Source organism: Equus przewalskii, chromosome 5, assembly GCF_037783145.1.
Source record: "Equus przewalskii isolate Varuska chromosome 5, EquPr2, whole genome shotgun sequence".
NCBI lineage: Eukaryota > Metazoa > Chordata > Mammalia > Perissodactyla > Equidae > Equus > Equus przewalskii.
The window spans coordinates 14,537,273-14,681,451 of NC_091835.1; the positions used below are offsets into that span (position 1 = coordinate 14,537,273).

Sequence of the window (144,179 nt, forward strand, 5' to 3'; positions counted from 1 at the left end):
TCCTATGTATAGGAGAGGCCCACAAGAGAGTGAGGCCTAATAGCCTTTTAGCGTAGACTAGATATGTGCCACCTGGATTGGGGCGGGGGCTCTTCAGGGAAGAACACATGCAAAGCATGAAGGCATGAAACAACTTAGTTGGCTCAGAAAACACAAGATGTTTAGCATCGTCAAGGTGTTCAAGCAAATGGAGTGTCTGGGTAGCACAAAAGACATGAGGTGGGACAGAGACAGAAGTGAGATCAGAAGAGCCTTTCGGGCCTTACTAAGGAAAAGAAATTTTGTCCTGAGGCAATAGGGAGTCACTGAAAGATTTTAATCGTGCTGTTTGTGATTTAAACTGGCAGAATGAGGAGTGAAAAAAGGCTGGAGGCAAGGTGAGCAGAGCAGGAAGGAAGATTCGACTGTAGCACAGGAGGAAAATGACAGTATAAATTAATAGCAAAGATGGGTTGGAGTAAGAATTATCAAGAGTTGATGATTAAGTAGATGTGGAAAATGAAGCATGGAAGAAGCAGGAATCAAGAAGACCAATGTCTTTGGTTTAGTTGATTAAGGGGAAGGACAATATTACCAGTTGTGGAATGAACAGAAAGGGAGATTGTGTTTGGAAGGAGAAAAATAATGATTGCAGTTTGGAACATTTCACATTTGCGATTTCACTTAATGTCCCCATGGGGAAAAATCCAGGCAAGTTCCTGGAGCTAGCACTCCTGGTGTATTGGATAAGTCATTGAAATTTAGAGCCTGAGATCAAGGGGAACTAGGGATCGTGGAGAATCTGGGCTGAAATTCACTGCATTGAGGAGATCCCTAGAGAAAAAGGATGCTTTTCTCCTGTTAGTTACCACTTTGTTAACTAACAGCGCTTGAGTATCCTTCACACGCTTAGAGCTAGTTCTAATTTTCCCTCTTTAGAATGGAACTGGTTCTGAGAAGTAAGCCTCCGATAGGGGGGTGGGATTGAATGAAATCAGCTATGAGTTGGGGTAATTGAGAAACCGAGAATCAAATAGGACCTGATGGATCCTTAAAATTTCTCTTGTTATCCTCTCTATGGCTACTCAAAACAAAGGTGTAAGAATTGAATCGATGAACCTGAACCCAGAGCCTTTGGAAGTCCATAGAAACAGAGGATTAGGCAGTGCCTTGGGAGGATAGCCAGTAGAAAATAAGACCCCATTGTCACAATATATTGCAAACAGCCTAAGATTAAAATCTACCTGCCGTGATAGGACCCAGGCAAAGCAGGTCACTCTATCTCCTGCAATTTCACTTAGCCTCTTTATGTTACTTTGTGACCCTGATATTCATATTAACCTGATTGCAATTGTACACTCATTTTGGGTATGGACAACTAGTGTCATAAATTGGCTTTTAAGCCATGTCTCTCTTTCCCCCTGGCCTTGATCCCTGTAGACTGAATTGCTTTCAAGTCAATGTGAACTCTATGGTGAATCTTCAGACAGAAGTATGATTTACTTGGAGCATAGATATTGTGCAAGAAAGCAATCGCTTTTCCGTTTTAAACACAAAGTGTCATTTTGCTCCAGAATAACTCAAGGCAATTTCTCATGTGTTTTTTTCCAGGCACCCCTCTCTCTACACCCCCAAGTAGCATTTCCAGTGGGAATTTCAGAGGCTCTAAATAGCAGCCAAAGAATAATTTTTCATTTAGACAGATGGGAATAAAGGTTTTGAGTTATGGAGGACTAAAGAACAAGCAAGGATCATGTGGCCAAAGTAAGAATTTCCCAGGGAAATGTTTCAGGTCACTAAACAGAATGGAATTCATTCCAGGTTTAAGCTCTTTGCCTCATGCTTGTATTATCTTTGTAATTAAAAAAAAAAATTATAGGAAAAGAAATCTCAACAAAGACATTGTCAGAATTTGTTAATTTGATGAAGCCAAGTTCATCTATGCTTTTACTTGCTTTAATATAAAATGTAACTTCTGTATTCAAAGAATATCATTATATTTTATATTAAGCATGACAATAAGAAATTTTACAAACTTAACTGTAATTCTGGCAAGGGCTGTCATTGCCAAATACTTTCCACTCTAACCTCATTTCTTCTTGGTTGAAATTTGTACAAATGCTTTCCCTCAAAGGGGCAGGGGTTTCTCTGCTCAGAGGTGAGATGACTTTCTAAAAAGATAATTTGAAGTCTTCTCAGTCACTTTTAAGTCATAAGTCCAAAACCCCTATTGAACCTTTAAAATGTCAAAATTCTTAACCTTTACACAAAGACCCATGGAATGAGAATTAATTTATTTTTCAGGAAAAATTTAAGAAAGTTTAAGAATGGCTTAAAATGATATTAGAATATTAGATATAGTCATGATTGAGTAATTTTAAATGGTTTTTAGAGATTGATACATACACATATTTAGCAAAAAATTCTGTGAAACAGATATTTTAGTGTCAAAATTTTGTTGAAGTTAAGAAGAAAAATACTAAATCAGGCTACAACTTTTATTATATTATTTTATACATGGGCAGAGATTCGCAAGTCAAATCATTTTACAAACTTTGCCCTGAAACCAGATGTCTCCTACTTCACTTTTATTGTGCATACTGCTCCCCCAAAGTAACTACCGACAATTCTTTAGCAGTTTATTCTGGTATCCACCTGCATAATTCTAAATAAACTTTTCCTGTTACCTCTTGATTTATAATTCTGAGGCATCATCTATTAACTTTCTATTGGAAAACAAGAAACCTTCAAGCATCCCCCATGTCCTGCATATGAAATGATACTTATATGATATTTATATGATACTTATATGATACTTTTATGATGATTATTAAGCATGGTTTACTTTGTTTTTCCTGCAGCTAATAATTGTATCTTTTTTATTTGCTATCATGACTTTCTGTCATTATCATTTATGCTTTCTAAGCTCTCCAAGTGAATTAAAAAGATCCTGATTGCTCTTTATCACATGGTCAAGCCTTTCAGGGAATGAGCAATTCAATTGTTTTTCTTTTTTCCTTGCAACGTCTTCCTTGAGTCCTCTGTCCAATCTGGAAGTTGTGCTCTATGCCTGCTCCTCAGTTTCTGTCCTGAAATTTCATTTATTCTGGGTCCTTGTACATCTGGTGTCTTTCTCTTCTTGTTCTGCTTCTCTGTTTTAATGGAATACATCCTCTAATACAGTGCTGCACAGAGTGGGGTCCACAAACCACTCCCTGATCCACAGACGATCATTATTCATGACAACATAAGAACAGAAATCAATAGGGGGCATTTAAAAGCTTTTATAATAATTTGGTATTGCTACTCCATCCACACATTTGATCCAGCTGTAGACCAGTTCAGGTATCATTGAACTAGCATGGTAAGGCACATAATTGACAGGTGCAGTAGGACCGCATCACACAGGGTGATATTCCAAGGTCAGTCAATGGTACCCCAAAAGTGTATAAAATCTGAAAAGCATGTGAGCATTGATTTTAATTTGTTACTTTACAATGATTTTAATTTTAATATGCTCTTTCTAAAAATACAGCTTATCACTTAAATAAGGATGCTATAATTTATATTATTTATTATTATGGTGAAGTAAGGTTTACTGGACTTTTTGTCAAGAAGAGCAATAGCTTTTCTGAATGTGGCAGTTAACAGGGAAGGGATTCCAAAGAAATGAAGATCAAAAGAGTTCATGCTAGTTTACTTACAAGTCTGTACTGAGTTTGTTCTTTTTAAATTATAACTGATGGTGATATGCAAAAACCACACTCTGCTATTTACACAGATATACTGGCTAATGAAATAATGAAGGCCTCAACAATTAAACACCATTTACATATAAAAGTATAAGGAAATATATTTAAAACTAAACGTTGAGTGAAGAAGGTAAAGAAGGCAGATCGAGGGGCACCTTACGATTATACCACAGCTCCACTAACTCAGGAACTGGCATGTATGTAGCATAAAAGCCCAACTCAGAACGAATCAAGTTAGAAAGTATTTTTTACTGCAAGTTGACAAATGCTCATATGTTGCTAATGTGGTAGTTCTTTCCGAATATGTGAAATTTGACTCTGATGGTACTCTAAGGGAAAGGTTTTCATTGCAAAAGGATGCAACCAGCTCAGAACTCTAGAATATAAACTATACAATATTACACTGTCTATTAATGTGTCTATCAATGAAGGATCATTCTTTATGAAGAAATTCTTACTACAAAAAAAGAATGTCAGCTACACTATACAGCATCAATTATGTAAAGCATGCATTAAATTTTAGCTTACCCTACTAATTATGGGGTAACATGGAAACCAATCACAGCCTCTGTGCTTGCTCAGCTACAAAGGTTTTTGAGGGAGAAGTTCTGTCTAGATTGATTGAACTAGGAAGTGAACTTGGTTTTCCTGTAAAATAAGAAAATAGTTGAAACTCAAAATTCTAAAATATAAATTGGATAGTCAAATAAGATTTGCTTATTTGTTTGATATCATTGATATTTTTAATTACTTTAATACTCTCACATGCTTACTATGGCAGATCACCTTGGAGAATATTTGCGATTGTTATGCGTTATTTCATAACTTAACACAAGTATCAGTGAAGTAGGGGATAACCTTGAGATTGCGCATCTGGGAAAAGTTACCACTGAACACCTCACAAACTTGGTAAAACATTTTCATTTTACATTAAAGAATTCATACAATAGGATATTCATGGATCTGGATCCTTTCACTGAAAGATAATTTAAACTTAAAGCTTTACAGGATAGATTGCTGGAACTATCTATTGGTGAAAAAATTGAAGATGAATGCTGAAAATATAGCATCATTTGCTTCATTCGAAATAAAGCATATAGCTGAATATCCTGGGCACGCCGAAATTACTCTGAAATCTCTTCTCTTTCTGTTACATATTTTGGGAGACTAGTTTTTTCTATTACAGATGCTATCAAATTAAAAGATAGAAATATATTGTTTTCCTGGAGTGTCATTGTCACCAATCCAACCTCCAGTGGATAAATTAACAAGCAAAAAATCAGCACATTTCAGACATTAAAACATTAAATACTAATATAAACTTTTTTTTAAACTACGCATATATGCATTTAAAATAGGGAATCACTATTTCCCTATAATATGTTGTTTAGTTACTAATGTGTAATAAAGACTTGATTTTAATCATCTCTACACTCACTTTCGATGATAAACATGTACAGATTTTGTAATTCTTTTTTCCTTAGGTTTGTTCAGATCATATTTATTGAAAAGTAATTTGTCTGTTGAATCTAATAAACATATGGTCTACACAGGTATTTCATTTTTGTTAGTAATTCACTTTTAAGTGTATTTCACAAAGGAATTTGCCCGTGAAGCACTGCCTCAGTAACTTTGGAGGAAGCGGGCAAGGTGCATAGCTTTATTGGGAGGAGAGAGGGATGGCCGGAGAGGGGTCACGTGGGATTGGTGAAATTTTGGAGACCTTGCAGGTCTGAAAATATCTCTATTCTACTCTCAGGTCTTCTTGATACTGTGCCTAGGGATAGAATTCCAGGACAGAATAATTCTCCTTCAGGAATTTGAACTGGTTTATTTATTTATCTTTTTATTTCCAATGCTACTTTGAAGAAATTTAAAGTTTACATGTGATTCTGAGCTTATATATGCCCCTGGTTTTCTTTCTTCCTTCCTTTCTTTCTTTCTTTCTTTCTTGCTTGCTTGCTTCCTTGCTTGCTTTCTTGCTTTCCTTGTAAATATTTAGAATCTTCTCTATCACTGGTATTCTGAAATTTCACAATGATATGCATTAGAGTGGGCTTCTATTCTTTCCTTGTACAAGTCAATCCGTGGATCTTTTCAATCCAGAAATGAATGTTCTTCATTTTTGGTTTTTATTTGCCTGTTTAAATCTTTTCCATTGCAATTCTCCCCATACATGTCTGCTGATCTTTGGCTATTCAGTCATATTTGAGAGTTAAAGACTTTTTAAAAGCTGATTAAATGGTTAAAAAATCTCAGCGTACTAGGAACACAATGGAACTTCTTAAATCTGATAAAGAATATCTATTAAAAACCTCAGCAAACATCACTCTCATTAATAAAATATTGCAAACGTTCCCCTTGACATTGAGAAACAGACGAGGACATCCACTGTCACTACTTATATCCAAAATGTACTGCAGGTCCTAGGCAGTGCAAAAAGGCAAGAATTAGAAACAAAAGTCATAAGGGTTGGAAGTGAAGAAATAAGACTATGCTATTCATATATGACATGAAGATGTACATTAAAAAATCCAAAAGAATCTCCAAACAAACTATAGAATTAGTAAGTATAAGTACCAGTGTACTGGATGCAAGTTTCTATATTAAAAAACTCAATTATCTCTATATACCAGGAGCAAATAATAAAAAGTGAAATTTAAAATAAAAATCTGGTGGTTACCAGAGGGGACGTGGGGAGGGAGGAGGGGAAAAGGGGTGATTAGGCACATGTGTGTGGTGATAGATTGTAATTAGTCTTTGGATGGTGAACATGATGTAATCCACACAGGAATCAAAATATAACGATGTACACATGAAATTTACAAACCAATGTTACCGCAGTAAAAAAAAAAAAAAAAAGAAAAAGGGAAAAGACAGAAAAAAATAAAATAAAATAAAAATCATATTTACCAAAGCATTTTTTTAAAAGAATACATAGGAATAAATCTAAGGAAAGATACGTAAGATCTCCTCACTGGAAACTCTAAAATATTATTGTGAGTAATTAAAGAAGACCTAGATCAATGAAATAAAATCCCATATTCTTGGATTGGTAAACTGAGTATTGCAAAGGTCCAAATATAGCTAAGGCAATGTGGGCAAAGTACAAATCCAGTAGACGAACACTACTAGGTGTCAAGGGCTGCTTAAAAGCCATAGTATTAAGGCAATGTGATGTTGATACAGGGATAGACAAAGTAATGGGACAGAACAGAGTCCCAAGACAGACTTGTGGACATAAATCACCTGACTTATTACAAAGGTGGCACTGCAGAACAGTGGGAGAGGGGACTTCATTGATTAAAAAATGGTGATGAGCTAGTTGGATGTTCCTATTGAGGCAAACAAATAAATCTTTACCCTGTCCCTCATACACAAACAAAAGTGAAATTACAAGTTCCTTACAAAAACATAATGAGTATAAATTGAAAGTCCTAAAATCAACTTAATCTTACATATAGTTGACAGCATGAAAACACTTTCACATATTACTTCATTGGATTTTTATGATACCCAGTGAGATGTGCGTGATAAATATTATTATCTCTGTTTTACAAGTGAGGGAACTAAATTTTGAAGAAGTTAAGGCATTTGCTACAATTACACAGTCATTAAATGAATGCAGAAGGGTGTCACCCAGTCCAACACCAATAAGATTAAAGAAAATGGAAAATCAGCAGGTTCATGTAATTTGCCTAAGTTTTACACTGTGCTTCAATTTACTCCTTTGTAATAGGTTAGTAGGGTTATTACAAGAAATAAGTAATATCTACTATAACGCCCACCATTTAGTAGGCACTCAATAAATATCCATCTCTCATCTTGGCCTAGCCCGAAGTCCACTGGCCACTCAGGAGTGTAGACAGGACTGGAATGAATGTCTAGTGCAGTGCAACATTCCCTGCTGTCTCTGATAAATGAGACTGATAAGGCTCAAGAAACTATTTTTAGTGGAATTGGCCACCTGTGCAATGTGAAATTCATCACTTATCAAACAGCAAAATGGAAATTTTTAGAAAGTGACAGGATATTTTATAAAACCAAAGGTTCCAATTTTCAACACATTTCACAAAGTATTTTCTTTCTGTGTCTTCATTTCCTTGTATGTGAGTCTATTTTTTTTTCTGTGTCCTTTGTCAGTCAGTCTTGTTCTGGCTTAGACTTCAGAGCCTCTCAGCTTCCTCTCTTGACCTCCTAGTGACAGCGTCATCATTGTTCCTGAGACTGTGATTAGGACTCGTGATGGTTGCATGACAAACCTTCCCAGGGGAGGACGCTTACTTGTTCCAGAGCATTTGTTTTACTTCAGTGAACATGACCAAGAATGACTTCAGGACAGAACTGACCATTACCTGAAAGTGTTGGGGTTTTTTCTAACAGAAAAAAAAAAAAACTGGAAAGCTTTTTCCCTTAAATAATCATTAAGTTAATAATTTAAAGCTAATGCATGAAATCTTCTGTTTACAGATAAGTCAAGGGCATTTGCTGAAGATGTACAGACCATAAAATCTTAACATTTAAAGACTGGGAATGATTTTAAGAACTCTCTAGTTCAAGGTTGCAAACTCAAATGCCAGTGGGAGCCAAACAAGTGACATGAGTGAAGCTGCCTGTGTTACAATGACAGCCTGCCTTCTGGAGCTGGTGGGGACGGCAGCATAATACCCAGTGTTGCCTTGTTCCTATTAACAGAAATCCTATTTTATTCAGAATGGCTGTTTGCTCTGTTAAAATACTCATCCTTGTAGAATCTCTTGCAGCTCATGGTGGTCACATGACAGTCGTAGCAATGAGATATAAGCAGCAGTCTACAGGGTAGAACCACTCAGAAAACTGGTTTTTCCAGACAGGAAGGACAGCCCCAGCAGGCACAAGACTTTTACCATTTCCCTTTCTTTCTGTCTAGAACATAGTTGTGATGCCTGGAAATACAGCAGCTATCTTGTGGCCATGGACACAAAAGTCACATACTAGTGATAACGATGCCAGAACAAACTCAGTCAACAAATGTATTTTGAGTATTACTGTGTGGCAAGCACTGAGGAGAAGCAAGGCTCCATTTTCATGGACTTTAAAATTCTAAGGGGAGTGAGAAACAGTAAGGATTCCAGGAACTAGTGAGTTCTACAAAGAACAAAATGACAACTAGGTAAGAGGATAGAAATGGATGTGAGTTTGATATTAATTTAGATACGGTAGTAGGCAAAGGCCTCTCTGCTGGGGTGACGTTTGAAGCAGAGACTCTTTATAAGATGTAACTGGAAGATCCACAGGGCTGTATGACTGCCAACTCAGGAAAAAAGGGGTCTATGGCTCCCTATGTTTGAGAAATCCTGAAAAAAATACCCTCTTCTTGGTGAGTCATATCATACACTAGTATTTTAAAGATTCTAAGTAATCCCGAGGTAAATAAACATATTTAACTTTGTTTAATCCGGAACTCTCCAGATTCATTTGACTTGGAATCCTTTGTTGGAGTTAAGCCTATCAACCACCTCTGGAAACGTTCCAAATCATAGTCTTGGGAAAGGCTGGCTATAATTGCCCAGGGCCGGAAACAATGAACTATTACTGAGGTCTCTCGGGAATTAACTGTAACTGACCCGCTTGCTTTTTAAGTTCTCATAAATAAACACTTTTATTCAAATAAAGTTAGAGTCCCAGATCATGATGTTCTGTTGTTTAGCAAGCAAAAATAAGCAAAGAAAGAAGAAAAAAATTATAAATAAGGACTAGTGATACTGAAAAAAAGTAAGAATTGTAGGGAGTTTACCACGATAAAAAAAAAAAAATTAAATCCAACATTTTAGAAGAATAATGCTCTTGCTTATTTGTTATCAAATACCCTATTTTCTTTTCCTGCACTGTATTTCCCATGTTTCAATTTCAAGGCATTTATCCGGTGTTCGCCTCTCTCTCTGTTACTACGCCGTGTGTTTCACAAAGACGGAGACTGAATCTTGTTTAACTTTCAATCCTAAATGTCTAGAGTGGGACATGGCACATGTTAGGTGCTGGGTTAATAAACAAGTTCCTTTCAGAATGAATATTTTGCTGCTGTGCTCAGTAGCTTCACATTTGAGCTCATTGCTTAAAACTAGTCCAAAGGATAGACTCATTGAAAGCTTTGCATCTTCTTCTTTGTCAATGTTAAGCTTCCTTTCCCTGCCATCAAAGCAGCTTCAAAATTGCCACACAATCTGAGTCTACTACATCCATTCAATCAAAAAAAAATTTTAACATGCTGACAGTTGCTTGAGCTGTGCAACAAGATGGATAAACAAGCCAAATTTTAGGAGGCTTTGCAGAGAACGCATCTGATGTTCATCTCTGATTATATCTTAGAACTCAGGAAAGATTTTAAAAGCAGCAGTAACTGCATTCCTCCCCAAGCCAACTAACTCACCTTTTTTTGTGAATCAATCATGGGCTCCTTTTTTTCACTTCCCAAATGATTCTAAGATGCCACAAGTGTTAGGAACCATTTTTGTTGAGCAAAGTAATCAAAAGCTTTAGGGACTCTGAGTGCAAGCGATAAAATGAAGAGGAGATACTCACAGGTAGAATGTTCTACATAATGTACAAATGAACATATACCAGGTGGGAGGATGTGTTAGCCTGGCCACAGTGTGTTCACATCAAACAATAGCACCATCTTCATTCGAGAGAACTTTCTATACCAGTCAGCTGACTGACTCTGGAAATGCCTTCATCCTTTTGGAAAAAAATTGTCCCAAGATCCTTATGAATGTAAAATGCCAATGGTGCTACTCACTTATTATATTAAAGACAAGATTTAAAGAAGGTGAGCTTGCAGGATATTATGATGCTGCTCCGAAAGTCATCTAAAACACTTTGTGTCCCAAGGAAAAGGAAAAAGGAAAAACTTCTCGAAGTGTAAAAGCTATTGTTCCTTTTGTTCACGACTTGTGCACTCAGATACACACACACACATACTTATTCAAACAGCAGTATATCTGTTAGTTGAAGGTGCCTCACTAGAACCCTAGGTGACTATTCATGCACATTTTGGAGCAGAGATCATGCATTAGTCAAATATATATATATATCTTTATATATATACACATATATGTATCTTTGACTGATATATATATACATAAACGCCTTTCCCCCTTTTTTTCAAATGCCACCTATGACTTCCTAGAGATTAGTCACTTTGTATATTGGTTTTCATATTCTAATTTATTTTTTCTTTTATTCATCTGGAAAATACGATATCACTAATAGATAATTAGTGATGCCAAGGAAGCAAGATCTAGGAGTGCAATGTGATTGAGGTAAAGAATAAAGAAAATATCCTTAATATGGTTTGAAAGAATAATATAGTTAGTTATTATCCCTGAAATCTTTCAAAAAGCCAAGGGAATCAGTCACTTTTAGTCTTTTACAAAATAATGTAAGCATAAAAAACTTGTTCTGTCCCCTTATGTATTTATTTAAGTCTATATAAGTTTTCCTTATATATTACTTAATGTTGACGTATAACACTCCCTTTTACCAGACAGTCTCTATGTTAGAAAGAATAATGGGGATCTGCTATGTGCCTTATTTCAATTTTGAAGCGGAGTGTTAGATTTTGCTAACTCTAAATCCACGAGCTCCTGTCCAGAGCTCAGCTGCTGCAATTAGTAGCTCAGCTGATAATCCACTGCCAATCATCCGTTCTTGCCTACTCAACACCACCGTCACAATTTGCCCCTTACTTAACCACAGTTCACTGATGCAGACAAGAGAGGTTTTCTCTCATTTCTTAAAGAATGTTTTATGCAAAATACTCCCCAAAGGCACTCTCTTTGATTTCTACATACATCAATCAATCCTGAATGCCTATTGAACATATAGAGTAGACTTCCATTAGCCTTAAATGATTCTATTTCGTATATGATATACTCAAGTAGACTGTAAATTCTTCTAGGGTAGCAAGCACATCTTAAGTAATGACCATCCATCATTGATGGGTTAAATGTACAGGAAAGTTTTGCGTACTGTAGGAAGAACTTTTCCTTTCTTAACCATTTGAAAATAAGTTGCCACCAACGTGTCCAGTCACCCCTAAATTCTTTATTGTTATATTCTACAAATAAGGACATTCTTCCTCACGGCCACAATGCTACCATCAAAACCAAGGAAATTCACACAGATATATTATTTCTATCTAATTTTCAGACCCCCATTCCGGTTTTCGGAATAATCTAATAGTGACTTTTATAGCAAAAAAATCCAGTTCAGAATTACACATTGCAATTAATTGACATATCTCTCCAATCTCCTTCAGTTTGGAATAGTTTTTCAGTCTTTCCTTGCCATTCATAACCTTGACACTGTTAAAGATTATAGACCAGTTATTTTGTAGACTGTACCTAAAATTTAGGCTCTTTTAATGTTTTCTCATAATTAGATTCATGCTATGCATTCTGTCAGTAATACTACAGAAATGATGCTGTGTTCCTTACATTGCATCATATCAATAATTTAGATTTGTTCCTTTACTGATAATGTTCACTTTGATCACTTGAGTAAAGTGGTACTTTTCAGGCTCCCTTTTGGTGTGAGAACCTGTTAAAAAGGACATAAAATTGTATTGAAAAAAAGATTTGGACAATTAAAATTCACCAAGCAAAAACATATAAGTCCACAAAAAGCACTCTAATTTAGGTCATACCTTAACTAAAAATAATATCAATGATATTTTGCATATAAACAGTAGTGAACAACATTGTTTAGTGTGTATCCATTCATCATCGATACCTGAGATTTCTTCATGGATTAATAGAGAGACCTTGCTAGCAATGGTGATGATGATGGTAGTAGGGATAAAGGGAGCAAGAGGAATTGGACTATACTCAGCAGTAAAAGTCCTGTAGGCCCGCTCTCAATGTTTCCTCATTCGATTCCACAAGTTCAATTTGAAATGGTGGCTTTAGGAAACTTATAACCTATCAAGAATGTGCTTTGGTCACAAAAGGTGTCAGATGCCACTCGTGGTATCTTGCTACATGTCTTGACACTTAAGCATCAAGCTACATGTTCCCCTCTGAAATGCCTCTTTTCACTTCTTTTTAGGTTGTAACAATTTAAGCTTCTTATAAAGGTAAGTTATAGTTTGTTTATGCATTTGCAGTAAATATTATTAATCAGCTCTACACCTGACTTATTTAGAAAGCCTTATCATGCTCCAATATGTCCTTCAAAATGCTAGCCTCTTGCTTTTGCAATGCAGCAGGTCTATGGTCCCCTAAGTTGAGTCGTTTGGGCCCCCTTGGAAGCTGCTTTCTCTCACTCAACATCAGCAGTAGAATTCTGTCTCCTGTAGCAAAGAGAAAAGAAAGGAAGATATTGCAGAATTTAACTCATGTGTATTTTAATATGCATCAAGTTATTGTTGATTAATATATCAGATATATATTAATATATATCAAATAATATTGATTTGTATCTAATGATGATCATATTTCGTAATAGAAGGAAAGCAGACTAGTAAAGTTATATTCACTTCTCACATTTTACACCATAATAAATCTAAACAGATTAAAGATTTACATATGAAAATGAAACCACCAGTTTACAAAGAGAAGTATAAGTGAATATAAGAATAGGAAAGGTCCCACTAACCATGGCAGACACAGAAGAAAGATGGATAAATCTGACTCCACAAAAATAAAAATTTCTCTATGAAGAAATGCATTATAAATAAAATCAAAGGACAATATGGGAAATTATTTGCCATTTGTTTGAAAAACAAAGGTCTAATAACCTTAACATGTAGATATACCTTTAGAAATCAATTTGTAAAAAAATAAACTCAGATTGGAAAGAAAAATGGCCTAAAGACATAAACATACAATGCACACACGAAAGCACAAGTAGCCCATAAACAAAAGGCAAAATTTCACACTTATCAGTAATTAAATATAAATATAAATATAGCTAAATACAATTTAAAGAATAATTCTGGCCCTTCAGATTGCCAATGAAGAAAAAAATAAAATATTCACAATTTTGCCTCATTTTTTTCTCATCATTACATCTCTTTCTTGTTCTTTTCTAATGAATGAGTAGGCTCTTGGAAGACAATGTGAAGTAGTGATGGTGATAGTGGCATCCATGTCTTGTTCCTTATTTTGATGGGAATCCTTCTAGTGCGATGCAAGTTATTTGTTGAATTTGCTTATTCCCATCTGATTAAGAAAATACTCGACTGTTCCAAACAGTTTTCAAGAGGAATGGTATGAAATTTTATCAAATGTCTTTAAAATCTATTGAATGCGTTGCATGTTTTTCTTCTTTAACCTATCAATATGACAAGTTACGTAAGTAGATAAGCAGATTTCCTAACATTAAAACATTTTTGCATTCTTGAATGAACTTTACATAGTCATGTTTTATGCTTTTTAATGATATGCTGTTATTACAAGTGCTATAGTTGTTAATCATAAAATACATGTTCTTTGCTTTGTTTCCTTTCTATAGCACTGTTAAATGCTCAGGACATTGAACGGAATTCTCAAATGATTTTTTGATGAGACTGGTAATGAAGCTGTTGAAGCATTGAAAAATTTTCCCTGTTAAGACCCTAAATTGGCAGTAACATAGCATTTTGTTCTATCAGAAGTTCCTATAAGTCTTGGTTCATTCCTTTACTCTCTGACCGCATATTTCAGATGGAGTCTCCACAACACAAATTAATGATCTATTTAGGATAAAAGGAGATATCCTGGATTAAGATGTACTATTCAAATGATACTGATGTGTTCCTTCCAAATTATCTTGCTAGCTGCCAGCAATAAATTTAAAGGAGCATACCTTAGTGTCAGTACTCAATACTGGTATATAAAAATATTTTTATAAACTGCTCTGAACGACAAAGGAAAGAAAATTGGCAAACAACCAAGTCATTGTGTTCCAGAGCCAGGAATGTTATTCTGGAATATTTCCACTGCGGTTTTCACTTCAGAGTAATTTGTATAATTTGGAAAGCAGGCCATAAAACTCTATGTGGGGATAGGTTATCCAAGGTGACTCCTCTGTCAAATGAGAAGCAATAGTAACAATCTTAGACTCATGAGAGGTCATACGAGTTACTAAAGCTAATAAGGAAAACAGAATATTTTTTCATATTTATCTGTGTGTATATTACATGTATGTATGTATATTACATGTATGTATTATGATATGATATATTATTCAGTGGATACAAAGATATTTTATTTACTTATGCTTAAAATACCCAACAATTAATATGCTAATGGTGTGGGTGAAGAATAAATAACGTCAGCCTCACCCAAAAAGTTTGTTTTAGTAGAAGCATTAACACTTCATATTCTGATATTGCTGTGAAAAAGCTTTGCCTGCAAAAGACAGAACAGAGTGAACAGTTTAAATAAGAGATGACGTTTTAAATAAAGAAATTCACAACTGTGTCAATCCAAGACTGTCATTGTCACCCTACCTTCTCGGGACACAGCAGTTTGTTATTGGATGTGAAATGTCCTTATTTATATAATCATGTGTCTTAGCCACAATCTGAAGGTTGAGGTGAGGTTACAATGTGGGTAGAAAACTGTAAACAAGTTAGGTGAAAATAAGTGAGGGCTTCTGCCAAAACTGCTTTAAGCAAAGTTTTTGTCTTGAGTTTGTCTGTGTTCAGTGTTTCTTTCCTCCTCCTGTGCTCTCTTACCTCTTCATCGGCATCCCTCTTCATCATCACCTGCACTTCAGGTAGTTAAATCCATCCCCCAACCTCTTATTGCCTTAGCAAACCCTTCTCCCAGATTCTTCATTTGGAAAGTGAAGATGGTATTCCATCTTGATGAAGCTACACCCTATGCGAGCAAATCTGGGCCAGGCAACACTTTAAGGTGATATTAACCATATTCACACTATGCAACAACCATGGTGCCACCTCTGCAAAGTGAATACATTGTTTTCTTGACAAACCACAAAAAAGATGCTCTTGCATTTTAAGAGGATTTAAAACTATAAATTAGAAAGATATAACTCAAGTGGAGGGAATAGGGTGTTAACCCAGCATGTGGACATCATTCTGAGTAGTCAGAGGTGGAGAGAGTTTGAGGAAGGGGGCCAGGAATCAGATCCTTCTAGAATTCTTTAAAATCCATCACATATAGATGACTTTACCAGGCTATTTTCAAAAGTTTGTATCTACAGGTTTCTTTATTCTATTTCATTTTTACAAGTGTGATAAAGATATAAGTCTCTCAAGAACAAAATAATAACCATAACTCAAGGTAAATCTTCAAAAGTGATAGGAATTTTCTCCATCTTACAAGTAGAAGCATTGTAGCAAGGGCTACACGTCTGAATATCCCAGAAACAAATGACCTACTCAGGGGTAAAATGAGAAGGCTAATATATTTTTGTTGCTTTATTTTACAGGGAAAGAGGACAAAATATTTCACATCACTTCTTTTTTGTAATTTCATCAAGGAACAATTACATTTTTCTGCCATCTTGGCAATTTTACCACTCTGGGGAAAATTGAAAGACATAACACAAGATGATGTCTTGAAATCATAAAATCAAGATATTCCAGGCCAAAAAGGAATAATATTCCATCTTTTTTTCTCCCCAATGAAAGTGGAAGCAAATGTTCCTGTCAGAAACTATTGACAACTACAAAATATAAAATGGGGAAGGGGGTCTTTGTAAAGAGAGAGTAGACTCAAACCAGCATGAGGAGAGGGCATTTTAAGAGGTTTAGGCCGCTTATATGGGGGCTATGAGCAGAGTTTGCAAAGATTCCTTAAAACCACCTTTAAGAAAAGTTGATTGGCAGTCCAGCTGAATGATCATGAGAAAAATCAGGATGAAGCTGAAAATGAAAACATTGTAAAATACGTAAAATCAAATTAAAAATTCCAAATATTTCCAAATATAATTATTACCCAAACAATACATTATTCATAAATTGATATTTGGGACTGTACCACAAATAAATTTGATTTTTCATTTGAAACCATAGGGTATTCCTATAGCATCCATCTTAATTTCCGGTCTGTCTTCCAACTCCATTTTCAATTTGCATCTTTGTTCAATCAACCTGACGTTTACCTGATTTGTCCTTCCAAATGTAAGTACAAACATCTCTGACTGGCTTAAGAATGACAAGAGGCAAGGAAATCAATCCATTTCGGGATCCCTGACTAAAATGTCATTTTTGTGGCATTCTTCATTAAAGAGCTTTTAGGGAGAAGTACGGTCCTCAGCACACTGCCAACTAGCTGATCTCCGCCCATGGAATTCTTCAGGAATGAGATTTTGCAATTCGAGAATACTGCCACACTACCTACTGTTCCCCTGAGATCATAAAGAAAAAGAGATTTCACTTTTGGGTAAGAGAAACCAAGAATAAACTTCTCTACATTTCTATTACTAAGGGTTAATTATCACATTTTAGAGGATATGATTGCTATTCAATGGTGAAATTGCAAGAAGAGAGTGTGAAAAGAAACAGGAGCAATCCTAAATAAGTAGGCAGAGGATGTTTATGAAGGATATTCCAGCCTAAAACAAAGCAGTTTCTAAAAATGTTAAATATGTGCTTAAACCATGAGAAGGTTGAGAGAGCGTCTTCAGATGGAGACTGCTGCAGAGAAGCGTGCTGGACAGAACGGCAGAACAGAGTTGATTTTTTTTCACTTTCCTTTTTTCCATCTCATTTCCTTTTTTTGACAATTCAGAGTTTCCCCTTATCATGCACGCTCAAGAGGAATTTTCTCAAACAGTCTGTCTGTTTTGAATGTGATATTCTTAGAACTAAGTGGGTTCCTAGAGCTAAGTGCGAGGCTGTGCTGTAGAATGGAAGGAAACTTAGCAAAGGATGCATCGCTTTGAGATAGAATTTATGGTTCAAGGGAATGGGTCCACTTTCTTCTCCATTTTCTCCTCTGTATTCTGAAATCAAACAAGGATTGTAGCAAGACTTTTTTTCTTTCCTTACCGTAAATGTCAGCTGACAGTGTCAAAGAAATTAATTTCTACATCGTGTCATCCAACATAGTTAATCCAGTGGGTTCAGGAACTAGACGGATCTAGAGAATCTAACTTTCACTCTTTATCAGCTGTGTGACATCGGACAAAAGACTCAACATCTCAGTGCCACAGCATCTCCTCTGTAGAATGACAAGAATAATAGCACTTGTCTCATACGGCTGTGCTGAGCGCTAAGAAAAATGACTTGTAGACAAGTGCTTGGCACTAAACTTGGCGTACCTTAAGTGACCAATAAATGTGAGTTACTGTTATTATTGTTATTATAATTATGGAATTTATGTGTGATTTTGATTATTAGAGTCAGAAACTGAGAAATATTTTCCCAAATCTCAATACCCTATTATTTTATGGCTTGTCTTTTTCAAGGAACTGAGAATATTTCGTCAATAGAAATTCCTTAATCCCAAGTGATTTTTATTTAATCATGAGATATGAATTTGTTTTTCTGCAGAGGAATATAATTAAAATTCACTTTATAAATATATTTTTTCATTCAGGGTTTAATAAAAACCTTCCTGGTGTTATACATCTCACCTTAGAATTTCAAGTTCCAACTTGCACAAACCAATCAAAAAGCAATTAACATAAAGAGCCAACCAACAATATGAACGAAAATTAACCATATATCACCCAGTTATAGGTGAGTGAAAGACGATTTAATCTAAAGAAGTCTTACATCTCTTTTTATCATTCTGCTATAAGATAGAGCAGTTACAATCAAATTTAGGGTGCCAGCTCTGTAAAACCCTCATCTTTAAAAAGAAAATTATTGTTGAAGATCTAAAGTCCATACATTTTTAATATACCAGCTCTGGATTGCTAGAATCTTTTCAAATTATTTTCCCCAGGATTTTCATTAAGAGCTTTGATATAACTGAGGTGCACATCTCAATTTTTTTTTTCTTGTCTGGGACAGAAGAAACACACTAAATGTTTATTAAAGGAATAAGTAAGTGGATGAGTGAATGAATGAATACTCTCTCAAGTGTTGAAAGTCTCTTGAAGTCTCAAAATTGTTGACTTCTTGGAGCCAGCCCTGTGGCAAAGTGGTTAAGTTCAGCCTACTTCTCTTTGGTGGCCCAGGTTCACAGGCTGGGATCCAGGGCATGGACCTACACCGCTCATCAGGCATGTTGTGGCGGTGACCCACATACAAAACACAGGAAGATTGGCACAGGTGTTAGCTCAAGACTAATCTTCCTCAAGGAAAAAAAGAGGGAGATTGGCAACAGATGTTAGCTCAGGGGGAATCTTCCTCATACACATACACAAAATTCATTGACTTTTTGCCTCTTGACCCAGTGGCCCCAGAGACATAAAGAAATATCCATGCTCAAGAAGAAAGAAATGGAGTATTTTTTTAAATTTTTCATTTATTTAATAACCTACTCAGTCCATCATTGCATGTGCTCATCAAGAACATAGCCATTCTCTGTAACCACACTTGCCCAATCTGTTAGTCATCCCCCCCATCCTGCTCTCCTCAAGCCCAACTGTGTTACCTCTATTTTCTTCATCTCTCTCAAGGGGGCACTTTTTGGCTCAGCCTTCTGCTTTACCAACTTGAAACACCCAGTGCTCTCATTTTCTAATTACCAGATCTGGAATGCCTCAAAAAGTCTAAATAGCAGCCCAAAAGTTCCACACAAGAGAAGTATACAATTTCATTATTCAGAAGTGAATAGCTATTAATAGAATTTAACATAAGGTAAATAGCAGTATGCATGGGGGTGGGGGATGGGTTATAACACAGCCAGCATTTCTCAGTATATCTTTTCAGCATTTAAATATAGGTTATTCAATTTTCTTCACTTATACATAGATTCCATCTCTTAGCTAATTATTATTATTATCTATGTTTTATTTTCTCATTTAGATAAAGGGTAGGATCCCAAGGCTTATATTTCTTTTAATAATAATTGAAAGGGCTGGGTCTTGGTACTTCACCCTTGGTGCTCTCTAGAGCTCCCCAACACAAAGGAAAAAATGGTCAAGTGGAAAATGAAGTCCGTTTTAGTGATTGTTACTGAGCACTCGATACCTCTCCTCATGTAGGACTTCCCTGGAAGGTCCTGCTCTATCAAGGGACTCAGGCTGAATTTCAAAGGGCTGTTTCTTTCACTCTCTCTATGAATTCAGAATAACTGGCCTGTGGATGAGGCTCTTAGTCCATTTACACAGCTAGTCACTGGATAAGGATGCCTGGCCATGCCATGCCCCTATTTCAGGGAGGGAAGGAAGCAGGGGCACCTACTGCTTGAATGCTGGAAGCAACAAGAGGCTCACTCAGCATAGCTCTTGGTATTACAGCATGGTAATCCTTCCACAAACCTGGGGTTTGGCCAATAAGTTTCTCCATGGCAAATGGCCAGGTGGGATAGAAGTCTCCTTCCCATCCAGCCCACAATTATTAAGTGCATACTAAGTGCCACATACTGTTCTAAGCAACTTACCAGCCTTACTTCATAAGAAGGTCTTACTCCATAAGAACCCTAAGAGATAAATAGTACTATTATGACCTTTTTACAGATGCAGAAGCTGAGGCTTGGGGGAGTTAACTTCAGTAAGATCACATAGCTAATAATGCTCAGAACTGGAGTTCTCGTCTAAGTCTGGCTGACTGTGTTTCTAAACATTATGATACATTCCCTGTTTGGTAAATGATTGTCAAGAGAATGTTTCATGTGAATTCATTTTGAAAATTTCCACTGTGTCCACCCTGGCAAACGCACTACTTTATTTCATCATTCAACAAATACATTTATTAAGGGCCTCCTATTTGCCAATTACCATGTGAGGCCCTGGGGACTCAAGACTGAGCAAGGGAGAAAAAAGCCCTGTTCTCATAGAAGCATTCAGAGAAGAAGACAGGAGAATCAATCAAATAAAACAATAGTGTCTAATAATAGTTTCCCCTATACTGGAAAAGCACGAGTGTCATCCAGGCGCTTAGCAGCAGTCTCCGTGTCCGTCCACAATGTTTGGAATTTATCCTTCTTATGGTTCATAGAATACTGTTTTTTTAAACACTTGAGTAACCATGCTAGAAGCTAAGATGATATTTAGAGAGTCTGTTCTCTAAAAAAACCAAAACTTGGTTGACAAAAGAGAAGCATGGGATGACAGCATTATAACAGAAATAATAAAGAGGAAAAAAGAAACAGTTATGTGAGCAGACGAAGGAGAGCCCTTGATTCAACAGATGGCAACTGAAGGCTCTTCCTGAAGACCAACTTCTAGATTTCACACATTCCCCAGGGAAACTGTCTTTAGTAGGAATGGGGATCAGGAGACTTATTTTTTATTCCTACTTTGGCCAAGACCTTGCATGAGTAATTTAAACTTCCTGCATGCCCATTCTTTGCAAAACGGGAGAATTGGATAAGACGATCTTAAAAAGGCCCTCTGGCTCTGACATGCCATGATACTAATTGTTCAAGCAAGGTAATAAAGTCACCATTGTCACTACTTCTTGATACTATGGTTGAAGCTCTAACTACATTCTTTACATGGTAAACTTCCACTCTGCTTGGAGTAGAAATATCCCTATTGACTGTTTCTGGAATTTCTGAATAAGTCAAAATCTTAGCATTTCAAGTTGCTTTAGCCTTCAATACTCCATGCCCTGAAAACAAATCTACCTTTCCTATCTTACTAATCACTCTATCAAAAATAAATTAACAAATTAAAATATAAATACTAATTCTAATCCACATAGAAAGAAAAACTCTCATTTTTCTAAAAATATAGAAATTCATAAGAATTCTGTGAATATTAATTCAAGTTATGAAAACCATTCCTTCTACTTAGATCACAACTATGTATTTTGGTCATTCTCAACCATGGACAATTTTGCCTCCAGGGGGCATTTAGCAACGTTTGGAGGCATTTTTTGTTGTCACACTGGAGGTGAAACTGGCATTTAGTGAGTAGAAACTAGGAACTCTTGTCAACATCCTCTCATAACAAAGCAATTATTCATTCAAAATGTCAGCAGCGGTGAGGTTAAAAAACCCTGGTTTAGATGGTACATGAATTTCTAATGGAGAATCATTATTCTAGACTATGGTAAAATGAATAACAAGTTTCTTCACTTTTTTTCTAAGGTTATTGTTTGGAAAGTCATGACTCTGTCCTGATAAAGCTCTCCTTCTTTATGCTTATCTTGAACAAATGTCAGTGTTGACTCCCATTCCTCTCTCTCTTCACAAGGTTCATAAAACTGACCTGATTGCCATCACTTTCTGCCAAAACAGGAAACAGAGAATGAGAGGATCTGACCCTTGTGGAGGATTCTAGAATAACCGTAGGAACCTTAAGCCAGAAGTGTCTTTCTAGCTTCTCAAACGAAGACAAGTCCAGGTGGCATTATATACCCAGAGAGGACGTGGCAGTAATCAGCTTCCATTCCTAGCGCTCTATAGATTAGTGGTGAGGAACACAGAGTCTAGAGTCAGAGTGGCTTTTAGATCTTCCCTTTTCTGTTCCGTTTCTGTCTAGCCTTAGACACACGATTAGTGTCAATCTCTGCACCTCAACATCATCATCTTTTAAAAAGGGATAACAATAGCAAACCTCCCCCCAGAGAATTATTGTGAGGAGCAAATGAGCTAATATACATGAAGTGTCTGACATGCAGTAAGCCCTCGGTACAAGTTAGGAAATTCTTCCTTGCGGGAGCCGTTCTGTCCATGCTGTGGATGTCACTGGCCCGCAGCCATTCATACGAACTTTCCAAGAGTCCATAGCATCAAAAATAATGTTACTTTTCCTTTGAATTTCAGTTTTTAAATTATATCTTCACCTCTAAGAAAATTGTATTTCAACAGAGTCTTGTGAGCCTTACCCAGCCTTATATACTCCCCTACCCTGGGCAAATGAATCAACACAACTAAGTGATAAGAGCAATTTTTTAAACTATTTCTTCCATAGGTTTACAGAAATTGCTGGGAATTTGAACACTTGTTCAAACAGTGTGTAATTCTTCATGCTATCATCAGCACTGGGAAGGAATAGTGCATTTAAATCTCTAATTAATCTGTGCTGAACATACTCTTAGTTAATAAATCTGTTAAGCTGGTGTGTGGCAGGAGTCAAAAGTCTTTATTGGGTTTCCCTGTAAAATAGTAGGATTAGCGCAGCAGATATCACTAATTCTCACACGTCTTACTCCCAACTTTGTGATTAAAGCTTGCTGTTTTCGTGAAAAACTAGGTGTTAACAAGTTCGTCTCAAATAACCATACAATCAAATCTTAATAACAAATAAATGCAATATAAACCCAATAGAAGTTTATAACAAATGGCCTGAAATAGTATTCCTGAAATCATTTAATGAACCCAATAAGGAGAAAAGCAACAGCAAATGAATTCTTCTCCTTTGAAAACAAAACCAAAAAAACCCTTAAGTCAATGCACAAAATAGTTGTCACATAGAATATTTTGCAAAGAAATTAATACTACCCTTCAGTTTGTTAGTCCTTTTACTTCCTCATCAAGCTTTGTGAGCATTACTAAATAAAGCATCATTTCTACAACTTTTTATTTTCATTCCACGTTTTACATTGGAACACAACTTTAGCAGTACAATACGTTTCTTCCATTACAATGATTTGTTTCACTAATGGAGCTTTGCCAAATGTAGGCATTTGTTTTCGTCAGTGTGGCTGACATAAGTATTTTGTTAGTCCTTACTAACTAGCCTTGCCACATATAGATAATACAAGAATATATTTGATCATCTTTTCTAATGAGAAATGTGTGCCCTCAACATGTTTGCATGAAGTCAGTGAACTTTTAAGGTGGCACAGAAGATTCTGCATCATTTTAAATACCAGCTTCCAGTTAGGCCAGCTATTTCTCTGTCAGCCCTTCTAAGAGGGTTTGGCTATATTTTGTCAGAGAGTTTGAAAACGGTCCCAGTGGTACCAGCCTGTTTTACTAACAAGGAGATGTGTTTCAAAAGGGGTGTGGCTTCATCTCTGTGATAAAGCTGTGGGATCAGCTAGGATTAGTGGGTCAGCAAGCAGATAGCAAAAGAGCTAATGAAACATCCATTTTTGATGAGAGATGCAAGGGGTAACCTTATCTAAAACATCTTTAAGCTCCAATTAAAGGTCAAAGTGTACTTAGCATGAAGGTTTTTAGATTCCTGAAGGCATCACAAATTTTGATTATGATATTCTATTATGATGTCGCCTGAGTGCAACTACTTCCACTTTCTACCTGAAGTATGGTTCTGACATGTGGGGCGTATCTAGTTGAGTTAGCAGGGCCCATCTCCAAGAAATCTACAAAAGTTCTAGGACTTACTGGGAGGCCTCTTACACTTAGGTAAGTAAGAACCATCCAGGAGGAATTTGAACTAGTAAGGAAACCTTGGCGGTGGAAGAATAGATCCTAAACACAGCCTGATGCTTGGCACTTGGATTTTCCTCCCACCTCAGTCCTACCTATACTTATGGTGAACAGAATTATCACACATAAAAGCTAAAATAGGTGTCCTACAGACCTCTGCTTGATCTAGCCCCTGCTTGCCTTTCTGGTCTTATGTTACCCCATCCCCCATTCCCCTATTCTTTAGGCTCTAATCACATCATTTCTCGAATGCACCATGTTCCATCAGATAACAGAAACTTTACTCTTGCCTCTGGTGTCACTGAAACCTCTTTCCTTGAGCCTTGCCTCAACTCCCTTCCTCACCCTTAAACACACTTCATAGAGATTCTTAGAAACACCTTCGCACAGAGGAAGAATGATGTTTAAGAAGGCAATAAGATTCTAGGTCAGCAGTTAAGGGAAAACACCCATAAAACTTGAGTTATCTGACTCTGACCTCCATCTGTCCCCCAAGTAGGCAAGCAAACTGAGGTTGTATTTTTAAAACTGGAGATGTGTTTTCAAAAAAAGATTTATGACTTAGGACTCTTTCTCTCTCTCTTTTTCCCCTTCTCTTTCCCTGTCTCTTTATCAGAAAACAATGTATGAGGTTTAGGACCAAAGCAATTATTCTCATCTAAGTTCTAATTCCCAAACTGGTTCCTTTAATAAATAAGGAGATAGAATCATTGCATTTTACAGATTTAAGAATGGGTTTGGAAATCATATAGGCCAAGCCAGGAAAATGAAGGAGCCAGGAGGTCAAGTCACTTGCTCAGAATTGCACATCTAGTTGCTGAAACTCAGGTTGACATTCACAGGTTAGTTTGTTTGCACTTTTAGCTTTCAATTTAGAGGAAAAAAGAAGAGTGAAGTGTCACACTATGGAATTAAGCTGAGTTGACCTATAATTAAAAATCAAAGTCATACCATCCAGACTATCTACTCTGCTTAACATTCATGACGGTCACAAGTGTATCTCATAAATTACAATTATTTCTTTGGCCCCAAAAATCAATTTGGCAGATAGATGCTCCATTTATATACAGAACCCCACTTCTACATTTATCTTAGGACTAGGTGTGAACGACAGGGTGGAATACAGCTAAAGGGCATACATTGAGGGAAATGAATTATATATGATATTGCGTATCTTACTTTAATATCAACAATAATCTTTCATTTTTCAAGCATATTGCGTATAAAATGGCCATTATAAACTCCCTGCACCACAAGCAAACAACAGAAGTTTATCATATGGCAAATGATGAATGCTCTCACCTCCAAGTTACCTTGGGCGTAGTCAGGATGCATCTCAAAAAGTATGTTAAATATCTTTCAACTCTCTCTGCAGTGATTGCTATAAAAAGAAGATAATGATAAAGGCACCAAGCTTGACTTTCTTCAGGGTTAGATTTACAGGAAAGAAGGGTTACACTACAGGAAAAAAATAATTAGCAAGAATTTCTGAGAAATTAGGTAACTTTTGACACTTGGAAGCATTCATTCATTTATTCATTTATTCGTGCAAGAAATATTTGTTTAAAAACGTCTATAATATGTCAGATACTCATCTGGCCTCTAGAAATAGGATTCAGAACAAAAAGCCCTGCCTTTTAAAGGAGTTTACATTATCTTGGGGAAGTTAGATGAATTTAAAGTGTCAGGTGGTGATAGGGGCTATGGAGGTGAGAAACAGGTGAAGGGAACTAGTTTATGGCCCAGCAGGGAAGAAGGGAGTGGCTATGTTAGTAATTTACATAGGAAGGTGGTGCAGGTTACGGAAGTCCTTTTTAATAAAATGGCATTTCTTACTGACAAATGAAGAGAGAAATGAAGGAAACCAGGGACCAAGCCATGCAGATGTCTAGAGGGAGAAATTTCTAGGAAGAGAGAATAGCACATGTGATGACTCTGACACAGGAGTGTGCTGGGCTTTGATGTTCAAAAAACAGCAAGTGGTCTTCCTCTCTCCTCTTGCTTTATTAAGGGCATTGGGTGATGTCCATCAGCTTTAGTGCAGAAGGATCTTGTTTCTTAGTCTCAGATTCAAATGCTAATCTCTTCTGGAAACACCCTCACAGACATACCCAGAAATAATGTTTTACCAGCTACCTGGGCATCCTTTAGCCCAGTCAAGTTGACACATAAAATTAACCATCAAACTTGCCAAAATGGTATAACTTCAAGAAAAATACAAATTTTTAACTTTTAACATATAGCACTTCACTAACCAACAGCATCATTTTTTATATCATTTTCTGAAAGCAATATAATCGGCAACTGTTATTTAATAATTTAATTTTCTGGAAATGTATTCTTGAATCAAATTTCCTCACTTTGAATCACTTACTATCTGTCTAGTTCTGGTTATTTATTTAAGCTTTTTATGCCTCAGTTTCCAAATCTGTAGCATAGGGCTTATAACAGAATCTAACAGCAATCTCATGAGCAGAAGTGCAAATATATGTATATACACACCAAACTAAATGATAGCAGTCAAATTCAAAATAGTGTATTAGAAAAGTTAGGTTTATTCAGGAAATGCAAGATTAGTTAATAATTTAAAATCAATCAACATGACTTACGACATCAGAAAAATAAAGAAGAATCATATGGTCATCTCCATATTTGCAAAGAAAGCAATCAACACACATTAATTTTGAAAAACTTATCATACAAGTAATAGACAGAAAAGAGTTTTATTAATTAGATGAAGAGAATCTACAGAAAAATAAAAACAACTTACAGCTAACCCTATGGATGAGACAAAACTTTTCATTATTATTATATTCAGTCAAAATTTTACTAGAGGTTTTAGAAAGTTCAAAAAGGAAATTTTAAAAGTTAAACTTATAAGAATCAGAAAGCAAGAAATTAAAGGGTATTACTTTTATATAACATAATTGAATACATAGAAAATTCAACAAATTCAATTAATAATTAAATGTAGAAAATTACAAAATGGAAGAGCATATATAACAATTCCTACAGAGTAGCAAAACAATTAAAAAATTTTTAAAAGTTAGCATTTACCATAGCATCACAACATCAAATATCTAAGAATAAATCTAACAACATGTGCGTGACTTCTGGACAGAAAACTATAAAACTCTATTGAAAGAAATTAGAGAAGACAAATAAATAGAGGAATACACCATGTTCATAGATTGGAAGACTCAATATTTTAAAAATGTCAACTCTTGACACGCTGTTTCATACATTCAGCGCACCCCAATTAAAATCTTGACAGGAATTTTTGTGGCAATTGACAAGTGAATTCTAAAATGCATATGGAAAGGCAAAGGCCAAAATAGTGAAGATGAGAATTTTGGAAGACTTGCATTCCTAGACATCAAGCCTTCTTATTAAAGTACAATAATTATATTCTATTCCATGCCATGTACCGTCACCTGTTTTACCACAAAGGTATCAGAGCAATGCAATGGAAGAAAGGATATTTTTTAAATAAATGATGCTGAATCAAATAGGCATCAGTATGGGAAAAGTATGCATTTCAGTGCCTATCTTAAGCTACATATAAAAGGCCATTCCAGATGGATTATAGATCTAAACTTGAATAACAAAAGATAAATCTTCTGTAAAATAAAGTGGAAAAACAGCTTCATGATTATGAGATGATGATATTTAGAAGGAGAAGTAAAGTAATAGTCGTATTTCTTGTACTCTGAAGCCAGCACAGGGCACAGACACTGAGAAGTTCATGTATATTGTCACTTAGCTACCAGCTCACCTAGTTAGTATTGGGCAGCAAGCAGAACTTTGACTCCTTCCACTCCCACCAGATCTCCTCCATCAGTCTCTTAGAGGCCTGAACCAAGCACATGAGTAGCTCCATAGCAAATAAGGTAGAAAAGTCCAGATGAAAGCCTCTAGAACTGCCTCTCCCTACCAAAATAATAAACCAAAGCAAATAAGATATTCTTAGAGTGTTTCAGAGATAAATTCTATCAACGAGGTTTTGAAAGATGCAGTGTGGTGATCCTACCACATCCTCATTCAACTTGCCTATTTGGCCTGTGCAGAAGACAGATGGGGCTCAGAAAATGACAGCGCATTATTGTAAACTTAATCAGGTGGTGAAACCCAGTAACCCAATTGCAGCTGCTGGTCCAGATGTAGCATCATTAGTGGAACAAATCAACATATCCCCTGGCATTTGACAAATGCTTCCTCTCTCTCTCTCTCCCTCCCTCCCTATCAGTAAAGACCACCAGAAATAATTTACTTTCTGCTGGCAGAATCAGCAGTACAGGACAATATTAATTCTCCAGTCCTATGCCATAATCTAGTCTACAGGGACTTCTATGGCATCTTCATTCCACAAGGCATCATTACATTGATAATCCATTACATTTATGATATCATGCTGATTAGCCATATGAGCAGGAAGCAGCGGCTACTCTAGACTTCTTGGTCGGATACACGTACAAAAGAGGAAGGGAAAGAAATCCCACAAAAATTCAAGAACCTGTCACCTCAGTGGAATTTCTAGGGGTACAGTGGTCTGAGGCATGTTGAGATATTCTTTCCAAAGAATATCTCCATCTGCTTCCTTCTATCATTAAAAGAGAACCCAAATGCCTAGTGTACCACTTGGATTTTGCAGAACCATAATCCTCATTTGGGAATGCTACCCTAACCAATTTGTTCAGCAGCCAGGTTTGAGTGGGGCCCAGAAAAAAATAATTCTTCAGCTGCCCTAGCGCTTGGACCGTATGATCTGGAATGATCCGATGATGCTTGACATGTCTATGGCAGATCGGGATGCTTTACGGAGACTTTGGCAAGACCCCATAAGTAGAACACAGCGCAAACATTTAGCATTTTGAATTAAAACTGTGCCGTCCTCTGTGAATAACTATTATCATTTTGAGAAAGAACTTCAGGCTTACTACCAGGGCCAAGGAAAGAACAAATGCTTGATCATAGACCACCAAATTTATCATGAGACCTTAGCTGCTTATCATAAAGTGGGTGTTACCTGACCACCAAACCATTAGGTTGGACACCATAATTGCACTTTATTGTTGAATGGAAGTGGTATGTAGAAGATGGAGCTCAATCATACCCTAAAAGCAAATATAAGTTGCGAGAGCAAGTGGCCCATATGCTCACAGGCCGTATTCATACTGCGTTGACTCCCCCTTCTCAACCTCCTCTCATGGCCAGTAATTGGAATTGAAATATTGCCTACATCCAAGTATGCAATATTACCTTTGATAAGTATGATCATCTTACAGCAGGGGAAAGTTGGACCTAAGTCCATAACATTAAAGGCATAATATCCATTGTTTGCAAAATATCACAACCTCGCATTCTAATTTGAAAGACTATTTACAACAAACACAGGGATAGAGAAACTGGAGGTTTATGCAGGATAATGTCTCTCTGCCTGACTTTCCCATCTCCATTGCTCTCAGCCATAGTTCTCTGTATTTCCTTCATAGAAGTCTTCATAAAAAATTTTTGTCTTTTGCTTATTTATTGTCTGACGTCTCATTATTGTGTAAGCTCCACGAGGATGTTTACTTTCTCTGTTTTCTTTATTTTTCCCAAGTAGTAAGGACAATGACACACAGTAGGTTCTCAATAAATATTTAGTAAGTAAAGTGATTCAGAGAACATGAACATCATGAATTGGGCATAAAGAACTGACAACTGGAGCATGTGGTTAGCTGTCTTGACATATGCGGCATTCATGGCTGACCTCTGCCCTAGTTCCCATCTCGTGGAAAGCCATCCTTGCCATCTTTAAATTTTTGCTCTGTAGGGTTGTAAGGGGGATTGTTTCAAGGTCGCCAATTTCTGAGTACTTGACATTTCTGATACGATTGCCCTTGCATTTTTCTCAACGAAATGACATCACAAATTTTTTCCAAAATGAAGTGAAAAATGAAGGTGAATAAATAAATAAATAATGAAGGGACTACAGTCCAACTAATTATGATCACAATATCAGAAAGTTCATGTTAATATGAAGTGTGCGCCATTTTGCTTTGCCTTTATTCATAATCTAGAAAATGGTGGCAGGAAATCCTTGTGTCATCAAAAACAATCTCTCTAATAATCAATGAGACATAACCACTATAAATAATTTAAATTCTATCAAGTAAAAACAAAGATTTAACCGAGTTTTGCCAACTAGGCTTGGGGCGCGTAGACATCCCCGCAGCAGATGGGAACTGTCAAAGCCCATAAACATTCAAAATTGTAAGACACGACTTTCATATGACAGAAACCAGAAGAATTCATGCAAATCCATGAGTTCAACACACCTTATTTAAAGAGAGTGCTTGACAATCAAAAGAGGAGACGGTGCTGAAGCTGAGCATGTGGAGATATCTCAGGTTTTAATTAGTCAAATGTCACCATTTTCTAAATGGAGGCTCCTCTAGAGATAACCCTTTTTAAAATCCATTAAAAAACAATTTTTCTTCTACTGATCTTGGTGCTAATTCTATGCCAAATTATGATTTTTTTCACTATTCAAATCCTCAATGATATGCAATGTTAGAATAAGGTGACTAAAAAAAAAATCTTCCTAGTAGATCTGGCCAAATTAATTTTAAGCTAATCCATTTGGGATGGGTTCTGATTGTTATATGCTTGTAGCTATAAGAATCTTGCAGGTTAATATGGTGACACCTCTGGAATTTCTTTATAGGAGCAGAAATATATTGGGAATTAGTGGCTCACAGCCTATGACAATGTATTTGCATAGCAAGCGTACTTCTTTTACTCATTTTGTATGTCCATTTGGTGTTGCTGTTGATAGATGCTGATAGAGCTTTAGGAGAAGTGACAACCCAGCCACCATCAAATGTTACTCATGGGACTTCTGCTGAAATGTACACAGTAAAATAACTGACATATATATGGCACTTCATCATTTCAAAAAATGCTTTTATATACATGACCTAATTTGTTCCTGAAGTTAAATTAGTGAGGAGGATATTTTTATTGGCCCCATTTATAATAGAAGAAACTGAGGGTCAGGGATCCATGACAGTTCACATTCACAGCAAACAAAGGACCCAAGGACTAGAACCTTTCAGCTTCAAATCTCTTGATCTTTCCTACATACCATATTGAGGAAAGAATGAAATCCATCTTCTGAGAATATCGCAATGTTCAAAAAGAAACTGAATGATATCCATCATTACATATTCAAGGTCCACCTTCTGTATGTTAGGGCCTGCTGATGCAATGGAGAATGAGCCTCAGTCCCTATCCTTTATCCAGGCGGACAGGTGATTGTACTGTCGTCACTGTGAAAAGTGCTATGATGTGGTTTCCAGAGGAAATGGAATGTCTCACCCTAGACTTCAGATTTGAGTGGGTGTTGGTTAGGAGAAGGGGTAGTGTGTTCTTGGCACAGGGAACAGCATTTACGAAGGCACAGAAACAAGAGAGTGTGACTTAGTGAAGTAACGGAAATAAATCCAGTTTAATCCGAGGATACGGAGGCACCAGAGGATCATGACAGATGGGACAGGTGGAGCAAGCAAAGGCCAGATCATGGAGGACATTATAAATTACATTTTAAAGTTTAGACTTTGCTCAAAGAGTAATAGGGAGCTTTTTCAGCAGTTTAAGCATTTCATGTTCCTTGACAACATATTTTAAAGTTTCATATGCAATACTAAATATAAGAGAAGATCTATTTTGGAGCATGTTGGATCTTCTTTGGAAACCTGCCAATGAGTGAAATCACAAGTGGCCGAAGGACCTTAGAAGGAGTACGATTTCTGCTTCAGGTCAATATAAATTTCATTCTCAATGTAATACCAATGTACACAGACATAATTGGCCCTAAGAAGAATTAATAATATAAGAAACCCACAAGCTTTTAATAACTTAGCTGACCTATTCCTACTTGGGATAGATTTTCTTTTTTTACTTTAGTTGATTCTATAGATTAAATGGACTTAGTTATTTGAAATAAAATAATCTTCCAAACCTGAGAAAGATCCCCTGGGCCATTAGAAGATAAGCTATTTGCATGCCAAACTGGAAGGTTCAGCATATGGTCCCTAACATTTGCATAAATAAAATCTTAAAAAAGCATTTTCAATGAGCTGCCTTTCAGTGAGGTGTCTTCCATCCATGACACCTAAATTATGTTTCTTTCATAAACAGATAACCTCTTTAAATGTTGTCCTAAAGTAATATTTTGTTTATGCTATTTTTCCTTATATAAACATCTTTAGTGTTAAAAATAGAAATAAGCAAAAAGAAAAAGATTAAAATTTCTCATAATAGGGGAATATTTTCTTTTGTTGATTTACAAAAATGAACTCATATCCCATGTCTTGATTTATGGTGATTATTAATATTTTTCCATTTAACTACATGTCATAGAACTTTTAAGTTTACTCATTTAAATATATTGTGATGAGCATTGCACTCCATCTTATGAATACAACTTTCTTAGCCAATCCTTTATTGCTAGACGTTTAAGTTGCTTTGTTTTTTTAAATCGTAAGTAGCAATCTAATTTATGACTTGGGATTAAATAACATCTAGTGGTGCAATAAGAGTAAAAATATACTAGCCACCAAATATGTTTATCAGCCCCAAAACTGTTCTACATTAGTATGATCAGAGCAAAGATGTATCTTTTGTTTGTGTACCAGCCTCCATAAAGAGATTAATATCAAATATTAAATTACTTTAAGAAATTGTATTTGTATGCACTCTAAGGTCATCAAATGCCAGAGCAAACTGCCGTGAATAATCAATACAAGCAAAGTAACCTTTAACATTGATATGGGGCTGAATAAATAGACTTAAGAAAGAAAGAATGCTTTTGTGAATATTGTCACTTAGTTCCTAGCAGAGAACATCTTGCGCTTCAGGACAGATAAGACATATCCCCAAAAGATGACCGTGAAACCACAGAATGAGGGGCAAACAAGCAGTCTCAATTTGACCTGAATGGATATCTTCAGTCTTGGCTGGAGTCTACATGAGCCTATGCTAGCAGAGAAACTTGGCCAATGGTCACAGTGATACACATCTGTGGGCCATTGTGGTGATTCAGAAATGCCAGTTTCCCACCTGCAAAGTTAAAGGATTGAGCTTCAGTGACCTTGACCAAATGGAGTGCCCAAATTTAGAGTCTGGTCTCTGAAGTCAGACTACCTGCATTTGAATAAGAACTCTACCTCTTCCTATCCGTTTGACTGTGAGCAAGTTCTTTGGGCCTTAGTTTCCACTGGAGAATCTAAGAACATCTTACTAGGCTTGTTGGGAGGCTTAAGTAAAATAATCCATGTAGAGTCCTTAGTTCAGTACCTGGTTCAAAGTGCATACTTGGTAAATATGTGTTACTGATTTCTCAAATTTGTAAAGAGAGGTGGAGTCAAGAAACAAATGACAGCTGTCTGTCAAGACCATTTCTCATTTCTTTCACTTGGTACTAGTTCAAAAAGGAGTGAAGGCAAGATCTTAAAACAGTCTGGTATGTCAAACCTTATTTAAAAGAGGAGGAGAAAGAGAAAGAAAAGGAGAAAGAGGAGCAGGAGGGGAAGACAGGAAGAGAAGGAGAAGAGCATTCGATAATGTACAATTGCATTTAGATATACACCATTACAAATTATAATGTAAAACAAGTAAGGAAAAAGAGCAAATCACAGCTGTTAAAATGGTGCTATCGAGAGCAGAAATATCTAAGATCCTAAAATAAGTCACCTTGTATGAAATTATTTTCTTCTAGAAAACAGAAGACCAGCTTGAAAGTGATCTTTGGTAATTTAATATCTCTAGGTCTTAGCCTTGTCATTTGAAAAGTGAGAGTTTTAACTAATTATCTTTTAAACAATTTAATTATTTGTAATACCCCTGATTTTATGAAACTATTAAATACGATAAATTCCAATAAAAGCAAAGAAATTGGAGCTCCCTTAGGAAATTCTTTATTAAAAGAGAGTTTTACTTAAAGCAAGATAAGGGTAAGTATTTTTCCTTCTGCTTGTGCAAAGATCACTGAAGCTAAGAGAAACACTAATTTAAAAGAAAAATATAATCAAGGGGAAATGGCAAAGAAACAAGAAAAAATTCCATGTTGTCTGGAAACAAAAGTATTAGGTAGAAATTTCATATCTGAAAATAGACTATGTACATAACAGCCAAATTCATTCTGAATCATTTTAAATATGCTTATTATTTTTTTATTATAAAATACTTTCTCATTGCAAACAAATCCATTTGGGAAGTGGAAAAAAAGATGGTAATTCAAGGTTCTAAACTATTATAATTAAAGATCAAATAACAAACCGTTATTAATTTTCATTTGTAGTGATTAGAACGGGTATGGGGTAGCACATTCCTCTATCTTTGAAAAAACTTTCTTCTCTAAATGTAAAGTATATATTAAAAAGTTAAATCACCGGTGGTCCCATTTTCTACAGATAATCACCAGTAATAGTTTTGTATGTATCCATATATATCTTACTCATTCTCATTCTCTCTCTCACATACATTTTTTGTTTGAAAGTTGTTAGTTTTATTTTTCATATAATCTTTCAATTGCAAGTAAATTCTTAAGGAAAAAAAGAAATTTCAATTAATGAATCAAGAATATTTCAGAACACCCAAGGGTAAAAGAACAGTGAGGTATGAAGACATACTGGAATCAAGAAGAAGAAATCCTCAGAAACCCATCGTCTCCACTACTCTTTTCTCTTTCTCTGGGGCCATTTAGTCTCATGTCTGCTGCTTTCTGCACATCTGCTGTTTTATTTCTCTCATTGCTTTGGCTTCTTCAGAGTTCTGGAGTGTAAGCGTTCAGTTCTTGTAACCATCCCAGATAAAACTAGGGCCCCTTAAACTCAATTCCAAATTCTTGGAAGGGAGAATCTTGGCTCCATTCATATTAGGAATTGAATGGGGCATGCTGTAGTTCTCAAGAAGATGGGCACGTGGGCTTAGTAGACACTGAGTGTCTTAGGTCACTTAGTTCACTGTACTGTGGCCATCTTTTGTGTCAGTGAGTATAAATCTACATCATTATTTTAGAGGCTTCATGATAACCTCATTATACAAACATTACTTGAATTCTTTAATTCCTCTTCATAGGGTACTTAGATTTGAGCATATTTGTAAGCACACATTATGTCCTTAGGAATAATTCCTATAAATGGTTCAGAGGATGTGCATATATATATATTTCTTTTTGTCTAATTGCTTTCCAGAAAATTTGCATCAAGTTTGTGCTTAGTTGATGGCCATTGATGAATGACAGTGCTTATTTTTCCAGTCTCACTCTACAGTAAAGGCAATTTCTGCCCTCAGAAATGCAAGGTTTTAAGTGAAAAATATCTCTAAGTGGTAACCATTCACTTTTTTCTATATTCTTTTATTAAAATACAATTAACATAGATTAAAATTCATCCTTTTTGTGTACAGTTTAACAAGTTTTAATGAGCAAATGCAGTCATAAAACTACCACCACAATTAAGATATACAACTGTTCTCTCACTCCAAAAAATTCCCCCAGGTCCCCTTGTAGTCAACCTCTTCCCTACTCTAGCTCCTGGCTAACACTGATCTGTTTTCTGTCCCTAAAGTTTTGATTTTTTCCAGAAAGTCATATAAGTTGAATAACATTGTATGTAGCTTTTTGAATCTGGTTTCTGTCTTTTAGCATCATGCACGTGAGGTTTATTGTAAGTGGAATCGTGTTCAACAAATTCATAAATTGAAATCCTAATCCCCAGAACCTCAGAATGTGACCTTGTTTGAAAATAGGATTATTGTCGATATGATTAAGTCAAGATGAGGTCATACTTGAATAGGATGGACGCCTAATCCAATATGATCGGTGTCCTTACAAAAAGAGGAAATTTGGGCACCGACAGGCACACGGGGAGAATGCCATGTGAAGATCAAGACAGATCAGGGTGATGCTTCTACAAGCCAGGGAACATCAGAGATTGCCAGCAAACCAGCAGAAGCTAGGAGAGAGACATGAAGATTCTTCCTCACAGCCCTCAGAAGGATCTGAGGACTTCCAGCCTCCAGAACTGTGAGAAAATAAAATTTTGTTGTTTAAGCCACCCAGTTTGTGGTACTTTGTGACCACAGCCCTAGAAAACTGATACAAGGTTGTTCCATGATATTGCATGTATCTATAGTTTGTTTCTTTTTGTTGCTGAGTTTTATTCCATTGCATGGATGTACCACGCATTGTTCATCTGTTCACCAATCGAAGGGCATTTAGGTTGCTTCCAATTTTTGACGATTACAAATGAAACTGCTATAAACATTTGAATACAGATTTTTATGTGAATATAACTTTTCATTTCATTTAAACAACTAGAAGTAGGATTGCTGGGCCATATGATGTGTATGTTTAAGAATATAAGAAATTGCCAAACTGTTGACTAAAGAATCTTCCCCATTTTACATTCCTACCTGCAGCGTATGAACACTTTATTTGCTCTGCATCTTCACCAGAATTGGGCATTATCATTCTGTTTTGTTTTAGTTTGTCTTTTATTATCATTATAGGTGTGGAGGGACATCCCATTGTGGTTTTAACTTGCTTTCCTGTAATTATTAATGACGTTGCACATTTTTCATGTGACAATTTGTCATTCCTGTATTTCCTTTGGTGAAAAGTTTGTTTAAATTTTATGCTCATTTCTTTATTTAATTGGTTGCTTTCTTATTGTTGAGTTTTGAAAGTTCTCTATATATTCTGAATATAAGTCCTTTATAAGATATTTGACTTGCAGATATTTTCTCCCGATCTGTGGCATGTCTTCATTTTCTTAGCAATGTCTTCCAAAAAACAGAAGTTCTTAGTTTTGCCTAATATAAAGTCACAAAGATTTTCTCATATATTTTCTTGCAGAAGTTTTATCATTTTTTAGCTTTATATATAGGTCTATAATCCATTTCAAGTTAATTTTTTATATACTGCAAGGTAGGGATTGAAATTATTTCATTTTTTTGTTTTGGGGTTTTATTTGTTTTGGATATAGATATTCAATGGTTTTAGCACCATTTCTTAATTTGTTAAATTTTAAAAATTTTGGTGTCTATCTTCTTGTTGAATATTGGTCTGTAGTTTTCTTTTAACATCTTTTATTTGTGATATCAGTTCAATGCTGGCTCCATAAAATAATTGGAGAAGTATTTCCTCCTCTTTAACATTTTGGAAAACTTTGTGGAGAATGGGCATTATTTCTTCTTAAATGTTGGGAAGAATCCACCGGCAATGTCATCTGAGTCTGAAGTTTCCTTTGTGGGAGACTTTGTAGCTACAAATTCAGTTTCTTTAGTAGAAATAAGCTGTTCATGTTGTCTATATTTATCATCTCTCTCTATCTTTATCTCTGACTTTTTGGGACATCCTAGTAGTTTGTGTCTTTTAAAGAATTTTTCCATTTCACGTAAATTATAGAATAAATTGACATAAATTTGTTTATAATGTTTTCTTATTATTCTTTCCAATCTTTGTAAGTTCCGCAGTGATCTTCCCTCTGTCATCCCTGATATTAGCAATTTGTATCTAATCTTATTTGCTGATCAGTCTGACTGAAGATTTGTAAATTTTATTGATTCTGTCAGAGAACCAGCTTTTGATGTCATTGGTTTTCTCTATTGCTGATCTGTTTTGTATTTTCATTGGTTTCTATTCTTATACTTATTATTTCCTCTGTTCTGCTTACTTTGGGTTTAATTTGTTCTAAATTTTTTAGTTTTTAAAGACGCTGCAAGTTTTCTGGGTGTTTTTGTTGTTGTTGTTGCTGTAAATCCCCTCTAAAACATGCCACAGCTGCACAACAGAGTTTCTGATAGATTGTTTTAATTTTCCTCCAGCTCAAATATTTTCTAATCTTCCTTTTGATTTGATTTTTAGTTTTCTGTAAGTTATTTAGTTCCCAACCTTTGGAGACATTTTAAAGATAACTTTCTATTACTTATTGTTAATTTAATTTCATTATGGTCATATTTTGTATTATTTGAATTCTTTTAAATTTATTGAGACTTGTTTTATGGCTTAGAATATGAACTGCTTTGAAAATTTCTGTAGGCACTTGAAAAAATGTACATCCTGCTTTTGTTGGGTGAAGTGATAATCTCTAAATGTCAGCTAAGTGAAGTAGGTGATTGTGTTGTTCAAGCCTTCTGTATCCTTATGGATCTAGTTTTGGTTATACAATTTCTACCAATTATTGAGAGAGTGGTGTTGATATATTTAGCTGTAATTTTTCCTTGGTTTAGTTATCCTTTCAGTTATGACAGTTTTGTTTCATGTATTTTGAAGTTTATTATTAGGTACATAAATATTTGTAATTATTATGTCCTTATGATTAACTGACCACTTTATCTTTATGAAATGACTTTCTTTATCAGTAGTAAACTCTTTGCTCTGTAATCTAAACTGTCTAATATTATATAGGCATTCCTATATAGTGTTAAAATGATATATTCTTTTCCATCCTTTTGCTTTCAAATTCTTTGAAGTGTTAATTTAAAGTCAGTTTCTTATAGGCAAATAGTATAGCCTTTTGAATGCAATCTGACAAACTGACAATCTCTGCCTTTTAATTGCGATGTTTAGACCATTTATATATAATGTGATTATTGACATGGTTGAGTTGAAAACTATAATCCTATTATTTGTTTTTTTCTTTGTTCTTTCTGTTTGTTCCTTTTTTTCCCCTCTTTTCCTGCTGTATTTTGGATGAAGTATCTTTTATGATTTCATTTTATCTCTACATTGGTTTTTAGTTCTAACTTTCTGTGTGTGTTTGTTTATCACTTGCTTTCAGGGTTTTTGGTATATATCTTTAACTTACTATAGTCTACTTTCAAATAGTATTATACCACTTTATACACAACTGAATATTCCCATTTCACCTGTCCCAGCATTTTTAATATTGCTGTCATAAATTTTACTTCTGCATTGATTATAAACCCCACAATTCACTATTATTACTCTTACTTAAATAATTGTCTTTTAAACTGATTTTTAAAATAAAAAATTAATTTATATGTATCTACATGCTACTAATTCTGGTTCTCTTCATTCTTTTGTGTATATACAGATATCTATCTTGTATAATTTTCCTTCTGCCTGAAGGACTTCTTTTGACATTTTTATACTGCAGGTCTAATAGTAATTAATTTTTTCATCTTTTGTATCCTAGAAAAATATTTACTTTGCCTTAGTTTTTGAAAGATTTTACACTGGATATAAATGTCCAGATTGACAATTTTATTTTCTTCTTGTCCTTCAAAGATATTGTTCCATGGTCTCCTCGTTTGCATTATTTTCTAAAAAGAATTCTTTGTCATACTGATCTTGTTTCTCTATATGTACCATGTCTTTTTTCTGTAGCTGCTTTTAAGATTTGCCTCTTTATCACTGACAGTAAGCAATTTAACTATGGTGTACCTTGTTTCAGCTGTCTTCATTTTCCTGTGCTTTGTTCATTGAGGTTTTTTTCATTTCCAGAAACATTTCTGATTATTTCTTCAAATATTCTTGCATTTTTTTGAAATACTCTTGATATTTTTTTCTGGGATTCTCAAGTCATGTGGAAATAGTTTGATCTTTTTTGAACCTTGTTTCTGAGATTTGCTAGGTGGGACAAGAAAAGCCTTTAGTCCAGGTCTAATTCTTTTTCCACTATCGAGGCAATAACATTTGGAAACACTACTCAGTGATCCATGTTGTAGAAGGCTTTTCCTATCTTAGCTGTTGAGAACATCAACTCTTAAAGGCTTGGTGCAGCCCTAGGACTTTCCCATCTGCTCTTTACAGGTGGTCGTTTCCCTGGCTTGGTAGTTGGCTCACATGCATGCACTGATTAGTATTTAGCTGAAGACTCAGAGGAGGGAACGCTTGGCAGATCTCTAGAGCTCATTCTCTCTCAGTGCCACTTTCTCCTTATCACTATTCTGTCCTAGAAACCCCAGCTTCTTGTGCTCCTGTACCTTCCAGCTCTGTCTTCTTGGTGAAGAGTAACCACCTTGTTTGGCCTGCATTCTCTCCTGTACTATGACCCAGGTGGGGCAATCGTAGGACTTAGCTTGCTCATTTCCCCCTTCTCCAGTATCACTGAACTTCACTGGCTGTTGTCCAATATCCGAAAACCACTATTTCATAAATTTTTTCCCTAAACAACTAAAAATTTGTTTGGAGGGTAAAACTGGTCTTTTGCTCCATCTTGCCAGAAGTAGAAGTCTAGACATTTACTTTCCAAACACTGTGCTGTGTCCTCCAGACTCTACCATGTAGAAACCAAAGAGCTTTAACATTTGACTGCACACTCAATTACTGTGTAAATGAGGCCACACACAAAAATGGGGTTCTTTTCTTAAAAACCTTTTGTTACTGTCAAAAAAGTTTAGAGACGAAAAACGTTTGATTCAGTAAGTCTGTAAACGTTCTTCATGTTGAGCATCTGTTTGGATTTTAGCAAAATTTTTGGGTCCCCAGGCTTGAAATTAAAAATAAGATTATGTGGTCATTTGCAATTCAAATACAATTAATATTACTTCCAGGGACAAAGTCTGAAACCATCTGAATTAAATGAATTAAATCTAATCTTTTATGAGTGCAAAGCAATGAAACTGTAGAGAAAATTAGCTCAAATTTGAGCACAAATATTTCCTCTGCCTACAAATCACTTCCATGTATGTCAGATTTCCTTTATGTGTACCTGCAAATACACAATCAAGAGAATTCATTTAGGAGATGTTGGAAAACACGTAGATCCAGAAATGTTTTCCTGGTGTATTTTTCCCGTTTTAATCAATAGTTTTCAGACAAACTACTAAATTAAATTTATTTAGTGGGTGATTATGAAGTTTCACAACTTTTGTTCTGGAATTTCTTAGGTCATTTGTTCTAAGAAAAATTTGAGACAGAAAAGTGAAGCCAAGCTCTGGAGGGAAAAAATAATAATAATAATTTGATCTAAATCAGGTACATACTGAAGGTGGCTTGGGCTTGTTGCAAATGGGTCTAATGTACATATGTGGCTCTGAACGGTAATCATGTCAAACTTCCCTTCCTCAGACACAAACTTCTTTGATCTACGCTAAAAAGTCTAGTTGTGCCAACGTTCCACATTGCTATAAAAAAAAGTTTTGCCAAAAGTAATGGTGAAAACATAACTCTAAATTCCAGTGGGTGTTGAGTTTACCTAGACACAATTATGTGAATTGTGTTGGTGATTCAGAAGTAGACAAGAGATCAAGCTTAGAACTGAGTCAGACCACTAGTTGTGTTCCATAAAGCAAATCAAACGAATGAGTGGAAATTATCCATTAAAAGAAGTAAAACAACTTATAAAACCAGAGGTCAACTTGGGAATTATAATTTTGCAAAGAGCATCTATTTCAATTTAGAGAATTAAGAATTGTGAGCGTTACAAGAGTTGCTTTATGATAGCAAATCTGAGTTAATAATGCCATTCATCGGTAGCCAAGGCTGACAGACAGAATGTTTGCCCTCAAAAGTTTTTGATACTATGTCTTCTGTGTTTTCCTGTTTCCTCACTAGAACTGGATAGTCAATATGATTAATGCTTGTTTCAAAAAAGAAAAAGGACAGACCTGGGGATATTTATTACCTTCCTCAAGAATGTAGAAAGCACTAATGATAATATTTCTGTTAGCTGTGGTGGCAGAATTATGTATTTACATCTAACACTTTTTTTTTCTGTATAACAGGGATTACTTAATTACATAGTACTCATATCCAAGGAAATTAAAGTTATTTTAAAGTATGAAGAAGATCTTTTTAAGTGAAAGTTTTATTTACTGTTTCTGAAACATATATTGGACGTCAGAATTACCAACTTTTTAAGAATTATGAATACATCTCATACACAGTTTAAATTTCTGTATATATAACATATATATATAAAGTAATTTTGCTTTTAAAATCTAATAAGTGTATAACTTGAAAGGGAAATTCAAAAAGTATGGTTCCAAGACAGTGAACCATGTAGCTCAAATAACTTAAGACCTATTATGGCTATAATTACAACAGTGGAAAATTGGCAGTCCTTAAACCATGGAACTAACGTGAGTTAGTATAAATAATTACATGTTTATATAGTCCAATTTAACAAGGCTACTCTGGCAAAGCCCACTTAAAAATACAAAATAAAAGTTAAGAGTTTAAGCAATAATTAATTAATTCAGTATTAAAATCGACGTTGACCACAAGTGATCAGAAAAATTCTTAAAGAGCAAACCAGTAGGACAACTACATGCCAGCTCCCTTTTAGACATATATGGATGATAATATTTGAAATTGAAAGCATGTTTATTAATCCTGGCCACCATTTCAGTTTATGAAGTTGCATAATATGTCATCAAATAATTGCAATATGTGATGATTTATATTATATAAATTATATAATTTATATATACAGTTACATAATATATGTCACAATGTTGCTGTACATTTTGTAGTGTGGTAGAATTTACAAACCAGTTTCACATAATTTTTCTCATTCTGTTCCTTTAACAAACCTACAAGGCAGCCATTAATTCAATTATGATTATGCCCATTTTCCAGTTGAGGGCACTGAAAGTCTGAGAGGTTGTGCCTCCTGAAATTATTGGACTCCAAGGAGAGATTAGTCAGAATCCAGTCACCTAAGCTTGTTACTTAATAACAAAATAAGGTATTTCAAATGAAATAGGTAATTCTATTACATGGCTGTTATTGTCTAAATAGAACTTCTTAACTGAATGAAAAAGAACCCAGAAAGCCTACTTTTTTGAATGAAGGCCCTGTTAGAAGGAGTTGGTTCATGGTTTTCTGGTTGCATTCATCAAAACACAACTTCAAAACTGACCTGAATTAGAAAAAAAAAAGCTTCTCTTTTGTACTTATTGTATACTTTGCAATAAAAAACATTTTTACAAAAGTCAGACATTGCATTCAATCCAGGTGTAAACAAAACAAAATTCGGAAATAACCTACTGTATCTTTTAAATGATGTCACTTTATAATCTGACACTTCTGTAGCAGAAAGGGCAAAACAATTCCGGTTAAACAATTACGATGTGTCCTTTGTTTTCTTCTCTGAACTTTGCCATTTGAATTTGCCTTTGTTTTACGTACACACAACTCCAGACATGTGCTGAGACATAACCTTCTGACACTATCCATTTGCCAGAAAGACACAAATTGAAGACCTGAAATCTGGTACGCAATATATTGAAAATAAATGTGTCAGGAGATTTAGCACAGCAGCACATAAGGGGACACCTTCTTTTCTAAATCTGTACAAAGCAGGTGTCATGGTTGACGCATCAACCAAACTGCAAAGGAGAATGTGTTCACTCCAGATGCTAAGTCCGGAGCACTGGGGCTGTGAGCAGAGGACGAAGGATGGAGACATTCAACTTCTAATTCCATCTTGGGAAAGAAACAAAGGGAAATTTCTCAGGACTCACTCATAAGGGTTTGCTTGAGATTTCTGAGAAAGAAAATAATTCCCACTTATGAGAAATCCTTTGGAAACAGTCACCTATTTTCCACCAGATCTAGCTTGGGTCAGATATGAAGCCTGGCACCACTGTAATCATCCGATTGCCAGCCTGAGGATGAAGAGGCACATAGAGCAGAGCAGAACAAGACACTGATGAACTGGATCTGAAGCCTAACCGGAACTCCTGATCTGAGCTGGATCTGAAGTCTAATCAAAACTCCTGATCTGAACTGGATATGAAGCCTGATTGAAACTCCTGATGTCAACTGGATGCCTTGATCTTTGCCTCATCTTCAGTGAGGCAATGACTTCTACTTATTCAGCCATTTTAAACATATTTTTTTCTAGAAATTGTGGAAAAATAGATATGAAATATGTATACTATATATATTAATTTACACAGGGTATGAATCTATTATTATAGAATAGTTTTCTCTGTGGAGTCACTGATAAAATTCCAAAAAAGAGAAAGTTACCACATTGTTCACCTTGATACTCTTGTTTTGCTTATTTAGTGCTTGTTATGTTTCCCCACAATACCAAGAGCCAAAATAAGCATCATCATTTCCATCATCATCATCATCACAGTAATGGCTAACCCTTATTGAACATTTGCTGTGTATCTGGGAATTTGCGAAATGCTTTATAGGGATCACCACGTTTAATCCTTCCACCAACCTTTTGAAGGAGTTCCCAAATTTATTCTCATTTTGCAGATGAGAAAACAGGATCAGAATGTTTAAAAAATTTATAGTCTCAGATTGAGCATCATTAATGTGGCAAATGGCTAAATGATACTGTATGCTTATTAATTCTGACAACCTTACTAATATAAATCCTTTGACTATTTCCTATTAAAACATGTATTTGTATTCTCCCAGCATGAATCATTGTCTGATGTTATTTGCTTGCTATCTGCTTTCCTACCACTAGCATCAGAATTTCAGGAGGAAAGAGTTTTTCAGTCTCGTTGATTTTATTCCCAGTGCCTCAGCTAGTATCTAGCATAACAGACACTCAGTAAATACTGAATGAATGATGAATGAATGGACAAATGAAGATAGCTGCCTGTCTTAGTCAGTTCAAGCTGCTATAACAATTGCCATAGATTGGGGGGCTTAAATAACAGAAATTTATTTCTTACATTTCTGGAGGCTGGAAGTCCAAGATCAGAGTGCCAGCAGATTTGGTGTTTGGTGGCAGCCCTAGTCCTGGTTTGAAGAATGTGATCTTCTAAATGTGTACTCACATGGCTGAGAGTAGAAAGAAGGAGCAATTCTCATGCCTCTTCTTACAAGGACACTAATCCCATCATAAGGGCTCCACCTTCATAACCTAATGATTTCTCAAAGACCTCATCTCCATATACCATCACAATGGGAAATAAGGCTTCAACATATGAATTTTGAGGGGACATAAAATGCAGTCTATAATATTGCTCAAGAGTGCACAGGTAGTAAATGTCACAGCTGACCTGAAGGCTAACACTTTTAAATGCTAAGATATTCTGTACGAGTGTGGAAGCTGGGTTGTCCTACTCTGTGCTGACCTCTTCACCAGAATCCCCAGACTTGTGAAAATGCACTGACCTTTAATCTCAAGGGATGTGGCCAAGGCATTGACATTTTTATTAAGTGCATCAGGCACTTCTTATGTTTAAGACCCACAGCTGTAGACTGAATCTTCCCAACAGAGATAAATATACAGCCCCTGGGAGTAGAGACTGTTAAAAGTTCAGATGGTTTTGTTCACTTTCTGTGAATTTATGCTTTCTGGCTTTTTCAGAGACGTTTTCCAGATCAATGCCTTCAAATTAGCTTTTAATACACCTGCGACTCTGTACCTTCTTCCTGCATAATACTCAGTAGCTTCTAAAGAACTTTTGAATATAGTCTCTCCTCTAAGCCCATAACACTTCCCTGAGATCAGGAGACAGATACTAATTTATATGTGAGAAAGAGGAGGCTCAAGGATATGAAATGATTTATTTAAGTGTTACTAGCACATAGAGAGTAGTCCATCAGCTGTCCAGAGAGCCTAGTTCTTACTCCTGTCTTATTTTTGGCAGCTTCTCCAGTTCCATCAAGTGTTGAAAAAATATACTGTAAGCCAAATCTTGGAGACCACCTGCCCTGAGCAAATGTCTAGCTGACATATGAGAATTAAACCTGAGCAGAGGTAGCCATTGCTGGTAACTCCCCATGATTCATGTTTGGCTATAACCTCAGACTCATTGCTTTCACCTAAAATTCTCGAAAAACAAAAGTTGGAGCTATGGTGATGTGGAGGGAAATGCCTGCCAAGACAACGAAGGAGGGCTTTGCTCCTGTGCTTTATCATCCCTCACCACGGATGACCCAGGTCAGTGTCACCTGCCATCTCTAGTCAACGAAATGGTGCAGCCAACTTAGGAAAGATGTAGTGTAAATTCTCCAACACACCAGGGTATAATTTCTGCCACTGTTTTTTCTTGAGTTTGAGTTTGCTTTAGGTTTATTCTTTTTCTCTCTCTCTTTCTTTCTCCCTTTTCCTTTTTCTTTCCTCCTTTCTTTCTTCTTCCTCCTTCCTCTCTTCCTTCTTTCTGTTCTGTTTCTTTTCTTTATTCCTTCTTTCTTTCTTACAACCAAGTTCACTTTAGTGGAACAGGATTTTTTTTTTTTTTTTTTTTTTTTGGATGAAGATTAGCCTTGAGCTAACATCTGGCACAAATCCTCCTCTTTTCACTGAGGAAGACTGGCCCTGAGCTAACATCCATGCCCATCTTCCTCTACTTTATATGTGCAACACCTGCCACAGCATCGCTTGAAAACCAGTGCATGCGTCCACAGCCGGGATTCGAACCGGCGAGTCCTGGGCCACTGAAGCAGAACATGCGAACTTAACTGCAGCACCACCAGGCTGGCCCCAGGAACAGGATTTTGAGATGTGCTAATTAATAGTTTATGAAATTTAGGATATTGTATTCACTTTTGATCTCCTATTTATTTAAGACACAGAAACATATTTAAACAAAAAACCCACTACATTTTACTAGAGTAGAAAAATGGTTTACTTTGGAAGTTATATTAGATTGCATTTTATCAAGTAATTTTAAAGATAAGTTAAAAGCAAATTATTTACCCTATCAATTATCAGAAGCCTAAATATAATCATCTCTCTAGATGGTATTTATGTATCTCCTTTGTACAAAATTACAATATATAATACCAGTGGGACAAAGTTTGTATTAAAAATAGATAATATACATGTTTCTTATTAAGTCTTTAACACTTCAAAATTACTGTTTGTTTCATGACCAATAAGTAGTTAGAGGTCTGAAAAATACTATCAAAAGTTGTTCTCATTATCACTCTTAGTTCCTACTAAATTCTATAGGAGCAAAAATGTTAAAGTTGAGTAAGAGAATATATCCACAGAGCATTCTGATAAATAGTAAAAGTGCCAAAGAAGAAATAGTAGCTATGCCATTTTTGATTTTTTAAAGTTTATTAGAGAGATTTGTTATTCCCCCCATCACCACAACATCTGGCTACATTCAAAGTGCTTAATGAAAAAGATGAGTCTATGTGTCATATTAACAAAAGAATTTTGTACAAGCATGTACTGTGGAGGAGATAAACAAATTACTTTCAGAAAATGCTATGTCAAAGAGATTAATTCTGGCACAGATGTACTCATTGGCTATAATACAAGTATTGTGTATTTCCTTCAAAATTGCTAGTATTCTACCAAACAAATGAATGCCATTTTAAAAAGGCCAAGTACTTTGAGGAAATTAATAAACATCAGAGAGCAAGAATGCATGTATTTATCTGACCAGTTACTTTAAAACTCACAGTGTTAACATGCATTTATGTATTAGGTGGTGCCATTGTTTAACTGTTTTTATACGTCAAAATAGGCAATTGTCACAAATTCATATGGTTCAGCCTAATAGAATGTCTATTATCAGGTAACACCATTCTTGATTAATTGTTCAAGCAATATAAATGACGTAGGACAAGCTCAACTATCCAAACTGCAAAATAACAGGAGGCTTGACCTACAATATTTAAATGGATTCCAAGATGGAATTAAATCTTATACTCTACCTACAAAATGTTTTATTGGCCATTATCTACCTCTGTTGGTTTTTTGTCTGTTATCATATTGCCTTATCCAAATGAATTTCACTTCTGGCTTAAAACATTTATAGGCATCCATGTGATATCATGCATGCTACATTAGCTTTCTTTTAATCATGATGACACAAATTCCATGTTGGTCATGTCTTCATAAAAACTTCTTTCTGTAACTTATTCATGTGGTGGTCCGAAAAAAAGTTTCCATGGGGAAAATTACATTTTATGGGTTGCACTTTTAATGAAATGTCCTTATTTAGTCATCTTACCTCCCTAATTTAGTGTGGTATGGAAAGAATCTAAGGAAAAAATTATTAAGGGTCATACTAGAAATGAAAGAACTAAATCTTACTGTTGGGACATCTGGAACAGACAAAACCACAGACATTAAAAAAAGGGGGGAGCTATAAATTAGTAACGATCTTTACACAGTATTATGGAATAAAGGAAGTGTGCTCATCTACACAAACTCTATCTAGCAGAGTAGTCTCTACCATTCTCTACCCTGCTCTCTCCCTTTTCCTCTAGTTTTGTGTTGGATTAGACCAATGGCAGGCTTCAGTAAGAGACTAAAGGACAGTAATGTGTGAGAAGGTGAAGGAATTCTCTCTCCCTCATCCTCCTGCTAGTTCCTTCCTGTCTTGCTGCAGTTTAGCAGAATCTAAATTTCCTCCATGTCTAGCTTTGCATGAGAGGCCCCTCTTTTATGTGTTGACTAATACATACCGAGTTCTAGTAACACTGTGTGCTCTCTTTTTCCCTTCAGTCCTAGGGATGGTAACGGCTTCACTCTGTTGGTAGTCCATGGATGTATCACCATCCCAGTGTCCTTACTCCTGCTCATATCTCTGTAATTTGGATTTTTTTCAGCTGAACTCTTTGACGTTGTTGCTTGTTTATTTATAATACTTTAAAAATCACAGAAGCACAGCGTTTATTTTTTTAAGAGCTTTCAATGCTGTTTGCAATATTGTAAGTAAGCAAGCAAACAAACAAATACATACATTAAAAAAATGAGCTTTACAGTTCAGAAGAGTTCTGTAAATGCCTTAATTTGCCACCAGGGAAGATTTTAAAACAGTAGTTTTACTGTATTAGCTCTCAGAGTGATTTTTTTGTAACAAGATTAATCAAGAAGTTATCACAAATGAGAAATTTGATTGGAGAATCTTTGTTCACACAAAAAATAACTAATGCTACAGTTGTAAATAACTCAGATAATGCCTGACTCCATGGAGCTTATTATCTTGCTGACAATAAAGTCTTTTAAAAATAATTACACATATGACAATTGTTGTAAGTATTAAGAAAGATAAATACAGTGGAAAATCATCTGGGTCGAAGGGAATGACTCATAAGGTGAGAACTGAAGGATGAATTGGCTAGGTACAGGGGCAGATAAAAAGCTGCCAAGATGTGCATGCAGATTCTGTGGTATGAAGGAGCATGGAATAACTGAAAAATTGAAAGGATGCCCAGGTGACTATATCACAGAGTCTATGTTGGGGAATGGTAAGATATAAGGCTGAGAGTGATATAATTTCAAGACCTTGTAGTCCATATTAAAGATTTTAGAGGCCATTCCAGGAGCAATGCAAATCATTGATGGATCTTAGAAGAGGGATGACATGACAAAAATTTGTGTTTGTAAAGACAACTCTGGCTGCTTAGAGAAGAAAGAAAAAGAGGCAGGATGTTGAGGGAGCAACAGTAGATAAGAGGAGACCAAGTAAAAGACACTGTTGATTTAGATTAGAATGTTATATATGGAGAGATGTAAGCAAAATTGAAAGAATGGTGAATAATTGAATAAGATTCAAGGTAGAAGAAAGTATCAAGGGTAATAACCAGGATTCCACATTGAGTAGAATACTGGTTGATGGTGTCCTTTACTGAAACAGAGAATCTTGGGTAAAGAGTAGGTTTGTGGTAAAAGGGAACTGATTTCTGTTTTGGAGAGTTGAGTTTGAGGCATTTAACACATGGACCAAGTTGGCAGTTGAGTTTAAGGGATGGAAGGATAAGACATTGCCTAGAAAGAGAGCACTAGAGAGAAGGGTCAAGTCTTGGATGAAATGTCAACCTTTGAAGATTGAATGGAAGAGTAGGAGAGAGCAAGGGAGACCAGCAAGGAGTGACCAGTGAATTGAATGAAAATCAGAAATTTTTTGGTTTCAGTAGAGTCAAAGCAAAAAATTGTTTCAAGGAAAATCAAAGGCATTGAATATGGTTGAGATTTTAACTAAGATAATATCTTTTGGATTTTGTGATACTGAGGTCATTGGTGACATTAGCATGGACAGTTTTGGAGTGGAAAAGTGGAGGCAGGGGCTGACCCAGTGACATAGTGGTTACGTTTGTGTTATCTGCTTCAGCGGCCCTGGGTTTTTGGGTTCAATTCCCAGGTGCGGAGGTACATACTGCTCATCAAGCCATGCTGTGGTGGCATCCTGAGAACAAAGTAAAGGAAGATTGGCACAGATGTTAGCTTAGGGCCAATCTTCCTCACCAAAACAAAGAAAAGTGGAGGCAGAAGACAATTTGGTGTGCAGTACGTGGAGACAATAAGTAGAAACAACTCCTAACAAGTTTAACTGGAAGAGAAGAAGAGCAAAGAGCAGGAGTGGCAGGAGTAGGAGGCAAAATAAAATAGATAAAGTGTATTTTTTCTTTTTTTGAAGGTGAGAAAAGCAAGATTATCTGAGATAAGAAAGCTCAGGTAGACTAACACATTGAAGACTCAGGAGACAGGAGATAAAGTGCAAGATTCCCGAGATGGCAGGAAGAAAAGGACTTGAGCAATGGTGAGGGAATTGGACTTGAATGGAAGAAGATGTACCACTTCCATGGTAGGAGGTGGGCAAATTTGGTTTCAGGAATTGAAAGCCTTCCTCTCTGATACCTTATGCGTTCCCTGCAAAGCAAGAAGTAATCATTTACTGAGAGTGAGAAAGGGTGGAAGTTTAGAGGTTTTACACTACTGTGGAGTTCTGAAATAAATGAAATCACAAGTCAATTAGAAAAGAGTAGCAGGATTGCCAAGCAATAATGAAGGTCTATTTAACATTGGTATCCATAAATTTAGAGGTATCAATCTGATAAGTTTTGTACAATGCTTTATTTATTTTTTGGGGGGAAGTTAAGGAGATTGTCGCTGAGCTAACGTCTATGCCAATTTTCCTATATTTAGTATGTGGGATGCCGCCACAGCATGGCTTGATGAGTGGTGTGTAGGTCTGCATCCAGGATTCGAACCCACAAACCCTAGGCTGCCAAAGTGAAGCACACAAACTTAACCACTACACCATCGGGCCAGTCCCTGTATAATGCTTTTTTAACCAAGTACAGTGTGTCCAACAATGGAGCATCGTTGCCTGGATAACAAAGAATCTCTCATCTCTTGCTACATCTCTATGCAACTTATGTATAAGCCTGTAAATTGCCATGCCTATCCATGCACCCATGCATTGTCACCACATAAAGATGAGCACCTAACGCTCTTATCCTCAAATCTAGTCTTGAAACCACTTTCCCTAACCCATTTCTTGTTTACAAGCCATTTATTGGATCTTAGGATCATTTTTTATACAACCATGGTTCACCTCACAAAGACTAAATTCCCATTGCTTCCACCAATGATGACCATTCAGATTGTCCTTCAGTATATGCTATCTCGTGCTACCATAAAGAAATGATTTTCATTTGAAATTAGAAATGCTCTTTAGTCATTGACCTAAGGGTAAATAACCCAGTTACATTATATCCACAACCTAGAAAACTTCTTGTCTACTCTCTTGCAGCACATTCTCCCTCTTACTCTAGTAATCAATGATACTCTAGTATCATTGCCTCTAACAAGAAAACACCCACAAAAATACCCTATAAAATACAGATTTTCCATATCTCAAGATCAAATTTGTGACCAACTCAAAGCTTGTCTAATATTGAGTGAGGGAAGGAGAGTTTACAGAAGATTTGAATTAAGCTATTCTGAAGTGATCCCCAGCGACTTCACTCACTAAATCTGAGGATCAAAAAGGATCAGGGGTGGGGACAGTAGGTAGACCCAGCAACAAGGAGACTCAAATTGTACAAATGTTAGCTTTTCAACTAAGTGAAACTTAAACGTTTGGGCACTATGGTTTCATTTTGAAATTTGACGAAATCTATGAAGACGCTCCCTGAAAAATGCACACAGAAACATATCCACATGAATTTTTATTACAGTTTGAAGAGGAACCCTGAGTGTAATCCATGAGCAGTGGCTCATATATCGCCAAATAAATAATCACTATTCAGAGTAAAGTCAGCATATTCTTTGAGATCTCTTCAGCCAGCCCAGGCATTCTAGATCTCAACCCTGAGAACCACTCAGAATTACATTTGTCACAATGGATGTGAGGGAGAAAAATAATCACCCTCACACATTTTAATAATACCTGTCCTAACAAGGTAGCAAGTTTCTCTTAACCTAGAACCCAAAATTTAGAGTAAACCTTTACATTCTTGAAGGATACATATTGGAAAATTTTACATGTTTTTTAAATTAATTATCATAAGTCAGGGGTTATGTCACAGAAAAAAATTACAGAGATGAAAATAAGGTTAGAGAATCACAGGCTGGAGATGTGGATTCTGGGTAGGCTTACCAATCATCCCAATTTGCTCAGGTATAAGAAAGGCTCCCAGGATGTAGGGCTCTCAGCACTAAAACCCAGCAAATCCCTGGGAAAGAGGGGTGAATTAGTCATCCAAATAGGCAGACAACTTTGTTCACTCTTAGTCAGTGCAGCATGGCTCAGAAAACTAGCTTCTGTCAGCATAATCAATTCAAATTTATGCTTAGGGAAAATTACAAGTAATGACTAAAATTTGTTGTAAGTTTACTTTGTGGTAAGCAGAGAGATTAACACTTTCACATGGAATATCATTTTTAAATCTAACTTTATAACAGAGGTATTACTATTACCACATCTTAAGGATGAGATTCAGTAATTAGCTCAAGATCACATAGCAAGTGGAAGGTCCCAGTTCAAACACAAGACCTCTGCCTCCTGGGCTTAAGCTATTAACCACAGCCCTAATATACACTAAACCTTTGGATTCATTTGAAAACTGTAGAAAACATCAATGTTAAGCTTAAGAATACAAAGTGTGTACTTTTTTCTCTGACCTAATCACTCTCATCTCAAACTGTTAATGAGGTAAGATATAAAAATACCATATGTGGAGTGAATAAGATGGAGCTGGACATCCAAGGCAGGTTCTGATACTGAGAAAGCCATTTTTAAATGAAAGTGACCAATACATTTGTAAAGCAATGAGTAAAATGCATATGAACAATTCCACGTGCTTAAAACAGAGACAAAGGGGAGGAACAGGTCAGATATTGGTTTTAACAGTTTCAGCAATATAATTTCTTTAAGAACACACTTCATGTTCTCATTATAATCAGGGAGAAGATATTCAAAGAGTATGTCAACCTTAGCATCCTTTACAGAGAAGTATTTGCATTAAAAAGTAGAGCATATTACAATTTTGCACACATTAGATTTCTTGGCTATTATTGTCTGAAAATACAGTCACTATTTTATATAAAGCCAAGTTTGTTTTAAAATCTCTGAGAATACATGAAGACATTCAGGTTTGTGCTGAAGACTGGATAGCTTAAATGTAAGGACAAAGGCATTCACCTCTACAGAGACAGTAGAGGGTATCATATTTCTAATTAATTCTTCTCCCTTTGTTTCCCAATCAAACACAGCATGAGTCTCATGTATATTTTGAAAGACATGGTGCTAGTGTTCAAGCATGAACTGGACAACTATCTATCGGGCTGTTATATAGTGGACTTGTACATCAAGTAAGAGTACAGACTACTAATAACCTTTCCAATTAGACTTTCTCTAAGTCTGTGCATTTCTAAACTTAAACTCTAAATTTTCAAAATGTCATTTCCAATTCTATCCATAATATATCCAAGAATTAAACCCCACTGACATTTATGAATCAGGCTAGGACATTCCATTTATTTCTACAGTAGCAAGTATTTGAAATATTGGAAAGCCTTGGGAAATCTGTGAGATGAGGGGCTGTTTTCTTCCCCCCGGATAAAACATAAATTTTCTTTTAAAGTAAGGGCAACCAAAAGGAGATACTATCTGTAAAATTTTAAGATCAGGTATTCATCATTGTGATTTTAAAAGTATAAGGCAACACAGATGGCTTATTCACTGGGACAGCATCACTGAAGGCAATCTGGTCTGATATTGAATACACCTGTTGGAGGTGGAAGGGGCAGGAAGGAAGCGGGAGAATTTTTATCTTCCAAAATTATCCAGAAATATTACAGTAAAAATACTTGGCAACTTCTTTCTATATAGTCCAAACTGACTGAAGATAGATGGTTTGGTTTCATTCATTTTATTTCTCCTTATAGGATATGTCCACATGGAACATGCCAAACTGACCATTGGAGCCACAAGCGTTCAGTCAAATAGCATGATTCACTAAATAAAAGCAAGCAATGGCTTAAAATGATTTTGACTTAATCATTCAAAGATTAAACTCATCAATCACCCAGTGAAATCAATTGTTTATGCATGCAAACATAGCTTTTATTTTTCTAATTCTCGAAGAGAATTGAGTTTATATGAGGATAAAGGATAGGCAACATTAATTAGATAGAGTTGAGAAGAAGGCAAATTTTAAGATGAGCAATGAGTAAAATTATTAGGAGCAAGAGGTGGGAAAGGGGAAAGGAGGAATTGATTTTAACTTCTGGCTCTGATTTGACTCTCCTTTTCAGTCACTTACCATTTCTCATGTCATTTTCCTTTTTCTGTTATATGGAAATTAGAGAGAAAAGATGATAGAGATAAAAGAAGCCAAGAGGACAACACGTTTAGATAAAGAAGGAGAAATAAAGTTGGAGCCTTGCCCAGGAGCTCTCTCCCAACATGGTAAGTGGAGGAGTTTCATTTCCTTCAAGGAAACAGGCTGTTTTGTCAGCACGATGCGCCTTGTTTTTTACTGCTATCACTCCGGTCACCACTGACACCATCTGGGGTCAGCACAAAGCTTGCTACCATGCTCAGCACCTGAAAAGCTACCATGATGTTTGCAACGTGATTCATCCTCTTACCTCCTGCCTCCACTTTGGGTGTAGATACTTAGGAGGTTTGGGAAGCCGTGATAGAATCACATTCTCGGTTGTCTTCCTGAAAATCCTCTAAATCACAGTTTACCTGCATTTTCGTCTCTCTCCCCTGTGTCAGATTATTGCTAAAATGCCACGTTCTCAGGAGATCTTCCCTGACATTTAAAACAGCAGCACCTGCCAGTGCTGCTTCGTTTTCCTCTCACGCTGATTATTATTGAACATGTCATGTAGTTTACTTATTTTATTACACCTATTGCCTTTCCCTACCTACCTTGCTTATTTCCATTAAAATCCATGAGGCAGGTATTTTCATTTGTCTTGTCCTTTGCTGTATGTAGTAGACACTCACCAAATATTTACTGCTCGAATTCATTATTTGTCTTGGTTACTATATCCAGGTCATATCAGAAGTATCTGACTTTGATTGTCTCTATTTCTTTAAGGAAAGCAGATAATATAATGGTCAGTTTAGTCCCCAAGTGTCATAGTGAGATATAGTGCTGATTTAGGAGGCTGGAGACCTGATTTGGTATCGTGATTTCACTACTACAACCTGAGCTTGGAACACTGAGCTTCAGCTTCCTCTCCCATAAAATCAGCATTAAAATAATACCCTCTTTTCAGTGCTATTGTAAATATCAGATAATTTACAGGGACAAAAAAGGTATACACAGTAAAATGTTATGGAAATATTGGTTAGTTCTGTTTAACAAAAAATCTAGCTGACTTATCTGAATTAGTAAGGAGCAGACTGATGCCTTCAAACAGTATTAAGATGTTTCTACTCCTCGGATATGATCTATGGTTCTAATTGACTGGAATCCTGAAAGAATTTACTGATGATCCCAAGTAATACTGTCTTTCTCAAGTCTGTATGTTTGCAGACTTAGGTGTTAGTTGTAGCTGAATTATATGATAAAATCTATCTTTTATACATAATATTATGATGAACTGAACTAATTACAACTTTACTTTACATGAAGCATGCATTTTTCATATCATACAACTGACTCTTTAGCAAATGCTCTTCACTTTAAAATTTTGAGAAGGAAGTCATTCTTTGGTATGTTTATTGTCACTTGAGAAAAATTGGTGTGGTAAGCTTATTGTTTGGAGAGAAAATTGTATTTGACTGTATAAAATAGCCTACTTTTCATACCAGTGGCATAACACTTCATTTTAGAAATGTGGCATTTTAATATTGTAGGAACATGAAAAGGAGGTGATTTCAGTCACCACTTAAGAATCGTGAGCTCAAAGGACATCTAAGAAATCTTTAAGGAACAAAAGAGCTGGAAATGAAGGGGAAATGGCTGGATAATTTTTTTTTGCCTTTTATTTGAAGTCCATCTGAGTTTGTTTCTCACTTGATTCAGATTCATTGCTCAGTATTAATTCTGATGCTAAGCAAAAAAATTGAGGCTGCAGGAGAAGCTGCATCAAGCTGAGAAGCAGGTAGGCCTATGTGTCTACACTCTTACATCCAAGAGAAAATTCAGTGCCATTTGTTGTAATTAATCATGGTGATTCCATTGTTAAGTTAGATTCTCAAAACCTGACACAAGCCAAGAGTACCCTGCTAGAGCTGTTATATCTGCTGAGGACTGAATGTATCCTTGTCTGATTTTCACCATTATCTTAGTCATTTTTTCTTCTTACTTCAGAGACCTCTTTCATAAAGCTGATAGAGCCTTCAAATTCTGCCTCATTGTATTAATCTGAACAGATATAGAGTGACTAAAAGAAAAACCACCACAGATAGTATGATTAGGGTGTATAGAGGTCACTGATCTAATCCACTCACTTCGTAGAAAAGGAAACTGAGGTCAAAGAAGGCTGAGTGATTTGTTCAGAAAATGAGAGATGGAGAAGTAAAGAGTGAAGTCTCTATGTAAAGTTAAAACTCTTTCTATGTCATATTCTCTACCCTGAGAGTTCCTTTTGATCTACTTGACTATTGCTAAATATTAGATTACAGCAACAAAATAAGTCATTACATATCTATCAAAGAACGGGCAAACTGAGAATTGGGGTAGATGTTTATTACTTACATGAGAAAATACACAGGAAGTGTTTAGATCAGTGGCAGGCATTCACTAATTATTCAATGAATGTTAATCAACATACATTTATTAGGCACTAAGATTCCTTGAGTAATAAGATCTGAGGTATTTGTGCACTTTCTTAGAATTGGACAGTGTGAATCATTTATATAGCCTTGCATTAGCTCTTGTGACATTGAATAATCTACATAACCACTGCAACTCACTTTCCTCATCTGTAAAAAGTAAAGCCAATAGTAACCACCTAGTGGTCATAAATGGTGGTCATCATTATTAAAATCTCTCATTTTCTCATCGTGATAGCAGCTAATGTTACTCAACATTTTAATCCACCATTGAGAAATTGAGATAGACTGCAGTTGACAACCATCTCGCTTCCCTCTACTTCCTAGCACAGGGAATGACTCCATTTCCCACCCCCTTGAAGTTAAGTGAGCCCATAGGACTTTCTCTGGCCACTGACATATGAGGAGAAGTGATATGTATCATTCCCAGGTGGAAGCACGTAAGAGTGCTGAGTTATTCTTTATCCTGTCTTTCCATTGACTGGTATTCTGGATGATCACAGCCTACATCAGCCTCAGCGAGGACCACATGGAACAGAGCACCCTGCCAATGAAAGATGGACATGTAACACGAACAAAAAACAAACTTGTTATGTTTTCTGCCCCTGATGTTTGGAGATTGTTTTTTCCTCATTGCAGTATAACCTAGACTATCCTGATAGATAAAAGAAAAGGTTTCAAAGTTAAATCTTCATGGTAACTATTCACACAATAACATCTACATAAATCCTTACTAGTATTGAACTTTTCCTACAATAATTCCATATAACTTGCTAATTCTGTCCCTCATATATATCAACAGGTTCATTCAATAATATTTTCTGAGAACACCTGTGTACACGACACACCATATTCTGTAATTTCTAAGACAGTGACTTTTGCACAGCAGACATGTAGTAGATGCTTGTTAAACTGAATTGTTGAATTGAATTAGATCATGCCATTATTACTCAGAAGACTACGTTTTAGGATAATTATTAACTAGTATGCAATTCTGGCTCTAGAAGACTAAGGCAGACATCTATCAACCTAACATACTTAAGCCCAGTTTCACCTGTAAATAAGAAGGTACCACTGCTGTCCATCAGAATTCCCCTTTGTAATCTTAGTTCTGTCTATGATTGTGCTGAATGCCAAGTGGACATGGAAAATTATATAAGGAAGGTAAACCTTAGGCCAAAGTTTGAAATTTATGTTTGTGCTTTTCTGTCCTCTAATGTCACTTTCTGCCTTCCTAGTCCTCCACACCAAATTCTGGACATATATGTAATGAATGTTATCTGCCCACTAAACCATAAGGCTCTCCAGTTTTTTTGTCCTGGATCCCTGATCCAAATCCAGGTAGTTCAGCCCGAGGATTAGCCAATCAAATGTTTCTGTCAACATAATTTACATGCCTGATTTAGGATTGGTCAACTAGAGTCAACCAGAGCCAATAAGAACCAAGGAGCATGAGTTCTGAAACTTCTGTTATAGCAAATAGGAATAAGAAATTCCCTTTTTGCTGGGGGACTGAATGAAGTCTGAAGCTTCTGCTGGCGTCTTGCCACAGTGACAAAAGAACCTTACCTAACTTGCAAACTAACACATAGAAAAACATTAGAGAGAGAGAGAGAGAGAGAGAGATTATCCTTCTTCAGTCTTCTCTCCCCTTTCCAGTCTCACCAATTTCTCTTCCAGACTTGGGAACATGATGGCTTGGCAATTCTCTTGGCAATTGTGCAACAGGGAGACTCAATTTGTGGTCTCCTAGATCATCAATTATCTCCTTCACTCTCCTATGACATTGTCTCCCCATTGACTATTACAAATATTCACTCTTCTCTCCAAGCTCCTCCTCCCTAGTTTCACATCTACCTCTTCAGTTCCAGAAGATGGCTCTCCCTCCTAATTCAGATAAAAATAGACATGCCACGTAGCAACATTTCAGTCAACAATGGATGGCATATACAACGGTGGTCCCATAAGATTAGTACCATCAGACTAGGCATGTAGTAGGCTATACCATCTAGGTTTGTATAAGTACACTCTAAGATGTTCGCATAACGACTAAGCCACCTAACGACACATTTCTCAGAACATATCCCCATCATTAACCAACACATGACCATATTTGTGATTAATCTACCTCTTTTCTTCCTGACTCGGTGAAAGAATTGTTCCTTCTCTTTCAAGCTAATTCCTCTATATGAGCTCTAGATTTTATCCTTTCCTATTGTTTGTAGAACTCCTCTTATACTCATATTCTCTCTCTCTCTATCCCTTTCTGTCTGCTCATATTAACATGTATTCATGCAGCTATTGGATTGCCAAATTTAGCAAAAAAATAAAATACAAGACATCCCCTTAACTTTCAGATAAACAATGAAAAACTTAATTTAGATGCATCCCAAATATTGCATAATATACAAAAAATATTTGTTTTTTATTTGAAATTCAAATTTAACTGCACATCCTATATTTATTCTGGCAACTCTACTCAACTACTGTGCACCACAATCCACAAAAACAAGAAGGGCAGAGCATCTCATGGCTTTTCTCATCGTCCATATCAAGTCATTCTGGAGCTTGGTCTGGGCTTCATTCTGTTGCATCCTCACAGAAAGGCTTTCAAAAATATGGACTTCGGAGCATCATTCAGCTGTCGTTATGTCAAAAGATTCCTTACTGCCTAGAAATGAAGACCGATAGGAAGGAATAAGGATGCTGAAGGAAGCAGTAAAATCTGTCCCAATGCACATATACACATGAGTGCTTGTGCACGTGTGCACACCAGACACACACTCCCACTCACACACACAAACTCTCCTCATCTCTAGATACCGTTTTGGTCATTACTCTCTTTTTCCTCTTCATCGAGTTTTCTTACATCATTCAGTTCTCAACCTTATGTGATCTGCCTTTATTCCCATCTTCCTCATGAGTCTGCTGAAATAAAAGGTTATTAACTAACATCTAATCGTGAAATCCAGCAGACACATTTAGTCCTTACCTGATTTGTTCTCAGCTTTGTTTTTTATGTTTGACTCTCCCTTCTTCCTGCAACACTCACTGTTATAGATTAAATTATATAATTTCCAGTACCAGTGCATATGACCTTATTTGGAAAAAGTCTTTTCAGATGTAATCAAGTAAAGATGACATCTTTAGAGTGGGTCCTAATCCAATATGGCTAGTGTCCTTATAAGAAGAGGGAAATTTGGACACAGTCACACACTCACAGAGGAGAACGCCATCTGAAGATACAAACACAGAGGGTAGATGGCCATATCAAGATGGAGGCAGAGACAGGAGTTAGGCAGCCACAAGCCAGGGAATACCTGGAGCCCCCAGAAGCTGGAAGAGCCAAGGATGGATCCTCCCTTAGAGCTTTTGAAGACAGCATGACTCTTCCGACACCTTGATTTTGTGCTTGCAGCCTCCAAACTGTGAGAGAATAAATTTCTCTTGTTTTAAGATACTCAGTCTATGGTACTTTGACATGGGAGCCCCAGGAAACTAAGACACTTACCTACTTTAATGCTCATGATACAATTATATTATTTTCTGATATTTCCTACTTCTTTCTAGGTTTTTTCTCTTATTCCTCCATTTGATATTTAAGTGTTGTTACTTACCAGAGTTTGACTTTCAGCCTTTTATCCTTCTCATTTTACATGATTTATCTAATTGACTTCATCCACCACAAAGCTTTAACCACCATCTATGCACTACCAACCACGTATAAATACAACAGTTTATTACAATTAATGTTAGTATTATTAGTCAATCAAGAGTAGAAACAATGATTCTTTATGTCTCTGAGTCTTAAGCACAAAGAGCACTATCTTGAAAACAGGTCAAATTTAATCCCTCCGGAATTAGTGGAAGAATCCATGACTGAGGAAAACACGCACCTTGAAAAGCTGCCCATTCTCCTTTTGTGCCCAAGGAGTGAGCCAGTCAGCTTCCCCACCCTAACTTTTTAATAGTAATAGAAATGCTTAACTCTGAAAGCAATGTAAACATCTATTCTGATAATTATGGTAGAGCCTAACAAGTCATAGAATGAAAACTGTTGTGAGAGACTGATTGTGATCATCTTTCTAATAGGAAGAAGCAGCTGAATTAAGCAACAAAGAATCCGAGTCCTAATCGTGACTATTTCATTACCACTACATAGACAATATTTATTTTTATTTTTTTTAATTTGTTGCCGTTTCATCCCTTCACAGTTTTCAGCTGACTTTACAGAAAATATATAAAATAAGATAATAACAATAATTAACAACATTTTGAAATGTACTTAATAACTAAAGTTCCTGAGTGTTTTTTGCTTAAATGAGAGAACATGTGAAACTGAGCTTTATATTATAAAGGAATTAAAATATTTAAGGTGCTATTATTTTGAGAAAAAGAAAGTTGCTTTTTGCAGAAACAAAAGTCTCTTTTATTGATGAGGACTAGACAGACCTTCCCCAAATCTAACATGAGTACTCAATTTGTGTAAAACTAGTATCAATTTAACAAATGGCTTGGCCTCTCTGTTCTTGAAAGGCAGAGTGAAACAAGCCAAGATCAGCTAACTTCTGGGAACAGCTGGAGGAGAGAATGCATTGAAAAAAAAACCAGCCAGAAAATGGCTGTCTTTTTTGTAGACAATATTTTTATACTATTAGAAGTCATGAAGATTATAAAGCTTCTCATCTCCCATTGGGTCAACCGGTTTAGTCTTTAGCTTTTTTTAAATTTAAGGTGGCACTTAGTAACCTGATTTATGTATTTGAAAAATACCATCATGATGGAGCTGATGCACATGAGTCTTCCTGATGGATGCATTCCAACCGGTTACCTACTCATACCCCCAAGCACATGATTTCATTGTCTCAGGTGGAACGCACCTGTGACTTTCCTGGGAGTTGGCACAGAACTTGCCTAATATAAGACCACTTCTGAATGGCACGTTGCCCCTTTGCTCCTTTTCTTTGAAAATATCTCCTTTTAGGAAAACAGAAAAACACCCCTAAATAAACAACAAAGCACGTTGTCATAAAGGGCCTTCAGCAAAGCCTCAGCCAGCCAAGATCTGTACATGTTTGATTACCGCCAGCAGGTTCATCCAGCAAACAGATGCAAATGGGAGTTGGAGGGACACAGAGCAATAAAGTTTTCCATTGTGCTGTGCTGCACAGCATTGCAATTATAGACACATCAGTGGTAACTCATATTTTCTGGGAATCTAATAGAAAGTCTTTTATTTCATTTTTATACCTGCACTGAAAGCCAGATATTGCTATTTCATACATTTCAGTATCCTGGTTTTAGATCTATCAAATTTGATGACAAGAAAACTTTGCATTTTGACACACTCTCCTCATCACTGCCCCACCCATGTCATGGCAAGCAAACACTTAGATCATCAACTCTCTTTTCACAAATCCTGAGAAAATCTGCTGACTGGAGGTTATTTCTTCTACAGTAGGTGGATGAACAAAACAAAATGGAAGGAAATAATCTAATAAAGGATAAAGGAATTGGAAACCAGGAGCTTGGCTAGGAGAAAAGAATTTGCTACTTAATAAATCGAGGTTGAACATGACAGAGTTGAAATGTAACCTTTACAAGTAGAATCCACAAGAATTCAAAGTTGAAATGTTGGAAAATACAATGACAGAGCCGTCTTTGTTTCATGGTAACAAAGTGATTTAAGGAGAATTGTAAATCTAGTCAAAGTGAAAGAGAGAGGGAAGGAATAAAAAGGATACCTCTTCAATTTTTCTAGAATAAAATGGATTAGAAAAATATTTGTGAGAATGCTCAGATAAATGAATGATTTAAGATACACATATATGTCTACCTTGAATTTCCTTCCATAAAATGACTTCCAAAAACCTATGCAATTCAAATATCTTTCAGAAGATCTGCCTACATTTCTAGATGAAAAAGAAATCGTTATATATTAAGTTCAAGGTGTACAGTACGACTTTGAATTATAAAAGCGACTTTTCAGCCTACTTCTCTTATATAAAGGCTTCCTGTTGATTGTAAATTTTCAATTGGATATTTTCTTACCCTCTTGAATAGATTATAAAGGAATATAAGAAAGATCTTAAGTAGCTGTTCTTTTACTAAATGGAAAGACCATGTTAATTAATGTTAGCTCCATTTCCTCATTGTACCAAACCACTACATAACTTATCTCAACTATAACACCTGATATTGATATCAGAACTATGGAAACATAGAATATTTTATCAGAAAGAAATAGAATCTATAACCCAATACCTTCATTTAGCAGAAGAGGAACCTGAAGCCCAAGAAGGATAATTGTTACACAATATAGCACAGCTTCAGACTTGGATGCATTTAAATAAAATTGTCCCTCACAGCTCCTTCAGAAGCCTTGTCCACTAATCTCAAGTTTTATCTGTTTTGCTCATGAGCTGACAAAAATAAAGAGGTCCTAATATCTCAGAAATGGAAGGACGATTAGAGACCAGCTTATCCCATTGATTCATATATGGAGACATTAATAATCTCAGGCATAAGAAACTGCTTCCTTAAGCTATGAAATTAGTTAAGTAGTTAATAATGGGAGCTGATGCTCTCTTACCCTCCATTCTAGGGTTTGTCTGGAACAAATAGAATTCAGTCTCATTCCAGGTCCAAAGAACCTTGGGAAATGTGCTTGGTTTATATGGGGGCTTACCCACCTATACTTAAGATCAAAATATTTTATTCTGTAAACAATATGAGACAAAAGGTTCTACCCACCAACTTTGTGGATGACCAGAAAAAGGGGCTATGCATTGTAAATCTCCCTTCCCACACACAGAAAACCTGAACTCACTAATATTGCAATGGAAATAGATGTTTCATGGAATGTACTCAATTCCTTCTTTGTATTTAGACACCTGTTCTGGCATTCTCATTTTCCCCATCATCAGGCCTGCAGCACCTCTGCACTGCTATCTCCACATCAAAATATCCTTTCAGGAAAAAAATTGCTATCATTTGTATTTTAATGGACTCAAATCAGAATTCAACTTTTTCCAAAGAAATTGTATTTTAAGCCACAAAGTGTTTGTAGAATGAAAGTTCTTTTGCTGGTTTCCTAGTAAAACCAGCAACAAGTAGGTAGGAAAAGTATTTGGGAGCTCATACAAAGTTGTTCCTGACATCCTTGAAATAACACCATATGGCTGGTTTCCTTTGTTTCCTTCGAGTAAGCCAAAATCTGGTCCCACACTGCCTGTTTGCTCACCAAGGCACAGTCACACGACCACACATTTGTAGAGGACATCTTCCTAGGTACGACCTAAAACCTGAAGATCATCTGTTTTCAGTGACCCTCCCGGGATTCCCCTTGTCAATATGTAACAAGTGACTGATTAGCAGTGAAGGATCTATTTGATTGCACAATTTAACTCAACTTTGTTCTTATAGTATCACTAGAGATTCTAATTGAGGTGAATGCCTCAAATTCTGATATAATTACTTTCCATGCAATAGCGGTTTTGTAGTTTGCAAGTATCAATAGCATATTCTATCCTCCAAGTTAATTGTTTATCACCTTATTAGGTATATAAAAGAGAATGCCAGAGAAGCACGCTCTGGAAATATTGAGTATCACAATGTAGTTCCAGCTTTGCAGCTAATCTATTCATTCATTCATTCATTCATTCATTCATGCATGCATGCATGCATTTAACAAACCTCTATTGAGCACATATGATATTTACCTGTAGAACTTACATTCTAATAGAGGAGACAGACAACAGAGGAAATAAATAAGTAAAACGTATTTTGTGTTAGAATGTGATAGGTGCTGTAGAAAAATGAAAAAAAATACACCAAGTTTAGAGGAATGGGGAAAGCTCAGGATTTGGAGTAGTTTAGAGGAAAGTGAAAAGTACAATAACTAGAAAGGAAGAGGTCCGATGGAAGACAGGACTGAAGGGTTAAATTTGAGCTTTACCTACAAAGCTCTGAGTTTTCTAATTTGTGAAAGGAGAACATATAACTTAAGTTGAAATGACGGCTGAAAGAGAATATGAATTATAATTAACATCTATCCACATAAACCTTGTTATGGGATAAGAAAGATATATATTTCCACCCTCACCACCCTTGCTCCATACTTCAATTCATTCCTAATTGTATGTCTCCAAAACTTGCCAACAGACTCATAATTTATTCTTCTTCTTCTGTTTTTTAATCCTTTTTTTTAATACTCTTTCAGTTCATTCTGTACTCAATGGCTAGATTTATGCTCTTGAAACATGACTCTGCACATGATCCATATATCTTCAAAGTGCTTCCATTGTTCCCCATTGCTTATGGAAGTTCAAAAGTGTAGAGGCTGGTCCGATGGTGCAGCGGTTAAGTTCACATGTTCCGATTCTCAGAGGCCTGGGGTTCGCCGGTTCAGATCCCGGGTGTGGACATGGCACTGCTTGGCACGCCACGCTGTGGTAGGTGTCCCACATACAAAGTAGAGGAAGATGGGCACAGATGTTAGCTCAGGACCAGGCTTCCTCAGCAAAAAGAGGAGGACTGGTAGTAGTTAGCTCAGGGCTAATCTTCCTCAAGAAAACAAAAAGAAAAGTGTGAACTAGTAGGTAGGGTCTCTGAATTGCAACCAAAAGAACTTTGTAAAATATGCCTCCCATAACTTTTTCACATTCTGTCCAATTTGAACTAATCACGTTTATCACCTATGAACTTCTTTGTAATATAATTTTTTCCATATGCCACCCTCACAAATTTCAACTCAAGTGCCATCTCCTCCTAGTAATTTTTTTCTTATTCCCTTTGTTTTAAAACCAAAAAACTCTCTTTTCTATGAATTTTGTCCCGTTAGACTATTAACCATATTTTTGTATGTAAAATAATTATTTGTGTGCATGTATCTTTTTTAACTCCCCAGAGTAAACAACGAAAAATTTTTCCAACTCACCTATTCTCAAACTAAGGCTTACAGGGTTTCCCAGAGTGTAATCTGGGTACTACTGACCATATGACATATTCCATAAAGAGAACAGGGTGTTATGGTCAAATACATTTAGAAAATAAATGGCTTAATTAGATTAAATCTGTTTAGGCCCTATGGTTTAAATACATATGCTGTACATTCTTCTTACTATGTAGTACAACATAAAACATTCTGAGTAAAAGTCTTGCTTAACTTTGTATATTTCCAAATTAATCTGATCATGGAATCCTTCTTTTGCCTTATTCCTAGGAACATATTTTGAAACTATTGTCCAGACAGAGTTTTCGAGAAATGTTAATTTAAAAATCACGAACTGAGTAAATACACCTCCCGTTTCCTTTTGTCTGTTACTTAGCTTGTGAAATGCTATACAAATAAATAAAAATTTAAAAGTAAGCTGTCTTGAAATTCTATGTGTCAAGATAACATCAAGTTTTCCCAGACGTTAAGAGACTCTGCCTGGACTCTCTGTCTCCCAGTGATCACTAACTGATCTGGTAGATGTGGCCAGCTAAAAAGGGTGCTTTATTGATGAAGATAGCTTCTCCAAAGGATGACTAAGTCTGCCAATTTGAGTCAAATGCATGCTGAAATAGTGAGAATTGTCTAAATTAAGTTTCATGATTGGAGCAAAAATGATAACACTGTGGGACGTGTTTCCACATGTATGTAAAGGAAACATTCATGACAATTTCATTATAAATAGGAGAGGGTAAAAGGATGAGGTCAGGTTTCTATTTTCACTTGAGCTGGTAATGTGATGACACCAATAGAATGTGATGTTATATACATATATATATGATATAACTATATATATGTATGTACAGTTACTTGTATGTATATATATACAAAGTAATACCAACAACAACCATTATAAAAGTTATATAAAGAGCTACATTGTGGGGCCGGCCCGGTGGCACAGTGGTTAAGTTCGCACGTTCCACTTTTCGGCGACCCCGGGTTCCCCGGTTGGGATCCTGGGTGCAGACATGGCACCGTTTGGCAAAAGCCATGCTGCGGTAGGCGTCCCACGTATAAAGTAGAGGAAGATGGGCATGGATGTTAGCTCAGGGCCAGTCTCCCTCAGCAAAAAGAGGAAGATTGGCAGTAGTTAGCTCAGGGCTAATCTTCCTCAAAATTAATTAATTAATTAATTAATTTAAAAAAAAGAGCTACCTTGAAAACACTATATATAAATCAGAAAAAACCAAGAACAAAGAAAAGGAAGAAAATAATAAAGAATTGAAATCAATAAAATTGAAAACAGAAAAACAATAAAGAAAATCAGTGAAACAAAAGGTGGTTCTTTGAAAAGGTCAATAAAATTGCCAAATCTCTAGTAAGACTGACAAAGAAAAGAAAAGATACATCGAAAATTAAACCAAAGATATAACCACAACCTTGCAGGATACTGAAGGAATACTGCAAATAACTCTATACACATGAATTAGAAAATTTAGAAGAAACAGGTCACTTTCTCAAAAAAAACAATAACAGCCGCAACTCGCCCCCTATGAAAAAGGTAATTTTAATAATTCTTATAACTATTAAGAAAATTATATTTATAACTTAAAAGTCCCTAAAAGACAATTCTCCAGGCCCAGATGGTTTCACTGTATAAGGTTAGCTATAAGGTTTTTGTAGATACTCTTTATCAAGCTAAGGAAATTCCCCTATATGACTAGATTTGCCTTGTAAAAGACCCTATTAAGAGGATCGAAAGACAAGCTACAGAGTGGGAGAAAATATTTGGAAACCACAAACCTAGATAACCACAGCATCTAGAATACATAAGGAACCCTCAGAACTCAACAACAAAAGAAACCAAACAATCCAATTAGAAAATGGTTAAACACCTGAAGAGACATTTCACTGAAGAGGATATACACATTGCAAATAAGCATATGAAAAGATTTTCAATATCAGTATTCATTAGGAAAAATGAAAATTAGAACAACAATGAGATATCAGTACACACCTATCAGAATGGCTAAGATTTAAAATATTGACCCTATCAAATACCAGGAAGCATGTGGGGAAACTACATTCTTCATACACTCTTGGTGGGAATGTAAAATGATACAGCCATCTGGAAAATACTTTAGCAGTTTCTTAAAAATCTACCATGCGACTACTTTATGACCCAGCAAATTGCACTTTTTGGCATTTATCCCAGAGAAATGAAGACATATATTTATACAAATTCTGTACACAAATGTTTATAGCAGCTTTATTCATAATATCCCCAAAACTGGGAACAATTCATATGTCCTTCAGTGGGTGAATGGTTAAACAAACGGTGGTACAGCCATACCATAGAATACTACCCACAAACAAAAAAGAATAAACTTTCTAGACACAAACAACCTGAATGAATCTCCAGAGAATCACACTGAGAGAAAAGAGCCAAACTCAAATGACATAGAGTGGGATTCCATTTATATAACATTCTTGAAATGACAAACATAGAAAGAGAGAGCAGATTAGTGGTTGGTACAGTTTAAGGAAGGGGTAGAGATAGGAGGAAGGTGGAAGTGGCTATGAAAGGGCAACGTGAGGGATTCTTGGGGTGATGGAAATGTTCTGTATCTTAACTGTATCGATGTCAATATCTTGGTTGTGATATTGTGCCATAGTTTTGCAAGATGTTACTAGTGGGAGAAATTGGATAAAGAGTATGAGGAATCTCTCTGTATTATTTCTTATAACTGCATATGAATCTGCAATTTTCTCAAAACAAAAAGTTCAATTTTTTAAAAAAGCTCCATTTACCCTCTTTTAAGTCAAGATTCCATTACTTCAATTAATATTTGTCAAGCTTTGACTGTCAATCTCTACGCTTAAGAGTCAGTTCAATGCCCAAATGGCAAGCATTTTTAATCTCCCAAACTTAGTCGTCAGTTAGTGATGTCTGCCTAAAATACTTTCCTAAATTGAGATGTGAGTCCACCCATAGGCCAAGCAGGAGAGAGTGACATAAAAGATCACCAGTGTTTACAATGGATGTGGAGGTAAGGGGTAGTAGATGACATCTTTGATCTGCCAAGTAGCGTAACTATATAAACAGAAAGTGTACAATATTAAAGGATGAATAGTAAGAAACAGAGATGATAAATAATTTTACATAGGGATGTAAAGAAGACACTAAACCATAGAGGCAATTTTCAAAAAGCATAAAGTAAGAGAAGCAACCTTCCATAGAGAGGAAAGCATGTGTGTGAGCATAGGGAGACGTGCCGGTGGTTGTAACAGCAATCCTACCCAAGGATGGCAGGAAGTGAAGTAGAACAGGCCGCTTGAGGCCACCTTGTCTTGGGCTCTCTAGAGCTTGCTAAGGATTTCAACTATTCATAATTTTTAATGAGGCTCTGAGTCAAGGGAACATTATAATTTTAGAAGTTTTTTTCCTCTTTTTAGAAGCATATAGGCTAGATGTATTTATCTGAGTCCTCATCAGTATCATTTTCATGCACATGAGCAGCATCACTTGCAGAAAAGCAGCTAGACTGAACTGGCTTCATCCTGGAGTACTTGCACCACCCCTGGAAGAATTAGTCCTTTCCCAAGTATGCCTGGCTTGCTCCAAAGTGTCATAGGTCAGGAAAAAGCTTGAGAAAAATTTCTTTGAACTGAATTGATTTTTGCAATTGGTGCGTAGAGATGCAAACACCAGGTCTTTGAAGAGTCACATACGGTGCATCACACATGCCAGTCTGGATTTCTTAATATGCAGCATTTGGATACATGATAGAATAGGACTTCCCAGCCTGGTTGATCATCATTCTTATCCAAGGAACTCGAAAAATCTAAATTCCCAGGCCATACTCCAAATTTACTCAATGGATCTCTTAAAGGGGATCTAGGGATATATATATATATATACACATATTTTTAAGCTCTCAAGTGGCCCTAATTTTGGCCAAGTTTGAAAAGCACTCTATTAAAACTTAAGGCTTGTTAGGTGCTGAATTGGGTCCCCCACAATTCCTCTGTTGAAACCTTAACTCCCAAAACCTCAGAATGCAACTGTATTTGAAGATAAGACCTTTAGAGAGGTGATGAAGTTAAAATCAGACCATTAGGGTGGACACTAAACCAGTCTGACCAGTGATTTTATAAGAGGAAATTTGGACATACAGAGGGACACCAGGGGTGAGTGCGCTGGAGGAATGACCGTGTGAGGACACAGCAAGAAAGAGGCTTTCTGCAAGCCAAGGAAACAAGGAAAGAGGCACAACAAAAAACCAAACCTTCTGAAAACTTGATGTTGGACGCCAGAACTGAGATAACAAATTGTTGTTTAAGTCACCCAGTCTGTGGTATTTTGTTATGGCGGCCCTAGCAAAACAATAAAGGCTGAAATCCCATAGAATGTTGAAGAAAATGGTGTTAGAGTGCTTGGTCTAACAGGGAAAGTGAAGATTACAGCAAAAGTGGAGAAGATCTAGGAACATTCCGAAGATGAATGAACACGGAATCCCCCATAAGAACTGGGGTGTGCAAACTCCAGCCTACTGGACAAATCCATCACATTACTTATCCTTGACAATAAAATTTTATTGGAAAACAGAGCCATGCTCCCTCATTTATGAATGTAATGGGTGTCTATGGCAGCCTTCAGGGGTAATGGCAAAGTTGAATAGTTAAACAAAAACCATTTGTTCCATAAAGACTAAAATATTTATTGTCTGGCCCTTTATAGAAAAAGTTTGTCGACTCCCCACTGGAATATAAGGACTTCATCTGTCTAGCACAACACTGTCAATAGAACTTTCTGCTATCATTGAAATGTTCTATATCTGTGTTGTCAAAATGGTGCTGTCATACAAGGCAATTTAAATTTGAATTAATTACAATCATATAAAATTAAAAATTCAATTTCTCAGTCTGATTAGCCACATTTCAAGTTTGCAATAGCCATCTATGTGGTTAGAGGGTACATATTGGATAACACGGGTCTAGTCCCACTCGTTGTATTCTCTGTGCCTAGAGCAGTGCGTGACAAATAATAAATAAGCTTTCCAGAAATAATTACTAAAAGAGTAAATGAATGAATCAGTGAGGAAGAAGAATGACACAATTTCAGATGCATGTATAAGCATTAAAATTTGCATTGAATTAAATTCCAAACTCTGCAGCTGTGGCAGGTAGAATTATAAAGGGATGTCACCCAAAATCCCCATTTCCTGGTTATCAATCCTAGTCTAGGTACTTTGGTGAAGGGACTTTGTAGATGTAACTAAGGCTATGAATCTTAAGATAGGGAGATTACCCTGGACTATCCATCCATGTGAGCCCAATCTAATCACATGAATTATTGAAAGCAGAAAAATTCCTCTGGCTGGAGTCAGAAGAGAGATGATGCAAGAGGAGGGCAGGAGAGATGAGACAAAAGGGGAGCCAGAGAAATTAGAAACGAGAAAAGGACTTCTAATTCTCCACTGCTGGCTTGAAGGAGGCCACAAGCCTCTCAAACACCAGTGACCTCCAGAAGCTGAGAACAACCTTTACCAGTGAGGAAACAGGGACCTTAGTCTTATAACCATATGGCACTGAATTCAATCAACAACCTGAATGACCCTGGAAATGAATTTCCCTCTAGAGCCTCAAAAGGGACCATTGCCATGTTCTGATCCTCTGAGCAGAAAACCGGCAGAGCAACCTGTGCTCGAGCTTCTGACCCACAGAAACTGTGAGGTCATAAATGGATGTTAAGCTTCTATGTTTGTGGTCATTTGTCACTTATACAGCCACAATGCAGGCATCAAATCTCCAAAAATTAGATTTTCAGTGTGATTACAAATAAAGCATAAATAATTATGTATTTGAGAGGAAAAGAAACCCTTGGCCCATCCTTCAGATATTCTTTCTGAAGGGATTTGGGGGAAAGGCAAGAATTCAACTTATGTAAGACAATCCTGCCTGGTACAAAATTATATCTTGGGAGCCAGTGTGAAAGTCGGAGTTGCTGGCCAAGTCAGATGGGACACAGGAGCACCAAAAGACCCCTCTTCTTAAGTCCACACCCCACCAAGTTCTACATTAACTAGGGCTTTGTAAAGAAAACTTCAAGCCAAGTGGGAATGAAGCACCTCTTTCTAAAGTGACAGAAAAATCACGAGTCCTGTAACCATGCCTCCATCTCGCTTTTTATCCTACGTTCCTCTGGAGTAGTTGGTTTTCTATCTTCTATCTCTTGAGATATCCAGTTAATTATGTTTAATACATAATTATGTCATTGCCCTGGGGAAACCAAAAAATATACACACAGCAAACTTATATCTACCAAAAAGTCTTTGCATCCAGGAAATTATTTTCAAATATCTTTAAGGTAATGGCAGACATTTAAAAATAGAATTGACCTTAATGATTACCTAGTAACCCATAACCCTCTTCCAAGGTCACATACTTCTTTCTAAGACAATGTCAAGCTTAGAATCTCCTTCTCTTGACTCTAAGTCCAGTATTTTACATGATGTTGTCCAAAAGCAGCCAGGAGGGTGTAAAAGTCTCTCCTCCCATAAGACTTCTTAAATCTCCTGGCCTTGATTAGGTCACACACTCATGTTATGGTAACAGGGGAGGCTGCGAAAGGGAGTACCCAGTATTTCTAGCCTCTATTAACGGTGCATGGGTCTCGTTCACAAGGAAGAAGGGAGATGGGAATAGCTATCAGATACACAGCCGAGAGGATCTAACCCAGATGCATACATAATTTAATAAATGTTGTTCTGATTTACCAGTTATCTAGAGAATCTTATTGTGAACCATTGTCCAGGTCCCTGAGGCAAGGTTAAAGAAGTGGTAGATCTTTAAAACTTACCGCTACAAAGCAGGAGGAGGGGATGTAATGTTTAAAGAAGCAGCAGAGGAAAATGTAAACAAAAGATGAAGATGGTATCTAAGACTGAAGTCAGATCCCAGGAGCCTGGGTACTAGACCCTACCAGGGAGTTGCACCCATGCCCCAGCTGCCATGAATGGTGGGGATAAAGGCTCACGGCCATACCATTCTCTGGGAAATTGCCCATGGCAGAAGGAAGCTGCCTCAGCTAGAGATGCCAAGGATCTGCAGGCTTGGTGGTGGCCTGCAGCAACTAATACAAGGGCACAAAAGGTAGTCTCCTTGCCTCAGGGTGGAAAAACTGGTTGGTGCCATTTATACTCCAGAGCTCCCCCTGGGATCAGGCTAAAACTGGTTGTCAGCTGAAACCATGTCTTTGCTTAGCTTCTTCCTTTGCCCTTTCCTGTTTCCTTCTCTTCCTTGCAGGTTTCTGCTGAGAAAATCTCTTTAATCGTTTCCTTGCACAAGAATCTTTATCTCATCTTCACTTCTAGGGGATCTGACCTAAGACACTCAGAAGTGTCGAACTAAGAAGTTTGGATTGCATTATATCAGCAATGGGGAGTTATTGAAGGTTTTAGGGCAACTGTGTTTTAAGATGATTGGTCTGGCAATGAATAGCTTGTAGAAAGAATTAAGGGAAATAGTTGCCCTTGCATTACTAATTATCACATAAAAGGCACAGCCTTAAAACTGCATGTTAAAGAGAGAGAGAGAGAAGAGAGACATTCTCAAAGCTCCTTCCTTTAAGACTATATAGATTTACTCAAAAAAGAGTTGTAATATTTTTCGTTCAGGATCTCAGCAAGAATCTCTTTGGCTATTATTTGCCAGAAATCCGTAATTTAAAACTGTGCTTTTGTGTCTTACGTATAACCTTGAACTACTTTTTTTTCTCCTTGTGACATTGCCTACCCATATCCACTAAGGACTAAATAAAAGAAAATAAATTTACCTTTGGCAGAATGACCTAAGATAGATATAGATTTTTTTAAAGGCATGATTTAAACTCAGGAGTGAAAGGAGGCCTTCATAGATTTCCTAACCATGAATATCCTCAAAAAAAAAAAAAAAAGACTAAAAACCACCTGTGTTTGTTGGGTGTAAATTAACCTGAGTTTATGAGCATGCTCAGAATTTCTCAGGAAATGTCCTCTGATGGCTGATTCAGGTAATTGACAGGGCTTACAATCACAGAGCCTAGGGGCCAGCCAGGTGGCACAGCAGTTAAGTTCGCACATTCTGGGATTTGCTGGTTCAGATCCGGGGTGCGGACCTATGCGTCACTTGTCAAGCCGTACTGTGCCAGGCGTCCCACGTAAAAAGTAGAGGAAGATGGGCACAGATGTTAGCTCAGGGCCAGTCTTCCTCAGCAAAAAGAGGAGGATTGGCAGCAGATGTTAGGTCAGGGTTAATCTTCCTGGAAAAAAAAAATCGCAGAGCCTAAATCTATATCGAGCATAAGACAGGTGAAAAAGATGCATATGCTGCCTCCTACAAAATGTTTACAGTTGATATGTTAAATATTTCTATATAATGTGTTTGCTAGAAATCAATGGAAGATAGAGATTTTTATTCATGTTCAGAGGGTCTCAAACAAATTCTTTTATTGTAAGAATCTAAAAATATAAACAAATTTAGTTTTTACCTTCCCCAGTGAGATAAAACTAAAACTATGTAGCAACAAAAGTTAGGCCTGCTATTTGAGTCAAGAAAGATTGAAAACTATTTACTCTTTACTCAGATAACTTTTAAATCCATGGCCCAAGGAACTAGTCTTAAATAAAGAAGACAAATAAAAACAGCAATAATATTCACTTATCTTAGTCACCTAGATAGTCATGGAGCGTGATATTGAAGGTAATGAAGCATAGCATTTTTGGTTTCACTCCCTAAACAAAACTTTACTAAACCTCTAATATATATGCCATCTTAAATTTGGTGTTATGAGCCTATATTGCAGAAATTTACTCATAGTAAGCACTTAATTATTTATTCACTGGCATTAAAACATTATACACACACTGCAAGGAATTTTAATTTTCAAAGCTAAGAGTAACATGCTACAACGCATAAGAACTTTTTGATGATTCCAAATCCCTTGGAATTCCTAGTTTTGTAATACATGGTGGTAAAGTGAGCTCTTGTTCACTTGCGTATTTTATTGCACAAATATTTTTTGAGCGTCTATATTTCTTAGGCACTACTCTAGAAACTAGACGTGGAGCAGCAAGCAGAGTAGACAAAGATCCCCACTGTATAAAGATTGCATTATAGTTAGGGAGATAGACATCAATCAGAAAAGAAAGGAAAAATATATGTAATATGATAATGGCAACAAATGCTATGGAAACAAATAATGCAGGAAAGGAGTGGCTTATGTCTAAGTTTTAGAGAGAGGAACATTTACTTATTTAAATAGGTAGTCAGGGAAGATCTCATTAGGAAAATTAGATCTTCTGAAATGAATTATCTAAGGGAGGAGAAGAAGTGAATCAAGCAAATATCTGGAGGAAATAATTATTCAAGCAGAAGAACTGCAAGTTCAAAGGAGAATGCCCGGAAGCTCAAAGAACAACCAGCATGCCACTATGGCATTAACCGAGTGAAAGCATAATAAGAGAAAATTAAAAGAGATAATGGGGCAAGGTCATGTAGGGCACTGTCAGTAACTCAGTAACTTTGATTTTTACTAGAGTCATATGGAAGCCATTGGAGGTTTTGAATAGGGTCGTGATATGACCCATCTTATATTTTAACAGGATCAGTCTGCTTGCTCTGATAGAAAGAGACTGCAATGAGGTCAAAAGACACCAGCTCTACAGTTTTTGCTATAATCAAATAGGAAGAGAGCAGTGACGTTGACTGGCTAGTGGCTGTGGAGGCAGTGAGAAACAGGGAGATTTTAGTAACTTTGAGAGTAGAGCCAAAAGAATGTGCCAAACGATTAGATGTAGAGTAGGAGAGAAGAAGCCGTCAAGAATGATGCCAAAGTTTTCTGCCAGAGCTTTGGAGGGATGGAGTTGGAAGGATTGCTAGGATGGGTAAAACTATTGAAAGAGTAGGTTCAGAAAAGAAATGAGGACTTTAGACAGTGCATTAGTTTGCTAGAGCTGCTGTAACAAAGAACCACAAAGAGGAGGGCTTGAACAACAGGAATTCATTGACGGTTCTGGAGGCCAGAAGTCCAAAGTCAAAGTGCCAGCAGTGTTGGTTCCTTTTGAGGCTGTGAGAGAAGGATCTGTGCCAGGTCTCCCTCTTTGGCTTCTAGATAGCTGTCTTTTCTCTGTGTCTCTTCATGTTGTCTTCCCTTCTTGGTTATCTCTGTGTCCAACTTTCTCCATTATCTGTGTCTGCTCCAGGTTGAGGGTTATTGTGAAGACATAACATTAATTCTAGAAACAGAATATCCCCAATCATGTCAAAATGCATTTCTTGAGGATAGGATTTGTCATTCTTTTTTTTTTTGGTTGGTTTTTAATTCCACACATTTCTTAGCATAGTGTCTTCAACATAGCATAAAATATTACCTGGGAATTTTTTAGATGAAATTCACAGAAAATAGAGGCTAAAAGAGGCTTTTCCTGTAAGAATATTTATAATCTTCCCTAATGAGAAGTATGATGGCAGACAGATAGAGGATTAAAGAATTCAGGCACTCAGCCATGTTACCAAGGACCTTAGGCTGTTCATTTTTCACTTCTGTCATTCATAGAGTGTTGCTATCATCCTGTGGTGTCCCCTCATCACCCCAAGATGACTGCCACAGCTCCAGGCATTATATCCTTACATATCCATGGCCAAATAGAAGCAGAGCTACTTCTAACAGTTTCTTTTTCACCATGGAGTCAAATCCTTCCCAGAAAACTTATATCCACCAGCTCTTGCGGTCTTCCTTTCAGAGAATCATAATTGCGTCATATGCCCTACTTTCAAGGGAGTCAGGAAATTGAGTGTCTTGCAGTTTCCATCTTTAACAAGGGAAAGAGATTCTGCCCTCAAATTACAAGGAGGATGGGAAGGACAATGTGTTAGACAACAAATCCTTAATGGATGTTAAATGAGTGAATGATACATAATCATGGTGATGGAAAGTCAGTGATATCAACGATTATCCACTATTTTCTTAGAGCAAACTCTAGATTCCATAGGGTGTCTCCTTTGACATTAGACATTTGACTTTATAATTTCCAATCCAAGAAAAGGTATCATATGTGCTACTTACAATTTACTTTACTTGAATTCTCAATTTAGAATTTCCGGAAAAAAAATAGCAAAGGCAGAGAATTAAGAATGAGTAAGATATCACACAACAAATAGAAAATTTGACTAGAAGCACTAGTACCATGATTTTTCTAAGTATTCTCTACCATCTGAGAGGTAATTGTTAGTCAATGCATAATACTGAAAACGATTGATGAAAATTTTGTGAGAAAGAAAATTACTTACAACATGTGAGTTCTGAGAGCAAACTGGTAGTGCTATCAGATGTCCTCCAAGGAAGAAAGCACATCAACTGACTTAAGGATCTCTTCTGAAGTTTCATAGTATGTTTAGTGTGTCCGGCTTAGCACTGAATTTTCTTCTTCTTAGGACTGTTATTGACTTAACTGCTTAATATGTGTACTGTTTCTCCAACGTCAATAAAGAATTATCTAAACCATAAGATCAATCATGCTGAGGTTGAAAATTCTTTTGTATAGTAATCCCCAAAATTCATCATTTAATATTATAAGCATTTGAATTGTGCCAATTCTTAAAACTAAGGATTCAGCTGTGAACAGTCACTAATGTCCCCTTTTAATACAATTAGTGTAAACTATTTAGGCTCAACAGAATTCTCTATGCATGGAAATTCCAGTGCTCCTCAAGAATCTGGAGACCTTCTCCTAATTCAGTTCTAAGCTTACTGTAAATGGTGTGGAAATATTTGCCAAACTGAATTAATTTGATGTTCAGAATAATAAAATAATCTTTGGGCCCTTGCAAACATCTCTACCAGTTGTTCAACTTAGTTGAGAGGGCTTAAACTGAATGTAAAATTATGTTGTGAAGTTCTAACACAAGTGCTTTTAAAAACTGTTAAATGATTGCAGATGACACATCTCTTTCAGGTTCAGCGAAAACATCTGAGAGAGATAACAAAGTGATTTGAAGCAATTTCCACCAACAATTTGAGGAAATTAGAAAAGATGCCAGAAAACCATACGGCAACAGAGGGAGATGAAATGCGTGGCTTCCCTGGGAGACAAAGAAAGGGAAAGTGCTGGGTTCTCAAGGCCCGTTTAATGATCAGCCCTTTATGCCATAAGATCCAAGGCAACAGTATTTAGACGTCTCATTCTGACCAAATGCTACCTGGCCTTTTTCAATTTCCAATGGAGGACGTTAAGAAGGATATGTGTTGTAGGAGAAAATGATCCAGGTTACACTTTCTGGTAAGTTGCTTCATTTGTTTGCAATTTTCTTAAATTGTGAAAGAAAAAAAAAAGGAGAGAAACAAGTAGGGCTTTTCTCCATTATGTTCAAGTGTTTGGCCAGAAGCTCCCCTGAGATTCTGTGATAGCTCATTTATAATATGGTGCAATTGGATCATCATTATACTTACATACCATCTGTTCACTTCTCTAATTCTGCTTTTTTACCCACTTGTTTTCATTTCAACTATTTTCATCTAAAGTGATACACATTTGCTAAGAAAATCCCAAGCATATTTGGTGTAGGAGGACTTCTGGACAAGTGGCTTTCAGAGTGTTGGAAGATAGAATTTCATTTAGCACATATTTATCTATTTCATATAGAGCTGATTTTTTGAGGTCTTATATTTGAGAAGTTCATTAAACTGCATATTTCACAGTTTTGCTGTTCTTTTCTCTTTAACGATGCTATTTGGATTCAGGCACACATTCAGGAGTGTTGGAATGGAGCCAGTTTCTGAAATTTGGCATCTGAATTTCTAATCATTGTAGATTATGAATTCTACACCACACATCACATTCTATCCTCTGATACACATATGCTATCCTTGATGAGCCCCCTTGCCACAGACTAATCTTTGTCAACCAACTTTCAAATAAAAAGACAAGACTAGGAAATATGACTATCTGATCCTGCCTTTTGGTGCAAATTCTTTCCACCACCCCACAAGAAAATCACTAGCACTGCTGTATTTTCCCATTGAGATTAGTATTTTTTTCTACTGCATTTGGTAATAGCAAAGTTGAAAAACTCTAGCGCTAAACACTAGATTCACTGTGTTGCCTGGTCTTTGATCAGCTGACAAACATGATAGCAATTTATACAATGCATTGTATTCTACATGCTTGTTCTTCTGTTGAGTAGTTCACATATATTCTCTGATTCATGCACATAATAACTTTAGAAGGTAGGTATTAGTATTTTTGCCATTTTTAAAAAATATGAATATTGAGGTTTAGTAAGAAAATCAGAAAATTTTCACAGCTAGTAAATCTTGGAGCTAGAGTAAAACCAAATTTTTCTAACGTCAAAACCATGTTTGTAACAACTAAGTAAATTCTAATTTGCTCATATGAAACAAGTTTCCCATCAGTAGCAATGACACTATTACTATCTCAGGGAATTGGCCCCACAAGATGAGACTAACCTGGTCTCTCTCTTTCCCATTACCAAGAAGGACAGGCATGTCCACTCTCCTGGGAGTGAGAGCAAGATGGTACAGAGAAAGTCCTTAAGTCAAGAACTGACTTCAATAAATTAGGTGCTGAGTCACATATGTGAGTGAAAGCACCTTGAACTCAAAATGCTGAAGTTGTAGATTCCTCTTCAGGCAAACTATTAATTCCCAAAATGGATACTAAAATTCCATACCTGTTTTCCGAAGCAATGAGTTAAATTAGAATTAACAGTTGTCAAACAGCAAAATCAGCATATTTCTATACACTAACAATGAACACTCCGAGAGGGAATGTAAAAAACCATTCAATTTACAACAGCCTCAGAAATAGTAAAATACTTAGGATTAAACTTGACCAAGAAGACAAAAGATGAGTGCACTGAAAACTACAAAAGGTTACTGAAGAAATTAAAGAAAACACAAATAAATGGAAAGATATCCCATGTTCATGGATTGGAAGACTTAATATTGTTAAAATGTCAGCACTACCCAAAGTGGTCTACAGATTTAATGTAATACCTAGTAACATTCCAGTGATGCTTTTTGCAGAAATAGAAAAATCCATGCTAAAACTCATATGGAATCAAAGGAACCCAAATAGCCAAAACAATCTTGAAAAAAGAACGAAGTTGGAGGTCTCACTCTTCCTAATTTCAAAACTTACTACAAGGCTAAGTTTACCAAAACAATGTGGTACTGGATAAAGACAGACATACGGACTAAAGGAATAGAGAAGAGGACCCAGAAATAAATCCTCACATATACGGTCAAATGATTTTCCGCAAGAGTGCCAAGACCATTCAATGGGGAAAGGACAGTCTTTCTAACAAATGGTATTGGAAAACTGGATATCCACATGCACAAGAATGAAGTTGGACCATTCCTTACACTGTATACAATAATCAACTCAAAGTAGATCAAAGAGCTAAATGTGAAAGCTAAAATCATAAAACTCTTAGAAGAAAATGTATGCGAAAAGCTTCACAACATTGGATTTGACAATGATTTCTTGGATATGAGGCCAAAGCACAGGCAACAAAAGTAAAAATAGATAAATTGGACTACATTAAAATTTAAAACTACTGTGCACCAAAGGACACCATGAACAGAGTGATGAATCTATGAAATGGGAGAAAACATTTGCATGTCATATATCCAATAAGTGGTTAATATCCAGAATTTATAAAGAACTCTTACAAGTCAAAAACAACAAAAAATAATTAACCTTATTATGAAAAGATGCTCAACATCACTAGCCATTAGCAAAATGCAAGTCAAAACCACAATGAGATATCATCTCACACCCATTAGCATGGCTGTTGTCAGAAACAAAACAAACAAAAAATAGTAAATAACAAATTTGGCAAAGATATGAAGAAATTGGAGCCCTTGTTTACTGTTGATGGGAATGTAAAAAGATGTAGCCACTATGTAAAACATTATGGCGGTTCCTCAAAAAATTAAAAATAGAGTTACCATATGATCCAGAAATTCTACTTATGGGTATATATCCAAAATAACTGAAAATAGGATCTGAAGAGAGATTTGTACACTCATGTGCGTAGCAGCATTACCCACTATAGCCAAAAGATGGAAGTAACCCAAGTGTCCATCAACAGATGAAGAGATAAGCAAAATGTGGTACATACATACAATGGAATATTAGCCTTAATGAGAAGGAAATTCTGACACATACTACAACATAGATGAACCTTGAGGATATTATGTTAAGTGAAATAAGCCAGCCACAAAAAGATAAATACAGTATGATGCTATTGATATGATGTATCTAGAGTAGTCAAATTCATAGAAACAGAAACTAGAATGGTGGCTTCCAGGGGCTGAAGAGAGGGAAAAGGGGGAGCTGTTGTTTAGCAGATGTAGAGTTTCAGTTTTGCAAAATGAAAAAGTTCTGCAGATTGGTTGCACAACAATGTGAATATACTTGTACTTACCACTATTGAACTGTGCACTTAAAAATGATTAAGATGGTAAATTTTATGTTATGTGTATTTTACCACAATTAGAAAAAATTTTTGGGAGTTAATAAGCTACTCCCTCCACGAAAAAAGAAAAAAACACCTATAGTGATGGAGATACGTCAAAGGGATACAAGAGTCAGCTAGAAGAACATAAATTGGAATAGTTTGAGTAACAAAATAAATTAAGTAGTATTAGACTTTAACCCAAAGTATCAAATATTCATGAGTCCACAGTGAGGTGGAATATCTACATAAATTATTTGAAATTATTCTTCACAGGAGATTTGTTTACTCTTCTTCATTTAGTTAGTTAGTTAACAGTTTGGTTTTTGATGAACTTGACAGTTTGAAGTGTACTGGTCAGGTATTTTGTAGAAGGTCTCTTAATTGGCATTTGTCTGATCTTTTTCTCATTATTAAATTGGAGTAATGGGTTTTGGGGAAGAAAACCACAGGCATAAATTGTCATTCTTATTACATTGTATCAAGGGTACATACTATCAACATGACTTATAACTGTGATGTCGACCTTTATCATCTGGCTTGAGGTAGTGTTCATCGGGTTTCTCTACTGTTAAATTACTCTTTACATGTAACGACATTCTACAAAATACCTGACTAGTATGCCTAAAAACTTCCAAGGTCATCAAAAACCAAGAAAGTCTGAGAAACTCTCACAGCCAAGAGGAACCTAAGGAGACATGAAGACTAAATATAACATAGTTTCTTGGATGGTCCCGGGACATAAAGAGGGCATTAGGTAAAAACCAAGGAAATCTGAATAAGCTGTGTACTTTATTTAGTAACAATTTATCAATTCTGGCTAATTAATTATGTCAAAAATTCCATAGTAATGTAGGATATCAAGAAAAGGAGAATACATAGGGGAAACTGGGTATTGAGTACATAGCAACTCTCTGTACTACCTTCACAATAATTCTGTAAATCCAAAACTGTTCTAAAATAAATTTTATTTAAAAAGAAAAAATACAGTTGAGTTAAGTGTGAGGAAAAGGCAAACACCATTGTTTGGGATTTGTTTGATATTTTTCTCCTGATTGTGAAGAACATGAGCTTCTATTCCAACAGGGAATTTAACATCCTGTGGATTTTTCTCAGGAATTCTGAGGAAGTGTTTTAAGTGGATTCCTCCTGATTCCCTTGATTCACAATACATCCCAATAATATTCACTCTTATCTCAAGCCTACTCTCTCAACATTTTGCCTCCCCATCTTACAAAGATTCAGATTGAAGAGCCATTTGGATGGAAAACAACAAAAGCAAAAGACAGAACACAAAAAGGGACTTAATATTTTTAAAGGGAAGGAAAACAACTAAAAGTGAAATAATCTGTATTTAAAGATCAGGGTGGGAGGATGATTGTGAATATGTTCAAGTCTTCCTTGGCCATGTGTCAAAACCTCCATGAGTTTTTAAGTAAGATATACAAAAAAATCGCCATCCTTGTCGTATAGAGCTATTGGATGAAAATGAGGATGTTCACCAGACTTTACACACGATTTCAGATCAACAAGGAAGCAAGGCAAAAGTCTAATTTAAGCCTTGTGGCTCTGGACAATCTGTGTAGTCAGAACTCTGTGCGAAGTAGGCTAAAGCATTTCATTTCCTCCAACTAGCAAACCTCTACAACAACACACAGTACACTTGCTTTCTACACCTGTAAAATGATGGGGGTTTGTATCAGAGCATCAACCACCTTTACTATCTAGTTGTCAATCTTTGGTAATCCAAAGGGATGTCAAACACTCTGACAATCACCAAAACAATTTCAAGGTCAGCTAATGGTCTGTCAGCTTCAAAAGCCGTAAGGACTATATCAATCCGATTTCTCTTCTCCCCATCTCAAGAAACAGCTGCTTTCCCATTTGCCTGGCAGCTTGCCAAAAAACAAGACAGTTAGTTAACACAGAGCTGTCAATAATCCATAGTAGCTGGACTTGATAAAGCAATCAGGAGGGGATATCATTTAATCAAAGTCTTTGAAAAAGGGAGAAGCAATTGGGATTGCTAATCAGGTAATTGCAGGGGGAATTGCTCAGAAATAATTTGTATCGAACTGATGAACAGCAAGTCCAGCCTACAATCAGGAGGAAGGATTTTTCGTGCTGGTGTCATCCTTACTATGACTGCTAATCTTTGTGCAGTGTGCAAATGAGATGGGAATCCGTTCTTCCATGGCACTCAGCTCCCTAAATGTCACATTTCTGGCTTGGGCAAGTCATAGTTATTGACTAGACTGTCTCTGGAGAAAACAGACTTTGCTGAACCTTTGAAGGAAGATATGGACACAATGGATCACCTTCAAAGTCACTTACATATTGACCTGATTATATTCAAATATGTGATTATGAATAACATGAGCTTCTCTTCCAGCAGGGAATTTAATATCCTGTGGATTTTTCTCAGAAATTCTGGGGAAGTGTTTTAAGTGGATTCTTCTTGATTCACTTGATTCATAATACATCTTCACAAGGGTTCCAAGAGAATATAAAAATGAGGAATAAAATAACAGTAAACATTTCTGAATTGTGTTCTACAAATTGATTCAAATGATTTGTCAACTGCATATAATTGTTTACAACCCCTTCATCATTACAAAGATAATTTCAGTAGTTTCCAATGCTTCATAAAATATAGAAATATGAAAATAAACACAAAATAAGCTAGAACGTGAAATAAAATTAAAACATGAGACAAAAGAAAATAGATTAACAGTACTAATGTTAAGGAAACTTACCACTTCACTTATCCATTCATTTCACTGAAAAATATTGAACAGTTGCTCTCTATTAGAAAGAGTACACTCTGTTTTTCTTCACTGAATTTTTTACGGCTATTTTACAATGATTGCTTTACCTCTTCCATCCCTAATTTGACTATATTCTGACTTGTCTTGTTGTATATTGGAATTATTATAAATATGGAGCCAGAGACCATACAATGGAAGAGTAATTTCACCACTTCCTAGTTATGTGCTTTGAGACAACTGATTATAGTTCTAATTATTTGTTTTCTCCTTGAAAAACTGGGTTAAGAACAAATGCTAACACAAAGTTTTGATGTTTTAGGATGTAAAATGCTTAGCCCCTTGCATAAGCTGAAGTAATCATGTAATAAATGACAGTTGTTAATATTTCTTCCTGTTTTTTTATTCATCTTATTTCTCCCCAAGCTGTGCTTCAGAAAACAGAAATCCTTCCCTTAAATAAAAGATGGAAATAATTACTAACGCCTTCATCCTTTGACAGATGCCAGTTTTAATTCCACAACTTGATATGACCTAGACAGGATTCTATTAATCTGTACAAATGTGGCAGGTATAAAATTATTTAATATCAAGTATTCTCAGCCTTGAACTATATCTGCCCTGCCTATTTCATCTGTCAAAGAGAATCTTGTATTTGATTATCGCCCCCTATTTCCATCCCTAATCTTTACTCCTTAAAGAAGTCTATCTGGTTAGTTTATGAAATTACATGATGCAAACTTGGGAGCATAGAAATGACAGGAAGTTAAGAATAAAAATAAAAGAGTAAGAAAAGAGAAAATGGACATTACATGTGCAAGATTATCGGTGAAAAAAATGTTGCTAGAGAAGGAGGACTGTGACTCCTGAGACTGGAGAAGCGTCTAGGCTTTAGAGAATAGAAGAACAGAGGCAAAGGATTTTAGGAAGTTGCGTTTTGGATTATTTCTTGAATCTTAAAATTCTTTGAAAAACAAATAAAAGTAGGAGTTAATTTTTAATAACATTGGTTGTTAAACAGTGATTCTTTCAGTACAACACACTGCTAACACTGGGCCATGTGACATCCTAGGTTTTATTTGGGTTACGTGATAGCTCCCACTCATTTTTTCTTTTCGACTTAAGCTGGTTGTAATTGGAAAGAGCTATTGAGCTCAAAGAAAACTACAAGAACAGCCCTTAATTGGTGCTCCATTTGTAAGGGAGGAGACAGGGGAAGAATTGTCGTGATACAAGGTGAGTGTTAATAATATTCTGTGACATAGACACAAAGTCTTTAAAACCAAATCTTGCTGTTATGCCAGATTTACAACATGCTATTCTCCTAGGATACTGCCTGCCACAGACTTAAAGAGGGACTGGTTTGATATCCCTCTTCAAAAACTCATCCATTTATTAATAACTCTACAGAGTTATCCATTCATTAGCCTACAAATATATATTAACAATTTTGTTGATGACAGTAGTGAAACTTTAGGATATATATAAAATTAGAAGACAGCTTCCTTTAAAAAAAAGCTTCCAAACATACAGAAATAAAAAGTTATATATCCTTTACTCTTCTTCAGATTGATTATTGATCTAAAGCAAGAAAGTTTACCTCTAAAATTTTCTATTTTTATAAGAACTTCCCAATAGTATCTCAGAAAGCCCTATAGGACATTAAAGTCTCTATATCCAATAACACATATTTTCCTTGTCCATATACTTATATATACTTAGATTGACAAAAGGATTCTAAATTCCAACTAAAAAACGTGAAAATAGCCAAGAGCATTTAGAAAAAAGGGGTATAATGAGAGGCAGTTTACCAGCTATTCACGATTAGCACAATCAGATATCAAAGTATATTACAAATCCACAGTAATTTTAAAGGTGTAATAATGGCATAGAAATAGGCAAAACAGAAAAAATAGTAGCAAACTTTATTGTATAAGAATGGTGATGTTTGAAATCAGTGGGAAAAGAGGGGATAAATGATGCTGAAGCAACTGAGTAAATATTGGCCAAAAAAAAGTTAATTCCTTTCTCATGCCTTTTTACAAATAATTCTTGGTGGAAAACAAAAGTGAAATATACATTCATACAATTAGTAGAGGAAAATAGTTTTCTTTCAGAATTGAAACTATTAAAAAATATTGGTGGATTTAACTGCATGAAAATATAGTTTATTTTGAAAGGCATTTCAAATTAAACAGAAAATTATTATCATCATAAATGATAATTATTCAGTAAGTTGCAATGGCACAATTGGTCAGCCATGTGAGGAAAAAATAAAGTTGATCCTTACCTCATTCCTTATCATAAAAATCCTTCCAAATGGATCAAAAATATAACTGAAAAAAAAAACATAAAATAACTGAAGGAAATATAAATTTATGTTTTTATAATCTTGAGTGAGAAATAATTTCTATATATTATCAATGGAAGATTCTGTAAAGGACATATTGACTTCTCAAAAATATTTTATGTTGTAAAACTATGCAAAGGATCAAAAGATAAGCGATAAACTGGGGAAAGTATTTGCAATATTTTTACAAATGATCAATAACATTAATATATAAAGCACTTTTATAAATTAGAAAGAAAAGACCAACACCTCTAGTGAGAAATGGACATAAATCTTTTTGCAGAAGAAATGTACTCGATAAGTTTACAAGATGTTAAACCATATTGATAAATGATTAAATTCTCATTAAAAAATTAGATATCAATATTTGCTTTTTAGTTTAGTGAAAAATGAAAATTTTTAAAAAATCTCTATATTGGAAATGGTGTAAATAAATGATTTTCTCATATATTGTTGATAGAAATAAAATCAGTACAATTTTTGTAGTGGGCAGTTTAGCAGACCAAATCAAAGCTTTTATATCCTTTGCTTTAGTTATTCCCCCTTAGGAATTTATTTCAAGGAGATAGTGGGATAAATATACAAATTTCTATACAAATATAGTTAAGACATGTGTAACATTAGGAGGTTGTTCATAATAGCAGCAATCCGTTAGAGACTGATCAAATATATAATGGTATACCATTAAAATACCATTTAGCTAATAAAAATTATTTAGGAAATCCATATTTATTGATGTGGAGAATTTTATATGATATTTTAAGTGAATAAAGCATGTTATCAAACATTATACATTGTATGATCCAATTCTAGTGTAACTTTAACAATAATACCTGTTTATCAATAGAATACTCATAATATGTAATGTATATTTATAAACAGGTACAACTAAATCTAAGGCTTTGTAACTAAATATTAACCGTTATTATTCAGGGAATATAGATGATTTTCATTTTATTCCTTATACTTTTTTTGTATTATATAATTGTTTTAAATGAGCATATACTCTTCTTGTAATCAGAAAACAATATCCATTCTTTAAACTCGTAATTATGGCATCAAGCAATATTTGCATTTTGTTAGCCTACATTCTAGATATTGATTTATTTGGTACGTGGTTTTCCTCAGCAAAGTCATTTGAATTGGTGATATATATTTTTAATTGTTTTAGAGTTTCTTTTCAACTATTAAGGGTATTATACTTATTTATCTTCTCTTTTCATGTTTCAAAATTTCTGACATGATGGTAGGTAAAGAGGAGCTTAATTTCAAAAGTTTCCCACACACTTATAGCAAGAACTTTTCCCTTTTATACTTACACATCTATCTTTGATTTCCCTCACTCTTCTCTTCTTTCCTGCTTCCAAGAAAAAGAAAGACATCAACATTTTTTCTCCTATTAACATTTCTAGTCTCACTTTTATCATCATTTTTGTATATTTCATTATTTCTAAAATCACTTTTTTCTGCTCATCTAGTCTAAACAAGGTACTCTGGACTAGACCATGCAGTCCAACCTCATTACGTTTCAAATAAAAACACTGAGACCTGGAAAGATTTAGTGAATTGTTACACATCACCTAGCTTGTTAGTGTCAGAGCCAGAACTTGCTAGTTAGGTGTCCTGACCTTGTCCCCTTCTTCTTCCAGCTGATCTACAACATTTAACATAGATAATCAAACCCTCAGGGGAGAGCCATCTTACAAGTCCCTTTATTTTATAGATGAGAAAGTCAATCCCAAAGAAATAACTAGTAACCAGCCTAGGGTTACTTTGTTATTTGTTGACAGAGATGAGAACAGAGATCTCACATTCTTTCCCCACCAAACTCAGAGGAGTTGTGTATAAAGTAGAGAAAAAGCTCAGTAGGATTCAATAGAACCAAAGCATGCCCTGTGGAACATCGATCCTCAGTAACAAAAGACGTTGGAAAATTCTGAACACTGCTACCGCCTGGGAGACTCACAGACTTCATTGGTGCGTTGAATTAAGGCTCTCAGAAGTCCTGCTGCCAATGAACTTATTTTCCGTTGTATAACCCAGAGTTTTCCAAATGTATATGACCATGAAACACTTTGTCTCATAAAAATCATCATCCTGGGGGTAGCCGGGTGGCACAGTGGTTAAAGTGCACACGTTCTGCTTTGGCGGCCTAGGGTTCGCTGGTTCGGATCCCGGGTGCAGGCATGGCACCGCTTGGCAGGCCATGCTGTGGTAGGCATCCCACATATAAAGTAGAGGAAGATGGGCATGGATGTTAGCCCAGGGCCAGTCTTCCTCAGCAAAAAGAGGAGGATTGGAAGCAGTTAGCTCAGGGCTAATCTTCCTCAAAAAAAATTATCATCTTGTAGAAATAGTGTTTTATTGAACATTTTGTGATATTTTTGGTTGAGAGAGAAAACACTCAAGTTCTAATCTCATAACTGCCAGTCTCTTCATAGGTGCCCCTGGGCAAGTCACTTAATTTTCTTCATGTATGACAAGAAGGGATGAAGGAGCAAAAAAAACAAGACCTAAAGTCTCTCTCATCATTCATCATTATAGGAGGATCTGGAGTATCTTATATAGTCGCATCTGTTGTATATATTCTAAACATTGTGCACACATATCTCCAAGTAAGATTACTATTCAACACCCATTAGAATGTGTATTTATATGCATATAGGAAATATTTCTAGTTTCGATGTCTCCTCCCTTTTCTCTCTCTCTCTCTCTCTCTCTTTCTCTCTCCCAACCTCCACTTTCCTCTCTCCCTTTCCCCTACTCCACCCTTCAAAAACATCTGATCTTCCATTAGTAAAGAAGCGTATAGACAGTGTTATCTAAATTGGAACCTGGAAGCTGAGTGTAAGAGTTGGCTGGAAACAGAACTTAGGAGGTACCCAATAAATACCTGGGGGGTAAAGGTATAAGTTATCTTCCACGCATCTTCCTGGTTAAATTTTCTTAACTACCACTTCCAATGAAGTTGACTTTTGCTCAAGAACCTATAATGTTAACTGGATAAAATCCTAAATCTTCAATTCTGTGTGTATCTGTCATCCAAGCTTCTCATACTGCAGTCGTGGGACTTAAGAGAAAGGATTTTGGCTTTCGAGTAAGACTGGTGTGAGAGGCCAGCTCAATCAGCAGTGTGTCGCCACGGATGCTGTTTCTTCAGCATTTGGAATCATATTTTCTGCCTCTTATATCCCTCACAGTGCCAGATATGTAGCAGAAATTGAATGAACACATTTTTTTTAAAGCAATATTAACTCCTTGTTATGGACTAAATGTTTGTGGTCCCACCAAATTCAGATGTTGAAACCCTAACCCCCAATGTAATGGTATCTGGAAGTGGAGCTTTTTTGAGAGAATTAGCTTTATAGGAGGTCATGAAGGTGGAGCCCCTGTAGTGGTATTAGTGTCTTTATAAGAAGAGCTAGAAACTAGAGTGCTCTCTTTACCTTGTAAGGACACAGTGAGAAGGTGGCCAGCCACCTGCAAACCAGGAAGGGGTCTCTCACCAGAACCTAACCAGGCTGGCACCATCATCTTGAACTTCTCAGCTTCCAGAACTGTAGGAAAACAAACTTCTGTTGTTTAAGCCACCCAGTGTATTTTGTTATAGCAGCTCAAGCAGACTAAGACATTCCTTTCTACTATAGGAACCATGTGCAAGACCCCAGAAGATCTGGTCTTTATTTGCTTCTCTGGCTTTTCGCCTCCCTATTGCACACCTCATCCTCTATGTGCCAACTACATTGGACCACTACTATCCTAAAGCAGTTCTTCTCAATCTTTAATGCCATATGAATAGCCTGATGATCTTTCTAAAAATGCACATTCTAGTTCAATAGGTCTCCCTCCACTGGGGCCCAAGATTCGGGATTTCTAACAAGTTTCCGGGTGATGCTGAAGCTGCTGGTCCATGCACTTTGAGTAGCAAGGCCGAATGGTCTCTAGGCTTTTACGTCTGCTGGGTTTTAGGTTTTTTCCTACTCTTCCCCAAATGCTTTACCTACATAACTTTTAGATGTCTGCATAGTAATTACCTGCTTCAGGAAGCCTCTCCTAACATTCCCTGAGTTTTAGAAAAGGAAGTATATGTATATGTACATATGTATAATGGCTTAAACATAACAGAAGCTTAATTCTCACTTATGTAATAGTTTCATTTCCTGTTTGAAGTGTCCCTGATCAGCCTCCTCATGTGGTGATGCAGGGACAGAGAATTCTTCCATTTTGTTGGGGCTCTAACATTCCCCGTAGTCATCTGAACCCAGATAGCGGAGAGCAAAAGGAAACTGAAGATGGTGCACGACAGTCCTATTCACACTTCATTGGCTGGAACTCACGCCCTTGGCTATACCTAACTGCAAGGGAGTTTGGGAAATGCGGTCTAGTTATGTGTTCAAGAGGACAATGTGGGTATTGGGAGCAGAGAGTAGTCTCTGGCTTTTTCTGACTAGAGTTGGGGTCCCATTCAATTATGCCTCTCCATCGTAGGGTATCCCAGAGTACCCTAACTGTCCTCAACATAGGGCCTGGAAAGTGATAGATGCTTAATAAATCCTGCGTAATACACTAGTTATCCAATGAAAGGCTTGAGGTGCTATGATTTGGACCAATGTGAGAAATGAAATATTAGACTAGAATTCAGCAATCTTGCTCTTCATTTCTACTATGTGATAATGTAAGAGCTTAATCTTTCTGAGTTTTGGTTCCCTTAAATGTAACTACTTTTAACCTGGTAATAACTAATTAATAACTACTATGTAAATAAATAACTATTTAATAACTAATTAATAACCACTTTCCTACTTAATAAAACTATTCTGAAGATCAATGAAATATGTATGGAATAGTTTTTATAACTGTAAAGCAATTGTAAGGAGATTGTTATGCTATTGTACTATTTTTAAAAATGGCTGCAGTATGTTCTAGACACTTTAGTAGAAGAATTTCTTTGACTCTATGAACCAGTCTTTGAGGACTCAATTATGAAAGGATATTTTACTATACCACTTTAGCAATAAACTGGCAAAGCTTACACTAAACTTCTTATGTTATATTTAGCATTTTGAGGAGCTGGTAGAGTTTGTTGAGAGGATGAAGTAAACTAAGCCATATAAAGTCACCTGCAATATTAAGTAGTGAATCAGTGTTATTATTATCATTAGGAGAACTAACGTGTGCTGAGAATGCTTTATGCCTAAAGCTCAATGCAAAGCACTTTATATATTATCTTACTTAGTGTCACAACAACTTTACCATGTAAGTACTATTATCCCATTTTATAGACTAGAATAACTGAGACTCTAGTAAGTTAAATAATTGACAGCTTCTAAACTCTAAACAAGTATACTTCTTTACTCTGACATTACTTATAAACAAATATTTTTTCACAAACCAACAACCAATCCATCAAAATCCACCTAGATTCCATAATGACATATTAGTTTCCTGTAATCTAGTATCTTTATAGTTCAGATTATGACGAAAACAGTTCAATAGATAATCCCCATGGGTAATTTCTCCATTGCTTCGCCTACTCAAAGATGTTTATCTATCTTGTCCTGGGTCCTCTGGAGCAACTAACAGAGGGTGCAGAAGATTCAAGAAGATACCAAGTAGCTGGAGGAGGCTGAAATTTTGCTGATGAAAATCAAATGAGATATGTATGTAATAGTTTTTATAACTCTAAAGCAATTGTAAAGATATTGTTGTACTTCTGTAATGTTTCTAATAATGGATGTAATATGTTCTAGTCACATTCATAGAAGAACTTCTTTGACCCTATGAAATAATCTTTGAGTACTTTGAAAACTACTTTGAACAGTTTCCTAGGCTTCTTATTAGTGCCTGTGGTTTTGTGTTCAGCACATGAAAGTCGGGGAGCTAACGAGTAATTTTCCTTCTGCCTAACTTGTCAGCACAACAATGATACCCATCTGTAGGCAGCATCTTTCTGATCTTTGTTTTAAAAGTCTTCTTTGGTTTCTTTCTTTGCTATTTTTCTATTACTAAAGAGAGAAGCCATAGTTCTTAGTGGAATACAAAATTTTCATCTCTGTTTGGTGACCCACTTGTTGCCTTTTTTCTACTATGGTGCTGCAAGACACAAATGTTCGCACAAATATTTGGTCAAATTGGGACAGGGTATTTAGAAAGGGAAAAAAAAATCTTCCCATGGACACTCACAAATTCGCCTTGGAGCTTTATTACCAAAAGTCTATACTATTTTCCATTTTTCTATGAGCTACGTGGGTCCAGAATTGGGTGCTTTGTTAAAATTTGCTTACTTAAATCAGAATGAATCTAAACTTCCAGAAGACGTAGGTTTCTTTCATGAGAAGCATGGTCAACAGGAATTGGCTTTTAACAGAGTAGTCACCTCTGCTCATTTTAATGTTTCTTAAATAAAATAATCCAATCAAATCGATTAAAAAAAAAATTTGTCCAGTTACCTACCACAAAATATCCATTTGTTTAATAAATAGTTATTTAATCTTTTATTTTTAAGGCCCTGTGTGAATTCATGATAGATTAAATATAAAAGTACATAATATTAAAGACATATATACTCATGTATATTATAAATATACATATATAGCCAATGTAATAATGGTACATGATGAGATAAATGAACTCTTCGCAATGTGAACAACGTGCAGTGGGAATATGGAAGAGGAAACAGTTACTTCTGATTGAGACATAGAGGAGTGTTTGCTCATATCTCCTGGGACATCTCCCCTGGGCCTTGTCATGTGAATAAGTTTCAATAAGTGGAAAATCTAAGAAAGGCATTTCAAGGTGGAAACACTATAAGTAAAGACAAATAAAATGCCTACTGCAATTGAATATAGACAGTAATATAGATAGAGAATTAGAAGGAATGAAAATCTGTAGGATGTTAGATTGGAAAGGTAGTCTAGAAAGAGATTGTTAAAAACAGTATTAATAAGTCCCATTGTGAATAAGTCCTTTTGATAAGCCTAAAGATAGGGAACCTATTAAACTGAATTTCCAGCCTCTGTAATGCTGCATGGGTATTGCCCACAAGGAAGGAGGGAGGTGGGAATGGTTATCAGGCACAGCCAAGAGAATGCATACCATATATGGTCTACATAACCTTCCCATACAATCACAGATTTATATCTCATTTAAACATTATCTCCAGCACATTAGTAAAATGTCAATGTGGGCACTGCACCTGTGAAAAAATTCACCAGTATAGAAGACCCGAGAAGTATGTCAGGAGCTCTTGAATGTCCATGCAGGATTCCAGAGGTGCAATGTGCATGAAATACCCTAAGATGCTTGGAAAGGGGAATGCTCTCTTATCATAAGGCTTGAGACTCAATGCAAAGAAGGGAAGCTGAGGGCTGTCACCTCCTCAGAAGGGTCCCTCAGAGAGGCAGGGACGTGGAGAGGATAGGAAGGAGAGGTGCACAGCTGTGAGACATGGAACATGTGTCATTGGAAGCAGGATCCAGTGGAACTGTACTGAATAGTTGCCAGAAGTGCTCTTTGTCAACATCCTCCTCTGAACGAGCTTTCAATTGGATACGACAAAGAAACCTTTTTAATGCTGAGAGTTTCATACCAGTTGAACCAAAAGAACTACCATTGAGAGAAATCATTCCTTCTCATGGGAGCTGTTCTTCTCAGCAGAAGTGTAGGAATCATGTCATTAGCCTTGGAGATATGAGTAGAAAGTGGAATAGGGATTGAACCCTGTTGGCAGGAGATTGGGGTCCCTGGGGCATAAGAGAGAAGAGGAATGTGGGCACAGATATGACATGCAACCAATACATTATCCTACAGAGTCAAAGACCATAGATCCATGACATGCTCCCTTGTGAGAAGTCAGAAAGCATGAGGTATTTACTTCTTTAGCACTTGGAGGAGTAAAAATTACTTCCTAGAAAGACTTGTCAGAGGGAATTCCCATAAAACTAATTGAATAGTTGATTGAAAGCCAGGCCCCTAATTTTTCCCTTCACTAATATAGTCTAGGAATCAAGGTCTACCAATATTAAACATATGATTTTCTCCTCCTCCTAAAAAAATCTACAGGATAAAGTGCCAATTATTATATTTTGGAAAAACTGCCATTTGCAACATATGAGTGAACAATTACAAAGTCAAAAACTGATGTTAACTCTATCAACTGCAGTGCACACATTTGTTAGGATCAACGTTGGTATATATTTATTTTGATCTTTTAGCACCACTGGATAAATATAGCCCATCAATGTTACAGTATACTGTATGCTGAATACCAACTAAAGCCCGACCTTTGGTTTGCTGACTAGATGAACCATGAATGCACCATAGCGTTCCAAAGGACATAAGGATGTTAAATCTCCCCTACGTTTGAAAGTTTAGATGGATTTAACTTCCCCTTCAACTTGTATTCATTCCAGCAATGCAGATTCTGCACAACCCAATGGAATGTGTGAGGAGAGGGGTCAAAGAGAGTGCATTGTAATGAAAAAAGCACTGAATGAGTGGCAAATTTCAAGAACTGGATTTTACCTTTCTCCTTACCATTTGGGTTAACTTGGGCAATCACAACTTCCAGGAATTATTTTCTTTATTTGTACAGTGAGAAAGTGTAAACTCAATCAATGGATTAAAATTCAAATTTTAATGGTCTAAATTCTCAAGAAAACAGAAGTCTAGAAGGTCCCAGGAAAGATCTAAAGGGACTGAATTCTAATGTCTGTAGCAGAAGTGAGTCAGAGTAGACATAAGGCATCAAAGATGTGCCCCACTAGTTTGCAAAAGATATTGGGTTAAATAATTCTAAAAGTTTTCTCTTTACCTAAAATCCTATGACCATAAGATTACATGTTTCAAAGCCACTGATTCCTGAATTTTCCTGGTAATATAGAGATCTTTATTGCAAAAAGATTATGTGTCTCGTTTTGTTTTTGTATTTTTTAAAAATCTTAACATTCAATGCCTAAAATGACATCCAAAATTTGGAAATGGGTCTTTGTAACAGAAATTCTCCACAGAGTCTTTCATTTTCATTTTCTTTAACTTCCTTGGAGAACAAATTGAAGCCCAGTTCATGCTGCCTAGTTTGCAGTCATTCCGATTGCCCATTTTAAGTAGTTTACTCATAAACCAAAAATTCTAATTTTATTTTAGCAATCTGGATGGTGTTTGGTCTTTACTGGAAACCTATACAAAAGGTCTAGAGAGTGGAAGACTATTCTATGTGGTTTGCAGACATGCTTAACATTCCCCTTCCTGTCAATTCCACTTATATTTGCCCTGTAGCACGGTACCCTCACAATATTGTCCTTTCCCCATTTGCCCGTGAATTCAACATCTATTCACTCATTTCTTGACATCTATTAGTTGAGCACATACTGTGTTCCAGGTACTGAGCTTTATAATGGGGGATACGATGATTCACAAAACACATGTTTTTTGCCTTCTAAGAACATAGATCGCATGAGCAAACCCAGGAAACAGGCAATGACCCCAACATTTGATAAGCACCAGGATAGTGAAACCACACAGTGCTATGGGCACCCAGAGGAGAGTCGCCTAACATTCTCTGAGTGGGCCTACGCAGGTTTTCCAAAGATCATGATTTCTAAAATGAGAACCAAGGGACAAGTGGAAATTTAATTTAGTGGGAGTGGAAAGAGCCCTTCTAGGCAGCACAACCTAAGGCCCAAGACTGAGATAAAAGTCTATATTCAGAAATATAAGTACAATTTTGAGAGAAGCATAGTGTTTGGGGTACAAGGGGAAAAAAAGATGAAGTTGATAAGACAGGCAGGGCTTAATGTAGAGCAATTTAAGTATGACATGATATAATCAGTTATCTACTAGAAACATTCTACACAGGGCTCTATGTGACTTTTCATCCCATATTCAATATCAGTTGTGTATTTCCATAATAATGCCAAGTAACAAACTATCCCAACTCTCAGTGGCTTAAAAAAATAAATATTTATTTGGCTCATGAATCTTCAGTTGGGTGATTTAGGCTGGGTTAGGCTACACATTCTCTTGGTCTCAGCCGGACCCATTGACGTGTCTGGGGGTCAGCTGACTATTAATAAGCTGACTTAGGGTGGCTTTGGCTAGGGTGACTGCTCTACTTGTCTCAACTCTGTCCAGATATGTTCTCATGGGAAAGTAGAGAAACAAGAGGAGAAAGAGAAATGTCTTTACAAGAGTCATATCTACTAACATTCTTTTGTCTGGAGCAAGACGCATGGCCAACTCAGAATGAAGGCAGTAGGGAAATAGACTCCACCTGTTTCATGAGAGGTACTACAAGTCACGCGGCAAAGAGAATGGTTAGAGGGATGGCTGAAGAATCATGACCATTAATGCCATCAATCAATCAAATATACAATCCCTGCTGGAGGCTGTTTCCCAAGATGACAGCTAATCTAAAAGATGACAATGATTTCATTGAATGAAATCATTTCCTAAATGGATCACTTACCCACACCCCACAACCAGCACATACATGCCCTATAAAGATATATGCTTTGTCTTCAACTTTTCTGAGACAACGGCCTGCCTTCTCCTAAAAGAGACAAGTAATGGTTGCACTTTGGAGTAAGTTAGAGAAGGAGAGGAGGAAAGTACAACATAAATGGAAGGGAAATATGTTCATTCAAATAGATGCCTTGGCAAACTTTAGAAAACCATTCATCTAATTAAACCAAACTAAAAGTGCATGAATTGAGAATAACTACCAAACATTATCATTGTGGGAAGTACTTTTATCAAAATTTTCTCAGTTCTCTCCCCCCTCTCTCTCTCTCTCGCACACACACATGCACACAAATTAGATAAGTGCTACTACCTCTCAATCTTACTCTTGAGAAAACTGAGGTTGATGAGGTTATATAACACATAGCACCTGAATTTTAAACCCAGCAATTCGATTCCAGAACACATTTGTTTAAACAATGTATGTCAAATTGTCTTACTCCAAAATGTTCTAAATCTTACCCTTAAAAAACAGTACGCTTGAAAAGACATTTCCAAAGTCTATCTATTATACGCTTTTCTTAAAAGTAAATGCCAAGACCCGTGAACACATTCTATAAATGAATAATGCAGTGAAAACCTCAGAAATGTATAGATTGGTGTCATGGAAAGTCTGCTTTCCTAACAAGTTTATCTTTGATCAGTGATTCATTTACATAGATTTTGTCTATGTGTCAATCCTCATGATTTGTGTCACTGCATATTTTAGAACTTGACATATGCATTCTTTTCACAAGCCACGCTTTACGGCAGCCTCCATTGTCTGTGATAATGAAGAAAGCATGTCGGTAATATAGAAAGCCCAGTTTCTTTCCAAACTACATTAGGACCGACATTCAAGCAAGTCTAACAATTGCTATCCCCTCAGATGTGTTCACTAGACTGCCGCGTTGCCTGGCCTTTTACCTGGGGATAAAACATCCATTCATTTAGGGGCATATCTATTGAGCAGCCACTCTGTGTCATGCACTGAGCTAAGAATAGGAGACACAATGGGGAATAAGTCACAAATTTACAGTCAAGTCTGGGAGACAGGAAAAAAACAAGTGAGCAAATAACTAAAAATGATTACTATTTAAAATAAGACCTATAGGGATCAACCTATATTATACACCTATACCTATATGCCTGTAACAACCTTACTTTTACTAGAATGGTCAGGGAAAGCCTTTCTGAAGTAGCAGCCCTGGGGCTCACTCTAACAAGCTGAGAAGAAGGTGAAAGCACGTGTGCAAGGAGTTGTCTGTAATCAAAATGCTCAGGGGACGTAGAATCTGAGTTATTTAAATGTTCTGAAAATTTAAAGTCAACCAGAAAAACACTTTTGTTTCTGTCTTGTTTGTGGAAGTATAATAGACCTCTTTCTGGGGCCCATACAATGGCTCAGCGGTTAAGTGTGCATGATCCGCTTCGGTGGCCCAGGGTTCGCTGGTTCGGATCCTGGGTGCGGACATGGCACTGCTTGGCAAGCCATGCTGTGGCAGGCGTCCCACATATAAAGTAGAGGAAGATGGGTACGAATGTTAGCTCAGGGCCAGTCTTCCTCAGCAAAAAGAGGAGGATTGGAAGCAGATGTTAGCTCAGGGCTAATCTTCCTCAAAAAAAAAAAAAAAAATAGCCCTCTTTCTTTCCTTGGTTACACATACTCAGTCAAGATGAACTGTGTTCTGGTTAATCAGGATCCCACAATGCCCAGTGTCATTGCTCCCATCCTCAGCCTGGGCTTCATGCTCTCTCTGAGTTCAAAGGAATCTCCAAAGTGACAGGTCCTTCCTCCCAGACGATGCTGGACTCTTGCGTAGACTTAATGGCACAACAAACAGGGATGAGCAGAAGCTCATCGTGGGCCATGACATGCAAATTGTCAGGATTTCCAAAATCAATTTTTAATCAGGGCTTTTAGAAAATAGCTTCTTTCTCTTAAAATTTGAGTTAATTTTTAAAAACTAATTGGAAATTGTAGTTACCTGAGTTTGGGTTAATTTGATAAATACAATAAAATGAATCTAAACATGTACAGTGAACAAATTTTTAACTGATAATTTTTATTTTATTGTTTGTGAGGAAGATTGTCAGTGAGCTAACATCTGTGCCAATCTTCCTCTATTTTATGTGGGATGCTGCCACGGTATGACTTGACGAGTAATCTAGGTCTGAACCTGAGATCTGAACCTGCGAACCCCAGGCTGATGAAGCAGAGCACACGAACTCAACTACTATGCCACTGGGTTGGCCCTGGTAAATTTTTGTTAGTAACAAAATGAGAATTTTTTTTGCACATTGGCCCAAGCACTTACAAAAGTCCATAATTACTTTTACCAGATTTTCCCATTCACTACAATATAAATATAATTATACATAGTAATAAAGAACATCAATTCAATGCAAAGGTAAATAAACAAGAAGCAGGAAACATTTTAGCCAATTTCCACTTTTCACCCAATTTTTAATTTATCTATAGGCCAATTTTTAAAATTTCACTTAATTTTATTTAGCTCCAGAGTATTCTAACTTGCACAATTGTATAATTATAAAAATGGGGCTTTGTTAATAATAAAGCTATACAACAAATAAACATGCCAGCAAAGAAGGAGAAAGATGCAATATTCAGAATGTCATAGAAAAGGTGTATGTAGGCTTGCTGAGAAGAAGAAGATGTACATATCACCTTGGATTGCTTCTATCCATGCCTTCATATTTTCTCTTAACTGCCATTCTTCTTGCTCTCTGCCCTGGTTTTCCGACCTGCATGGAATGGTTTCTGGTTGGGTTCCATCAAGTGGAGGCATCAACAAGAGATGAAAGGGAAGAAGTGTGAAGGCAGGACATTTGTTCCCTGGAGTCATCTTAGATAAGTTATAACACTTGACCAAAGGGCATGACTGCTCTCCTGGAAGCCCTCTTTACATTTCTCCCTCCTCTAGATCTCAGGCCAGCAAGGCTCTGAGGTGGCTCACCCCAGAACACTGCACTATCTCCTGCACTTCTTCGCGTTTTGCCCATATCTTTCTAAATAGTCCCTATTTAGACTATTTATAAAGTCCCACAAAACCCTACCAAATATTATCTCAATGTGTATGTCTTCACCTGTTCTTTACAGGGTCCCTTATAGGTCCTTTATAGTGGCAAAAACTTTTATGTTTTCAATTCCCTTTCCTGGCCATTCCCTTGTTGGATTCTCAAAATAGTTCTTTAAGATTGGTGGTTCTCATCACAAGAAAAGAAAAACTTGTGACTATATACGATGACGGACTTTAACTAGACCTATTGTGGTGATCATTTTATAATTATACAAATATCAAATCATTATTCTGAATACCTGAAACTAATATAACATTATATGTCAGTTATACCTCCTTAAAAAAAAGAGGCTTATAGCAGTTGGGTAACTTGCCCAAAGTTTCAGTTACTTCATCAATAAATTCAACATTAATTGAATACATTCATCTATTCAAAGAAAAAAAGATTGGTAGAACAGTTATCTCTAGCTTGATGTATAATTTAGAAAATTGAGTCTTGGAGGGATTAAGTAATTGGACTAAAGTCAACACACATACACCCAGGACCCCTTGAGCTTATGATTCCCTGTCTAGGGCACTCTGCCTTAAACGATGCTATCAAGGCAAACTCTAAGCAATTAAACAACATTTGACCATGACCACAAAGTAACAACCATAAGTTCTATTCATGCAGAATCTAAACCAGAATCTGAAAACTATGGTCCATGGGTCAACCCACGTCCTGCCCATTTTTGTAAATGAAGTGATATTGGAATACAGCCGCACCCATTCATTTACTTACTGTCTTTAGCAGCTTTTTCTGCCTTTTTGAGTAGTTAAAATAAAGACCACATGACCTGCAAAGCCTAAAATACTTACTGTCTGGCCCTTTATAGAAGACGTTTGCTGTCCTCTGATCTAAACAATAAGAAAGCCCATCATTTTTTCACAGACTCATGACTGTGATGCTTAAATTAAAGAACATACTCGTGTCTAAAGTCCCTCCCAAACGACAAATGAGAGACTCAATAAGCTAAGGCCTTATTTTTATAAAGAAAATGAATGAGAACCTAGGAATGAATTTTGGGTAACTCCAAGTTAACCAGAATATTAAATTAATCATAACACGCCATTCTGTGATTACTCTAGAAAGCAGAAGCATAAGTAGATTATCCTTTAAAAGCTTCCTTGTAAATTATATTCTGAAAAGTTAATTGATTCCAAAGGGATGCTAGAAACAGGAGCACTTCAATTTTTTTTTTTACTGCCAGAAAAGATACCAGATAAAATATGGAATACTGAGCCCAAACACCAGAATTTTCTAAATTAAAAACTGATAACTTGAAAGTCATCTAGGGAAAACCGACCTGGACGGAATTTTTCAGACAAACCATTAATGCATACTGCCTTAATTGTTTCCTTCTATAAAGATGTTTATCGGGCCAGCCTGGTGGTGTAGTGGTTAAGTTTGCATGCTCCACTTTGGTGGCCAGGGTTTGCCGGTTTAGATCTTAGGTGCAGAGCTATACACTGCTCATCAAGCCATGCTGTGGTGGCATCCCACATAGACCAACCAGAAGGATTTACAACTAGGATATACAACTACGTACTGTGGCTTTGGGGAGGAAAAAAAAGAGGAAGATTGGCAGCAGATATTAGCTCAGGGCCAATCTTCTTCACAAATAATTTTGTTTAGCATAAAAGAAAGATGTTTATCAGTACTTTTCAGGGAAAAACATTGGGGTTATTGTTGCATGCAAATTAGCATTATTCTTTCATTTGAGTTTCCTTAAAAAAATCACTATTATTGAAAACTTTTTTAAATTAGTGAAAATAAGTAACACTGGGACATTAGAAATCTATTTCTTAGTGTGAGACTTCTGCAAACCAAAGATAACAGTGAAGAGCTTTACTTTTTCATCTGTCCCATTTCCACCCAGCAGAACTTTAAGTCACATGGCATGGCCTCTCACTCCAGAGGGGTGAGTGTGTTACCCCCAATGGCCAATTAGAATAACTCACTTCCCCAGTGACAAAGATTGATTCATGGGTGGACTGGTTACTCAAGCAAAGCTAAATCAGAATCTTTTGTATGGAATAGATATTGATATTGATAGGACCAGAGTTTTTATCTGCTGAGTTTTGACTCTTAAAGACCTTGTAAGTCTGAAATGGTCACTAGTCAGTATCACCATGTGACAAAAACCTGCCTTAGAATGGAGTCAATGCAAAGGTAAGCAGAGTAGAGAGAGATGGAGAGAGACAGCACCCTGGTGGCCTCATCTAAGTACCTGAATCAGGGCCAGAATGGAAATTAGCCAGCCCCTTTACTTCCCATTTATGTGAGTCACTAGTTCCCCACTTCCATATCATTTTTGATAAAAATATAGGAATTTTGTGACTTACAACCAAAAGAGTCCTGACTAATACAGGGTGCAAAGACAAGCATATGAATATAGACATTCATTCATTGAACAACTACGTATCCAGTGCCTACTCTGTACAAAGCCTGAAAACTAGACTTGTCCACTAGGGAGGCAAGTACTTAAGGAAGGACCCAGGTGGAGGGATGCCCGCCAGGGAGGTGCAGCATGCTATTCAGAGGATAAGACATGTACTGAATGGTGCTGCAGTGTCAAAGTGTCAATTATTCAACAAATAGTTCTTAAGACCCACTCTGTTCTTGGCATGGAAGAGACAATACAAGGCAAAATGAGTCATCACCCCTTCCCTCATGGAGCTTTCCGTCTAATAAGGAACATAGATATCAATCAAATAATCTTAGAAGAATAAGTACAATTGCAACTGACAAGCTAGAAAGGAAAAGTGCGTGGTGCTATGAAAATATGATTTTGGGGATTTGACCTGGTTTAGAAGGTCAGGGAAGCTTTATAGCCACTGATGAGGTGAAAATGAGTGGGAAGAGCATATGTGAAGAGAAAATGAGTAGCAGGAGTGAAGGAAGCCTGGTACTTCCAGAGCTCTGAGCTCCAGAGTGCTCGAGTGTGAGTCTTGAGAGTGGGAGATGAGGTTGCAGACCACCTGGCCCTCCTGGTCATTCTAGATAGGGTGACCTGGGACAGTCCCATTCTACACCTGCCGCCCATGCATAATTATTAATAAAGTCCACTTTCTCAAAAATATCCTAGACTGGACATTAAATTCTATAGTCCCCTTGGTCACAAACCAAATTAGGTTACCTGCAATGGGATATCCTGTATTGGATCTTGGAACAGAAAATGGACATTAGCTGGAAAACTGGTGAAATTCTGATAAAGCCTAGAGTTTAATAGTAATGCATCAATGAAAATTTTTAAATTTTGACAAATTATCAAAGTAATGTAAGATGCCAGCATCAAAGGAAACTAGGAAAAGGGTATGCAGGAATTATCTGTACTATCTTTGCAACTTCTCCACAAATCTCAAAGTATTCAAAATAGTTGATTAAAAAAATAATAGCAACCCAAAAAAAGGTAGACTGACTAAAGGGAATTTTGTCTTTATCCTAAGGAGAATAGAAAGCCACAAAAGAGGTTTAAGCATGGTGGGGTGGCAAGAAGGAGGAGAGTCATCAGATTTGACCAGGTCCTTCTGGCTGCAGGTTAGAGAATGGGTGGGAGACTGGCCCAAGTGTCGGCAGGTAGATCAGAATGAGGCTATCTCAGTAGCCCATGGAGAGATGATAGTATTTTGGGCCTGGAGATAATAAGACATGGATAGATTCAGGGCCATTTTGATAGTGGAATAACAAGAATATTTGATGGATTGCATATGGTGGTGAAGGAGAAGGAGGAGTCAAGGATGAGCCTTAGACTTCTGTACATCTGACATTTGATTGGGAATCTCAGTGGACCACTCACAATACTGAGCTGTGAGCAGGCCATCTAAGGGGCATGGAAGAGAATGGCTTCCTCCTCTGCAGCTGGGAAGTGAGAATACAGCAATCAAGCTCTTGTGAGGATTGGTAAGAGCCAGACAGCACTTCAATTTAAGTACCACCAGAGCACCAGGTGGCTTATCAAACTGCATCAGGTTCCTCAGAGCAAGGCACAAGCTGGGACATAAGGTGAGAGCCCAGAAGAATCAAATTAACGTTCTATCCCTCAAATGGGAATCCAAGTAACAACAGAATTTGTCACAATAGAAACTGTGTTTGATTTTATGATGAGTCTTGTTCTGTTAACCTCTTCAAAAACCCCTAGTTATGACCCATGCTAGACCTCATCTCTAGCATGGAGTGGGGCAACCTAGCAGGAGGAGGTGATATGAATAGAGGCATAACCTGGTGGCTGAGAGACCTTGGAGCCCCCCACACCTTTACAGCAAGACCCCCAAACAGTGTCTGGCACATACTGACACTCAATTATCAGCTGAAGAAAAGAAGGAATGGGTGAAACATCATAAGCATCAATCCCCTCGCCTATGAAATCAAACTAATAATAAATAACTGATAGGGCTGTACAAGGCTTAAATTGGACTAAAGTGTTTAGCTCATGGTTAAGTTCAGGGAAAGCACTAGAGAGACAGCAGCTGCTATGATGAAGAGGCAGAGGCTAGGAAGAAATATTCATCATTCATATTTATTTCTTTACAGTGACCAGCATGTTGCCCCTAGTTAGCAATCTAATTGCATATTAGCACTTTTGAGACATGAACATGAGGTATAAGGATTTTATTCGTTGTGGACAAGGCCTCAGGCATATTATACACCACTCACTGTCATGTCTCAGGCACCCAGATACACTACATCCTTAATAAATATCTGACATACAATTTGTTTATTTAGTGCCTTCCTGCACTCTACAGAGTGTCTCTATTCAGGTAAGTGACTTGTGTAGTTTTCTAAATTTGCTTGTTTTATTTTATTGGCTGGGGCTACATTTTCCTCTCCAATTATAGTGAAAGTAAGTGGAAAGAATTGGGTGTCTCTGCCCCCAAATGGGATTCATTTCCTTCAATGTCATGGTCTATCGGTGACTAAAATGTGCCTTGTAACTGCTACAGCTTTCCCCAAGCACTGCAAATGAATGGGTTCCCCTTTGGGTAAATTGTGCAAGAAGAAAACCCTGCTTGTTCTGGGAATAGCCACATCTAGGAGAAACGGCAGCAGCTGTGGGTGGCTCTCAGTGACTTGGCCTGGATGGTAAGGAAGACTGAGAGGCATAAATCCTGAGGCTGGTTTTAAAGCCAGTTAAGCTCCTGAAGGGGAAGCCTAGTGGAAGAAAAGAGCTATGATTTGTTGCTGCCTAGTAGGAATATGAGCTGGGCTCCTTGGGAGCTGGACCCCTGCTTAATTTACCTGTCAAATAGCCTGATGGATTTGTCCATAGAGTTTTTAAATAGAAGATAAAGCTCTTCACTCTGTGAGGTTTTACCCTGCAGTGGGGAACATATCCATCACTTGCCCAGATTGATGTGGTTAATTCAGGGCCCTTCAGCCCCACCCCGGTGAGCACTCTATCTCTACTGTGTAAATATAATTATTTAGAGTGAAATTTAAGGATTGCCCATTGTGTGCTCAATTTGTTTTCCAATGAAGGCTCCAAGAAACCAAGTCAACAGTCACCTCTAGCTGGTAGTCTGCTAGCATGCCCAGTGGGAACTGCCTGGCACACTACCCACCAAAGACGGTTAGACTTAGAGACCCAGAAGGGCTCAGGGAGTAAAGAGAGCTTAAGCAGGTGGCATGTTCAGTCCACACCATGATTTTTCAACCTTCTTTGACCCATTCGCCTAAGGGTTCTGTACATCCTTATCCTCTTATTAAAAAGCACGCTTTGGGGGCAGAGATTAAGAAATAGACAATTCTTAGGCCTCCCTCCTTCTCTTCCCCATGAAATATAAAGTACACGAGTGGGAGTTCAGTCACTGCCATGCATTATTGATATAAGTGTAAATTTGCTATGTTTCTGGAGAGCGCTTTAGAAAACCAAATTAAAATTTTTTCCTATCCACATTGACACACAGAAATTTCACTTGTAGGAATCTGTCCTTAAAATATTTAGATAAATAATATTCAAGGATGTTCAGTAAAGTATTGTTGAGTAGAGCTGAAAAACAATATAAATATCCATCAATAGTGTGATTTGATTAATTAATTATGGTACTATATAATGATACAGGAGGCATTTCTAAAGGGTTATAATGTCACAAAGCATTAAGAAACAGCATGTATTGCTTTTAGAAATTAAAACTTCTACTTACCAAAAATATCCAAGAACTTTAAAGAACATTGAGGGAAAATGCCACAATCGAACGGATTCTTGGTTCTATTATAGGCCAACCTTGAATATCTATGCATAGTTATTTATATATGCAATTTGTATCCATTTCTTAAATATCTTATTTAAAATACATTTACTTATCTTTTTGGCAAGGACAGACTTTTAAAGGAGGTTTTTATTTATTACTTGTTTGTAATGAAATTTAGCTTTTGTTTCTAAGGACTGCTACTGACAGTGCTGTGCTTTCTATTTGAGAGTAATACTGCTGAGCTCCCCCACCCAATTTCCCCCCAGGGAAAGGAAATCATCATGGATGCTATTATTCTACTTGTACATTAATGTTGATTCACTCACTTTTCTTAAATACGTGCATACATGCATAAGTAAGTAAACAAATAGAATAAATAGAATGTAATTAGATGACGCATGTTATGGAGAATATAAAACAGTGAAGGATATGAGGACTCATGGATGTGTAAGGGCAATATTAAAAACGATGGGCTGATCTGCTCCCTGGCTTTGAAGCTAAGAGGGCCTAAAAGCAATAATACACCAGTAGCAACAAGCATATCCAGATTTTCTTATCCCAGTCTTCAATAAAAAGAACCAAGGCTCCTTAGAGAAATGGCTGACTCTAGGGCTTGGATAATAAGATAAGCCAGGAGCATCTTATTATGCCAGAAAGAAAGGAGGTGTTAAACATTCTAACACACAAAAACACACACACACACACATACACACATACACAATAATGGATATATCTCAAAGGGATACGAGAGACAACTGAAAGAGCTCCCAATGACCAAAGCTGGAACAATGTGAGCAACAAATAAGTAACACAATATTGGATTATAAGCCATAGTATAAAATACATATTGATGAGTCCACACTGATGTGAATATATAATTGAATAAATAAACAATAAATAAATACATAGATAGATAGATAATAGATAGATAGATAGTCTCCCACGTGGAATTCCAAATAATTTATGTAGATACTCTGTCCTTAAAGAGGTGGAGCATAACTCCCAACTCCGTCAGTGTCAGCTGAGTGTAGTGACTTCCTTCAGAAGAATATAGTTTGGAAATAAGGAAAAAGAGAATAATTTTACCCTGGAGAAACCTGGCAAACCCTACCTCAACCAGGGGATCAAAGTCAACACGAGAAGTGATAAGTCATGTTGATAGTATGTATCCTTGGTGTGATGTGATGAAAATGGAACTTAACCTCTGTGATTTTCATCCCCAAAACATATTCCATTCTTAATCATGAAGAAAACAACAGAAAAATCCCAACTGAGAGACATTCTACAAAATACCTTACCATTATGCCTCAAAACTGTCAAGGTCATCAAAAAATAAGGAAGGTCTGAGAAACTCTCACAGCCAAGAGGAGCCTAAGGAGATGTGATGATTAAATGTAATGTGGTGTCCTAGGGAGGATTCTGGAACAGGAAAAAAACCTTAGGTAAAATTAAGAAATCTGAATAAAATGTGGACTTCAGTGCACGATAGAGTATCAATATTGGTTCATTAGTTTTGACAAATATCCCATATTGATATAAGATGTTAACAATAGATGAAATTGGGTATGAGGTATGTGGGACCCCTATGTACCATCTTTGAAATTTTTCTGTAAATCTAAAACTATTCTAAAATAAAATGGTAATTTTTTTAAAAAAAGGAATGGTCAAGATAGACCTCATTTAGGCATTCATATTGAGCAAAGACTTAGGGGAGACAGTCATGTTGATATCTAGGGAACAGTCTTGTGAAGGGAGCATGGCTGGCATATTCAAGGAAGAGCAGAGAGATTAGTGTATCAGGAGTGGTCCGAGGTGGGGGGTAGTTGGAGAGGATGGTGTGAGAAGGCATCAGAGAGGATCTGGTGGGTGGGAAAAGTATATATATACACATATATATACATGTATACACATACATACAAGCTGCAGGATATATGTATACATAGGCTTATAGGTCATTTCAACGTCGTTGCCTTTCACTCTAAGATCAGTGGCCGTTGGAAGGTTTTGAGCAGAGGAACATAAGCTGCCTTCCTTTTGAAAGAATCACTGGTTGACATGACTATGAGGGGAAAGGGTGAACTAGCAGGCAGTTTGAGTAATTCAGGTGAGCGGTGATGGTGGCTTGGGCAGGTTTAAAGGTGGAGGTGATAAGAAGCATTTATACTCTGAGTAGACTTTGAAAACAAGGTTGACATGGGTTTCTATCAGACTAGATGTGGGATAAGAGGAAGAGAGAAATTAAGATTGATTCCAAGAAACTTATTATGCTTTGTGTTGTATTTGTACCTTAATTTATACCAAAGCAGGTTTTGAGATTTGCCCTACTTAGTGCATCTGTAATGTTGAAGCCCATTAATAACCTGCCAGCAGTTGCATTCCCTCCGCTGTTCCACCTCACTGTTTGAATTTCCTACATTCGGGCTCAAGGCTTTCTCCTGGATGGCTCTTTCTGTCCTATCATTCAGCCTTGAGGCCCCCCTTCAGCTCACTCCCGCAGCACTGCCACAAGTGGGCTGAAAGCAACGTTCCCACAAAGGACCAAGTTTTGGGGTGCAAGGAGATCATCCTAGCGGGAAATTGTTCAGTTCCTGGGAAGGAAAAGCCCGCTGATGCAAAAAGAGTGTTTTCTGCAAAGTGTTTCCAAATAAAACAATAAATTAGATTTTATATTTTAAAATGCAGAAACTCATGGATGTATAATTTCAACAAACTGCATTTGTCCATTGAGTACCCAATTGAGATGAATGACATCCATCTTTGTCTCATTACCAGAATAATAAATTCTCTCTTATTATTATTATAACCAATGGAAGTTTATTTTTTCCCAATTACTACTTTTGTCAAATAAATTAAAATGTAAGAAAACATTTTAAGTTACACAAATAAACACTGCTATATGCAAAAAAATGAAGATGTTCCTGAAACTGATGCATAAAAGTATATTTGACAGCACCATATTATAGTTCAAAATGTTTACTAACCATGAGAAATGAACATCTGAATTTGACATATGAAAAGTGGTTTGAGGCATCACTGTAAAACGTAAAAACAGTAGAGACTGCACAAAAGGAAGATGCATAGAAGTTGAGGATCACCTGTATAGATGCTCGAAAGAAGTTTATCTTTTATAATGCCAGGTGAATCTTGGCTTCTGGCTCTGGCATATTTGCTTCCCCTTGGGCATCCCTGACAAATTGTGAGTAACAAATTCACACTTCCCAGGGGTATTTTAATACTGATCACCTTAACATAGAGAAATCAATTTAAGTTGTTTAACCTAAATACAGCTTCCATATTTTGTAAATGTGAGTAATAATACCTAGTGTTTAAATTGTTGTAAGGATCAAGTGATTTAAAGCATTTAGCACTATGTCTGGTACATCTTTGACAAATGTGACTATTATCAATAATAGTTATTACTTGTGAAATTTAGAGCACCTTGAGAAGTCCAAAAAAAGCCTTTCAAAACGTACTGCATAGACAAGAACAAACTCCTTCTAATTATGACTGTCCTTAATATAAAATACCTCCCCTTGTTCAGCGGTGTAAGGACACAAGTTGGCTCCCATCATCATAGGAACAGTAATATGAGAGACAATTGTTAAGACATTGAAAATATGGCCATCATCCCTATTTTTGAAAATCCTGATTTCAGGCATTCTCTTCGCTTGTTTCCATTATCCATATTGTAGTGTCAAACAGCATCTCCCAGTTTGCCTCTGACACTAAATTTGCATAAAACGCCTTTGTCACATCATATGCTCCAATTTCTAATTGTCAAAGAATTGTTCGCCATGATATTAAGTTTAATGACTGCACACCAAGTCAAGTCACCTAATGTATCTGTATTCCATTTAACATCCCGTTGTCTCTGCAATGCAGAAGTAGCCTCCAAGGAAGAAAGGAAATCAGCCTCTATGTCTGAGGTTGCAGTCCAAAGGCAGAGGCAGTGCAGTGCAAAGCAGGGAAGGCAGCACGTTACTCACAGCCTATAGCAATCAATGCAAATCTATGCCACAGTTAGAAGGTGTTTCAATCCCAATAATAGACAACCTGTGATTGATGAATCTTTCACAGCTGTTGTCTATGTAGCTGCTTAATTCAAGCCTGTGGCAGATGTGATTGTATGCTTCAGCAAGTTGCCGACCCGAGTATATCACGCTTGGCCTCCAGCAGGTTGAAATGAGTGGTTAGGCTGTGAGTTGCGGCACTTGAATGTCAGTAGGAAGTCAGTGCATGATGTGAGCAGTCAAATTCCATCAGCTTCCTAAAAAATAACACTCAACTAACAAATAGAGCACAAGTTGATGGCTGATTCTATGGTCATTTCCATCTTGCCTTGGACGTGGTCTCCTAGAAATGCTTCCCCAGTGACCACAGATTAGTCCTATGGAGAGGCTTTGTCAAGAACTTCAACTCACCTACCCTGGGATAATATCATAACCACATCCCTGGAGAAATTCTATTTTCTCTTAAATGACTATTGTTCACTTGCAAATTTATTTAGGAATTCTCCTGTGCTTCAGATGGGAAAAAAAGTTGGTACAGCCATTTTGAAAAATGAATTTGAAAAAACGTATACCTCAAGACTCAGAAATCCTAATTCTTGCTATTTACCCCAGAGAATATCTAGTAAAAACTCACAAGGAAACATGTACACTGTTGTTCATTAGAGTATTCTTGATGATGTAAACCTGTTAGGAAAATCTGGAAACTATCTAAATACTTGTCAGTGGAAGAAAGGATAGAAAAAAGTGTAATTATACCATGGAATACTATGCCACAGTTAAAAGAATCAAGCTACATTTATCGACATAGATGGGTGCCAAAAACATAATGCTGAGCGAAAAAAAAATCAAGTTGCAGTGTGTATAGTCCATACCAAATAATCTATTTGTGTGAATTTTAAAATTATATATTAAGCAATATTTTAGAGTTAATGAACATTTACATATTTCTTGCCTCTGGTTGAAGATGGATTGAAAGGACATGCATTAGGTGCAATGCACAGAAAAGGTATGGAACTGGGAAATGGGCCAAAAGAAGACAACAATAGTCATGGAGTTATGATTTGAACAATAAAAATGTTGTGTCACTATCAGAGGATATAATTGGTAGAGTCAATCTGACTGTGCGCGTGAGGTCCAGCAAGCCCACAAAAAGCTAGTCAACGTCTTGTGAAGAGCGTGCCTTTAAGGACAAAAGCAGTACAAGGAACCTAAGCTCTACCTAGGCCATTCTGACCTTCCAACCACCTTCTTTCCTGTGCCTGCTGCTGTCTGACCTCCCAAAAGGGAGTTGGTGGCTCAGACTTTATACACCATTCAGGCATCACACTCTCTGTGGATCTGGCCAAGGAGGGCTCCAGTTTGGGTAATATGGTCACCTGTGTGCTGCAAATGCATCAAAACAATCTACTCCCTACCTAACCTGTCAACACTGAAGACATCTCAATGACCATTTTACTGAAGGGAGTCACTTTCTACTAATCCATCACACCATCCTGCCCTCTGTGATATCCTCCCCTCTTGCTCCTCAATAAAAAAGAAAAGAAAAGAATGAATGAGAGAAAACAAAGATACTTCTATTTGCTTCAATTGACCTAATAAAAGAAATTGTTCTAAAAGCGACCACAGTGGTTTAGCAGCTGGCTTTATTCACCTTTTCAGCAACGCAGACTAAATGCAGCTGACATTCATGTCAAGATAATTGAAGTGTAAATTACTTTCAAATACTTCTTTCTTAAAAAAGAGAAGGACCTGTCCTTCATATTTGAAGATGACATTAATTCTGGTTATCTATAAGGCAGTGTCGTGAAATGGCTTTCTAACACGTGTAATAATAGTTTTGTTTAAATGTGTGTTTAGCGGTTATGCTCTTGTAAAAAATAAAACATATTTAACTCTAGGCTTTTTAATGGAAATTTGTTTGCCTCCAAACCAAATTTCTGAAGTAGAACAGTAATAGTACTGACTGAAAACACTCATGGGGGATTTCCATAGAAAGTACAGGGAATTCAGAGAAGTAAGCACGGGTTTGTAGCTTGTGTGTGTCTATTTTGTTTTGTTTGGTTTTTGGTGGCTCTGCCATTTTACTTCATGCATTAGGTGAGTCACTCCAAGTTGTGATTGCTCAACACCATATAGGTCTTATACACAGGTACCTCTTTATAGCTGGGAAGATACTTTTAAAAGCCTGCCTACCCTCCAATCATCTACTCTCAGCTAGCCTGCTCTCTTTTAATAACTCCATGACTACCAACTTATTGGACTCTTTCCTAAAATGAAGCCAAGGAGATCCCCATGGTAACTAGACTAGTAGAAATATTTACCCAAGAGTAGCTACTCTTGCTTCATCCCTTTGGCCCCTTTTCATTTTGATAAAGAGCATGTAACCTCACGGAGCAACCTCTATCACACCCACATTGTCAGTTTCCTGACCAAAACCAACTGAGATCTTTTTCATTCCTCCAGGTTTACTGCTAAGTAAAGTCAAATCTTGATAGTCTCAAATGATCTGGGCAGAGGAGTAGAATTAAGGGAGGAAGAGTTGGAAAGGAAAGGCATGATTGGCCATAGGACAGGCTCATATATGGCTTCTTGTGGGAAGATGAGTAGGCTGTTGGAAACCAGGTAAAATATCTATAGCAAGGCAAAACTTTTGAGAAATGGTGAAATTGGCTCTGTTCATTGAAAATAATAATTATGATAATAACAATAACAATGTCTATTTAATCATTTGTTCAGAATAGTGATTAAATCATTAGTTCTGAATGATAATCGAAACAGCAAAGCATGATACAAGTTAATACTAATTCGGCTGTTTTTCAGAGTCATCAAATACATTTCATCAAAAAGAATAAGGATGGGGCACTTTTTGATGAAAGTGTTAACAAAGGGAGAGCTTGGGGATACTGAAAACAACAAGAATAAAACCTTCTGAATATCACTCCATGCAATCTTACTCAAAATAGCTTCATGGAGTTCATTATATTCATTATTCTCCTTGAGCAATGTCCAGGTGACATTCCCATTAACCATGAGCAAGCATTTAAAGGTGTATTTGAATAACCTAAAATAATGTTTACGCAGAATCAGGAACTCCCTGATCATTTCCAGTTAGACCCTCAAGATTTATAGATTCCTGAGATGGATCATAACTTGCATTTTCCTAGGGCTTATTTATTTTAATCCTCTCCAAACAAAAAATGGCTATAATTCTTTGTATATTACAGACCTTTCCCATCTGCCACATCTAGGACAGGCATATTATCAGATAATGTTAATTTTTGTTAATGCATTAATTATTAACAACATTTAATCTTTTTAATAAAGGTCCCTTTGAATTATTGAATGCATATAATGCTAACCAGAGGGCATTTTATCGAGCACTGTAATAAGTCAGGAGAGGCAAATTCTACATGTAATAGAGGGGCGAGGGATTTAGCTACCTCGAGAAACATTTGAGAGCAGGATACTGTATTTAGGGAGAGCTGGATGCTCAATGGAAGGGAAGATGAAAAGGAACAAGAGGAACTTGGGAGAGGAAAACAAGAAAAAAAATCAATCAATGAATTTTTCTAAGTTCTAAATTGTTTATGCTACAGTCCACTTTTCTACTTTTCCTAGCACATTTACAGAAGATTCTACATGACTAATGCTTGATTTTCTCTTATTAGAATGTGGAGGACATGGACAGATGGTTTCAAGAGGAAGATGAAGGGACATTGGACATCTGTGTCACCTATGGTATATTCAGTAATTTCAGCCATATCTCATGTGTGGTATGAAGCCTATTTTCCAAAAGATGCTCAAAACCCATTAATAGCTGAGTGACTTTTCCTCACCCATTGTCTTTGCATTGGCCAATTAGCATCTTTTACATATCCATTCAACAAATAAACACTGAACACCAACTCTTTAGGAGACACTTAGCTAAGTCTTTTGAAGGATCCAGTGTTGAACCAGATGTTCATCTTGCCTTTAAAAGGAACTCAGTCCTTTTACCCATGTACATGGGAGCTGTTAAATATAATATATATTCTAGAATTCTTTGATATTTTATCTTTCTTAAGGAATGGAGGGGTAATCAAATTGTTGCTGGATCATTCATGAGTTAGTCTTCATCTCTAACCTTAGAAAGAGAAACACTGCAGGTAAATCAGCCATGCTGTAGCTCATAAAGCCACAGAGCCCCTGCGACCCAGTTAACTCAATCTTGTTAAAAATATTCACTCTCTGTGGTCACCTGAAATACGGTGTCTCTTCTTTCCAAAACCATGGCATTGCTCTGCAAGAGGAGGGGTTGAAATGGGATCAAGGATGCATAAAAGCTGAAGCCCAGTAACTTTGCTCCAAAGATATAAAGATTGATAATTACATCAGGAAATAAAAATTTTTCTTTTTAATTTATCACTTGAATTACAAAATAACATAAAGAATTAGATTCCACAGGAATACACAAACCCCAATTGAAAATACACTTGTAATGGGGGGCAAAGCAGATTTCCAAAAAGGGTATTATCCTAGCCCCAAATTCAATGGTGTGAATATTTAAATTTCTTTATCGCTGCTTAATCTGGTGCTGCTTTATAGAAGTGTTCCCATCTCTAACAAGCCCTAAGCCCAAATCACCACTGCATCCAACCACAAGTCAAATCTAATTATTGAATAGTAATGAAGTTCTTGTAGGAGGAACTCCTGAGTTTTCACACATTTCCTTATTCAAAGCTGTCTCGATTTCAGCAGAACTCTACCATCTGTCATGATACCAAATATGACTGATCATTAGACAAAGAAATGATTGAAGAATTCATCCAATTAATTCCTTCTGGGCTTCCCACATTGCAAGAGTCAAGCCAAGCCAATGTTAGTTTGCTGCTATCTATAGCTTTCTATTTTTCTTATGACCAATACACTCCTGATAATTATGTATTCCTTCATATTGTTAGACCCAATTTTGTGTTTATCAGTCATGCAACCTGAACTACAATTAAAGACATTTAAGGTCATTCAGAAAGTTCTCACATTGTGAATTGTAGATAAATTTGAACTGGTAAGTCCTCCCTCCCCCCAGAATACATATACATACACACATATCATAATTATTCACTACATTAAATAAAGTAAACAAGGTAGGTCAACAAAGTTGAGCCCTTTATTTCTCTGGATGGGACTTAGGAGTAAATAGTACAATAAAGGATAGGCCTAGACCATGGGAATATCTTGCCTTGAGACCAGAGGAGGTCACCACTTTCACTAAATTACATTTAGATATCGCACTATGAGCCTCTTCCCATGAAACTCCTCATTTTTACCACTCTGACATTGCTGAGAACATTTTTCACGGTATTACACAAAGATCTCTCTGTGAGGAACCACTGGAGAATTTTTTCTCATTCCAGGTTCCAACAATAGTTGTTTCTTCTAAGTTACTAGCTTTGTTTTTATCCTATGAATGTTGCGAGTTGTAGAATTGATCATGTTTCTCTTTTTGTACTTACTGTTGTAAAACCTAGTCCAGACAATTCCATGATTCATATCTTCCAGGAATAGCCTCAGGACCAGGGCTAGAGTGAGGCCAGTGAGGTGCCTAGAGCACAAGAATCAAGGAGTCAAACAGGATGCCCCACCTGCCTCACATGACCCTAGTCCTGCAGAGCCTTGCAGCAGCATGGGTACTATCTTAACCCTTAGCTTACTTTATTTTTTCTTAGTTCATCGTTTCTTCACTTGCATGTGTTTTTATCTTGTATGTAGTTTTAATATAACATATCTATCTTTAATTTGAAGACTATAAGTAGGTAAGTAGTCTAAAGCTATAGGAAACTTAAATCAAAATTGTCCAATAAAATTTATCTGGGGTACTATCAGGATTTTCAGAGAGATCGTGCATGTGCCACTGATTGTATGACGTATGTAAGTTTGTGCAGCTTTAGCAGTGTTTAGCTGACAAAGAAGAGAGACTGCTTACGGCAGTGTTTAAACAAGCAAGCTCTAGAGCATTCTACTGGGATTCAACTTCTAGCTCTGTCATCTAATTGCTGTGAGACCAGAAGCAAATGACTTAAACTCTCTGTGCCTCAGTTTCCCCACCTGTAAAATAACAACAAAATAGTAGCTATTTTATAAGCTTGTTATAAAGAGTAGATGGATGAAAGGAAAATATTTATCACAGTGCCTGGCAGCAGGTAAATAAATATAAAAGCATTTGTATCGTTCGTATATCAAGTCTGAATTCTTCCTTGTGTTGTATCTCCCATATTTAAAGAAACTTTTAAAAATTCTTGCCTGCAATATAATTATTAAGCGTCCCTGTGGAAAGTTCAAAGATGGAAGTAAGAAAATGCAGCACAAAGTAACATATGCATTTCCATGTTCAGCCCTGACATAATAAAGACCTTGGATGTTGTCACTACCATCTTTAGAAGAATAAGCTGAAGAAACTTAAAATCAATGCTTTTCTCAGACCCTTCAGAAAACTGAGGTTTCAGAGAAAACCATCACTCAAAATCTGGAGAGAAATGTGAATCCTGAGTCAAGGCTGCTTCCCTAGAGCAGACAGACATGACCCCTGGAGCCGTAAGCTGGTAGGAACGCTTAAAGGATAGCTTTGATAAATTGCTGGAGGCTACACGTGCACTAGTGCGAGAATGAGAAATGCCTGGGAGCTACAGACTTAAGGGGATTCCCACACTTTGTTGGGGTTTACCTCTAGGAAGCACACCAGGTACTCATAGTGAAGATCCCAGAAAGGTGTTCCACTGACTCTGGAGGGTAAGAACAATCCTTGTGAACTCCACCCAGAGAGTTCTCCACAAGACAGGCCTACTCCCCAGGGGAAAAAAATTACTAGAACCTTATCCTAACTGGAGAGGCATTCTTCTCACTCTCCAGCTTTCCTGTCTCATCTAAAGGGGGGAAAGGGGCTTATCAATGGAACAAAACTTAGGAAGGTCACACAGAGAAACAACTCCACTAAAAGATTGAAATTGAGTCATAAAATTACAGAAAGCTCCCTCTATCTGCACATCTAACCACCAAATTAGTGGGGTTCTAGTATAATTAACAGTGCAAGGTACAAACTTTCTCTGAGGAGGAGTACTAGGGAAGCTCAAAAGACAAAAACCAAGACGAGGAAATTAAAGGAATTTGAAATCTCTGGCCCCCTACAGCTACAGTAAACAACACAGCCCAATTCCTAGCCATATTAACCTAAGTCCTCACACTGAAGTCCTATTTACCTCCTACTACCCAATACAACGTGTCCAGCTTTCAACAAAAAAGTATAAGGCATTTGAAAGAGGAGAGAAAGAAAGGAAGGAAGGGAGGGAGGAAGAAAGAGAGAGAGAGAGGAGGGAGGAAGGAAAGAAAGAAAGAAGGAAGGAAGGAACAGTCTGAAGAGACATAGCAAGCAACAGAAACAGACTAAGATATGACACAGATGTTGGAATTATCAGACAAGGATTTAAAATAACTATGATTAATATGTCAAGGGCTCAATGGAAAAAGTAGACAAGATTCAAGAACAAATGAGTAATATAAACAGAGAGATGAAACTCTAAAAAAGAATCAAAAGGAAATGCTATAAATGAGTTCCTTTGATGGGCTCATCAGTATACTGGATATTAGAAGACAGAAATGCTAAGAAATAATTAAACAAAATGCTAGAAATCAAAAACAATGTGAGAGAAATAATGTCTTTAACGGGCTCATCAAGAGACTGAGGAAAGAATCAGTGCATGTGAAGACAGGTCAATAGAAACTGCCCAAACTAAAATGCAAAGAGAAAAAAAGGATGAATAAAACAGGACAGGGTATCCAATAAGAATTACAAAAACTACCATAACTCACCTAAAATGAATCACCTGAAACCCTAGTCTATTAAAACAGTAGATGAGCCCCAGAGACAATTCAAGAACTGAAAGTTAAGAATAAAGTCATGAGGGGCTGGCCCCGTGGCCGAGTGGTTAAGTTCGCGCGCTCTGCTGCAGGCGGCCCAGTGTTTCGTTGGTTCGAATCCTGGGCGCGGACATGGCACTGCTCATCAGACCACGCTGAGGCAGCGTCCCACATGCCACAACTAGAAGGACCCACAACGAAGAATATACAACTATGTACGGGGGGCTTTGGGGAGAAAAAGGAAAAAATAAAATCTTTAAAAAAAAAAAAGAATAAAGTCATGAAAATGATGAGACAAAAAATAAGAGACCCGGAAAAGATATCTAGGATCATGACATTCATGTAACAACAATTTCAGAAGGAGAAAACAGAGGAGAAAGATGACAGACAATACTCAAAATAATGTAAGAAAACTTTTCCTAAATGGAAGACATGTTTGAGGTTTTGGATCAAAGGGGCTCTTGATTGGCAGACAAAATAAGTGAAAAAAGCTATATATTCTTATGATGTGTTTTCACTTCAAAAATAAAGAATATAAAATTCTGTGTGAACGCAGGCAGAATAATAAAGAGGTTGTCTACTAAAGTAAAGTATTAGTTTTATATTAAAATTCTTTTTGCAACATGAAATGACAGAAGACAGTGAAACAATGTCCACAGAGTTTTAATTAAAAATGGCTGGGAAACAAGAAATTTTAGCCAGATGAGAGAAAAGGAACAGAAAGATATCAAATATAGATATTTCAATGAAATATATTTTCTGAAAAAAAATCTATAAATCTGATAACCTTAATAAGAAAACACAAATACAAAAACCTTAGGCACTATATTAGTTTGTTAGGGCTGCCATAACAAAGTACCATAGACCGGCTGGCTTAAACAGTGAATCTTATTTTCTCACAATTCTGGAGGCTGGAAGACCAAGATCAAGGTGTTGGCAGGCTTGGTTTCTTCTGAGGCCTCTCTCTCCTTGTCTTATAGATGGCCATCTTCTCTATGTATCCTCACATGGTCTTCTCTCTGTATTTGTGCATGTGTGTGTCCTAATCTTCTAAATGCTCCAGACAGAGTGGACTAGGGCCACCCCAATGACCTCCCTTTAACTCAAGCACATCTTTAAAGATCCTGTCTCCAAATACAGTCAGATTCTGTGGTACTGGGAGTTAGGACTTTTGACACATGAACGGTAACTGAATTTTGAGGGGACGCAATTCAGCCCATAACAGGCCCAAACAACTATACATAGAAGAAAATTTTAAAACCGTCATTTCGATAATGAACACATTTTCTTTTAAAAAGTGAAAATTTTAAATTTTGACTCAAAAAACAGAAAATGCTGAGGAAATTAACAAATATGTAAAAATGTATCAAGTTGTCAAAAAACATTTTGAAATAAAAAACAGAAAACTTTATTAGTGCCTTTTGTTTTTAGACTTCCAAGTCACAGATCATTCTTAAACAACACAAACCATTCCAGATCACAGAATTATTAGGATTGCTGTAAACACAATTCTATCCAATGAGCATAAACCTGGTCCCAAATCTTGACAAGAATGCTATAGTGGACCAAAGACAGTCCTTTGGCAGGCGACCTGATTTGGGAGTCACAAGCCCCAGGGGTGGTCATTCAGAATACGGGGTATTTGAGGCCATAGTGATTGATTAGAAATGGTTAGATGATCCAGTTGAGGCTAATCCAGCCTCCTAGAAAGACTTTTGCTTTACTGATAGGGAAAAAAGGCCCTCTCTCTACTGAGATCCAAGATGTTAAGGCAGATGAAAGCCTAGAATTAGCTGTCCAGAGCCAAGAATGGCTACATAATTTGGACTGCAGTGCAAATTAAGAATTATTAGAAATTTCAAAACAATGACTGTTGTGAGCTGAATTGTGCCCTCCCCCCCAAATTCATATATTGAAGTTCTAATCCCCTATGTCTCAAAATGTGATCTTATTTGGAAGTAGGGTCATTGCAGCTATAATTAGTTAAGATGAGGTCATGAGGGTGGACCCTAATTCAGTATGACTGGTATCCTTATAAAAATGTGAAACTTGAACACAGAGACACAGAACACCATGTGAACATGAAGGCAGAGATCATGGTGATGTGTCTACAAGCCAAAGAACACCAAGGATGGCCAGCAAACCAGCAGAAGTTGGGAGGGAGGAATGGAACAGATTCTCCCTCATAGCCTCAGAAGGAACCAACCCTGCCAACACCTTGATCTTGGACAAGAGATTAGCGCTAGCCTCTAGAACTGTGAGAGAATAAATTTTTGTAGTTTAAATCACCCAGTTTGTACTTTGTTATGGCAGCCCTAGCAAACTAATACAGTAACAACAAAGCAATAAACTGAGCACTAGACCCTTCTAAGCAGGGGGCCCTCCACCACGAGACGGTTTGCATATCCATGAGGCCAGCCCTGCCTGTACCTGTGTGTGCTACCAGGTGGAGAGAGTCAATTTGAGGGTGAAAGTTTTGCAAGTGGAAAGCAGACCTGAGCAGAAGCAATGGGAGAGTGAGAGAAAGTCTTGAAACCACGGTTTAAGCCTTAAATCTGGTGTGTCACCTCAAGTCTCCGCAAAGGGGATACCAAGATGTGATTAGACACGGAGCATTGTAGTAGGGGAAATGCCTGTGAAGAGTAAGTGGGGGAAGAAGCAGGAGAGGGCAGGAAGAGACCTCAGTCTACAGTGGTGATCTCAAGCTTGAAAGCAGTGAGAATTAGGCAGGAAAAGACTGAAATTGCAGAGTAGCTCAGAAAAATCTTACTCAGGTTGATGAGAAGCCCCAAAGCAAAGAAATCAAAGGAACCCCCCAGGGCAGGAATAGCTCAGCTCTAATACACCTGCTCTCCTCAGCCACTGGCTGGGAGAGGCCAGAAGAGAGCATAGCCACAGCCTGAACACCATGGTAGATTCAAAAGGGCAGCAAATGGGGGCTGTCTGCCAACCACACTGGACCCAATGGATAGTCTTAGAGTGAGATCCGAGTGATGCAACTTGATGGCCGCCAACATCTCCCCCTCACATTGCACATATCTACTTCACACATTCAGGGAGCAATTTTCCACAGTTTCTACAGCCTCTCTTCCTGAGGACAAGCTTAGAAGAAAGAAGTCAATGAGATAAACTTCAGCCCCATCTCTGCATTTGGACTTAGGGCCATGCCTGCTACTCGTTCTCTCCTTCTCCCACTATTTATATAATTTTCTCTTATCCTCAGCTATCACCTCAGCAGGTCTTGATGGTTTACCTGGTGGGATGACCCAAACCTTTATTCCTTGAGGGTCTGAACACTTGGTCATGATGCCATTCTCAGCCTGGGATTGCTGAACAAATTCATGTTCATGGTTAGAATGGAGCAAAGGAGTACTGGGAGGTGCCTGAGTGGCTTACCTGGGTTCCACACATATTTCTCTATTGTGTAAAAGCAGTCTTACCTCCTCCTGCTTGGTGGGGTCAGTTATCCCTGGAATGAAAGTGACTCTTCTTCTCACCTGCTGGTCCCAGGACACATGGAGTCCAAGGTGCCTTGGGGGCAGCCAGAACTTATATTTAAATGGAAACTTAGCTATGTCTCTTAGGAAAAGTGAATGCTCTTAGGGGAACAGAAACTCCAACACTGCAGAACACAGAGTTGTGGGGATGAGAGGTAAAAAGTAGCACATATATTATCAATGCACTATAAATATTCTTAATTTCAATAATTACAGCTATTAATTACCATTCCATTGTATTATTATACCATAATTTATCTGACACTTCTGTTTTTCCCAAATATTTGCTACATAAACAACTCGGTAATTTGGGTCATTGGGAACAATGGCAAATGGTACTACTTCTGATTCTAGCCTTTGGTCTGTGGACTCATGTATTCTTCCTTTTGGGGACACATCATCATATAGAAGTCTCTTATTTTGTGAATATACTGTATCCTGAAAGATAGCACCTCATCTTGCAGAGGTCTGCAACCAAGCTATCATTTCAGCTCCGCCTTCCATCAGCTGTTATAACCTGCTATCAGGCTACCTTTTTCAGGATGATTTATGATATAATCAATGGATCCATGGTCACAGGCCCACTCCTACACCCTCTTGGCTAGGATGTGGGTGCCCTGGTTGGATTCTATGCCATTTGGTCTCCCGTGTCTGTGAATCAGGCATTCATAGCCCCCAAATTGGTGCTGTATAAGGCTCTGTGGGTGAAAAAGGCAAACCCATACCAGCATACGTCTCTGTCTCTGTAAGGATTAACCATTGGCCCTCCAGAATGGAAGATGCCCAATGTAGTCAACATGCCACCAAGTAGCTAATTAGATTATTGGAGAAAAGTGTCATATTGGGTATCAGCTTTGGTTTCTGTTGGTAAGAGGTTGAACATTCAGAGGCAGCTGTGGCTAAATGATTGTCTATGGAAAGTAGGAGTCCATGTGTAGCCTCCATTTCAGACACTCAGTTCATATGCCCATCCTGCCGGTTCTGGGCTGGCCAATGATAGAGGTTGGCTAACATGAACTGATTAAATCATATATCTTTAGCTTTTCAGTGCCTTTTCAGAGGTGGGTGCTTTGTTATGGGCATACAGAAATTTCACACTGTACTCCCATTCCCATATGTCCATTCACCTCCTTGTCTCCAATTTTCCAGTCTTTTTCCTTACAGGCTCCTGATTACCTTTAGCTACTTCTCCATCCACATGGGAGCACTGCCCACAGCTCCATCTTTGGAAAGATGTTTCCTCACTACTGATTCTCAAGTTGACCCCTGATTGTAGCTGTAGTGCAGCCTTCTTTTAATTTTAGCTTGCACCAACCTTCAAATCTTATCCATATTTAAATCAAATTTGAGCTTTTTCTCCTCCTTCAGCTGACCATACTGGAAGCTCTCCCTATAGTACAGCAATAGGTGCAAGTTGGAGGAGAGGTGCTGGTACAACTTTGGTGGGAGACATGGAGATCCGAACTATTTGCTCATGCTGCTTACTCTTACTGTCTGGTTGTGCTCAGATTCCATCTCTGTTGTATGATCTGGATCTTACAATGGATTGCTGTTGTGCTCATCTAACTGTATGACTTGGTGGTCTAACAGGACCTGGCTCATAATCAGTAGTTCTAGATGCATGATCATTTGGTGCCCCATAGCGAAGTGGTCTGCCTCTACCAGAGCCCAATAAATGATCAAGAGCTGTTTTTCAAAAGGCATATAATTTTCACTCAAATGGTAAACACTTGCTGTAGAATTTCAGGGTCTTGCACTGTAATTCTCCCAGTTAAGGTTGCCATTAGTTCCACATTTCATCTTTTCCTATTACTGATGCTTCCAACACTGTGGCCCAAATGGCAGAACTGTTTATACCACAGCCTAACCTGCTGCAGAGTGCTTTACTACTCTAAGCTCCACTCAAAGTAGGCAGCCTTCCGTGTTACCCAGTACATGAGTCAGAGCTGTATTCCTAGGACCTGGGTATAGAATGTGTTGCTTCCAGACTCTGAACAGGTTTACAAGGAGCTATGCTCCCTGCCTTCTTAGTAGTGGGGAGTGCAAGATGTAGCCATTTGGCTTTTGCTCTGGAGGTTATGTCCTGGGAATCTCCTGACAACTAGATCCCTAAATGTTTACTGAAGGCACAGGTCCCTGATCATGACTGAGTTTACCTCCCACCCTCTACAGTGCATGTATCTTACCAAGGTCTCCAGCACTCTAGCAACTTCTTGCTCAGCCTGCCACATCAAAATGATGCCATAGATAAATGCTAGCAATGTGATGTTCTTTAGGATATGCAGATGGTCAAGTTCGCTTTGGATTATATTATGAAAGAAAGAGAAAGAGTTAACAAAGCAATGGGGCAAAATGAATTATTTTTATGTATTCCTCATGAATGTAAACTATTTCTGCCCCTCTCTTAATGATTGGAATAAAGAGGAATGCATCCACCAAATCAGTGGCCACGTGCCTCATGCCTTACTAATCTACTCCAGTAGTGATACCGCATCCAGTACAGCAGTTTTGATCAGAGCTACTTATTTGTGGCATTCTATAGCCATTCTTCAGGATTCATCCAGTTTCTGCAGGGGCCAGACTGGTGAATTAAGTGAAGACATGATGGGGAGCACCACTCCTGCATCTTTTACATCTTTAATGGTGGCATTAGCTCCATCATTCCCCTGGGCTGAAATATTGTTTTGACTTACCCTCTTGGGAAGATGGGGAGGAGCAAGAATGACCTAGCTCTGATATTCCTGCCATGCTTAGTCATTGGCTGAGAACAGACCAGGGAGAGCCTGACCATAGCATAAATATGAAGGGGGATCCCAAGTGGCAGCAGCTGAGGCTGTCTGCCCACAGCTCTTTGCAGCAGGTTCTCTCAAAGGGAGAAGTGAACTACACCTCAATGCCACCACAGCTAGATCAATCTACGTTCATACATAAATCTCTACATCTCTATCTATATCCAAATATGTAACATTTTATCATATACAAGTAGGATTTATCCCAAGAATCTGAAGATATTTATTCATATTAGAAGACATTTTAGTAGAATTCACCAAATTACCAGGGGAACATATAAGCAAATTAAAAGATGGTAACAGTTTCAGTATTCTTTGGTGCTTTTTGTATATTCAAACATTTCAACATGCAAATCTTTTGCAATTGCATAAAAAAGATTTAACAGTTATTTTGAAAGAGCTAAGAGACTTCTCTGCTGACTCTTAGCATCTAGAAATAAGGCTTTCAGAACCTACTTATAATCATAATCTGGATAATCTTCAGAGCTTTGGCCACTCAGACCAATCAAGTCTAGTACAATTCCACCACATGCGTATTAATATCCCTGCCACTGGGCTACTTAACATCTGCATCACCTCTGTAGTGTCCCCTCAGTTAAGGATAATGTGGAACGTTTCCAAGGACTCCAGTGTGATCTCTTTCCCGCTGAGCAAGAATGGAAAGAGGCATTATGGTATCAATGAGTAGTCAGATATCTTGCATAGCCAGGAACTCTAGAATCTAAAACAATGTCACCTTCACATAGACAATAAAAATACTTTATAGATTTAATTTAGTGTTCTGGAGCTCAGTAATCAATATCCCTTAGGATAAGTTTTCTTCCAAACACAGCAACTCTGGAAATTTCATATATACAAACCAAGAAGACCTAGAATGTTCAACAACCTGGGGACAAGCTGAGCCACAGAGCAAACTAAGCACGTTTAAAAATAACAATAAGGATAATAAGGCTAATAATGATCATCTCTCTGACGAGATGAAAGGTCACTGTGACCACCAGATCGCAATGCCAAACATCCTGCCTGTCATGATGCTTCCTTGGCTCTTGTGCATCTGTGAGCCCAGAGCCAAGGTGCAGGCAGGCACCAACCCCAGCTTTCACTTGCTTACCCTCCAGTGACTGCCAATGGCTCAGGTTGCAAATTTGTTTATATTTAGAAGAACAGGTGTGTGGCTCCGTTCTAAAACAAGTTGGTGCCCTGCCGGTGTCATCTTGATGCATTTCATATAGCTGGAATGATTTAATATGGAAAAGGGCAATACACCAACCTGACTTATGCATAGGTCTGCACCTAGGGTGTGGGAAATGTATGTCATGCCTTCTGTCTGTTCAGATTCTGTTCACTATCCCCTCTTTGTATAAACCTGCAAGTTTTTTGTACTGGTTGGTGGTTTGCTCCAAGAAAAGGAGTCAAAAGCCCTGGATTCTAATGCAGCCTCATTAGAAGAGCAAGTTTTCTCTTACCTGTGTGACCTGAGGATAATTTATAATCACTGATCTGCAATGGGCCTCCTCATTAAAACAACAAGACTGTTGTGAAATTCAAATGCCACTGTGTAGGTGACTATGCTTCATAAATGCTGAAGTGATCTGCAAATTAAAAGACTACGATGCATGTAAAAGATCTTTATGAAGCTATACATGCTCTACACGTGCAAACTAGTGGAATGGATGGAAGAGTGTTGTCAGCAATGTTATAAATGTCAGATAAATGACAGAATCCAAGATCAGGTGGTCTTAAGGACACCAGCTTTGCAGCCACTTCCTTCAGTCACTGTTTCCATTAAGAATTCTTATGGAAACATAATGTGTGAGGAAGTGGAGACAATTGTACTGTAAAGTAATCCTGCTAATAATTTTAGGTCTGATACTTGTCCAGGTTTCCATCTTAATCCTGTTCGGCGTACCATGGGACACTGATAGACTACGCATCATTTTGTGGCATCTCTAAACAAAGTAGGTACTAAGTAGAAGGCTTTTCACCAGAGAAGGAAAAGGGAGTTTGGTTTACATTGCAATTTCACTTCTGTTTATATTACATTAGGGAAGATTGTTAAAACCTATATAAACAATGATAAAATATGTTATAGAAAAAACAATCCTTACTTTTTATAAAGTAGCTTCACTATAAGTACTTCTTAATAAAAAGTTTTCTGTCTCCCAAGTGAATCTTTTTCCCCATATTATTTATACTGGCCTTCCACTAAATAAGTGAACAAAATCACAGATCTATGCTTTCCCAAGCACTGGTGACAGCATGAGCACTTAGAATGCACTTGAACTTTCTCTTAGACATCTCATCCTGAATCATGATTAAAGTCTCCTCATTTGCTCTGAAATATAGGCAAGAAGAGAGAAAAGTGTCACTCCAAATAAGTTGACCTAAAGGACGAGAATCCTACTATCATAATATTCCAGAGGAAGGGCCGTGGGGACGTGGGGGAGCTCTAGTCCTCCTAGGATAGGAATTCACCCTGAAATGCGCCTGGCCGTGACTGTTCCCACCTCCACTTGGCCAGCCCTGCTCAGTGGTTGGAGCTGCCTAGGGCATGTGGCCCTAGGCCCTCCCACATTGCCCAATTTCCTGGCTATGTGTCTGAGTCCTGTTCAAACTACAGATGCTAATCTATTAGACCCTATAGAACCCCTAACTTCCCTCTCTCTCTTTCTCTCTCCTTCCCTCTTTTTATTGCTTCAGGGCAAGGAAGCCATTGATGTTTTCCCATGGTGGAAAGGAAGAAAGTTTTGTTTGTGATTATTCCACAAATAAAAATATCCACCCAGGGAAATGACATGCATAAAATAATTTTAGTTTTGAGGGCCTCATTGTTTTGTTTTGTTTTATTTTGTTTGCTGAGGAAGATTCCCCCTGAGCTAACATCCATTGCCAATCTTCCTCTTTTTTTGGTTGAGGAAAATTAGCCTTAAGCTAACATCTGTGCCAGTCTTCCTCTATTTTCTCGTATGTGGGACACCACCATAGCATGGCTGGTGAGTGGAGCGGGTCCCTGCCTGGGATCTGGGCCCGTAAACCCTTGGCCACCAAAGCAGAGCGTGCAGAACTTTAACCACTCAGCCACAGGGCTAGGTCCTGAGGGTTTTGTTTTTAAAGAAGTGAAACACATTTCCCTTGCCTACTTGTTTCCTTAAAGTAGAGATATAAAAATTTTAGATTATTTTTTAAAACTCAGTAATGAGACATGCATTTTAAACAGATCATAATAAGTTGAGGAAGGACACTAATGAGATTGTTGGGAATGGGAGAAAGATGGTAGGGGTAAAAATAGAGGTAGGAAGATAGAAAGTCAATAAAGGGAAACGGCAGAATAAAGGGAAAGAAAGAGGTAAAAGGAAGCAGAAAGAAACAGTATGATACTCAAAGAGAGAAGGAGGAAGAGAGCAGAAGAGAAGCAGGGAGGAAGAGCAGAAGGAAAGATGGAAGAAAAACAGAAAGGAAGGAAGGAAGGAAGAAGTTTGAGGTGAGTGTAACTGACCAGAGATAAATTACTCATTAGTGTCCAGGCTGCCTGTGCCTTGTGACCATTTGAGCCATAATAGTGATTGTTAATAATAACATTTACTGAATGTTTACTATCTCCCAGACACTATTCTAAGTACTTTAGCAGTTATCCTCATCATAATCCTATGAGTTCATTTCTATTATTATAATTATGGTCATCACCCTCAGAGGGAGAAATCTGCAGTCCACAACTCATAGGTAATGATGGCCGGACCGGGATTCTGACTCAGGTAGGCTCCGCCCAACTGGGCTGCCTGCTTCTTGGTGCCTGAGGCTGCCTCTCTTATTCTCCAAAATGACCATTAACCAGTTTTGCTATTCCCTGAGATTTCTGGGAGCCCTACAGAAGTTAAAAACAATACTTTCTGCTTCTAGAAATGCTATATTTAGTACGATTAGCAAATTGCAAAAGTTAGTTTTAGAATCAAAGTTTATTTTCTTCGATGATGATTCAAAATGCACTTTAGAGGTTTACAGATGCTTGGCAATTTTCTAGGTATGATTCAAGCTCCTTTCCCAGTTCCAAAATTTTTAATTGCCTTATTATTTTGCTTAGAGTGATCAGAGTTGCATCATTCTTTGTTAACAAGGAGTTTTAACTAAAACCAGCATTTATTTCTGCTTCTGATCAAATTCTTATTTTATAATCTAGTTAAGATTAAGTACAGGGGCCGGCCTGGTGGCGCAGTGGTTAAGTTTGCACATTCAAATTGGTGGCCCGGGGTTCACTGGTTCAGATCCCGGGTGCAGACACGGCACCGCTTGGCACACCTTGCTTTCATAGGCGTCCCACATGTAAAGCAGAGGAAGATGGGCATGGGTGCTCGCTCAGGGCCAGTCTACCTCAGCAAAAAGAGGAGGATTGGCAGCAGTTAGCTCAGGGCTAATCTTCCTAAAAAAAAAAAAAAAATACTAAGTACAAAATAAGAGAAGAAAATTCTGTAAAAGCTAGGAATAAATATTAGATGTAGGTGATAAATACAATGTTGTGCCCATGAATAAATGTTCAATGAATACATGAACCTGATCAATCATTGCTTGATAACAGCTTTTAAATTGCTTTTAGCATATCTCTAGAAGCTCGTTCTGAAGTACCCATCACTGGAAAGATGGTTTTTAAGTGCTATCATTAGATCGAAGAAATACCATTTATTTTCTATGAGTCTGCTGAAATTAAACTTAGGATCCATTCAGGAAAAAATGAATTATTTTAGGTACTTTAAACAGAAGGGTGTTAATATGAGAAATTAATTGTTTAAAGAGGTGTTGAGCAAACATGAGATGGAGAGGCAAAAAGAAAACAAGGCTGATATCCAGAAAACAGAAGCACTCCACTACCCCAGGGCTGGATTTCACAGCCTCCATTGGCTGCTTAGCTGTTAGAGATGCTGTCAATTTGCTGAGAGCCAGTATAGAAGGCAACTGTGGAGCTTAAAAGCCCTTTACATCTAACCTGTACAGACAGTGCCTAAACAAGGGTTTTACTACAGCAGAAATATGTATGGCTCTTGTCAACCTACCCAAAACTTCTTGGTTTGACCTCATATGCAGCTTACACAAACCAACTATTTTACCAAAAACATAAAAGAAACAAAGGAATTCTATTAGAGGCATTCTCTAATTATCTAGGTATTCAAAAATGAAAAATAGGAAGCATTGTCTATCATCTATAGGAGTTTTTTTTTGTTTTTTCCTGCTTTATTTCCCAAACTCCCCCCGGCACATAGTTGTATATCCTAGTTGCAGGTCCTTCTACTTGTGGGATGTGGGACCCCGCTTCAACGTGGCCTGACCAGCGGTGCCATGTCTGCGCCCAGGATCCGAACCCTGGGCCACCCCAGTGGAGCGCGCGAACTTAACCACTCGGCCACGGAGCCGGCCCCTACAGGAGTTTTTAAATATCTTTTTGTTCTATCGTTTCTTGTACGTTTGATTTTTAACAGCCTTTATCATTATTTTTTTTTTTGTCTTAACTCTAACAACCATTGTTCAAATCTAGTGTTTTGCAATTTTTTCTTTACATTATAAAGATAATAATACTCATCTGACCCGTAACTGGATTGTGAAATTAATTATTGAGTGAGGGGTGTTAAGTTGCTAGGAAAGAGTTTATTAAAGAACAATTCAATTATGAAGAGCCACCAAGACTCTAAGAATATCATCCTAAGTCACTTATGGAGGATGGAAATGATGCTTACAAGTTTTATTATAGCTCTTCCAGATAGTAGTTATTTCAAGGAGATTGCTTTATTCTGATCCTCGCAGTCAATTTTGAGGTTGATGGCATTTAATTTTATGTATGCATTCAGAAAGAAATGAGATGGCTTGATGGTGACATACATTTCAGGATTTTTCTTTTATTAGATTGCAAAAAGCAGATACTTCGACTTGCATGACTTGTTTGAAGCAAAAAAAAATCATGATCGGCCCAAGTTTCGTGTTAGGTAAAACAGCGACATTTTGAAAATTAACAAATGTTATCTGGAACTGCAGCTGCATTACATTAATTTTGATCAAATGCTGAACGTCATCTACAGCCAAGCTAATTCCACTGAGGGCCAAGACGATGGTGTTACATTTAGGCGGGGCTAGTCGAGTGAATCTTGTCCATCAGCACAGTGGGGAATCTGCTGGGCTCATGGATTTAAAATCCTCAAAACAACTTCCAACTCCGTAGAGGTTTTCTTAAGTGCTCTGAGCCTCCTGATGGACAGATTCATGCTAAGATTCCTCCTCCTTGGATCCAGAAGAGGACATTCCCTCTGCCCTCTTGGGGAATTCTCAATCCGTGTGTTCAAATATGTGCAAGTAGATGTGAAGGAAAGGGTTCCGGTTAGCTCATGGAAAGCATTTAGAGGAAGAATCACCCTTGAAAGGTTAAATTCAAGAATCACTTTCCCATGTGGGATAAATATTGGCTGACAATCAGGCAATAGGCAATGTTAGTAAGATTATGTTTAAAACAAACAAACCTCAATCCTATAAAATAAGGGTGACTTTCAGTCATTTCTCAAAAATTCCTTCAAAACAGCATAGCATCATGGTTATGAACATGGAATCGACAGACAGGTAGTCTGAGTATACAACTGTCGTTTAGTACATGCAAGATTTGGGGAGAATTAACTGCTCTGGGGCTGTTTCCCTACCTTTTAAAATGTAGATCATAATACTGCCCTTTTCATAGAGTTATTGCAAGGATTAAATGAGTTAAAATTTGTAAAGAGCTTAGAATGGCACTTGGCACATACTAAGCACTACATATGTGTTTGTTAAAAAAATAAATTCCTTTCTTGAACCAGGAACGTCACTCACAGCTCTGTACACACAACACACGCAAACTCCAATGCCGAAGCAATAAATTCTTCTGAGAAAGAAAATCACAGATTCCCAGAGCCTTATTTTCAGAATCGCTTATGTTGCTTCCAGACATTGGCTATTTAATCCTTCCAGAGCCACCAAGAGAGAATTTACGCAAATAAACTTCTCCTTTTACAGAAGAGAATGCTGCTGTACAGGAAGATCAAGTGTTTTCCTTGAGACGACCCAAGGAACTCAAACCCTGCTCCGTGTTTATTGCTCTTCTAGACTCACTTGCTATAACGCCTAGGCAACACGAAAGACAGGAAATAAAAAAACTTAAAAGTGTGAAATGCAAACCAATTTAATAAGAGTATGTATAGAGAAATGAATCCACTGAATGAAGTTTATGCAGCTTTTTATAAACTGGATCTTTTCTTCTGACTGCTTCAGGAAATTAACAAAGTAAGTACTGCTAAATGGATTTAATTTTCCATTCAAATTTCCTAAATGAGAAAGGAACTAAAATATGCAGCTGGATTTTTTAAAAAAATAACCAGTTATGCATGCAAGTCAGGTTCAAATACATGCAAATATGATTTGACTCTGCCAGGCCAGGAAAGAAAAAATAGGATTAAGGTGAGTCTGAGAGAGCGGAGAGCTGTGAAGCCCCTTATTATGGTGGGATGTCTCACCTCGTCAAGGTATATAAAGGGAAGAAATGGAGGTGAGAAGAGGATCATGTGGGAATGATGGACATTTCAACTCCCTCTGCCCCCACACAGCTCCTTGATGAGTTTTGAAAGACAATGATCTTTGTCCATAAAAGTTTCTTCATGTCAACTGCTGTTTGTGCAAGAATCCTTGGACTTTAGCCAGCCCGGCAAAGTGTCTTATAGGAGGCAGAGAGGGAGGGAGGAAAGGGAAGGAAGAGAGAGAGAGAGAACGAGACGGGGTGAGAGAGGGAGAAAGAGAGAGAGATTTTCAGTTATTTCCCTGTTAAGGCATGGCTTGAAAAACAATAGTAACTTCTACTATTTATATTTTTCTCTGCTACCAAAGCAATATATGCTCATTGCACAAAATAAGGAAATTTTAAAAAAGTACACCAAATAAAATCAAACTCACCGTATAATTCTCTCACTCTACCGTGAGTATCTGAGTATCCTGGGCTAACCGTTAGCTCCTTCTCATATCCATCCGCCTATGAATTCATGTAGATTTTTAAAAATCAAATTGGTATCTAAGTATACAGCTTTCTAGCTTAATTTTACACTTTATTATATTATGACTCTTTTCCTGTAACCATAAATATTCTTCCTAGATTTTGATTATTTTTCTATCATAATTTGTCTAATGAGTTACATATTAATGGATGTTGTTTCTATTATTTTCTTAAAATAAATAATACATATATTTGTAAATCTTTATGCGTTTCTGTGATTATTTCCTTAGGAGAATTTTCTAGAAAGGAAATCCTGCATCAAAGTGCATAAGTATTTTAAAGCACTTCACATATAATATTGTGTTTTGTGTTTTCTCTAGTTTTTGTTAAATTTGAATATTAATATTTTTTCTCTAATATAAAAAGGTCTTGAGTTTATCAATTCAACTGTTTTCCTGTTTAATTTATAATTTTTGCTTTTATCTTCATTTCACCATTTCCCATGCTTTCCTTCGGATTCTTTTCTATTATCGTTTTATTTAAAGATTAAGGGGGTATTTTTATTCTTCCTATAGAAAAAGTTCTAAGCACTTTAAATGTAATATCTCATTTAACCCTAGCGAGAACTCCATAGATACCATTATTAGCTATATTTTACAGATGAAGGAAAGGACTCATATTAGTTAAACAATTTCCAAAGATCAGAGTTAATAAATGGTGAAATCTGGGCTTGACCTCTCTATATTGTGCAGCAACTGAAAGACAATTAGCTTCCTTATCTGTGAGCACAAATCTGTGGGCACATCCCCAGAGACGGACGTGCCCTGCTCTTTCTTCATGTGAAGGATAATTTGCATGTTCTACATAGGACAGCGTTTTCTGTTTTATTTGCTTTAAAGTGGTCATGTGATAGCAAACTTCCATTGAAAATTTAACACCAATTTATAATATTATTGTATGAGAAAATGTATCAAGGAGTTTTCTGTTGCATCTCGTATTCTTATAGACAATTCTGATGAATGTTACAGGAATATTTGAGAAAACTGTATTTATTTTTGTTATTCTTTTTGTCTGTAATGCTCTCGCCGTATTTTTTTGTCTGGCTAACATTTACTGCCTTTCCCAAAATCATTCTCCTCCATAAGCCTTCTTTGAAATACCCTCTGCACCTTCTAATGCACCTGCATGCTCTTCCCGGGAGCTCTACCAGAATACCTTTTGCAAAAATAAATTTATAAATTATAAATAAGTGAATGTTGGGGAACCTTCTGTTTATAATTGCAGTATTTCTTCATGAGAGATTTAGCAACTTACTAACAGAAATGAAGAGCTTTCTTTTAAACAAAAAAAAACAGCTGCTGTCACTTGAGCTGACAAAATGGTTCTATCAATTCAGACAAGGAACATGATCATAATAAAAACCATGAACACAGCATGGCAGTAATAGACACCCACTTCCATGGGCGTATAAAGAACAGCATCCCACGTTCGCAGGAATGGATTTGGAAGGCCACCTGTCTATTGAAACAATATATTGAGGTCCATAAAGCCGATGTTCTACATTATCCTCAAATAGCTCCATTTCACACAGTCACCAATCATTCTAACAGTCACTTGGCCACTGTGTCAGAGGTGGGCAGTGAGAAATTACATCCGTGCCAACAGCTCGGCTCCAGGATAAATAAGGAAACCCTGAGAAGCCCTCTCTTAACTTTTTCTTTCCTAGTTCAGCCACAGCTCAGATGCCTTAGATTGGCAAATCGCATTTCTCAATGCGGAGGCCAGGAGCTGTAGCTAAAGTGATGGATGACGCTGGGTCCTCACGCAGAGCCTCCTTGTGACCCAGGCTGCTCCAGGCAGGTGCTGTCTGCACACAGGGCAGGCACACAGGCCTTTATGCATTGACTTCTTTACAGAAAAAGTAAAACAGACCGTCACAAACTCCACAGCCCAAGGGAAACAATTTGAAAGGTCTCGCCAACTTGGCAAGCCGTTCTCACAACGCTGCGATGCTGACAGATATCACCTCTCTCTGCACTGTTCCCACTTTTCAGAGCAACAGTGAGAAACATTTGCAACTTTTGAGAAAGTGAGAGCAACTGTCAAAGCAGGAACAGAAAGAGTAGGAAGACAGTTCAAGGGGCCAGATCAGATCAGGGATTGGACACAATCAATCAGAGCTAGAAGGCAGGGGATGAAAAATAACACCAGAAACACCACGTGCCCTCTGCAGGGAAGGCAGAATAGCACTCACTATATGCCCGGCAGCAAAGCTGGCCTTCTCAGAGACCAGTCAGCTGACTCTGCTGTCCTCGCTATTGATGGGTAGAATTGTTGCTCCCTCCTTCCAACTTAGAATTCTTTCGGTTGCAAGTGACAGAAACTACAATTCAAACTTCTTAGCCAAAAAAAAGGAAAAAGAAGCAAGAGGAAGAAGAGAAGGAGAGGGGAAGGAAGAAGAGAAAGAAGGAAGGAAGGAAGGGAGGGAGGCTTATTCAACTGAAATGTCCAGAATTTGGGTCAGATTTGGGACACAAATGATATCTTTATGGCTAAGTCTTGCTCTTCTCATTTCTCAGTTCTGATTTTATCTGTGTTGGCCCACTTTCAGCCAGGCTTTTCCCTTTGTATGGAAATGAGATTTCCAAGAGTTATAGCCTACATTCTTAGCAACCTTCAGAAGGAAAAAAAAAGATGCTTTTCCTCTAATACACCCAAGAAAAAACAAAGAGTTGAAATTCCATGGTTTAAATTGCCTGGCTAGGACCTCCTATGCATACTTGGAGCTCCACCCACAGGAAGTGGATGGAGAGAGGGTTCCCCAAGGAAGAGGGGACACTGATATCAGAAGTGGGGTAGATTCTAGAAAGGAAAAAATAACAGAATAAACTTTTCGTCAGGTCACTGCTGTTTGAGGATGAGCTGACATGGAGAGCTGAGAAGAATTTGTCCTGGTTGTCTGTCCAGAAGCCCTTCTCTAACTTTTGGTAACAGTACCACATTTATCTGTGAAACTTCCTTACTTCTCCTGGTTTAGAGGAACTGCCCAACCACTAGGGTGAACATATGACTCAAGCTAGCCAATCAGATCCACTCAACTGGGAAATGTAATCTTTAGCTCTGAGATACAAAGATGATTGGAGTTGAGTCAGCCAATGGTAGAGCCCTGAAGAGATTGACAAGAAACCCTGTTTCTAAGATCTCCAGGGTAACTTAGAGGCCTTTGTTTCTGCCCATCCAGAAGTCTAGCTGCTCAACTCTTCCTTCAATTCTGTGGTCCATTTAATGTATACCCATGGTTTTTGTTTATTGCTTACATTAGTCAAGGGCAGTTTCTGTTGAATGCAGCCCTAGAGTCTGACTACAACGAAACTAATTGCAGAGGCACCCATAATAGTCCATATTACCTTAGATGTCCAGGCCTGAAGTTAAGTTTTTGTCAAAATCCATGTCTGGACCTGAATGGAAATAATCCAAGAACATTGCTGTCTCTATGGTAGAAGGAGGCCTATGAGAGGCTACAGTCCTCAAATATACAGTGTACTGACTAACCTCAAACCTAGACTTATGCTGCATCCATCTCAGAAATTTATTCCCCAGGCTGCTAAAAGAGAAAATTAACTATCCAGAGGTAGGCAAAGCTCTCAACCATATTTCTATTTATACCATCATGTACTCATCAATTAGACGATTTATTTATTGAACACTTACTCTATGCCAGGCATTGGGAAAGGCACTGGAGACACTATGCTGTGCAAAAATAAACACATCCCTTAACTCAGAAGGCTTGACAGAAAGAGTATGAAAATTTTAAAAATCATACACCTTGTATAGTTTCCTACCACTGCCATAATAGAGTCCCACAAACTGGATGGCTTAAGACAACAGAAATCTGTTCTTTCACAGTTCTGGAGGATGAAAGTCTGAAATCAGAATGCAAGCAGGGCCAAGCTCCCTCTGAAGTTTCTAGGAGAGAATCCTCTCTTGCCTTTTCCAGCTTCTGGCATTCCTTGGCTTGTAGACAGTTCACTCAATCTCTGCTTCCATTTACACATTGTCTTCTCCTCTGTGTGTCTCTGTGTCCTCTTCTATTCTCATAAGGACAACAAATATTGTATTTAGAGCACCCTCTAGATCTAGGATGACTTCATCTCAAGACCATTAACTAATTACATCTGCAAATTCCCTATTTCCAAATAAGGTCACATTCTGAGGTTCCCAATGGACAGGAATTTTTGGGAGACACTATTCAATCCACCACACAACTTAATATAGAATTAGAAACTAAATGAGACCAGTGAAAGGAAAGAATGTGATCTTATGAATGGATAAGAAAGGAGTATGAGTTAGACTATAGATATAGTGGGTTTCTCTTGCTGCGTAACAAACTACCACAAACTCAGCAGCTTACAACAATATCCACTTAATATCTCAAACTTATGTATGTCAGAACTCCAGGCACTGCATAGCTGGATTCCCTATCCAGTGTCTCAGAAGCTGAAATTGAGGTGTCAGCCAGATTGAGTTTTAGTCTGGAGGGTCAGCAAGACAATTGACTTCCAAGCTCCATTCAGATGGTTGGAAGAAATCAGTTCCTTGTGGTTGTAGGACTGAGGTCTCTATTTCTTTGTTGGCTCACTGCTGGGGGCTGTGTTCAATTCCTAGAGACTACCCACATTCCTTGTCACAGATTCCCCTCCCTCTTCAAAGCTGGTGACAGAAAATCTCCTTTGTGTTGAGTTTCTCACGATTCAAAGCTCTTTCTTCCAGAAGAGCCTAGTCCCTTTTTAGGGTTTACCTGATTAGGTTAAGCTCACCAAAGTTAGGCTCCAAATCTTAAGGTCCATTTATTTGGGACCTTAATTACACCTGTAAAATCCCTTCACAGCAGTATCTAGATTAGTGTTTTATTGAATAACTGGGAAAAGATGTACATATACAAAGGGGTATGTGTCTTAGTGGCCATATTAGAATTCTGCTGTCACAGTGGGTCAGGAAAAGCTTGCCTGAGGAAGTCATAATGGAGCTGGTACCTAAAAGATACCTTAGCCAGATGAGGAGGGAGAAAGAGGATTATAGGCAGTAAGAGTGAGGAGGAAAGAGCTGCTATCAGGAAACTGAGAGGAGGCCCACATGGTAAGAGGACAGAGAATGAAGGTGAGACTTGAGAAAGGTATAGACGGATGGGCTGGGCCACCTCATCCGGTACAAGAGAACTTGAGTCCTGCCCTCTGCAGGAGGCAGTTTACAGCTACAGGCTGAGGGAGAATCTCTCTCAGCCATCTGTAGAATTTGAAATCTGAAAAAACTCAAACCTACAGGGATAATAGTCAAAATATTTAATAACTGATTAGGCAGGCAAGCCAGCCTTAGTGCTAGGCCATGCTCCCTTCTCTAGCCCTGGCTGTGTTGTCATCAAGCCTCTGGTTGCTGGTTTACAGGGAGGTCCCGGGGGTTCTAAGGAGGGAATAGTCAAAGACCCTTGGTAGGGTGACCATATAATTTGTCACCCAAACTGGAACAGTTGTGAGAGTGATGGGAGGCACTAAATTAATTACCCTAGGATAACAGGTGTAAACCAGGACTGTCCTGGGCAAAACAGGAATTATAGTCACCATAGTCTTTTGAAACTCAAGGCAGTGACTATTTACAAACCAAAAAGGAAAAGAAATTTAAGTATGTTAGGAAAGTCTTATCTATGCATATTGACTACATATCAGCACGACAAGGTAAAGTTGATAGACTTGAATTCAGTAACTAATCTGGCACCAATTGTCACTCTAGGAAACTGTTGTCACACCTCTATTTCCCCTGCCTTGAAAGTAAGTTTATTGCTGTTTCTCCTTAATTCCTTCAGTGTGAATTCCATTTAAATGGATTTATGTATAAGTACTTCTTTCTTTTTCAATGTGTAAATTGAAAAATATTTTCTGTGGTTTTCCATTGTGATAGCACTGGGGAGAAATTTGATAAGACAAATAAAAATTCCTGAATGAACAATAGTGAGAATTATGCTGAGTGATACCATATCTTTAAGGTCTGAGGTCGTTTAATCCTAGAGCGTGAAACCTGGACCATGTCTTCAATTCCTGTGTACAAAGGCTGTTCTCTGTAGGAAATCAACCAGCTGTGGCTCAGCTCTGCTCTAGACAGAGAAGGGAAAATCTCCACTGATTTCATGAGGGAGCGTTTCTTGTCCTTCTCCATTTATCAGCATTTTACCCATTCCTTAGAGCCTACCACAAATCCCGCCATCCTTGGCTCGTGACATTAGCTGGTAACTCTTTCTCCCTCAAGTTACACATTTTATATCTTTGGCATGCATCACATGATGGATATTTTATCACATAACACCCTATTCAAAAAGTCCCCGTTTTTCACAATGTCCCAACTTTGTATGACTCCTCACAACCAATTCCTAGAGTATAACAAATTAGGCTAATCAGCTTGAGCCCCTCACTTTGGGGGCCCTCACTGCTGCTGGCTCCAGGTGGCTAAAGTTTCACCTGACAGGGATGAAGGGTAAAAGCTGCCAACTGGTTGGAAAACAGATCTGAGACTGGCATACACCCACTCAGCCGATCATAACGATCCTGAAGGCAGCAGCCCCTTCCACATGTGTCATTAAGACAGGTAGATTTTTCTTCTTTTTGCCATCAAACCTACCCTTGAAGTTCATCTTAACTTCAATCTTTCCTAAAGAGCGTGGGGAGAATTATTCATTGTGGTTTCCCTATGCTCGTAAGTCTTTAGGAACACCCCTAGGGATTGAAGGCTCTAATTATCTAAAGCAAGTGTTGGCCAACTTTTGCTGTAAATGGACAGATAGTAAATATTTTAGGCTTGCCTGCCATATGGTATCTGCTGTAATTACTCAAATCTGCCATTGTAGTGGGAAAGCACCCTAGATAAACAATATGTAAACCAATGAACTTGGCTTTCACCAATAAAACTTTATTCACAAAGACACATGGCAGCTGAATTTGGCCCGTGGGTCATAGTTTGCTGACCCCTAGTCTAAAGCTCAATTTAATGTAGTATCCTGTCATATGGAAGCATGTGAAGTACAAACCACCTGATTCATAAAATGCTTCAATTTCATTTTTTTTCCACCTTTTCTTTTTCCTTCCCTACATTAGGTCCTCAGTTCCTCAATGACAGTAACTAAATTTTATAGGGCATTCTGTAAGTCCAGCCTCAGAGGAACAAAAAGTGTATTTTCCATCCATAATTCATACTTCCTACTTCTACAAAGCTTGATGTCTCTTATGAAGGAAGAAGTAATACAAATATTTTTTATCTCTGGAGACATTGCAAAGTACAAACATATGTAGAGAGAATAGCAAGTTTTGAGCATTTGTTGTAGCACATTAGGGGTGGATGTAACCTCATTACTGCTGACCTGACTCACCATGTGTTTGTTGACTAATCACATCAGAATTTGTCTGAATGAAAGCTTTGTTTTGCTGTCTTTTTAATAGTAATTTTTCTGATGTTGCTGAACTTACGAAACAATCTGAATTTCTTTTCTATCCAAGTGGCCAGCTTGGTTTCTAGATTTTAGTTTCTAGATTGTTACTGGATTATAATAGAAAGATAAATGTTAGATCTCTGCTGGACCTCCCTGGAGCTGGAGAATGTTCATGTTCTTCCTCTCTTGGTGGGAGTCTAAGAATCAGTGTCAGTGAATTGCCGACTTTCCATCAAAGCCTCCAATGACTTGGTCTCTTTCTCCATCAGCCAGAATAACCCCAGTCTCAACCTTGGGGTGACTTGTTTACAAGGAAGTGAAGAATTTCAGGATAGCTTTCCTGTAAACCTAACGGCTTTATCCTCTTCACATGATATTGCCCTATTTACTCTCTACTACCCTCGTTGATTTATATATTTTGTCCTTTTATTCTTTTCTTGTGTACAGTATTTCTTTCAACTGCCCATTTCAAGACCCCCTCATCCCCATGAGCCAATTCCTATGAGATGCCTTTCCCCCTACCCAGAGGATTGCCCCTCCTTTTTCAGATCTTTCCTCAAAATCCTGGCTATGCTTCAACTTTTTTATCATAATTATGAATATGTTAGAAATCTCTATAATGATTAACAGTCAAGGCTGGAACAGGATTTATGGGGGAAAATAATGACCTTCTGAGCTACATGTTGACGTAACAGCTGAAGAACTACGCAGAGAATCTGTTAGTCGCTACATTACTCAGTAACCTGGCCACTGTGGGGACTGCTTGGTCCCAGGGCCAAAGGTGAGACGTCCACATCACCCCTGCCTTTGACAATCCATGCATAAGTGTTCCTTCCAGTGAGTAGGCCAAGTTCAGGGCTCAAAATCAGTGCAGCAGCACCTTCAAACACAAAGCGTGGAGGCCAAAGCACTTTGAACTCCCTGTGTGACTGAGGTCAAACGGGTTTTCTTTTGAACCATAGAAACTTGCATTTTCTTGAAAGACATAGAAGAATTTGTAATATGAAAACAATTCTGCAAATAAAGGTTATTAAAATGCCTGGAAAAAAGTCAAATAATAGTCACACAAAACAGAGCCCTTGTTTAAATTTTAAAACAAGCAGCCCTCACCTTAATAGGAAAAACATGTGTTTGTTAAGCCCATGGGCCCAATTCTGCTTTCCATGAAAACCCAGAAATCCTGCTTAAGTCAATGAAGCGTGTGTGTGTGTGTGTGTGTGTGTGTGTTGTGGGTGTTTCTAGGGTTTTGGAGAAGACAAGGATGGACAGAAGAGCACAATAATGCTTCAGGGGAGTGTTAGAACCTGGAATGAGGACTATCCTGTGTTCAGCAAGTACCCACCACACCAGTATGACTATATACTAGTTGTTGAAGGCCAGTATCCACTCTGATTGGTCAATGCTTTTGCACTGTAGTCATTACACATTTCTAATATCATACCCAAACAAGAGTCTCTTAAAATTTCTTAGCACCCTAAAGACTATTTCATCTACCAGTTTAAGTTTGTTAGAGGGAGTCTCAAAAGAGACCATTATTTAAAAAGGGTTCATAACACCATTTTATAGGGACTATTCCCCATATTCTCTTTCTGAATCAAATATCGATTATCTTTCACATTGTCACTTGCTATGGATCAAGAAAAAAGCCATTGAGTATTGAATGATTAAATACCAATAACGTATAAAAATTGACTTGTATAAGATCAAAGAAAGTAGATAGTTTGGAGTAGAGTCATTTGATCTCATTTCACTTAGGTATTATTAGTAGTAGCATATCAATTTATGCAATGAAAATTTACATTTTAAGAACTGAACAATTCCAAGAATGAGATACATATGCTGTCATATATTCAGAGTTGTCGCTACAAAGATCCCAACTCTCTAAGTAGCTCAGTGAAAAAAGGGACTTGATGGCTTCACACAGTCGGGTATTACAAAGGCAGAGGGTCCTCTAAACTTAGGCATGACAAGGACTCTGGTCTGGAACGCAGCCAGTCCCTTCTCTCTCCAAATCTTGGCTCTGCATCTCTCTGCAGGTTGGGTCCCCACGCTCATGCTTCTCTGTTTGGTGGGCACATGGGCACTGACAGCTCTGAGGTCACATCCTTAACAGACTGTGGTCAAAGAGCAAAGATGTCTCGCTCTTTCTTTCTTTCCCAGCTTCAGTTTTTAACATCCAGGGAAAGGATAAGTATTAGCCTGAAATTTCTCTTATTTCAGATGTTAGATATGAAGAACACTGAGAAGACAGCTTTCTGTCTTAACATGTGACATTTAACTGTCATATCCATTAAGCCTTTGGACTTTTAAAGGTCTGGATCCATTGGCAAATATTAATGACATCATTAAACCATACAGTCTGCTGTTTGGCTAAGGATGCAATGGAATAAAAGACCTATCTGAAGATATAGAATGCCAGAGATTAAAGTGTATGGCCCTTGAAGCTAGACTTCCTGGGTTTGAACATGGCTTTGCTTCTCACTGGGTATTTGACTCCGGGACAGGTGCTTAAACTCTCCAAGCTTCAGAATTTTCAGATGGTAGACAATGACGCTTCTTACCTCCAAAAAGGGAGTTGTGAGTATTAAATTTCAGATCAGTACTTGACACTTAGTAAGACATACATCAAAATTTCACACATTTAATCCTCCTCTTTTATTACCCAACGTAATCTTAAATCGTTGGTCTAACGGAGCTAGCCAAAGGCAGTAAGAATATTCCCCTCCAGGATAAAATTCAGAAATCCTTAGTGGACCTACAATGTCCATTGTGTCCTTACCTCACTTTATCTCCCACCACCCACCTCACCTGACCATGTCAGATTACTAGCCCTTCTCTGAACCAGACCTAAGTTGACCCCAAGCCCCTGGCTTTTGCAGATAAACTTTCTCTGCCTGCATTGTCCTCCCATGCCCACTTTCCCAAGCACATCTCTAGGTATCTTTGAAGTTCTAATTCCTGTGACTTCCTCTGGCTTCTCAAAGGACATGTGGATTTCTTTCCCCTGCTTTAACTGCCTCAATTGTAACAATCATCTTCTTGTATTATACTTATTAAGAAATTTATTTCATTCTACTAGAACATAAAAGGAAGCAGCTTCTCATTTAATTTTTATTTTATTCCTAGAGCGAACAATAACCAGAATATAGTAGAATTCAATAAATGCTGTTGAATAAAGGGGGAGATTCCTTTTCTTTTGTCTCAAACTTTGCTGCATTGAAGCATGAAAAGTGGTGACATTTTTCCCACATAGGAAAAATATAACAAGATTGTTGGACCCAAATTCATCTGAGCACAAAGGTGTCATTGGGCAATAGACATCACCATACAGTTACCTCTCAAAGTCACAGCCACCTCTAGCAGTTCATGTCTAAGGGCCTGCTACATAATCCCACCAGTCCTAAAGGTAATATATTCTTTCATCTGAGAGGAATTTCCTCCTTGTTTCAACAAGTGTGATCAGTCCCCAGGAAACATTTGCAAGTCCCAGTCAGAAAGGGAACTTGTTATAGCACACAGACAAACTGCCACACACACGATCTCACATGCAGTACGAAGAAAATAGTATAGGGCTGATCAGCTCAAACATCTCTGGATTAATATTTCCAACAGATGTCGGGAACCTTCCCTCTTTTCATAATGTGATTTAGATGAACGTGTTATGTTATTCCTTAGAATAAAAAGATGCTTTAAACTTTCAAAAAGACGTATATATGCGTATGTATCCCCAGGAAGATATAGATAAAGGTTTATACGCCTGTCTTGCATACAAGTTTTACTAAACAATAAAATGAGGCGACATTTTGACACTCCTACACCTTCTTGCTTTCTTTTTTGTCTCTTCACACTCACAATCCAGGATTAAATGTGAGACCCTTCAAATAATTGCTCTGAGAATAGTTTTAAATTTTCATTTATTCTAGGCAATTTGAGAATTTAGCATCTTTATAAGGTGAGCTTAAGGTCTTATAACACTTGCCTAATCCATCTGAAGCAGAGAGGAATAAACAGCCCCCTGAAGTTCCAGAGTGTTTTAAAACAGTTTTCCTCTTCAACACATCCAAAGCAATTTATACCTGAAAATATCCTTAACCTCATTGAGTGTGCATTATGTAAAAACCCTGAAGGGAAAAGGTTTTAAA

General features: G+C 37.2%; 1 long non-coding RNA gene across 2 annotated transcripts; it reads left to right on the plus strand.

Moving 5' to 3' along the window:
- Positions 1–23,984: 23,984 nt before the first annotated feature.
- Positions 23,985–114,311, plus strand: LOC139083678 (uncharacterized). 2 transcript variants are annotated; one of them, XR_011540589.1, is made up of 5 exons: positions 23,985–24,100; positions 54,625–54,727; positions 77,987–78,310; positions 92,211–92,287; positions 114,075–114,311. It is a non-coding gene; the product is annotated as an uncharacterized lncRNA (long non-coding RNA). The 2 variants fall into 2 exon arrangements; XR_011540588.1 differs by lacking the exon at positions 92,211–92,287.
- The last annotated feature ends 29,868 nt before the right edge of the window (positions 114,312–144,179 follow it).